Here is a 117138-nt window from a genome sequence, read left to right on the forward strand (position 1 = left end):
CAATAACATAAATTTAAGCTCTTTGGCTGGGTCGAGAAGGCTTGCAGGGGTAAACAAAGTATACACAGCTCCATAGCAGATTCACTTGGATGTCCTGCCTTTACTACAACATACGCTATTGCTTCTATGAGCTTGGCCAAGGCGAACTGTCTCAAAGCATCCTTGCTGTATTGCCACAAGCACTCCACACTTAATGTACATTAACCAGCCACATCTCCAGCAGGCTCTTCCTAGGACTTGTCTGGTAAGGTCAATGGAGAGAAGATCAGTACCAGGAGCACTTCACAGTCTTCAAGCTGGACCAACTGCTGAATGCAGCAGTGCCAGCAGATACAAGGCTGAGCAATGACTTCTTTGTCTTGGTATTCACCAATAAGGTCTCTCTAAGGTCTCTCAGACCTGGGTGTCTAGAAGCAATGGTCAGGGAGAAGAGAAACTCAAAAAAGGGCAAAGAATTGATTCAGTGGTTTCTTGGGAAACTGTGATGTATACAAGACCATGCAACTAGATAGGGTTTGTCCAAGAGTCCCAAAAGACCTGGTTTACATCATTGTAATATGTCATTGCAAGTCATCTCTATCATCTCTGGAAGGGGGAAAGGGGGCTTACCGGTGACTAGAGAAAGACAACTGTTGCACCCACCTTCAGAAAGGGCAAGAAGGAAAACTTAGGAAACTTACAGGCCAGTAAGCTTCATTTTGGTCTCCAGGAAAATCCCTGAGCAAGTCTCGTTGGCTTCTGGGCAGATGAAGCAGAAGGTGGTGACTGGGAATCAATGGTAAATCATGACCAACCTCAGCGCATTGTGATGAAATGGCTGGTCCTGAAGGTGAGGTCAAGAACATTAAAAGCAGACCAGCTGCCTGTTGCCAATTTTAAAGTACACTTTCTAAAGAATAATGCAATGCAAAACTAATAATGCTCTGAAACTAGAAAATTAAATGGCAACTGAAGAACCAAACCCTTCCATACCTAAACCTTCAAACAACCCCAGTAACAGTGGTCAGGTGGTGCCTCTGGTGCCTTGTCTTGTTTTCCTTCCCTTGGGAAATGTTTCTTGCTTACATTGCATATGGCACATGGACTGAATGTGGTGTCTGCTGCTGCTCTGTTCTTCACACTCCTCCCTGCTTTAGCAGTGCTCCATTGCCAGAGAAACCCCAGAGATCTCCAGATCATAAGGGAAAAGTTTGAATGAACAGGTGCTCATTTACTTGTTCTGCAGTTCATGCTGATTTTGACAGGTTTTGACCACAAATTGCTCTGTCATCAAGCATACCCACTCTCTTGCTGTGAAGAAAGCAGTATTGAAAATGACAGCATGAAGACTCTGCACTTCAAAGTGTTATTTTATAAATGTATAGCACAATTCTTCCCTCTCCATTCCCAACTGTCCCTGCAGTAACAGTGAGTAATGCAAAGCTTTGCTCTTGCTCTCTGTGCTTTTGCCTCTCTGGGAGGCAGAGAGCTGGCGGCCTCACTGTGCTCTGTTAGCAGTGAGCAGATGTGCTGTTGCCAGAGCATGATGGAGTTTTCTCAATCCCAACACTGCTGTATCACCTGCATTAAAACAGGCTAGTAACAGTGCTTGGTGGTTGAACTTTAAACTGAAATGCCTGGAATATCTTTTACAAAAGGCTCTGCAAGCCAGCTGCATGCTGAGCAGTCATATTCCAAGTAGGGAAAAGGATGGTCTCTGTTCTGCCTTGGGAGGTCTGGGTGGCTACTCCTGAGCCTGGAAGCACCAGCTGAAGCCTGTAACTCATTGCTTAAAGATAAGTTTGTAGGTAGTTGTACATGGATCTCAGAAAAATATGGATGCACATATTTCTCATAAATTTCTCAAGTAGAGAAAAGTCTATTCTTTTAGAAGACCTGACAGCCTGGGGTGACACAAAAAAGGCCAAAATCAGCATGTTCCCTTGTGTCCTCTCCATAATGCATTTTGAATTATACCTTCCCTTTACGGGGTTGCATGATAGATGGAAGATTAAAATCACTGGCCACCATGGTCATTCTTTCTTCATTCCTCAACTGGTTTTGGCCTTCACTAAAGTTACCCAATACTTTCCATTATAAGGACCTTGTAGCTTTGCCAAAGTTCAGTCATTCTAGCTGTAATTTCTCCTGCTGGCTGTGTGCCTCTGGCTGATTTTGTTTGGACTTCTTTTGATATTTTTTAGGGTTTTTTTTTGAAAATTCTCAGTCATTTCCAAGAAACAACCTAAGGGAAAATGTACATATTGTTGTCTACGTCAAAAATTTATAGACGCTTTCTTTTAAAAGCTCGCATTTCCCAGGCTTTGGAGCACAGTCCTGAAATCTGGTGGGTAAATGATCTTTGCGCCTGGAAAGGCCTTTTTTCTTTCCCAGTATAAATCTGCACAGCGTAGAAGCAAGATGTCAACCACAGTATAGTGAAGAAAACTTTAAGTCTTTTAAGAGTTCTGCTTCACTTCTTGCAAAAGTCAGAGAAAAGGCAAGGAAAAAAGAAATTCTCATTTTCAAAGCTGGTGGCTTCAGTGCTAGAGAACAAGACTGACTCTGGCAAGCAATGCCTATGTGTCATGAGTAACTGCTCTGGGTCTGCTTGGGGTGGCATTCATTTTCTCCACAGCAGCCTACACGGTGCCATGGTTTAGATTTATGAGCAAAACAGTGTTGATAACACACCAATCTTTTTGCTGTTGCTGAGCAGTGCTTCCACACCATCAAGGCCTTCTCTGTTTCTTCTCTCTGTTTTCTGCCCCAGTGAGTAGGCTGGGAGGAGGCAAGAGGTTGGGAAGGGACAGCTGGACTGAAGTGGCCAGAGAGATAATCCATACTATATACATCATGCTCAGCAATAAAACAAGATTCTTTTTCCAAAGTAGCTGCTGCTCGGAGGCTGGCTGGGCATCGGTCTGCTGGTGGGAGTTTATGAGTTACTGCTTTTCCAATTTGGGATTACTTCCACCCCCCGCTCACTTAATTAAACTGCCTTCATCTCGACCCATGAGTTTTTCTCACTTTTGTGCTTCCAATTCTCTCCCCCGTGCATCTGGGGGAAAGTGAGGGAGCAACTGGGTGAGGGCTGAGCTGCCGCTGGCTGGCCTCAACCCACCCCAGCAGCTCACCAGTACTGAGCTCATCCTAGTTTATCACTACCAATGACTATCTCAACAGTCCTGATAGGAGCCCTATGGTACCATTTGCTGAAGGGCTGAGTACTCATGCCTGCCATGGAAGTCAATGGGATCTAAACTTCAAGCATATAAAATACTATGTAAGGCCGTAGCAGGATCACTGGGTTTATGCTATCAGCAGCACACCTAATGCCCTGATCTCTCAATCGTTCACATGCAGGATTCATCTCAGAGTATGCCAGGAGATTGCTCTTTGCAGCTTTCATACAGAGGAGGCAGAAGAAGGGCAAAGGCAGACTCAGGAGTAGCTGAGTCTTTTGAGGCTGTGACTAAGATTTTAGCCAGGCTTGCAAAGTGGAAGGTGGAAGATGCCCTTGGGTGTGCAGTGTAAACACTGACTGTAGCACTGGGTGCCCTGAGAAATCACAGCACTTCAAGTTACTCACTTCTTATGAGAGGATAGCTTTTAACTTTAATCTGACTGTGGCTCAGTCCTATAAAATGGAGGTAATAATATTCCTTATTGCTTGCAAAGTTTAATTAACCTTCATGAAGTACATAAATGCTACATCAGGCATAGAGGAAATCAATAATTTTATTTTCAGAGCAGAGCATGAATGTTGCAGTGAATGGGACCTAGAGGAACAATGAAAAGAAGATAAAATACTGAAAGGGTGCTCACAAAATTATTTTAATCCCTTCTCTGTACTGAGTAAATGGAGTTACTGGAGAAAAATTAATACACTGTTATAAACTATCATCCATATCAATACTTTTTATCAGTAGGAATAAATATGTCTTGTCAATAACTCCAAACGTATGCAGGTAAGTTACGGTCCCATAGGAAATCTTTCTCCTCGCGTTTGCTAATTTGTGAGTGCTCAATTTCACCACCTCAGTAACGTTCTTTGACCACAATTGTTTGTACGTGGTATTTGTGAAATCTTACAAAATGAAAAAGACATAGTATCTCTCCAAAGCTTTCATAATATTTTCAGTGACTATCTAATGTCCTGTAATCTACTGGAAAGAAGACAGAAATACTGCATCGGAAGCAACTGTAGACAATATAATCTCAGAAGCAATACACAATGGACCAATGCGAACCTAGTAAATATGAGTAAAAAGCATTACTAGAGTGGGTATCTTTTATTGTCATTGTGCCCTCACAAGCAAAACTTGAAAGGTTCGACACTCCCCATAAAAACTAATTTACATAAATTAGAGATGTGTTCTATACAGTGAGCAAAATACAATTACAATCATGATGTTCCCTCATTTTCAAAGTTGGATTTTTTTCTGTACTTTTGGAGCCAAATTCAGAGCTGAAGAGTTATAATTTAATATTCCCCTGGACCTACTTACACCCTCTTGTTGAAGTGTCAGGGAGTCCTCGTGGGTGTAACTCACAGGCGGAAGAGCCAAAATACATTGCAGTAATGTTAACTTAATGTAGGGAGGATTCACTCTTTTTATTTGCTTTTCTTGCTGTGCTCCTCTCCTGTGGCCAAGAGTATACAAGCCACACTCACTTAGCCTCTGCTTGACTTTGAGGTCTGCACTGCAAGGCAAGAGTTCAGGAAGAATATATATGATACATTTGGACTTGCCATATGGATCTATATTGATATAACCAGTAAATTTGGAGAGAGGACACACCTGAACCTAGCCATGTGTGTGTCTAAGTAGATTACACCAGCTTCCACTCCCTCTAGTGCCAGATGAGACACCTCTGTGCATCACCTTATATCTGGGAGAAGTTGCACAGCCAAACAGGAGCGTGCAGAACACACTCAGGTGTCCCTCAATGCCAGATGAAACATGTGGAATGTAACAACAGCAGAAGGATGCTCCTCCAGGCTAACAGAGCCCAGTTCTCTGTTTATGCTTGCTGGCTCCCACTGATGATAACTGGTAGATGAAATGTCACTGGCATTTGGACAGTCTCAAAACATGGCAAGATCTTTACCTGCTTTCATCAGTGTGAACCCAGCCCTGGCCCATACCATTTTGACATACTCCAGCTGAAGAGCTGAACTGGTTAGACCTCAGGCAATAGGAATAGGAAACTGTTTCTGAGGAAATCAGTATTATTTTACTGTGCTTGTTGAAAGAAACACACAAATGTTATTTGTTACTATGCGAATGTTATTACTAATGCATAAAAATCTACTCCTGCAAACATCCTAATAAAAATTGGCACTTTTTGGTCGTGGTTTGGCTGTCTTCAGCATTTAAGCACTCCAGCAGTAATGGAATTACTTTTCATTGTGTAAAATTTTGGAGCACGAAAGTAAAATATTTTATTGGTTTAAATATGCAGCAGACACAACAGCTACAATTCTTTCAGGCAATTTGACAAAATACTGTGCAAGAAAATTGGTCTATAAATTGCCAGAATAAAATTTCCCAAACTTTCTGAACTGGAAATAATTGCTCTTAGTTCAAAATATGAACAAAATCCATAATGATGTGTCTCATCAAATATCAAAAATATGAAGCAATAGTTCCTAAATATCATCATCTGCAGTTATTTGTAATAGTTGTACTTTTAATTACATTCCAGCATTTTGCTTTTCTTTAAATTTAGAACAATGTGACTATCCAGCCTTTTCTAGAGCTCTCTTGTGCTTTCCTTCTAAGAAATCCAGTTTCTAAATGAAAAATGTCACAGCAATTTAAAGACAAGAGAACTGGTGCATGGGCCTTTCCATGATCTACATCCAAACTGTATCTAGAACAAGTCTGTGTCTTTGAGTAATTCTGTCATACCAAAAAGACAGCCAGGTGTTTCGCTGCTTTCAGAATTTCTTTCCTTCAGTTTCCCAGTTAATCAACATGTAGGAAAGGAAAACCAAAAACCCACCTTGCTTGTCAGAGGCAAATCTAGATTACCAAATACTTCCAAATTATGATGCTAATTACCCAGAATAAGTAAAAACTCATCTGCAGATTTAACAATATTGTTAGTAAATAACTTCACCATTTGCTCAGGATCATTTACAAACTCATTACCCAGATCCAAGGATAACGTCTTCACTCTGGGCACAGGTCCAAAATGGTCATTAACAACAATATGAAATTGTTGTGGAGAAAAAGATTTATCATTAAAATATGTTATAACACTTAACTCTAAGTTTTCAAATGGACATTCTGTACTGAACCCAAACGGTTGAGACAAATGATCTTCCACATATGGTTCCCGTGTCACGTGCAGTTCTTCTCAATGACGCATGCAATTTGGGGGATTTTTTTATTTAATTATTGCCCTTTGTATTGCATGTGGCCCCAGGCAATGAGAAGGCTGCCAATCAAAGAAGAATGCCACACATACCCCCCCATGTGCATGGAGTAAGGCTTCCAGCTTCAACAAGACTGGCCAAATAGCCAAAGAGCTTGTGGTCAGAGAAGAGAGTTTGTAGGTTAGGCTCTGGGAAAGAGACAGGGGAAGGTAATGGTCCATTGTGAAGTGCAATCAACGTGAATAGGAAATGGACACATTACCTCTGGTTTTAGATCACTTCAGCAAAGTCTGTGCAATATATTCTGAAGTGCATACAAGGAGATTAAGTTTGTATCTTTTTCTTTTGGATTACTGCCAAATTTGAACACATTTTGCAGAGTAAAAGTGAGTGTGACCCATTTTAAATGAACTTCCTTGATAATCAAGAGAAAACTGTAGCAAGGAAAAAATGAACAACACACACATGGCTGGTAAGTGCTTAAAGTCACTCTATGCCATAGCAACTGCAAAGCTCTCACTTGGGTACCTTATTTCAGCATTTGATGAATAAATTGTCATAGTTCCATATAAACAAGCCATATTAAGCTATTACGTAAACATTTCTAATCAAGGATGATTTGTTTAGATCCTCCAGACCCTCTCTGACTCGGAATCTGGCTGCAATGTGGGATCACTTTGTGACAGGCAGCCCGTTGTGGTCGTCAGCTGTTGTTATACTATTATTATTGGATGAAAGAATAGGCCTCATAATTTATGTCCTCAACTAGAGTAATGAAAAAGTCCCTAAAATAAAGTGTTTCTGTAAAATTAGATTTCCCTAGAACACAGACTAAAGTTTCCTTAAAATAAAAAGAATATGAAAATATGCTTGAAACTTTTTCAGAGATCCGTGGTTTAAACCAGGGAGGCAGTGTAATTGTGTTTGGCGTATTTCACCATAGCTTTAAATGAAATTTGAAAAATATAAAAAAGCGTATAAAAGGTTCAAGCTGGTGAAGGTCCAGAAGTAGGAAATGCTGGTTACATATTGTACCCTGTACTACGTACTGTATTGCACCCTAAATATGTAGGTAATCGGTGGTTTAACTATCTAGTAGGAATATCTCTTGAGCCCCATGTAGTAGAGAAATGAAATTTAAGTTCTGGAAGGTCAAACTTCATGGGGAGCTCACACCTAAGCAGAAAAAAGAGGGTGAGTCTGAAAGTGGCCCCTGATTTGGTTGTTCAGGGTCAGCATCTATCTGAAGCCCAGGCAGGGGAGGGTTGCTGGAGAGAGGCTGTTCTTCTTACCTGAAACCAAGTCTGCTGGCATATCTGCATGGTAGCTAGGGGTGAAATTTGGAAGAACTGAATGCAATTTCTTTTAAGGCCACTGGTTGTGTCTTTGGGTGATTCCCAGTGTCCTTGTGTGTGCAACTGCAGGCAGAGCTCATGGGGCATGGGAAGAATACCAGCTCATCAGCCATCTAAATATATAACCTATTTATAAAAAATTCAATGTGGAAAACAACTTACACAATTAAAAGATAATGTAGAAATTTATTTTAGACATATAAAGTGTCCCATTATGTCTGCAAATAAACTATTTTAAAGTCACAAGACTTTTTTTTTTTTTTCTTCTGCGCTGTGTTTTCAAATATAAGTACTTTTTTTTTTTTTCTGGAGAAATGGAGCTTTATTACTGGTTTCATCCACCTATGAGAATTAATGAAAAGATTCCTTCTTGGAAACATTCTCATAGGCTTTGGATGGGAGTCTATAGTTTTTAGTTTGGGTAACTGAATGATACTGATTATTCAGTATGAAAATTGTAAATTCACTTAGGATCCAAAGTAAATCACACAACAGAGTGAACATTAATTGGTCTGAGAAACACTGCAAGAACTGTTGTCCTAATCCAACACAACACTACAGGACACCTGTAACTACTTGGTGACTGTATTCAGATTTAAGTGTTATACTCACAACTTGTACCAAAAATAGATATTCCAGTCAACTTCCAGAGGGTAAACTAAAAACTGAGTCACGTCTCTTTGATATCTGAGCCCTGCTTTAAAGCAGCAAATGGCTACTGCAGCTGGTATTCAAGGATTTTCGCAAACCCAAACTGAAGGTACTGCCTCCAAGTTAGCGAAATGCGCTTAAGTAGATGTCAACTCAAGTCATTAGACCAACAGAAGGAATTTAGATTTCTAAACCTGTTCTTTAATTTTTGCTCTACAATGGTTACTTTTTGTGGATTTAATCCTCCATTCCTCACTCAGGTGAGATCGTACTTGGTTTCCAATGCTTTTTGACCTGGTGTTAAACTAATGCTGTAAACTAATGCTGTAAACTGTACCATGACCTTTCTGGTATACTGTGGTCCTTATCAGGCCCATAAGCTCACCGAAAAGACCATGTAGTATAATTTCTTTGGCTATCCCCACATTCACACCTCTTGTCTCCAAGAGGAAAGGCTCTCTGGTGGGTCCGCTACTTTGTTCATCCCCCAAACAAACCAGCGCATGTTGCATGAACTCTGCTTCATCAGCACTGATGTTAATAGTTGAAGCTGGGTCGTAAATACTTATCAGTCTTTAATGCCCTAAAAATGGGTAGATTGCAGAAAATCAAAGCCTGCCTTTCAGGAAAATGGGCGCTTGGAAATGATCCATTATCCCTGTCGACGTCCAGAACTAGAGAAATAAAAGACGACTGGCCTGTATATCCCTAATCCCACAAATATTTACACGCATTCTTCAGTGCATGCACTGCGCACAATCCCATTGAATCCAACAGGACTTCTTGCTGCGCTTCGTTCAATGCTAGGGTGAACTTTGCACATCCCGCAGTCTCTTCCCAACTGGCAAATTGGGCACCCACAGTTGCGGGACCGCTGGTCCAGGGAGCCGTGGCATGCCTGCACAGGCCGACGCTCAGCACGCTGGTTCGGGTCAAACACCCGCAGGTGCCTGCCACGCGCGTGAGGAGGGTAGGGAAGGACCTGGCATCACCACGTCCCACTCGAGCTCTCCGGCCCCCGGTGGGTGCCCTGTAAGTGCAGTCCTGGGCTGCCCCCCACGGACAAACCCTGCTGCCCACGGCCCCCCACCACGGGCACCCCACGGTTCCGAGGGGCGCTGCAGAACGGGGTGCGACGTCCCCATCCCCAGCCGCCGGCGAAGCCCCGGGCCAGCCCCACCCCCACCCCCCCCGGCCGGTCCCGGCCGCGGCCCCTTCCCCGGGGCGGAGGGAGGGAGGCGGGGCCGGGCCGGGCCGCGCCGCTCGAGGCTGGCGGCGAGAGCGCGGTGCCGCCGGCGGCCGAGGAGCGACAACGAGCGGCAGCGGCAGCGGCCGGGGCTGCGCAGCAGGGCCCGCGGCGGGGCGCGCCCGGCCCCCGGCATGGCCCGGCAATAGGCAGGGAGCGCTGCCCGCCCGCCAGCCCGCCGCTCCCGGCGGCAGCCCCTGCCGCTCCCCGTCCGTCCTATGTGACCCGCTTCGGCGCCAAGATGAAAGGTAGGGACGGGAGCCGGGCGCCCGCTCCGCTGCCCGCACACGTGCGCAGCCGGCACCGAGCAGCGGCAGGGCTGCGTGCGGGCAGGATGCTGGAAGGGTGTGCAGGCATGGAGCAGGCGGCGGGCAGGGCGCAGGCAGGGTCTGTAGGGTGAAGGCAGGATGCAGGTAGGGACTGTAGGGTGCGGGCAGGGTGAAGGTAGCGCACCATGTGGACAGGCTGCTGCAAGATTCGGGCAGGGTGCAGGCAGGGCAGTATGTGGGTAGGGTACGGGCAGGGCACGGTGCGGACAAGTTGCGGGCAGAACACCGGCAAGGCGCAGGCAGCCGGTACCGAGAGGCAGAGCGCGGGTCTCGCCTTCGGTTTGGCTTGGTCTGTCCGGTCCGGGGAGCTGGGGTGTCCATGTGTGCTCTCCGCCGCGCGTTTTCTCTCGGCACCCCGCTTCCCTCTCTCTCTCTTCCCCCCTCCCAGAAGAAGACTTTTATTTCTCCCTGATTTATTTGTTTATATTTTGCAACGTTTTGCGATGTTCTTGGTGTTGCTTCTAAACATCTGGCAGTGATTAGGTGCCAGTAGAGGCTTAACTGGCTTGTGAAATGTATTTGGCATATTTCTTCTCAACAGCCACCGACTGGAAAATATTTGGTCCTTGCTTTGCATCTGTTAAAACTGAAACTTTGTTTCCTTTCCTTTTTCTTTGCCCCATGCCACTTCTACTGGTTGTCCCGATCCTGCAAAGTTGTGACTGAGAGAGAGGTATTACACACTTTTAAAATCAAATAAAGAAGCAGATGTCAATTTGGTAGACTGTAACCTAGTAAAGATGTATATGGGGGGTTGCAACACAGCCTTCTGGTTATGAAAATTGATAGTGTTACAGCAAAAGGCAGAGCCTTTACATGCTGGGGAATACAACGAAAACATCAAAGGACATAATGGAAAGTTTAGGAAGTAGTTGGGAGTTTGTGAGAGTTGCATCTAGTTTTTCTTCAGAGGTAAAAAATAAACTCAAAGGGTGGAAGGAAAAAACCCATGCATATAAGAAATTTCTTTTGGGCACCGGTGTGCCTGTGCTTGGATTGCAGAGTTTTTGATTCCAGATGCCAGGAGGCCAGTAAACATCATGATAGTTACACTGAGTTTCCAGAGCTGAGGAAACGAAATGATGTGATTATTTATTCAATTGCCAGAATAGCTGCCTGAAGGGAGGAGAAGCTTTTGGGGGGGGGGGGGGGGGGTATATTTGCAAGCCCACACACACTATGTAAGTTACTCCTGGTGCTGTGACATGGTGTCTCTACAGGGCCATGCAACATATTAAAAATAATATATTTACAACGTTCTTTATTTATAGGGTACTTGTGCCAAAATTTTTGTCATCAGCTTGTCATTATCAGTGTAAGTGTAATGGCAGGAACAAACTAAAACAATGAGGATCCAATGATATAACCCCTGCCTGTTATCACCAAAAGCCTTAAGTTCTGTTTTTGCTAGGGCTGAGGCTGCACTGGTTTTGGGGGGAGGTGGGATGCAAAGATCCAAGGACAGCAGTAAGATGTAATGTGACTTGCATCTCCTTCTGTTCCGCCTCTTTGCAGAGCAGGGAAGTGGCATTTGGAGGGAAGATGTTACTCCTGCTGGGAGCACATGTTGGTGCCCTGCACTCTAGAGGGAGATGCTTCATGCTGGTTTCTAGCCATCACTATTCAGTTTCCCTAAGAGCAATCACAGCCATCTTATTTCTTTTCCCTGCAGATACAGAAATCAGTAATAAAACATGCAAAGATGAACTCTTAGATGACTGTGTTAATAGCAAGAGAAAAGAGAAACTTCCAACAAAACATCACATCAAGTGCCATTGCCAGTGTTATGGAAATCAGAGAGCCAAACCAAATTTTGACTCTGTGCTTTCCTTTTTGGGTGCAGACTTGTGTTTTCCTAGTTTCTCTTTAAACTTGATGGTGGTAGTAATTGTAGGACTTGGTGTAGTTACACATTTTTCTCAATTACATCAAAATGATCTGTTGATTGCAGCTGTCTCTGTATCTACCCTCTCTGGAGAATGGAGGAATATCTAAATAATTACATCACTAAAAATCTGTAAGGAATAAATTATATTTTCCATTGCTGTTATTCATAATGTGTTATGTTTTAAATCAGTAAAACAAATTGAAGTTTATGTTTAATATGCTGGCAGTTTTATTTCCAGCAAACTACACTGAACTCACAAGCTTTGTGATACTCTTTAGTAATAATTCATGTGATTTACAAAGAGACTTGACTGCTTTAGGGTCAGATATATCTTTTATCAAATAATACTTCTAAGTTACAGTTATTTATTGGGGTATGAATGAGTGTTTGTTGCCTGGGAAACAAATGAAAACAGCTTCCTCATAGTCAAACACCACCACATATTCAAAAACACTGGCCCTAATTTAAGACAGGGACAACAGCTGTTAAAACTGAGAACTTCTTTCTGTATATCTGTGATATATTTTGTAATTATTACTGCAAACTGTATCTGTAATCACTACTGTCATGGCAGTACTGGTCATAACTATTTTCATCTGAAATGTGGATATTGTTTGGATAATGACTTAATATTACTGCTCCAAATCAGGCAATGACAAAGTCAAGGTGGACATTTTGGGACTTTTGCTCCAGGATGACAGAAAAGCTCTTAATTATGATACCCAAGGTAACTCAGCTGCTTCTTCCCACTCTTCTTCCTCCTCCTTCCTCCTGTTGCTACGTACCACTTGTATTGTGATGGTGCTGGAGGACAAACATCTAGTGTCATGTGCTTGAGAACTGGAATGTGACCAAATACCCTGTTCTGTGCAGTTCCTCTCGCTTAAAAAAAGGCACATAGAGTGAAACAGTGGGACAGGTTCATCCTTTGTTGTGTTCTACTGAAATTGGTGAAGCCAGCCCTTGCCTCAGGAATGGTCTAGTCTGGATGCCTAGCTTAGTGTTGACCAGTTTACCTCAGAAGTGCCCTATGCTTTCTGCACATAGTTTTCAGTACATAGAGTACATTGAGCTTTCATTGGATGTGCCAGCTAAGTTTACCTCAAGTTTTCCTTATACAGTGCACACTTTAACAGAGAATTAATGGCACATCAGCCTGTATTTCATAGAATAGTTTGTGTTGGAAGGGACCTTTAAACGTCATCTAATCTACCCCCCCTGCAATGAGCAGGGACATCTTCAACTAGACCAGGTTGCTCATAGCCGCATCCAACCTGACCTTGAATGTTTCCAGGGATGGGGCATCTGCCACCTCTCTGGGCAGCCTGTGCCGGTCTTCACCACACTAATTGCAAAAGATTTCTTCCTTATATCTGAAAATCATTCCTTCTATGTTTGAACTGTGAGCCCGGATGCAGTCTGCAAGTAGAGCTTCCGTTTGGAAGAGCTGAGTGCACATGCAAATTCAGTTGCTCTTTCTCAGCTGCCTTGAAAATTTAAAACAAATAATCTATTTATATGATGTTTACATTATTGACAGGCTTTGTCTTTGTTTTGATGACACTGCTATTTTTACAGTATAAGGGGAAAAAAGTTCTAATTTTCTAATACAGGAGAAAAGGTCTTTCTCTGTAATCTTCACGTGCACAAAATCAAATGCACAGGCATCTACAAATAGCTCTTTCCTGGACAGAAGCTTCAGATGCAGGTTTCAAAAAAATCCAGTCCTGAGCATTTTGCAGAAGCCAGAAAGCATCTGAAAACCAAGGATTAGAAGTGGAGTGATCCAGTAACCTTTACTTAGGCCAGTTGTAACAGAGCTTGTATGAATATAGTGACATAAACATGAAACATATGCAGGAGCTCTGAGTGGTGTGTGTTGGACATGTCACAGGACCCTACCGCAGAAGTTCAAAGGCACGAGCAGTTCTAATAAATGTGTGATACAATGCAGAACAAATCCCAAGCAATGCTACTATACAGTCAGTGTGTATCCTGAATTGGTTGGTAGCACAGAGGATTTTAAGCCTGAATTGGTTGGTAGCACAGATGAATGAGAAAGAGGATCAAGCAAGCATGTGTCAAAGGAGATTTTTATTAAGAGTATAGAGAAAAGCGGAGTGTTAGAATTTGTGAAAACAAGAGAAATCCATTATTTCACAGATAGAAATATTACTGTACCACTACAATGGATATTGAACAGAATTAGCATGTAAGCTAGCTATGACAGGAATATTTTCAGTAATCACTTCTTCACTTTTAGTATTCTACCTTAACCATCCATGTTGGACTAAGAATAGCATGAGCAAGCCTATCCCTGTGAAGAAGAGAGTTGTTTAAAATCTCCTGTGGCTCTTTCTTCTGCTGCTTTGGGTAGCATAAATTTATTCCAGACTGACTTTGCTGCAGCTGAGAGCTGAACAGAGCCCTTTTTAGTCACAATCATTGAGCAGTTTGCTTAGATCTGCACTCGAAGACCATTGTGCCCAGAGGTGCAAATGCCTTTGCCTGCTAGGATAAGGAAGGAAAGGTGATCTTTCAGAGAGATAGAGCTGGTCAGGCCTTGCATAGGAAACGAAGGAAAATAAAGAAAGAGAACTGGAGGAAATGTCAAGGATAAAAGCAGTTCAGTGCTGTGAAGGATGCGTGCCCAGTTATCTTCAGCTTCACAAAACGTTCCTTATCCTGAGGTTCTGTGTGTCAGAACAGAGATTCCCTCCTTCCAGCCTTCCCCCTTGGAAAGCAAAATAAAGACGCTTTTCACCAGGCACTGAAAGTGAACCTAATCCTCCAAATAATGTGAATGTGGTCTGTACAAGTGAGGGACCAGCCTAAGATGAATTGTCTTTGGAGTCTGACTGCTTCCACCTAAAACTGCAGTCCCTTTCGGTGCATAAATTTGAGGTGAAGACTGCGACGTCACTGGGGAACAAAGTGAATGAGTTATGGTGGGTAATAGAGACGTGTGTTGTTAGGAATGTGTATGCCATTTTAATGCTGCTGTTAATTGCCTCCTCTGACATACAGACAGGGGGGCACAATTTTTCAGTGCACTAATGAGAACAGATCTGTTTGCTCTTAAATCATTACAATGAAATACGATATGATTTAAACTTTTAACTTCTAAGGTCGACCCTCTGCACCATGCAGCTGGTCCTGACCCCAGTGCTGTAGCAATGGTCTGCAGCACTGACAGGCTAAGAAACACCCCTATGTACTCTTTTCATTTTGAGCCTGAAAAGCAAAACCAGAGCAATAGTTCTTATGCCTCTGAATTTCTTAATCTTCTGTCTTTTTTTTAATTTTATTTATTCTTAATGTGAGCTCTCACATTTTTTGGACATAGCAGTGGGGGAATAGTTTGAGATCCCAGTATTACAGTGCACCCATTTGTCATGTTTTGTTTGGTTTATGCATGGTTAGGTGATGAAAGACACAATCTAAGTCCTACCTAATGTGTCAAGAGAAGATCTCTGATCTGGGACCTTGCTTCTTGCTTTCTTGTGATACTGAAAATAGACAAATTCCCAGATGAGCTGCCTGAAGGACAGAGGTGGGGAAAAACCTTAGTCTTGTTGCCAGAATCCAGGCTCAGATGACATCCCAAAGGATGCTTCGGGCTGTCTTCCAGGACTGCCTCAGCTGAACCTCTGCCACAACACCCCTAAAGACTAGGTACTCTGCAATGCAGGATTCATGCAAGCCCCATTTGAAGGCGTGTACTATGTGACAAGTTGGACAAAGGACTGGGTGGAAAATGCAGGCACCATACAGCCAACAACGGTGATCCTGTGAGCATGATGTGTTTGCTTGGGACCTTGTCAATTGGGAACCGTTTTAAGTGTGGGGTAAGTTTTTACGAGGCAGGGCTCATCAAAATTGATTCAGGGAGAAAGGGTTGAATATGAAAAGGGGCTACAAGGAAAAAGAAGCAGAGAAAGGCAGAAGAAGAGGACAAGTGAAACAAAGCATCTGTGAAAAGACAGGGGAATGAGCAGCCTGTTAGCATAAGCAGGAGATTGTCCAGAATAAAAGCTGTGAAAACCAGTGGAAACCAATTAGACTGATGAAATCATCAACATCTGAAGGCCGCAGCTGCTTGCTGTGCTTCTGCTGGCTCAGTTTCACCTCTAGGTCAGTACTTTGAATGTAGACCCAGTTAATAGTGACCAGAAATGCATATAAATCTGGTTGCTGCTCAAAAAGCTTTTGAAATGTGATTTGAGAAACATATTGGTGTTCACTGTTCTCATCTGTCTGAACAGTTGTTAATATTACAGAAACCTCACAAGTGGATAAATTTTGCCTTTCCATGAGAAGGCTGAGATGGAGAGAGGGCAGAAGTAGCTTTTGGACACTGTAAGCAGTCCCTCATGGAGATGCACTTGTGTGGTTTGGAGCAGAGTTCTGCATCCATACTGGTTTATGAGTTAAAGAGAGGAGTATCACCATTTTCAAATAATGGGCACAGTTTCTTTCCAAATTGTACTAAAAAAAAAAATAAAATCTGGTTTTGATAATAAAATTAATTTTACAGAGTTGCGCTGGGATATAACTATGTAGTTCCCATTAAGTCAGTGGGAAAGGCAGGGCCCCAGCTATTAAAGCTCTTTGGGAGATTTATTTTAAAGGAAACTCTCACACTGGATATCACTGTTACTACAAATTAATCTTATAGTCCTGAGTTCCCAGTGTGGTACTTAGGGGTAAGTTCTAATGTACTGTAAATCGAATTTTCAGAAGGATTATAAAGGAACTTCTAAGATCTGAGTTGAAACTTGGCGTGATGATTTTCAGCCCAGATGCCTCATTCTCTCCTGAAATAGATTTGCCCAGATTTTTAAATATAGTGTAGAATATTGGTGTCTTTTCTTAATTCAAGACTTCAAACAAAGTCTGTAAACAGACTTAAAACCCATCTTTAGTGCACATAAAAGTTATAGAAATGATTGGATAGCATGTGTCTGCAGCCACCATACAACCCAGCATCTCTAATGGTTCTGAGTTCTTGTTTGCTTCATTCGGTTAATCCTCTTTAAATGGCTGAGTGGGGTGTACTGTTAAAAAGTGACACCTGGACATATACATTAGCAGCTTTATGTAACACCTTGTGTATGCCAACACTGACACCCACAAAAGGAAGGGGATAAAATGGAAACAACTTCCCTAAAATCACCTTGCACTAAAGGCTCCTCAGATCTGGTGCTACTCCCGCAACAGGACTGAGTGATGCAGTGGTTATAGGCCCCATATAGTCCCAGGGCAGATTTGGCATTCTTTCTGACTCCAGGCCAGCTCTTTCTTACTTGACCTCAGAGTGACTCGTAAGGGGTCCATGATTAATTTATTTAAGATTTAAGAACAAGAACTAGAAATTACACAGTTCTACTCCACAGATTTTTGCTTTGCCTCTAGCAAATTAATCAAATAAGAGTCTAATTTGTTTTAGATTAAATGAATTCCCTCTGTTTGCTGTGTTAATCCCCAGCTGAACTGCTTTTTTTAATTTCCACTCCCTTGAAGCGTTTTACTGTAACTTATTTAACTCTACAACTGTATTTATTAGAGGTGTTGCAGTAATAATTCATAACTATAGGGCAAGCAGAATTTGGCATTGATACTTGGTTGAGTGTGAATATAACCCAAATATCTCAAAGATTGGGGTGTTTTTTTGACCAGAGCTCTTGCTTTATACTGAGTCCCTAAAATATTTGATGTACTGCTACTCAGCTACAGCAAACCACTTATTTTTAGTGGTTTGCTGTAAGCTCTGCGTGACAATCTGTTGTAGCCTTCAAGGAGACTCTTGTAAACCTGATGAAACAGGAGCTCTCTGGTGGTCTTTTGCCTACACGGTTAAATACAATTGGTTGCTCACATATGTTTCTGTTCTGCCCAAAGTTCACCTTTTTTATGGACCTTCTTTCTGCCAGAGCTCAATAGAAGTCAGTGTAATAAGAAATCACATTTTAACCAGCTTTTCATGTTTCTTCATCTTTCTTCTTCTGTATTCTCTCTTTCAGCTCACAGCTAGGAGATTGGTAGAGCAGCTTATAACTAAACTGTGTCTGGTCTTCCCAGCACTAAAGAGTTAATTATTCTGTCTGGGACATCTGCTTTATCATCTGTTTCAATGAGGAATCTGCCTTTCATATTTTTCACCCAGGAAAATAAGCCTTGCCTATATATTAAATGTGTATATATGTAGCGGAAATACTGCATTAATTCCAGTCCTCTCCGTAACCAGGAAGGGTTGGATTTAAACTAAAGAAAAATATTTCTAACCTATGCATTTCACAATGTCAAACAAAACCCTCTTACACCAGTTGCAGCTGCACTCAGGTGTATAGGCACCACTGACATAAAAATGCAGAATCTCCTTTTGTAATATCAGCCACTGGTGCTCAAAACTTGTGTATTTTTTCCACTCCAATTTCTGATACTGCCTTTAAAAGCATAAGGCATAAAAACATGCTGGATGTTTTCTTACTATTTGCTTTCCTACTTGGCATGTATTTTCTTAACCTCTGTAATTCATCACAGATCACATTTTCATAGTTTCCTCTAGAAAAGCTGTTCCCTTTACAACACAAACGTAGGTTCTTGTGTATTTTCCCAATTCAAAGATTTCAGGAAGCTTTGAGATCATAAAGTATTCAAAGCTGAAGAGAAAAGAAGAAACATCCCTAGCAAGCAGGGCATGCGCTGTTGCAGACATTAGAAAGTATATATATATATATATATATATATAGCAAGTATGCAAGTGTATATATAAATGTATGTTGTATATATGTGTATGAAACATATATAAAATGTTGCAAATATAAAAAGTCCAAAGAAACAAAAACATTATCATAAACTTGGGTGACATGATTTAGTGCAAGGTGTCCCTGCCAGTGTCAGGGAGGGTAGAACTAGATGATATTAAGGTCCTTTCCAACCTTAACCAGTCTATGATTCTACAATTCTAATGCGTGGCCAGGGCAATGCTGTTGGGCTAAGCATGAAAAACTAAACAACAGGGAAGAGTCTGGCAGCCTGGGAGGAAGGTCTTGTAGATGTGGCATAGGATGGAGCCACGTGATTTAAACAGCCTGGCTGTGTATGTCAGATATGGATTGGATAAACCAGGTTATGCTACTTAGAAACAAAGGAGGTGATTGTGTTTCAGCCCTGATAGCAGAAGAGGACAAGAAGCTGAGGGCTCTGGAGCTGGTATCTTTTTTGTGCAGCATTTTATCTTTTGTGCAAGAGGGGAAGATCTTTCCTGAGTAGTTCAATGCTGGGATAAGAAGCTTGGTGGTGATTGTTTATGGCTTATTAGTATTTGTCATGTTTTGTTGGGTGACCTTGTCATCAGATAACATTTGGTACAATTGCAAGCGTTTGTTGGGTTTGGTTTTTTAAAGGTTTCTTTCTGCCTTCAAAATCGGAATGTGTTTGTTTTGCCTAGAGTGTCCATTGGTTCTTCCTTATGAAAAGGTTCTTCCCTTTCTTAAATGCACATCTGAACTGGGGGGTGTAGCCTAAGATACGGACAGGAGTGCCTCTGGCAGTGAACAAAACATTTTACCTGGGGAAGAACGTGAGTTTTGAGCTATTTTATCAAAAGTGCTGTATCATTAAAGGCTGTCATTCTGTAAAATTATGCATTTCATGGACTTCTTTGCTGCTTCAGGAAATGTCTCCCTCAGGTTTTTGTGCGTGGCACCTTGCAACTCAGAAGGAGGTGGAGGTTAGATTTCTTGCTGGACATACACTCACATGATTTGGGTCTGGATGTATACCATACCTTTACTTCACCATCAGATTCATCCCCACAAGACTTTGGTTTGGCCTGAGTTAGCTGTCACACTAGTTAGCCCAGTCTCAAGATGCAGTAAGTCTGTGGACAGTAAAGGTCTAACTGAACACCGACCTCTCACTCCACCATGTCTGTTTATCTGCTTTGAGATTCCTTTTCCACTGACGCTCACTAAGTGTTCCTTCTGGTGAAGCGCTTGATTGGCTTTGAGCTTCTATTTCCTTCACACCTCATGTCAGGGACAGGTCTTGGATGGAGAGGTTGCAAGTAGGCTTCCTCAGCATCCCATGCTGGAAGATAGTGAGCATCACTGAAGCTCCCCAGGGTGTTGTGTCTGCCTCCCCTCTGCTGCGATGAAAACAACAGCCTGGGTTTTGGAGAGTGGGGATTGCTGTCAGCTCATGATGGTAGGTGTTTTTCACAGTGTGGAGGCAGACTTGTCTCCACCTGTTGTGGTTTAAACAAAGTCAGCCATAAATCACGCAGTTGCTCTCTCACTCCTCCCCCTTTTTTGCCCTCCCCCTGCTCCCGGAGGGATGGAGAGGAGAATCAAAAAAAAAAAAATGCAACTCCCACGGGTTGAGATAAGAACAGTTTAGTAACTAAGGTATAACACAAATCACTACTGCTACCACCAATAATAACAATGATAAAGGAAATAACAAGGGAAGAGAATAAAACACCTCACCACCAGCCAACCGATAACTTGCCCCACCCCACCTGACCGAGCACCAACCGATACCTTGTCCAACCCCGCAGTCCCAGCCCTTCTGGTCTCTGTTACTTCCTGGGCATGACGTGCTGTGGTATGGAATACCTCTTTGGTCAGTTTGGGTCAGGTGTCCTGTCTCTGCTTCCTTCCAGCTTCTCCTCCTCCCTGGAAGAGCATGAGGCTCAGAAAGTCCTTGGTCAGACTAAAACATTTGAGCAGTAACTAGAAACATTGGTGTTATCAGCGCTGTTCCCAGGACGAAAGTCAAAAACACAGCGCTGCATCAGCTACTAAGAAGGAGAAAAATGACTGCTACTGCTGAACCCAGGACACCACCCTTCTGCTCAGAAATGTGTCAAGACAATGCGGTTTCCCAGTGCAGCACTGGGCTGCAAACCACTGCCCACTGTTTGGGAAGCTGTGTCCTAGGTCCTGTTTAAAAAGAGCCCTGCAGAAGCTTCCCTCAAATTGCAATGGTGCTTGGAGGAGGGGAAATGGGTCTGCTCTGCTCCCCCTGGGAAGTAGGGAAGCAGGAGATGAGCAGCCTGTGCTGCCCTCCCTTGCAGTTGGTCTCCTGTTGCAAAGGCTGGTGCTGGTGACGAGGCAGGGCTCTTGCCTTCCCTACTCAGCAGAAAGAGTTGTTGTGTTGGTAGAAGGCAGCTGAACACACAAACACAAACATCTCCTTTTGAAGAAGTCATGGGTGTGTTTCTTCTGCTGATGCCAGCCTTTTCCTTTGCTGCTGGAAAGAAATGGAAAGAAATTAAGCTTCTGACAAAAAAAAAAACACCAAAAAACCCCTGAGATTATTAGCATTTTACTGCTTGCTGGGTGGTGAAGATGAGAACAAAAGGGCTTAAAGGGTGTTTATTTTTCTCATCTGTTTGAGGTTATCAGTTCTGTTTCCAATTTTTTATTGTATCATACCTCTTCAGGCCAAGCTAGCACCCATGGGAGATGGTGGATGGACAGACAGCCATTGCTTCTGACTCCTCCCATTACTCAGCACAGCAGTGTGTAGCACTTTGTGCAGGCAACCCAGTTTGTGCATGTATAACCTGAGCCCAACTGCCTGGGTGGCATAGGCAGTGGTGCGCTGGAGCAAGTGCCGTGCTCCAGATAAGCCTGCCCAAGCAGCACACTTGTGACAGTTGTGGCCATCATTGTGATAAGAGGCATGTTTGCTCTGATGTGTACTTAGGTGGATAAGCAGACATCAGGGTAGGTGCCAGCTGATAAAACATTTGTAGTCTGGATTTTTGTTGGGGACACCAGCTGGGGGAAAGGCTCTGAACTGCCTTTTCTACTCAGGGACAGAGGTGGGACATGAGCAGTGGAGGGGAAGATCAGTAACATGCCTTATAAATCAATTAAACTTACAAATACATTAATTTATGAATTTGACCCTGTAAAAACTTCCCCTCTTTTTCCAGTGGTAGTAGTAATAATCTGTTCTTGTCTCTCTTTTTTCTCCAGACGATTTTGCAGAGGAGGAGGAGGTACAGTCCTTCGGCTACAAGAGATTTGGTAAGTGGCAGCATATCTTTCAGCTTGCTATTGCATAGTGTTTAGGGTAAGCCAAACACTTGCTGTGAAAACCTCCCTTGCTGGCAGCATCAAACATGCAGGTACAGTCCTGTTACCCACTTCAGCCTAATATCTGCCCAGTGGAAGGTGTGATTTTTAGACTTGGTTTATTTTCTTGGCAAGCACACACTTCAGCAATAGCCCTGATCCGAAGCAAGTGGTTGGTTTCGTTATTTGATCACTAGCATTACAAACCTGAAGCCCAAACCTGAACAGAAATTAACGTGCTGGCTGCTAAAAAGGGTCCACACCTCTTCCATGTCCCTTGCCCAGATGAGCTTTCCTTTGGCCCATGGACCAGTGTGCAGTGGGGTTTGTAAATTTTCCCAGTAGCAGTGGCATGGGACCTCCTGTAGACTCACAGAGGCTGTACTGCCATCTGTGACAGGAGATAATGCTGTGCACCCCTCTCAAAAAAGAAGTAAAAGTATATGATACGAACGTATTGTGGTGTCAAAAATTATTAAAATGAGGTCAGTCTCTTTCTTTCCTTTTCCCATGTTCTTTCTCTTTTTTGTGTGTGAAGAAGTACATCTCTGTACAGGGTTCAGCAGCCTTAGAGGATCCTCTTTTTCAAGGCTCCTTGTGCTCTTTCCCTCAGGGTAACATTTCAGTCTCTCCCCAAGGCAGGCTGACTGCTATCCCTGCAAGCACAGGGAGATGACATGGTGTCCTCTGAGCTCCCACAGCACCAACTCTGTCTTGGAGCAGCCAAGGGGTCTCATCATCCAAGCTGCTAGCTGCCTTTTCAACTGTAAGCCATCAGAATAAATGTTCACCTTATTTTTTCCCTCCTGGGAAAGTGGCTGCAACAAGAGTCACTTTGAACAACCCCACTTGGCAAACAGATAGGAAAGGCAGGCTGAAAATGAAAAATAAGTCAACAATCCCTTCCAAGCAGGGAGAGGCAATGTAAGGAGATGCAGCATTCAAGAGGTGGGGAGCACATTCGCATGACCTCTTCTACCCCCTGAACTACTCCTCCACTCCCTGCTGTTGAGCTTTATTTTGGATAGATCAGCCAACCACAGAGCCAGCATCTGTGGCTTGGAAAGTCCTGCCGTAAGGCTGCACACAGGGGTTTTTTTCCTTCATTTTTTATATTTTTATTTTTTTTATTAGGCCCTGGAACATCAAAAAAGAAAAAAAATCTTGAGAAACAGGAAGAAATGTGAACTGTTCATTTCTATCATCTCCAGCTGGATTCATTAACACCTATAAAAATAGCTTTCCTCTGTGTTGCCCGCTACCTAGCTTTCCCTGGTCAGCATGCTCTTGTGGTGAACTGTGAAAGGTTTTAGCAAGGAGTGGGCACTCCACTGTCCTTACTATCCCAATAGTAAGTGCACTGTTGTGATGCACATGATGGGACTTTTAGATGTTGCTTTCATTTCTTTCTTTCTCCTGGGTAATGTGGTCTACCAGTGTGAGTTATTTCTTCCCTTAGAAATGCAAGGTTTATCTGAGCATTTCCAGAAATGCTTGTGCTGTTGTGCTTGGTGATGTGGCAGGAGGGAAGAGAGGGCCAACAGTCTGGCAGTGGCAGGAGAAAGAGATTTCACCACAAAAAAAGACAGGGTAGTTCTACCCTTAGGAGACAACCGTAACACCCTTCTTCATGAAAACATCACTGTGGTCAGGGAAGCGTCCCAGATGCTTGCAGTACAGACATCTGCAGACACCTGCAGAAGAGCCTCAACTAAAGGGGGAGTGGGGGTTATGAAGCCATAGCACTGGCACTGGTGAGAGTTGTGTAACTCAGTAGTGTAGTGATCCAAGAAGCTTTCTTTTTCCATACTATTTCTGAGCCCAAACTTCTTCCCATTTCCCCTTCCTCATCTTTCCCAGCATCATGGGACAGCACATGGAGGAGCTAGGTTGACCTGGTTTCCCTGCGTCCCTCCACCAGCACTTGTACTGTTTGCCTGCAAGCACTCATAAACCATAGTATCATAGAATAGTTAGGGTTGGAAAGGACCTTAAGATCATCTAGTTCCAACTCCCCTGCCATGGGCAGGGACACCTCACACTAAACCATGCCACCTAAAGCTCTGTCTAACCTGGCCTCGAACACCGCCAGGGATGGAGCATTCACAGTTTCCTTGGGCAACCCATTCCAGTGCCTCACCACCCTTACAGTAAAGAACTTCTTCCTTATATCTAACCTGAACTTCCCTGTTTAAGTTTTAACCTGTTACCCCTTGTCCTATCACTACCGTCCCTAATGAAGAGTCCCTCCCCAGCATCCTTGTAGGCCCCCTTCAGATACTGGAAGGCTGCTATGAGGTCTCCACTCAGCCTTCTCTTCTCCAGTCTGAACAGCCCCAACTTTCTCAGCCTCTCAAATAAATGGGTTATTCCCCCTCCTTCAGAAAACCCAACTCAGTGCATTCCCATTTCCAGGCAGCCTCTGAGCAACCTCTGGTGGGAGTGGGAGCCATGTACCTTCAGCAGTGCTGGCTGCTTCACCTGGCACTAAGCTCCTCCATTTAGTAAGGTGACATGCTTGTCTTTAAAGAACTCCACATTCACTGGCCAGCTGCATCAGTATTTCCAGTGAAGCACCAGAGGTTGTTCTTGGGGCAGAAATGCACCTTAGTTCAAGCTCCTGCTTGACCAGTCAGAAATGTTATATCTGCTGTTCCAACTGGTGTTCCCTCTTTGCCTTGTGTCCTCACTGGTAAGAGAACGCAATGTAGGGGAAACCCAAGGCAAGAACCAAATTCTGTTATACGAACCTTTGATAAAAAGTCGTTTTGAAAGGAGTCCCATCCTGCCTACTGGCTCGCAGTGCAGAAATCCCAGTGCTGTTCATGTACAGCCTCCTGGAGTGGGCAGCAATAAAAGCAGCAGTGGGGCTTTTGTTTCAGGAGCCATGGTCTAAGAGCAGTTGTGTTAATACATTATGGCCAGAGTACTCCCTCTATGTGCTGTTGACATGAGACATGGTCAGAGGTCCATGACTTAAGTGCCTTTGACTCCATCATTTGGAAGTGTGAGGCCTTGTTTGGAGCAAAATGTATTCCAAGGGGAAGATGGCTAAAGCACAACTGGTTTGTAAAAAACATGGATTGCAGTGAGTCACTGCTGGCAGCTGGGAACATGTGTGGGTCAGCACTTGGCAGGCAAAGCCTTGATCAAACTGCTTTCCTAGAGTTCAGCTGAGGAGTTTATTATTAGCTGCTGGAGACTGTAGTTTGCTGGAGACTGTAGTTTGGTTCAAGGAAGGCAGAGATCTGCGGAGGGAAGGAGGGACAGAAGCATTCTTCAACAGTGTTCATTTTGGGGAAGAAGCTTTTGAAAAGAGGACTGAATACACAATATCCTGCACTGCTTCTCCTTTTTTGCCACAGAGAATCCAGGGGGGGTGAGGAAAGTGCTCTTTCCAGCTGACTGATGCTGTTTACTTCTTCTCAATGGATGCTACAGATGTGCAGGGACACTGCCAGAAATGTGATGCTCAGCTGCAGTGCCTCCAGATTACTGCACTGAAAAAGCACGTGAGGAAGCGTGTTTCTTATCATGGTTACTTCATCATCAGTCACTGCTCAGGCTGCTTTGAAGTTATCTGCTCCAGATAACAAGTTGTGCCTATCCAGTCGTTTTCCTCTACAAGATTGCCACCAATGTTAACTCTTTTGTCAGTCAGTGTCATTGGTTTGCACCACGCCATGCACACCCCACTTTGGGAAAGAATGAATGAGGAAAGAGCAAAACTTGCTTTTCAATATTACACACTTTTGGGGTGCTAAATCTCAGGCCTGAGGGCTTAGGCTAGTGTCTAGATGGTAGCAGGATGAGATCTCTTTATGGCAGGGTTTTGACTCTGAGATTCAGATTCTAGGCATAGGCACAGATGAGGAAATTGAAGAACTAATGGACTCTGAGGTGGCCTAGCTTCCTAGTTTGTGGCATTCCCAGGTAATAGATACAGAGATCATTTTGAATCTGTTTTTTATGTTAATGTGTTAGATCTTAAAACCTGCACTTTACTGAACAGAGTATTTAATGTAGAAAATTCAGTGTGAAATTATTCATTGCAAGTTACAATACAATGTCGACCAGCTGAACACGAAGGACATGGTTGTTGAACTGTCAAAGGGAATGTCCTTTGAACTGTTGCAAAGCACATTTGTCAATGTTTTAGAAAACAGGCTTTGAAAAAATGAGCTGAAAACCCTGCTGATGAAGAGAAACCTCTTAAGGAATCAGAAGATAGGGCCAGTGCACTATAGATAAGTAGAAGACTAAACAGCTTGTGTAAGATCATTACCCTTTGCCCTTGGCAAACACAGCCAGAATTGGAGGCTGTAAGCTTGTACTTCACAGTGAGACTCATATCAGTCACCTTTATGCTCTAGATCATGAGTCAGGGTCCTCCTTGCCTTCAACTTCCCACTCCCCTGCCATGGGGGCTGAGACATTGATAGGGGACAGTCCTGTGTGTCCCCAGGTATCTCCAGTGTGCACCAAGGCACTGGCCCTCTGGTCTTCCCCACACCCTGTAGGTCAACAGCTGTTAGGAAAGGAGGGGTAAAAATTACTTGGGGTTCCTATCAAGTAAGGTGGGTTTATTTTTAGGCATCTTCCATAGGGTATGTAAGAGATGTCTGGGTCAGGATGTCACTTCTGTGTGGTCATGACAGTCTAGCTCCTGAGCATTATTTCAGGTGTGAGAATTAAATCTAGAGATTTCTGGATCAGAAATGGATGAGTCATCCTGCCACACAGTAATGAAATCTGCTACACTAAAAAGGGGGGGGGGGGGGAGATATTTAACAGCATATTTGGAAAATAAGATTTTTTTTCCTTCACAAGTGGCTCAGGAGCAGCCGGAACTAAATCCATTTAATAACTGCTTTCTCACTATATATTGTTTATACTATTTTATACAGTCAGAAGCTATATATTATTTCTCCACGTTTGATAGGATGCAGGGGAGGTTTAGGAATGAAACAATTGATAAAAGCCTTATGAATGGTTTACAGCAATAAATGATAACTGAAATGGAATAGTTTTTCAGGAAAGGGTTTAAAAAAATACATTTTCTTTTCTGCCTATAAATAGCAGTTCAACCATGATTATGGTGAACAAAACTCACGGCTTAGAATTTTGTGATAGTTCAGGAATCGCATTCATTCATTAACACCGCACAGACGGAATAATTTCAGTCCTTATGTATGGATAAATCCAGGCTATTGTTCATATCTATAATAACATACACAAAAAAAAGCCCTGGTAGTGTGCTAGATCCATACAAACCTTAAGCCCCTAACAAAAAGAAAAAAAAAAGTAATTCTAAGCTTTAGGAATTTGTCATCTTTTTTTTATGGTTTGTAAATGACCAGTGAGGGATTTCAGGTGCCACAAGCCACATCCCCCCTGGGCATTCTTTCACATGTATGCATGCAGCGTGTAATCATGTGGCTTAATAAAAAGTCACAGGGTCACCAATACTCACAAAGCCAGAGGAAAGTTGGGCACGTTGCTTCCAGTTCACTGATCTGGCCATATTTATCTGATGAGGATTTTGCCTGTCTGCATCCTGGGACAATTAAATCCCCACTGAATGGTGGTGCCCATGTGGCTGTTCATTTTAGGCTGAGAAGTTTCATTTGGAGCCACCCTTTCAACTTCCATGGCCAGTAAGGTGGCAGGGGCTGAGCTTGCCCTCTCCTGGTGTGAGTTGTGGGGAGAGCTCAGCACTTTTGGGTGTCCTGGGTTTGTGTTGGGGCTTCAGTCCCATGCATCAGGGGCTGCATGCGGAGGGACTGCCTGTGAAGGGTTTCTTTGTCTTTCTTTTCTTTCCAGAATACTGGGGGAGTTGGAGTCTTGATAGATAAATAAATTAAAGGCTGACGTGTGTGTAGTATTGCCACTGCAGAGGAACATCAAGGTTCTCACAAGCTGTCAAGCTGCCTGTGTGCTGCCAGCATGTCCCTCCTCTGTCAGTAGCCTCTATCTCTTGCCATATAAAAGGCATGGGTGATAAATGGATTATTGCTGATATATCCAAACCACAAATTTAAAACCACCAGTCCTTCTAAAGATGTAAAATAGTTGCTGATGAATCCATCCGTGTCAGGCCGTAATAGCGAGATCCAAAAAGTTATCCGATCTGTGTGTCCTGTGCTAACTTACTGAGGAGCTGTAGGAGCTGTTCAGGTCTATGCGTTTGGAGCTGCCCCTCTCCAACCTGTCCTGCTGTGCCTGGCTAAAGGCAATTCTTCTAATCCAAACCCATAAAGAGGCCTCTCAGCAATGCCGTGGGGACTAAAGTCATTCCAGCTGTGTGCTCTTATGTAGGCAATCTATTTTCTCTTAGTTACGGGTTTTTCCTATCTAGTACAATTAAAATTCCTGACATGTTTCTTCATATATTGCATTTGCATGCTTGGAGCAATACCTGTTTATCAATCGCTGGTTTTAGAGGCGCGTTACAAGGCGGTGTGGTCACCATTATGTGTAAATCTTGCTCTCTCTTTATTCATTAGAGCCATAAAATAGGTGTGTGGGCTGAACAGCACTTTGTATTTCTGAATGGAATGAAAAACACTGGCTACACTGAAAGCAACACCTGGGATTTTATATATATTTCCCTGTAAACTAGCTGGACACATAATGATGTTTGGTGATATCAGCTTGCTGCCAAAACACCTAGGCTGCATTACGGGCTGTTCAACTTCATGACAAAATTACCTGTGAAATAAAAGTCTTGGAAGGAAACTAAGCATTGTATTTTCAGCACCATTATGTTTCCATGCAAAGCAGTAATACACAAAAACTTGGAGAAATGAAAACTTCAAGGGAAAATAGTTGGAAGTACCTGTTAGTGGACTCTCGCAGTGCTGCTGTGGAATTGTAGCACACACCAGCGTTACTGCTGAGCTCCTCTTAAGCTGTATTCCAAATACAAGTCTGCATCTGTAGCCAGCTGTTACTATACTCTGCTCTTTACTGTGTGCTGTTAACTGTAAGGTTGCAAGTGCTCAAATGTGTCTAATTGGTCTTTGTCTCTTCTGTACCAACTTCAGTGTTATTCCCCATCAGAAGGGTGTTGAGCTGTATACTTGACTACCAGTGGCACAGATGCACTGGTGTCTTATAAAAAAGAGACTGCTGTTTTCCCTTGAGGATAGATTGTTAGATACATCCCACACAATATAAAGCACATACCTGTTGTGTGCTGCTTAATACTGGTGTCCTAGATTCCTTCTGTTTCTTGGGAATTTCCTGAAAATGTCCTGGAGCTCTAACACCCATGTTAAGTGATGTGGCAGAGGTGACATCCCTGCACCTGATTTTGCAGGGCACAGAGCCCTTTGCAAACACAACTCAGTATCCCATTGAGCCAGGCCCCTGAAAGTGCAGTCTGCATAAAGCAGTGCTGCTGCCATTAATTTGTCAGCAATTTATGAACAAGTATGCTAACAACAAAGAGCTGTATGTTATAATTAGCAGCTACCAAGACAAAGAGTTGATAGAAGTTAGCTTGACAAACATGTTGATAGACACAGGCACTACCTCATAGAACAAGCCCCTAGCTATCAGATTAGGAGCCCTCTCTGTCTTTGCTGCCTTATAGTCGTTGCTGCTTGCTCCAGTTAAAGGAGCAATCCTGTCTCCTACTGTTCACTTCAGCAGCATCCCAGGGAAGGGGGAAGATTGGATTAAATTGCTAATACGATGTTTTGTCTGCTGAACTCTCAGAAGGTTTAGAACAAAAGTGCCATGATGTTTTGACATAAGATGTCATTTAATATTACGTCAAGCTTCCCTGACTCTGTGTGGCTAGTGCCCAGTTTCCTACACTCCCAGGGAAGCCGCTACAAGGAAGGTGTGAAACCTCACCAGCTTGGCCCAGACCCAGATCTGGACCTAGACCTGAACCCAGTCCCTGTGGTCTCTGCTGTCCCTCACCATCACACTCAGCAGCTCTGAGCCCAGCCATTGTCCTGAGACAGGTGACACCACAAATGTGGTATATCATTTAAGTCGTACTTGACAAATTTCTAGATGATTTTCAGAGAGAATTTTTTTTGTCTGAAGATTGACTTCCATATGAAATCTGAAAATAGGGTTTAGAGTGGGAGTCATTTCACCTGCTTTAGGGAACCTTGACATCTACCTTTGCTGCATGAAGGGACTTCCATCCTGAGCAAGAGCGTCACGTTTCTGGTCATTTTGAGTTACTACATAGAGATTATAGAATCATAGAATGGTTAGGGTTGGAAAGGACCTTAAGATCATCTAGTTCCAGCCCCCAGCCATGGTCAGGGACACCTCACCCTAGACCATGTCACCCAAGGCTCTGTCCAACTCGGCAAAATATAACATATTATGTCCTGTGTAAATGCTGGGGAAAGCATGTGGATGCCTATAGAAGCCTGTGAGAGAGAACAGTAATGGGGATAGTGCAAATAAGGACTCTCTAGGTATTTTAGGCTGGTTTTGCCTGTTGCAGACACTAACAAGGAGCAGTACCTTGCTGTGCTAAGCCAAAACCAATCCAAAACTCCAGTGTGCTGCAGTACAAGATTAGCCAAAGGAAAGATGAAATAAAATTTTATCCAGTCTCTATTAACCTTCTGCATATGGGTAAACCTAGGTAAGGCAGCCAAGAAATTTCAGTTTGTCCTGTTTTAGCCTGAGTTAAGTGAGTGGGCTGAGATTCTGGAAAGAGGGGCTCGGAGGGAGGCATGAGCGGGAAGGAGTCTTGCTTGGTGCCCAGAGCCAGTACAGACAAGTGTTGCGCAATGGGTGTTTGCAGAGTCCTGCAGATATTCTTTCAGCTCGGTCAGAAATGCATCTGGAAAATCCTTACAGCCAGACAGAGAGAGATATCGATGCCTTAAATAAATAAAATGTGAATGTGGGGGTTTTGTGGTTCAGCTTGTAACTCTTGATGGAGGCAGCTGGAGGTTTTGTAGGAGATGCAAGGAGTTCAAGACACAGGGATCCACTTCTCTTCAACCCAGCTAAGGCTTGTAAAGAGATTTTGTGTTAAGTCTTGTGCAGGCATTCAGGCCCAGCACAACAGGACTTCATGGCATCTTTTCTGACATCTATTTTGTAATGCTACAAAGATAGAGGGCAGATCATTTTTCTTTTGAGGATATCTGGGCACTAGAGTCTGCTTAACAGGGTTTCGATGAATATCCTTCGAAAGTTGAAATTCTGAAAGTTTGGAAAATGCTTATTGATTTGCTTTAGGTAACATGCATCTGTGTGCTTGTTACCAAGTTCTTCTGCCAGGAACATGGAAAATTCTACCGAGATCTATATTTTGAATTAGCGTAGGAATGGACGTGGATACTTTTACTTGCCAGGCTTGTTAAGCTCCTACATTTTGTAGTGCTACATTTTGTAGTGCTCAATGGCAGAAAAAATACTTGCCTTATATATTTTGCTAACAGGTTAAGGTATGATTTCAGACCATCTGTGTATATAATGACATAAGATTCCTTACATACATTTCTGCTTTATCATATAATGGAGGATGATCTGCTTACAAAAAATAGTAATGCATAGAGCCAAGGGATATTTTTCTTACTTCCTCCCTTCTCCCTAGAAATTAATTGCTTCAGATGGAAATACATCATATATTGCTCCACATAACTGATGATTTAATTTTAAATCTGACCTGTAGGACTTATGTTTGGAGTGGGAGAGGTCTTGTTGTTAATTAACATTTTGAACACTCTGAAGCCAGAATAATCCGATCACCCACCCTCAAGGTTTCAACACAGCATCTGTGCACAGCTAAATTCATTTGTCCCCAAGAGTTACTGCATGTCACTGCTTGTGTACACAGGTGTTTACATTTAAAACTATGTGCTCCATTTCATATGGATACATCCAAACTGGATTTGGGTCGGTGTGTTGGACTCCCTAACAGCATGACTTCAAATATACAAAACCCAGACCCATGGGCCAGATTGCAGGTACGTCCCATCTAGAATTTTTTGCCCCAGATGTGCTCCTGGGTGTATTGTTCGCTGGGTCTGGAAAGCCAAATACAGGGTGGTTCTTGTCCTCCCCCTGTTTCAAGTCACCAGTCACAGTTCCTCTTGCTGCCACAAACAGGCCAACATTGCTCCATAACTTACTTGGCTCCTTAAGCAGGTGTCTGCTTACTTAATGATAGTACATGTTTAACCTCTTTTACAAATTTATGAAAATGGCTGTATGCATATTGCAGTGTTATGCAAAATTTCTTTATTCAAAGTGCCTTGCAAAAAGCAGCAGAGGCAAGGGCTGGAGAATACACAATCTGGCTTAGTTTTAAGGGTAAGCAAACAAACCAACATCTGCTTCTTCTGCTTATCACAGAGGAGCTGAAAAAGCATTCCAAAATACCAAACTTTCAGACTGATGCCTTTTTAAATCGTTAGTCACATTTAGCTAAAATTAGGTGAAAAAATTGAAGTGTAAAGGTTTGTCAACAAGTTTGATGTGTGTGAGGGTCTGAACCAGCTGAAGTGCTTCAGGAGGAAGAGGAGTAGACATGTCTTCATTGTCTCTCTCTTGGATCATCAAACAGAACCAAAGTAAAGATGAATTTTCAGAGACCCGTAATTCAGCCCCTATTTGCTCCATCCCTGCTTGTCCCAGATCACATACACCCTTTCTGCAGGGTCCAAAACAGCATGTGAAGCAATGTCTGTGGAAGGTCCCTCTGCTTTGTGTGGTGTTCACAGTTCAAGTTTTACTTCATCGAGGTGCAGAAAACAACATGCTTTGTGGAGAAGCTGGTCTGTGGTGCCATAAGGGAACACCATATTCTCCTTTTCTTTTCAAGAAGTAGCAGGAGCAAAGTAGAGGTGGCTCCTATCCTTTTTGTGTTCAGCTGGAATTCTGTCCCTGATTTCCCCCATTTCTCCTGCCCATAGGGATGAGGTCTGGAGTAGTCTAGCAGAAGGTAAAAATGATGTCTTAGCCCTTAGATTCAGTACTGAGCCCACCAAGATGTGTCAGAGAAGTTTGGTAGCTGAAGGAAATGCCTGCCATTGTCAGAGGGCAATCAGCACCCCATAAACCCCTTAAACTTCACAGCTCACCTCTTGCTGTAGCAAACCTTGACTCTGGGCCAAGAACAGATGAAGAGAGGGCATGGGTATTTTTTAACCCCTTTGCTCAGTGTGTTACTTCTGTGTGTGCTGACACATAAGATGGGAGGGTGCTAGCTGGGGCCCACCTTTGCAGCAATAGCCACATCTGCTCCTCTACAGCAGCTCTGCATCCTGCCTCCTGAGAAACTCATATTCTTGGCAAGCTGCTTTATGAAATGGTGTAGCTGTTTTTATTCGCAGTCATCTATGCGAGAGGTTACTGTGAGTAGCTTTGAGCTTTAATGAAGAGAAATAGAGCTGTGTTCTCCACAAGCAGCCCTTTTTATTACACTAGGTTTGAATAGCAATTGGCTTCTAATCACGTCTCCAGTGGAAAGAAGACCCCTTGTGAAAGCTTTTCATTTACTGCAGAGAATGAATTTTCACATGCATGAAATGAGATTACAAAATAAAACCCCACAAAATAACCAAAAGAACTACCAATGGGTGTTCAAGGTGGCCTAGAAGAGATCACATGGAAGTGTCTTTGTAAAAGGAAGCAGAAGAGCTGACTGTGAAATTGAAAATCATCTTACGTCAAGGGAATACTTACGCCACTGTAGTCCTCTTCATTTTGAGCTTGTTGATTGTGCTGATGTGGCACTACAATAATTTTACCTTATTTTTCTCCCCTCTGGGAGGTTTCTGAAACAGTACTCTAGAAAGAAAAATAAACAATGTCTAATGTCTTTTCAGTTGTTCTTCTGGGAAGACTTGTGGTAAGTTAAAAGAAAATACTCAGTGAAGCTGTGAATAGGAGGCGTTTCCAGAGCGGGTGTGTTTTGAGGTTTGCTTGGGTTTTTATAATACTGTATTCCTATGACTTACTTTTCATATGCTTTTAGTATAGAGGGAGCTGAATTAATAAACCTTATTCCACCAGTTACAGGAGCTTTGCAGGGTGATGTGTTATACGACTATCACCACCTTTGCAGATGAGCCCTTTGGAAAGCTCTGCTGGAAGGAAGCCATGATCCTGCTCTAGTCCTGCAGCCTTCACTCTGGCAAATTCCCAGCAAGAACTTCTTGGCAGCCACTTGTCTTTCCTTTTGCTATCAGATTTAGATATGAAGCGGATTCATAATCTCTAAGTATCTGCATTTCACCTTTTGGGATTGCTATTTCCAGAGCATCAGAGTTCCAGTGGGGACCAAGGACAGTGCTGTATTCATTACAGTCTTGTGGGGAATGTCCTCTTTTCCCCAAACACTTTCAGTTTGGAGATGGTGCAGCTTGCTCCCTTTCTCCCCCCTGCTGAGCAGCACTTCAGGTCACAAGTGGGATCTGTTCCTAAAGCATTATGCCACAGAGTGAAAAAACAACACCTAAAAGCAAATCAGTCCCTGGGGGAATCAGTCATGCAACTTACTTTGAGCTATTTTTAATGAGATACAGTTCTGCAGAGATGATCTGGTTTATGAAAGGCATCCCCTCTCCAATGGATACGTTGCATTAACTCAGCTACCAAAACTGGGCAGTTGAGGGCACAACTGTTTTTTTGGAGCTGGAGTTGATAAAGCTGCATGAGGTCAGCTGGGGTTTTCTTCCTGCCCTGTGCTGGGAGCAGCAAAACACATGGAGCCAGGCTGCAAGGTGAAAAAGGTGCTCTGTGGCTGCAGGGAGGCTCAGGCACTGGTGTCAGCATGGCAAAGCCGTGCAGATCTGGCAGGGAGCAACATGGAGAGAGGGTCGTCCCAAATCTCAGCCGAGGGACCCCGTTGTGACAGTTTGGTTACTATTATTTGGACGCAGTTCAGCAGGGTTTATATTTCCAAGCCCATTCATAGAAAGTGATGTAAAACCCTTCGGACTGCTCCAACTGGTGCCTGTCAGGGCTGTTCCTGCGCTGCCTTGAATTACCTTTGTTTTATGCGCCAGGCTGGACTCCATCAGAGCAGAGCATGCCACACGGGCGCCTTTCAGGACAGGGTTAAAACCATCTGCAGTCTGGAAACCGGCAGAGTCCCCTGAGAGGGTGTTAAACCCAGGGAGTGCTGATCTGTTTCCTGCTTTTGTTATGATTTCTGCCCTGTAACCCAATATCACCCACGAACCAGCCCAAGCCTGGGCCAGCTGTGTCAGCAGGGCACGGGCTGCTGCTGTTGCTGATCATGTCGTCACAGCCAGCTCCGAAATCCCAGTGGAGGGTTTAGTGATTTGCAGGTTTAAGCCGTGCTGGGCCTGCCCCAAAATCAGTGGGCACTTGCTGCCTTCCCTTATGTGCTTGAGAGTGTGCAGAGTGGAGAGAAGGAGAGAGGGTGGTGAAGGTCAGCTGCTGTTGTGTGCCTATCCAGAAGGGATATACAGAGCTATAAACTTAACTCACTGTTTTTTATATAGGTCCCAACACAGCCCTTTAGGAGAATCCCACAGAAATTGAGTAGGGCAGTGATTCTGGGTGGGGATTCTTCTTCCATGTTGACCTCCAAAGCGTTTCAAAGGCTTCATGTTCTCAAAGAAAAAAGAGCATTAACTGCATCCTTTTGCACATTTTAGCACAGCACAGTCTCTGTAGTCTTGCAAACGTCAATGGATAAAATGGCACGTGAAGTAGGGAGGGAGACCTGTTTCATGACCAGTCACTGCTTGCACTTGGTACAGACCCATAGTGTTTCACCTCCCATCCTTGGAGATAGCCGGGCTATATGAGTGTATCAGTTACATGCCTGTGAGAAGGGCTGCTGTCACTCTGAAGCCTATTAAACCTATTGCTGTTCCATAGTCAAGTTAAACCAGCACCCAGGCTTGTTTCTCTTCCCCAGCAGTGGCAGCCCAGTAATCAGGAGCGTTGGGAGAAAAAGGCTGGCTTGCACCAGAATAAAGACTGATGCATTGTTCTGGGGAGAGGGAGGGGGTACAGGTGGACAGCAGCGTCCCCCTCACTCTGTGGATCTGGGCCCCATGGCAGAGATGCTGCATTGTGCCCAGAAGCCCGCATGTGCTGGTGGGTAGCACAGGGTGATGCACGGCAAGAAAAACTCGGCTTCTCATTTTGTTTGTTTTCTCCTCTTTCTTGCGAGACTGATGTGAGCTGGCCCTGCCACTGGATCTGCTTTTGATCTTTTTCTAGCATGGCCTGCATGAGTTTTAAAGCATTTCAATGCCAGAGCTGACCACTACTAAGGGAGAGAAAAAGCATTAGCAGTCAGCAAATGTCCCCATTTAAAACTGTGCTGGTTTAAAGCTTTGCAGATTATATTGCTTGTTTTTCAACCAACTCATAAGAGTGTTGCCAGCAGATTTCCAGTAAACTGCATTCAAGTCCAAGTGGCTTCTTTGAAATATTTGAGTAGGGGCATGGGGAAGGTTTTGGAGAAAGACAGATGTAGGAGGATGATCTGTAATTTTACAGCAGCCCTGCCTGATGCAGATGAGATACACACAGCAGACCACCATTCTCTTTAGGCTACGGTTTGCTACGAGGATTTGTGTTTTTCCTTGCTGATTTCCCAAGGTTTAAAATACAGTAATGGTTCCACATTTCAGCTGTAGTACAGTAGGCAGAGAAGGGGTGGAGCCTTTTTTTCCTGGGATTTCTTGCTTCAGTCTCTGTTTGAAATTCATGCAGGCTGTCTATAACATGATTTTGTCATAATAGTTTTAAATGTCTTTTAGAAATCTGAGGAGAGTGGAGAATTTTCTGACTATCTCTGATGAATTACATTCTTAGCTCACAGACAATTCTGTTGTACATAGCTACAGCTCCACTGATTAAAGCACCATTGCTCCTGCCAGTGTTGAATCATTAATTGTTTTGGCTAGTTTTATGTCATCCCACTGTTGGAAGGCAGAGAGTTAAATGACTTTAAATTTCTGCAGGCATCTGAAAGGTCTAAATAAGTACATTGCTTTAAATCACAGTAAGACCCATAATTTATTTTCATTGTATTTAGTGAAACAGAGCCAGGCTCTCAGTGAGCAGTACCAGTTTCCTTTGTGGTTGCACACACCATGGAGTCCATTAACACCTGTCAGGGGAGCTTGGGTTGCCTCCCGCAGAAACTAAGTCATAAAAAGTATTAAGATAGTCTCTTTCCCTTTACTTACCTAATCAGCTGATATTTACTGCAAGTTGATTTGAGATGGGCATTCCTGCGTTCTCAGTGTATTATTAATTTTTAGTGAATAAAAGAGACATTGAATGGGGTCCTAGATGAGTGGGTAGTAAAAGGGCTAATAGTTAAACTTGGGTTTATGGTGTTTTCTGTTTCAAAACAATATCCATATCTATATTTGATAATACATGTTATCCAACTCTACGTTTCTCATTTTGTTTTTAGGTTTTACTGGGGAAATGGTTATAAGAAACCAGCTGGATAGCTCAGAGTTTGCCACCTAGCAGCTCTGTTCTCTTAACTATCTTTATGTTATGCTGTGTGTCAAGAAACCATGTTGGTTACTTCTCGTTATGCTCTAACTGACTTGCAGATCTGTACCAAGGGGGAAATAGCAAGAATCAAGCTTATCTTACTTCCTCTATTTTGCTCAAAAAAAAGCATCAATATTCACTCAGCTACCTTGAGGCAGTCCTCTGTCTTCATCTTGATTTTAGAGAAATGGTTGTTGCTGCTTTTAGGTAACCATCCCACCAGGCCATGCACACATCCCTGCTCAGCAGATAACCTGCTGCAGCCGCATTCATGCTCCCATCCAAGCAATAACCCCCCTCTTGCTCTGCAAGGGTGGGCTGCAAGCACTGCGTGCTGGAAATGGGGTTTCACTTGTGAGATTACTTGGAGTGCTGCCCAAAATGCATACTCAAAAAAATGGAAAGCCAAGCAAACCATGAAGGCCAAGCCTTGCTTTTAACACGAAATGCAGTCATGAGGATCACCACCAGCCTCTGTGAGTTGTGAGCTCATACCCATTCCCTCAATGGCGTTTCCAGTGGAGTGCGCTGTGGGGAGATGGAGCGCTTGCTTTATCCCCTGTGCTGCATGTTGCTGGATCACTGTGGTCTGGGGTAATCAGAACTGACAGCAATTAAGAGTAATTGAGGTAGTCTTTCTAGCTCAGTGATTTCCCTGAAGCTTTTAATAAGGAGAAATCAGGAAGAAAAACAAATGCTGTTCTTCGCTAAGCTCTCACGAGCCGTTTCTGATTGTCTTGGGATTCAGCAACTCATTAGATGGAGAATTGGCAGCACTCAGTTTGAGTAACACCAGTTTTCTGCATGTCTGTGTGATGACATTTTTGTTTACATTCTTTAAACATGTGGAATGTTAATTTTTCAGTTTGGGTTTTGTATGGGTTTTATTTTTTTTGTCTTGTTATGGTGTTCTTGGGTTATTTTGAGCCTGAGCTTGTTTTCCTCTACTATGTAAGAAGTCAAGATAATAGGAAGTGTGATGTACTTTGCTACTTTCCTCTCGTGATAATGCAATTAAAGGAACTGCAAAGGCAGGACTGACCAAACAGGATCCTTGTCACAGACTTCTGGTCACAACGAATTACAGGCTGTGGAAAACATATTAATAATATGATTTTGTTTATTTAATAATATTGTCTTTGTTAGTGTAATGAGGAGAAATAAGTGCCAAATAGATTGCAAAGGTGAAACATGTTTGTGGTGGTGACAGCCCTGGCTGAGCAGCTGCCTCACCTGCAGCCTGTGTGCAGGACGGTCTCCGCTGGGACCACCTCTGACATACCAAACCTGTGAGCAGTGTCTTGTGGCTGCCAATGAAAAGAGAATTTTTTCTCTCTTATCCCCCTGTCCCAGAACATGGATAGTTTTTTTCTCCCCATTTGTTTTGGCATAAATTCAGGATCTTAGAGCAAGAATTGAAAATGATTGGTGAGAGGGGCAAAGAAGGATCCATGCCAACTGGTCATCCTGCTGCCTAGACAGCAGAGCTCTGCACTCCCACTGGTGTGAGGATGCCCTTGCCAAACCATACCTGTGGGAAGATCTTCATATTCATGCCTGCCTGCAAATTGGAGTTCTCAGTAACCTCTGTTTATAAAACACAACTAAGATGGTGAATCCTCTACCAAATTCTCCACCTAAACACGAAATATTTTTACAATCAAGCCATTCGAGCATATTTTGGGGTCAGTGATGAACTGTGGTACAGTGCTGTAACAAAGGGGAAAATTACTGGGAAAAATTATACTAGTAAATGCATAAGCTTTTCAGATACAAGAAGGAGGCAGCTGCTGGTAAAATCTTCCAGATTACCACAGTTTCTCCTAGAATATTGACATTTTTCACTTTCTTGCCATCAGGACTTCACAGATAAAGGCTTATAGGCTGTTGTCTTCATCAGATACCCATCAGGCCAACTCAGGTATTGTTTTGGAGGGTCTGTATACTCTATATATCTGTAAACAAAATGCATATGTATTTATCACATCCTAGAGAAAGCAAATAGAATCAAATGTCTTCAGCTCTGATTAGCTACTACTTTGAAAATACTTCCTGAAAATGCAGTTTTCATGTTTAAATAATAAGCTGCCATGTTCTTCCTTCTTATGCACCACCCCTCTCACCCAGATATTGATGTGCATTATTCCTGTCATCTGTGCAGTAACCCTCATCTTTGTGTACATGCTCATCACATGCTCTGAGTTTGATTTTCCAAAACCTGATTAAATCAGCCCTGTGGCTTGCTGTAAAACTGGGAAAATCAAAGATTCTCTTTGGATGACATCAAATACATGAGGAAAGATTTAACTGGACAGTAACTGATGGTTTAAAGCAAGTCTGTGCCCAAAAGCTAAACCTGTACCCATGATGGCACAGAATATCCATGTAACGAGAGCCCTACTGCATCTACACTCTCAGTGCTTGGGTACCTTTTTGGATGTCTATAATCAGAAAAACAGAATTACAGAATGGTTTGGGTTGAAAGGGACTTTTAAAGATCATCTAGTCCGACCCCCTTGCCATTGGCAGGGACACCTTTCACTAGATCGAGTTGTTCAAAGCCCTGTCCAACGTGGCCTTGAATACTTCCGTAACTTCTCTGGGCAACCTGTCCCAGTGTCTTACGACCCTCATCATAAAAAAAGTCTTCTGTATTTCCAATCTAAATCTACCCTCTTTCAGTTTAAAACCATTGCCACCTGTCCTGTCACTGCAGAAAATCTCCATCTTTCTTATAAGCCCCCTTTAAGTATCAAAAAGCTGTGTTAAGGTTTCCCCAGAGCCTTCTCTTCTCCAAGCTGAACAACCCCAACTCTCTCAGCCTGTCCTCATGGGAGAGGTTTTCCAGCCTTATGATCATCTTCATGGCCCTCCTCTGGACCCACAGTAACACATCCGATTTTTTTATACTGTGGACATCTAGAACTGGATGCAGTACTCCAGATGTGGTCTCATGAGAGCACTGCAGACAGGGAGAATAACCTCCCTTGACCTGCTGACAATGCTTTTTATGCTGCCCAGGACATAGTTGTCTTAAGCCTCTCAAAGTCCCTCTGGATGGCATCCCATCCCTCCAGCATGTCAACTGCACCACGCAGCTTGGTGTCATCTGCAGACTTGCAGAGGGTGTACTCAATCTCACTATGTTTGATGAAGATATTTAATGGTATTGGTCCCAGTATGTCACTCACTACTTGTTTCCACTCGAGCACTGAGCAGTTGAATAATTCTTTGAACATGGCCATCCAGCTGAACAGGCCGTTCATGAAACCCATATTTCTTCAATTTAGCAGCAAGAATGTTGTGGGGGACTGTGTCAAAGGGCTTACAGAAGTCAGGTCCATGACATCAGTAGCTCTTCATTGTCCACTCTTTTGTAGAATGCCACTAGATTAGTCAGACATGATTTGCCCTTGGTGAAGACAAGTTGGCTGTTTCTAATCACCTCCCTTTCTTCCACATGTTTCAACATAGCTTCCAGGATGATCTACCAGACAGTTGACTGTTTGGTAGTCGCTTCTATCAGTGAATGTAGAAACTTCATGAAAGACTGGGTGGAAGGGGGTGGAGGGGTGTTCAGTCTATTTTCATCATGATTAATGGCACATATATTTGTGATATAGAAGTTTCTAAGCACCAGATACTTCTATAATTTTGATCTCATTTAGGGGATTACATACTGTGGTTAAAACTGCATTGCACAGGGCTGAATTTTGTCTTGTATTCCAACTATATAATTTGTTTTTATACAAAAATACCTCTGTTCAAAGAGAATGCAGTGCTCTGATACTAGAACTTATCAAAAGCCTTTGACTGACTTGTGATAGAATAATAGAATCATAGAATAGTTTGGGTTGGAAAGGACCTTAAGGTCATCTAGTTCCAACCCCCCTGCCACGGGCAGGGACACCTCACACTAAACCATGTCACCCAAGACTTTGTCCAACCTGGCCTTGAACACTGCCAGGGATGGAGGATTCACAACTTCCTTGGGCAACCCATTCCAGTGCCTCACCACCCTCACAGGAAAGAACTTCCTCCTTATATCCAATCTAAACTTCCCCTGTTTAACTATGAACCCATTGCTCCTTGTCCTGTCACTACAGTCCCTAATGAAGAGTCCCTCCCAGGCATTCTTGTAGGCCCCCTTCAGATACTGGAAGGCTGCTATGAGGTCTCCACACAGCCTTCTCTTCTCCAAGCTGAACAGCCCCAACTTTCTCAGCCTGTCTTCATATGGGAGGTGCTCCAGCTCCCCTGATCATCCTCATGGCCCTTCTCTGGACTTGTTCCAACAGTTCCATGTCCTTTTTATGTTGAGGACACCAGAACTGCACACAATACTCCAGGTGAGGTCTCACAAGAGCAGAGTAGAGGGGCAGGATCACCTCCTTCGACCTGCTGGTCACGCTCCTTTTGATGCAGCCCAGGATACGGTTGGCTTTCTGGGCTGCAAGCACACACTGAAGCCGGCTCATGTTCATTTTCTCATCGACCAATACCCCCAAGTCCTTCTCCACAGGGCTGCTCTGAATCTCTTCTCTGCCCAACCTGTAGCTGTGCCTGGGATTGCTCCGACCCAGGTGTAGGACCTTGCACTTGGCATGGTTAAACTTCATAAGGTTGGCATCAGCCCACCTCACAAGCGTGTCAAGGTCCCTCTGGATGACATTCCTTCCCTCCAGGGTATCAACCGAACCACACAGCTTGGTGTCATTGGCAAACTTGCTGAGGGCGCACTCAATCCCACTGTCCATGTCAGCGATGAAGATGTTGAACAAGACCGGTCCCAACACCGATCCCTGAGGGACGCCACTCGTTACTGGTCTCCAGCTGGACATTGAGCCACTGACCACAACTCTTTGTGTGTGGCCATCCAGCCAGTTCTTTATCCACCGAGTGGTTCTTCTATGAAATTGATGTCTCTCCAATTTAGAGACAAGGATGTTGTGTGGGACAGTGTCGAACACTTTGCAGAAGTCCAGGTAGATGACATCAACTGCTCTACCCCTGTCCATCAGTTGTGTAGCCCCATCATAGAAGGCCACCAAATTGGTCAGGCAGGATTTCCCCTTAGTGAAGCCATGCTGGCTGTCACCAAGCACCTTGTTGTTTTTCATGTGCCTTAGCATGCCATCCAGGAAAATCTGCTCCAAGATTTTGCCAGGCACAGAGGTGAGACTGACTGGTCTTGCCTCGAAGAGAACTCTAGCTTTAACTTTTTGTTTTGTTGCTCTGAATAAAGACAACATGTGATTTGCTTCCCACATTCCCTACCACCAAGGGGCCGTTGTAGAAAGGATCATCTTGGAAAAGCCTAGACTACTTTATTTTGAAGTCTTCAGTTGAAGTGCAAGCAATGTCAGAATTCCTGAACAACTGAGCTATTCCACTATATTCTCATTTGATTTTAAATTTTGTTGTTTTGTTTCATGGGAAAACCAGATTATGCCAGAGATGGAATATCACAGTGATTTTGAAATACTTTCCTGTCGTTTCTGCTTTTTGTTACCTCAAAATAAACACATTTCAATTGAGTAATGCAATTTTTCAGTTTTTCAGAATGTTTTGATACTTGTTCATTACAATTTGTCCAAATCTAAACATTATTCACAGCTTATTTTAGCTTTCCTTAGAGAAAATCTGAAAATATTTGTAAAATGAAATCTTTGAAATGGAACTGCTTTATTCCATAGACACAAGTTTAGTGAAAACTTCCACTGGGTTTAATTAAACACAGAAAAGTCTAACATTCTTCACTGTGGTTTAATCAGCAGCTCCCTGCTCTAAAAAATATTACAAACTGTCCCTGCTTTTATAGCAACTATGTATTTCATATGTGCAGAAGATCTGAGAAGCATGAGCATTTTCATGCTTGCAGTGAACTATTACCTTTCCAGTGTCTAAACGATGGGTTGTTGCTGTTACTCATGGTGCTTATTTCAGTAGCATCTGCTGCTAACCAAAATTCATTATAAGAACCATGTAGGCACCAAAGAGCTTGTGGTCTCAGCAGTTGATATAAGAGTGGATAATAACCTGCAAGCCAAGGGAAGGATGTGATAGCAGCAATAAGCACATCTGCTCTACTGGCTTCTAGGCTTGAGATCTAAACAGAGGAGAAATAAGACAGTGGAGTTCAGCAAAAGTTGAGGTAGCATTTTAGGAGCATCCACAATTCCCAAAGAGCCTCCCCTCTGAGTGACTGAGTCCTCAAGTCTTTATGAGCAATAAATAAATTAGTTCTTCTGTTAGCTGTCATATAAAAACATATTTTCATGTATATTGCTTTCCACAAAAATAACTGTGAACATACAATTGCTTCAAGGCCTGTTTGTAAACAGCTAGTAAAGAGGAGATTGAAGCATTATCCAAGCAAATTTCTAAACACCTTTTTTACTTGAGTTGTTTCATCTAGCACACGTAGGTCAGTTGGTACATACCAAGGAGGGTCTTTATTTGTTGATCATCTCATTTACACTTCATGATCTGGAAACAACGCAAAGACATTTTACTGAGGTTTCCAGTTTATTATATGAGTTTATAATGCACAGTCAAAACATTACCAAGAGAATATTTAGCAGAGCTCAAAGTATGATTTCTAGATGCATTCAAAATATACCTTGGGAGAGCAAAAACGTCTCTAAAACTTGAAGAACAGGGCATAGGAATGGAGGGTGGGGAGGGATGTAGCATTCCCATTTCTTCTGATCAGTTCAGCAAAGGTTTAGCATCGAGTGATGTTGCTGTGGGTACAAAATTGCTCAGCTTCCCACACAGGTCAGGGCTGTCTTTGCCCAGAGCGCTGTATGCTGCAAATGAACTTGTTGACAGACTCCTTGCTGCAGCAGCATCACGGAAGGTATTACAGCTAATTCAGCATGTCCCTGGCAAGGAATTAGGCAAGTCTGAGGCTTCTGTGGTATCACCGTGCTTCCACATCAGCATTTGTGAGAGCTAACTCGGCTCTTTATAGTCAAACATAAACAAACCAGTCCAGGTTGTACAAATTCCAGGGGTGGAACCAGGGCTCACAGCTGTGGCAAAGGGGAAGTGTGACCTGTCCAGAACAGATGGATAGTGTTTTTCCTGAAAGGCTCTGAAGGCAGAGAAGATGGAGCCTGCTGGAAACACATTTTTACTCTGATGAAAAATTACTGCATGAAATTACTGCATTTTCTGATATTTAACTTACTATGTTCGTCATCTGTAATGATGGTAGTGGCCTCTTTTTATTACTATAGTATGTGTTCAGATCAAAGAACCAAGCTTCATGTGGTCAGACTGCTCTCAGCAGAAATTAAATAACTGAAATTTGTTATGAATGAAGAGGGCAGCAAGTGAGGTCTGACCCTCATGCACTTTTTCCTGACAGAAATCCATGGTATTCAATTACGTCTTTGTTCTGTGACTGTGGAGACAGGAAAGGAGCTGGCTGAACCTGATGGAAGTCTTCCCTTGGATTATTCAGGCAGCTGAGTCCATCAGCTCTGTTTGGGTTTTGTGTGAATTAAGTTGAATATGATGTAGCCAGATGCAGTAAAGCAAGCTGGACAGGTGATTCTTGTGTATGATGCATAATTTATTATACTGATATTCAGGAAGTTTTTGGAGACATGCAGCCCATCCTGCTGTGTGTTTGTAGGTGAATACTGACTGCATTTGCTTAGTCACAGAGGCTGCTGTGAAACCTTCAGCTCCGCAGAAGGAGATCAGCATTGAAGGCTGCCATGGCACATTACAGAGAAGTCTAGGAACTGGCTGCAGATCATCAGTGAGCTGCAGCATTATGGCTGAGGTGTGTGCTCCAGCTCCCAAAACGTGAAACATGAACAGGAAGAGTAGTTTGCTTTTTCTGGTGAAGTCTGGATGGAGTCTGGCTGACCTGTTGTGTTCCTCTCCAAAAGCTTTTGGATGACTTGAAGGAGCTAGGGAATCACCAGGCAGGTCAGGGATTAAATTGCAAGGAAGGTTTTTGGAGTTGATTTAGGGTGTGCTCACTGCTGAGGCTAATGGAGTGTAGCTGTCCTTGGCTATGCATGGGATAGTAAAGGAGGGGCTGATTCGCCCTTGGATAACTGAGGGGGATAGAGCTCCACAGGGAAGAAGAGCTACCTTGAGGAGATGGTGTGGCTTGAGCCTTTGCACGCTGGTTTCTGCAGGCTTGTGTCAATAAGTAAGAAATTTCCCAGCTCAGTGTGAGCCCTTGAAGCTCACTCTGATCTCAGGGCTTGTTCCGCTTGCTCCCTTCCATCTTCTCCCCAGGTCACAACAGGCTTTTTCAGGGAAACCTGGTTTCTGGTTCCTGTGGCTGGCAGAGTGCCCCTCAGGTGACCCTGTTCCTATGATGGCTCCCTCTTTTTTTGGAGGTGTAGTACCAATTTATTTAGCCCAGGAGCCAGTTCCATGTGAATCAAACCCTTGTTGCCACCCTATGCAGTCAGAGGGCGGTTGGCATGCACCTTCTTTTCAGAGCACTTTTGGGGTGGTCGTAGCACTTGTGAGACTTGCACAGTGTATACCCCCAGCAGTGTTCAGTGCGTGAACCTCTCCTTTGCTTCATTGTCAACAGCTCCAGACAATGTGCCCCTAACCCTATCAAACTGGGGAATTTTCACTTGACCCATCTCTCCAGTATACCTTGTCCAGTGTCAGGCTTTTATGCCTATTGATGGCTTTTATCATGCTAACTGAACTGAGGAGGTATTGATGGAGGAGAATTTTGTGTCCTGGATCCTCCATTAACTATTACTTATGGGTGACTGTGAGGTGCACAGTTTTCTTTTACCCAGTTTTACCCAGTTTTCACAAGGATATCTCAACGATGAGATTAAATAACCTTCCTCAGGATGTGGGAAATGGGGTGAACGAAACAGTCATTTGGAAGAAGGATAAAGCAGCCTGGAAAGTTATGTTAGCATAGGCACTGAGAGGAGCTCTGGATTCTTGGAAATGTTTTGCAGGGGCTATCCCAAAGCCCATGTAGCTTCAGTAATACCTGATCTCTTCCAGCTGTTAGCATGAGCACCAACAGCATAATAATCACCTCTGTGCACATTATTTATTCTCTATTTTATGGTATGTCTCTCTGCTTATTAGATCATTGACAGAGGGAACAAGCCATCCATTGGAGGAGACCTGGAGGTAATTATGCATAGTTCAACTGGATCCTATTAGTGTTAAACAACAAAAGATGTTACACGTAATCTGTGTTAGTAAGCTGCACGGAGGAGTGCGACAGAATCAGAAAGGCAAGGACTGATGCTCAGCAGAGACTGCTGCTTGAGGAGGTACAGTCCTGATTGTATATTAGCCATGATGCCTGTTAGCCTAACATTCTCTCCAGGTCTGAGACAGAAACACTGAGATGACACAGGATTTGACTAATGACAAATAAAACCTGCCCTAGCACAGGAGAACAGGGAACTTCTGTAGTCTGTAGTGAGCACATGCCAAAATAAGAGAAGACAAAATATTTCAGGCTGGTGCCTCTGCTTTGTCCTAGGAATGGGTGTGAAGGTCCTGGGAAATCCTCTCTGATAAAACAGTAGGAGCCAGCCAGACCACTATCAGCAGACCCCAGCAGGGTATCCACATCATGCAGGTGGCTAGCACTGCGCTCGCAAGTCTGCTTCTGTAACTGCAGACACACAAACATATTAATTAGTACCACCAGCATCCAGGGTAGTGTTTATCAATTTCTTCAGTAGTGTCCAGGGAGGGCTGGTGAATTCCCAACCCTACCAAGCATCAAGCCCATTTTCTGACTGAGTAGCCTCCAATGTGTGGTTGGCACCGAGGCTCAAATTGTTAATAAATTCAGTCTGGAGAGGTGCTCTTATAAGGTATCAGTTTTAGGCTCTGGCTAGATGTGAGTCTAGCCGTGCTGAAGTACTTAATTTTGCACAGATTTCCTCTTAGCACTTGGAGACCTATAAATGTGTAAGTTGAAAGATTAGGGGAGAAAATCCCTCAAAAGTAAAGCAATTGATTTGCCACCTAACGTTCTCAATATCAGTACAATACTGTGAGCCAACTGTAGCAGGTTTATTCCACCATTAAAATGATAAAAATGATACAATTTTCAGTCATTTGTGTAGGCTTTCCATGTTGATATGATTGTTAAAAGAATGATCTTTTAATAAGCAAGAAGCAGAATAGCTGTGGAGTTTAGTTTATAGCTCACATGTTCCAACACAGTGAAACAATGTAGGAATTAGGGCCAACAGGTACAAAGTACTTGAATGCAATGATGATGAAAATAATACCATCAGAATTAGGGAAACATCCTGATTATTATTACGTTTGTTATTGCTTCACCAGAGGCTATTATCCTATAATTTTTTCTTTCAGAAACGGAATTAAAAATTTACCAAGCCATACTTCAGAAAACACCATTCTCACAGCATATACTTACAGATAAAGATGCCGGGTTACATCCTGCACATCCATTTGTCTTATTAAAGACATCTGAAGCTAAAGAAAATGTTTGCTAGCCAGTTTTCCTTGTTATTAGAAAAAGAGGTATCACCCTCTCTTCACAAATCTTTTGGTTTCTCATGTGTCGTGTCATTAATGGACTGCATATTCATCAACAAGGTGAGAATAGATGAGTTTTAATGAAAATCTCCTCATCAGCAGTAGGAGCCCACTGGTCATCTCACAGTGATCACTGATCTTTTCAACAAGGGAAATCTGTGTCATCATCTTTTTGGTATAGGAGACTGAAACTGAGGCAAGGAATTTGCTGGTAGCCATCACAGATCAGAGTTCCTGAGAACCTGTGGAGCAATTAGCAATTAATTTGAGCTCTAGTACAGGGCAGGAGGAGATACCTGTGTTGTGTTGGGAAATTCACTTAATCTCCATCTGAAAAGGTAAAGAGAGAAAACACACTTTACAGAGTTTGTGTGGTTCTCTGTATCTGAGAACAGCAGACCCCATAGAGCTCTGGAAAAAGTGAGGGACCTGGGGACAAAGCAAGGCTGGCGGAGGGTATCCATTTAACTTTACCCAAATATATTTTAGACCCATGATCCCAGAATGGAAATAAAACACACAGTACACTGAGCAAGTAATTTGTAACTCAGGAGATAAGTGCCAGAAGTTTTGGGATGCTTACTGAAAGTTAGATGTTATTGTGGGAGGTTCTGAAATTGTAGCAACGGTGGGGAATGGTACTGTTAGAGAAATTACAGGTCTTTCCAAAGCTTGTAAAATCCTTTGATGAAAAGTGACAGAGCAGTGCAAATTATTTTTCATATATGGTATCTCATATGGCTGGCTAGCTATGTTAACTCTATATGGCTGGCTTTTGCTCTGGCTAGGAAACTTTGCAGGACTAAATGTACCAGGTCTTTCCACTGTGTCATCCTTAATAAGACTCCCCAAGGGATCCTAGGCCCCAGAGCAGTTTCTTGGTTGTGCTTTAATTATATTGTGCAGAACAATGTGTTTTAATTAAATATTTAACAGCTTCTCTGGAATATATCCTTAAGGAATTCTTCCCTCTTCACCATCTTGTATTTAATCTGAAAGTTCAGCCCCATGTCTCAGCTCATGGCACGTTCAGAAAGAGCAGATGCTGTTGTACCAGTCCTAGAAATGAGTTATGTTGAGACAGAACCTGTAGGAATCCAAGATCCACTGTCTTTCAGAAGGAAAGATCAGAGCTCAATTTTAGATAAAATTTGACTGTAATCTTGGTTCTCAAGTGATTTCATATGTGGGAGAAATCTGCCGTTTGCATGCAGTTAAACCCCTAAAATGCTAATTGTTCTAGAGAGGTTTCTGCTATTCAGAATATTTTGTTGCATCCAAATAAGAACCTAATTTATTTGTCATTGTATCAGCTTCTTCAGTCCCCTCTGGTAGCTGTGTCTGCCTGATGTGAAGGAAATTTTCAACTGCAGAAAGTAAGCGCAGACCAGTTTTCTTTTTCTTTTTCTTTTCTTTTCTTTTCTTTTCTTTTCTTTTCTTTTCTTTTCTTTTCTTTTCTTTTCTTTTCTTTTCTTTTCTTTTCTTTTCTTTTCTTTTCTTTTCTTTTCTTTTCTTTTCTTTTCTTTTCTTTTTTTTTCTTTTCTTTTCTTTTTTCTTTTCTTGTCTTTTCTTGTCTTTTTTCTCTTTTCTTTTCTTCTTTTCCTTTCTTTTCTTTTCTTTTGTTTTCTTTTCTTTTCTTTTCTTTTCTTTTCTTTTCTTTTCTTTTCTTTTCTTTTCTTTTCTTTTCTTTTTTCTCTTTTTCTTTTCTTTTTTCTTTTTTCTTTTTTCTTTTTTTCTTTTCTTTTTTCCTTTTCTTTTGTCTTCTCTTTTCTCTTTTCTTTCCCTTTCCCTTTCCCTTTCCCTTTCCCTTTTATTTAATTTCCTTCCATTTTCCCTTTTCTTTTTCCCTTTTTAAATGAAACTGCAGAACAACACCACATTCTGTATCAATTAAAAACGTCTGTGAAGAAATCACCTGAGAGGGGTTTGCTGATACGTTCAGAAAATCAATGCTATTTTCAGTTAAGAAGTTAGACTGTAGAAAATAAACACAAACCTCCCAAGCTCTATGTTTGAAAGATATCCAGAGTGGACGTCTATTAGAAGACCATGTGGGCCCACAGACGTTGTCCTGTACCTGTGTGTTATTTCACTTCTGGGTTGAGACAACTGGTGGTTCACAGACAGCTCCTGTTTTGTTTCCAAGCCATGGAGTAGTAGGCAAGTAAGTGTTTGTGCAAACTGAGTTAGGAGCAGCTTTCAGTTGGTATTAGTATCCGTTGACAGGCATAAAATTACGTTTGAAAATGTTTTATCAACAATATTTTATGCAGAACTTTCTGTAATGATAACAGTAACATATGTGCTTGTTTGCTGCAATGCTGGGTTTTTGATACATCGCTCTTCCTCCTAACTATTGCATGACACAGGGATTTGGAGAGGCTGATAAGCTGACTTGGGTGAATAAGGCTTTTTTGAATTATGTACTTACTGTTGCTATTGGTGAGGCAGAAATAATGTCTGGTAAACCAGCTCCCATACTGCTAGTTGTGCTGTTCCCCAGCCCCTTCCTGGGGTTGCTGGAGCTGCCATATTCATAAGATGGGAATAGTCTAATGCATGGTATTCAGATCTGTGGAACAACCCCCCAACCAGGTACATGCAGAATCTAGGATAGAAAAGCCGTTGCTTGAGGTGGAAAGGGAAGTGCAACTTCTCTGCCTCTGGTTGCTGAGAAGATAAAGAGTAAAATCTGTCTTTAGACTGGTAATGATGAGATGTAAGCTGTTTGGCTCCTCTTTATGAAGGGTACTCCTCCTGTTTGTTAGTGTTCAGAACTCAACCTTGGATAAGCAAAGAGAAACTGAGGAGGAGTGTTCCATCTGATGAAACACGGTTGCTGAGCTGGCTGAGCGACACTTCTTGTTTGTTGAGCTCAAGATACATCTTAGCACTTCATGAACTGTTGAAAAAATCCCTTACTGACACTCAGCCAACGTGGCAGTAGAAAAGCAGCGTGGCTGGAAGGGCTGTCGTAATTCCTAAAATTGTTTTAAACACCCTGCGCTACTGTGGGACAAGTAATTTTTGAAACAATGGGAGTCCTTAATGGTCACGTAACCTGGGGAGTTTCTGCTGCAAGATGGTTTGGAGGCTGCACTTCTGCTGGAGAGGACCTTACAGTCTGCCAAGGTTTGGCGCTGCCAATGGGAATGTCAGAGGTGTCTGTGATGCCAACAGTGAGCCGAAGGACTCTGTTTTCCTCTTTGAACTGAGGACCCCAGATCAGAGTTTCTTGGTTACACAATAAAATAATAAAACTGCTAGTTTAAATTTTGAATTAGTAAAGGACTATTTTTGGCTTTCTCAGAGACAGCATCTGTAAATAATCAGGCAGAAGCCTTTCCATAAAACAACACAGAAAAACCTCAAAGAGCATTTAGATTCTGCAACATTTAAACAAGATTTTTAACTCGTGGGGTAGCCAACATCAACACAATGCTTCCTGCACATAAAAGCATGGAATTTCTTAGCAGTGTGGGGGCAATAAATGACTATCACATTTCCCTCCTTTCTAAAAACCAAATATTTTTCAATGGAAATAGTAATATTGATGGAAAAAGAAAAGAGGACCGTGAGTTATGTAAGAACTGATTTAAGCCCTGAACCCCCATACACTGCAGACTGGAGACTAATTAAAGAAAAACTCAAGCTCTTTGGTTTTGCTCTAATCGTCCTCTAAGCTCAGATCAAATGTCTAGCTGAGATCCCTCTTGTAGTCATCTGCATTCATGACCCAGGTTTCAAGATCATTCCTGCTGCTCTCAGCCAGGTCCATCCATAAGGCAAACAAAAGAGGTGAATGATATGCTCTTAATTATGTCCTCTACAAAGACAGGGGAACATGATGACTAACAGCTATACGCATACACTCTCCTAGCAACCTCTGACCACAGCGCCCGCCCGCAGCGTGTTTGAAATCAGAAATTTATCCATAACTAAGTACATATGGATGGGTTATTTGCTAAGGAAAAACGCAAACATTGTACAGTGTAAAAAACTTTATTCAAGATTCTTTTCCCTTGGTTTCTTGGCTCGTGCAGGAGTACTGTTGGCTTAAGGGGCTGCTGTATCAGGCTGTTGTGCATTTGTGTGGAAAAATGTTTATGAACAACTGGCTACATTTCTGATCTTTCGGTTGACCTGACTGAAAACTATAGATCTCCAAGCAGTGGGTGAATGAACCAGTAAATACCAAATTTGAGGGGCATGACCAGTGCCTTCAAACAGAGCTGAGAGATGTTAACGATTCAGTACAGCTCTGTGAGTAAGCTATGTGGTTTCATGAACCACCTCTGGTTTTTGAACCACAGCTGGAAAAGGGCTGAATTAAGTATTTATTTAATCTATGTGAAACTCTGGGTAAAGAAGCAAAAATCAGAGTCTTGCACTTCCTGTTTACCAGCCTGGTTAGCTTTTAGCTGTAATTCATAAGTTGTTATTTAGAGTGACTAATTATCTAGCTTCCCAAAAATGACAGATCTGTGTCTTTTCCCAGATGAGGCACAGTTATGATAAGTCATATAGTAAAGGAGTCAAAATAATGGCATGCCAGACTGTGCCTAAATCTGTTTTTCTATGATAAATGATTTACTCATTTTGATATTCCAAGAGATGCCAATGAAATTCCCCCAGAAAACCCTAGTGTTTGCTTCCTCGTCAGTTTTCAGAGAAAACAAAATGGTGTGGTTCAGACAGAGGGAAATATTGTTACAGATATACTGAGTTTATGAAAGTACATCCATTGTAATGAATTCCCAGAACCCTCAGTAATGGGTCAGTCAGTGTTGGTGGGACCTGGGAGCCTGGCACAGCTGTAACTCTTGGCTGAACCCTGTCTCCTGGCCTGGCACAGCTGTAGCTCTTGGCTGTACTGTGTCGCGTGGCTACCCCTTGCTGTTTGGTTCCCCCAGGCAGGTAGAAGCACAGAGCTGTGCCCTTTCCCAAACCACATGTGATCTCTCTGGAACTCAGCGCTAACATTTTCTAAGGGACAAAGCACATCTAAGCTGGTTTGCATCTTTGAAAAACCCGGTTTCGTCTACCAACACACAAAAATGCTTTGATGAACGTAAAACACGAATGGAGACTCCATATTCTGGGGCTGGAGTGGTTTTCCTCTGTCCCACAGTAAGGATTTCTGTCTTCTTTTTTTAACTCTGTCGAGCTTGGGAGCACCACAGATTGGCACACTTTGCTCATGGCACCGTGTGGAAACCAAAAGTTTGTTCTGTGATAACCCTCCTCAGTGTATCTTTCTTTTCAAACCAAGCTGGGCCATCATCAGGAAAAAAAAACAAAAAGGCTGGTGTAGAGTCTGTTGTCATGAGAATGACAGACCTGCAGTGATGAAAGTGTGTGTTATCCCTTATGTGTTGTCTACACATCAGTTTGTTTACTTGTTAATGTGACTTGTGGCTTTTAACATTTTTCTTTGACTTACGATTTAAGAAAGATACACAGTACAATTTTCTTCAGAGAGATACCCTTAAGAAAGATTCCCCTGTAAGCAGGAAGGATCCTGAGCAGAGGAACTCACACACGAAGTAAGTCAAAGTAGGGCAATCCTGCAGCTCTTCAAAGTACGGTAAGAAAGTGTCATTTAACTGAAGTGCAATGTGACTAATGGAAAGGTTTATTAACTTGGTTAACGCAGTTATTTTCAATACACAATTTTCAGGTAGTGTAAGCTGGTGTTGGTAGATTATTTTTACTTAAATTGAAGACATAAAAAGCAGGCATATTTCCCTAAATTCATTAACCATAGTTGTCTTATTCTGCTGCATTTTCATACAGGTACTCCAACTTTTCACGTTAAACACAGTGTCTAGGCAAGTCAGAACTTCTCGTGGTACTTCCCATGAGTACAGAAAGTTAAGGTAGGAACAGGGTTGATGTAGTCTCAGAGATCAAAAAACAACAAATGAGACAACACTGTTCAGTTCTTATGAAGCTTTTTGCATCATCTTAATTCAATAGGTAATGAGAGTAGCATGATCAGCACAGAACTAATAGTATACATTATGGTTTTGCATTTTTTCTCCATATCTTACCCATTTGCTTTCTTCATACCATGTGGGTAGCAAACAGATGTATTACATTATACTACATTAAATCCTGTGGAGGCAATAGTCTTAAGTGCTGTGTCAAATATTTATAATGTGGAATTATTTTAGGACAGGAGCCAAGTGCAATATGGCATCCTTCATAGTGTCTCTCTTGTTTTTGTAAGAAGCGGAAGCTCAGCTACTGCCTTACAATAACGCTTCTTCTCTAACCTTCAACATCCCTTTTCATTTCTCACCATCTGAATACGTTTAATTATTATCACATATTAGAGTCTCTGCTGCTTGCCTTATTGGTTTTCTTATTTAAGCTGGGAAGGACCAAGTTTTCAAAAGCCCCTTTCTAGCCCTACTGCTCATCTTGGTGTACAAGACACCACTCTCTCCTGCCCTTCAGCAAGCCCATGGCTATGGACCAGGAGCTGGGACTGCATGACCTGTAAATCATCAGTGTATGCTGGGTACAAGGTGGTGCCATAGCCCTGGCCATGACAAGGGTCATGTGACTTGGCTTATTGGTGCTTCTGGCCCACAGGTGAGGGTGCAGGTTGTGGGGGCCCAGGTAAGACAGGTCAGAGCAAATAAGCCTCGCACGTCCTGCCAACTGTTTTACACTTTGTGCATTGCAGGGAGGTTATGCTTCTTGAAACTATATTCTCTTTGGTGCACAAGACTAATAATTTCAATAGCAAGAGGAAATTCCACTCTTAAATCTGCTTTATCTGCATAATGCTGTGTTTCTAAACAATGCATTGCTTTTCTTTAACTTTGCAAAAATGAAGACCCTAACCATAGCAGCATGTCCTGAAAGCATCTAAAATATCTGCAGCTCTTTTCTCTTCAGCAAATCCGCATATTAAAGGAGTTTGTTGTTCATCTACAGCCACGTGTCTTCTATTTGAGGTTGTTTAAATGCCAAACTTTTGCATGCTTCTTTTACTTCCTTTGACTTCCAAGCTTATCCAAATCACTTTTTTTTATGGAATTAATTTATAGGTCAACTTAGTCATTAGAAATTCTTTACTCAGAACAATTGGCAATGTTTTCACTCTTTATTCAGAAACACTTCTCTCTGAACACGTTTGTTGCTCAACCAGCTGTATGACTGACTTCAGAATTGAATTGTTCAATTCTTTTGATGGTTTTAATAATTCACGCACACATGCAGGATCCCAGCTTCAGAGTTTGACAGTCAACATCCTTTTGTTTGTAGACAATTTTCTGAAGACTTAAAATATTATTTTCATGTAGATTAAAGTTGTTGAGCATCATCCTTGCCAACAGTAATTCATAGGGTTTGAGTTTGGTTGAGGCTAGAGTCTGCTGCAGTATCTTAGTTTGCAGAGCCAGCTAAATGCTGACCAACACACTCCAACACACTCTTCTTGTAGACCGTACAAGCAACCCACAGACTGCCCATGTGGGGCAAGTTCAGCCTGCCTTATTCATGCCCATTTTTATTTGCTGTAAAGATGCGGCCTTGAATTACCTAACTGTGGTTGGTCTTCCTCTTGCCTCCTTTTTGCGGTTGTGTGTTTCAATATTTGAACGTGTTGGCAGATGCACGGGAGAACTTTCATGGGTCAGAAGGTGTATGGGTTGGAACTTCCAGAGTAAGAACATTGCTCTTCATAATGTGCTGCCCTGAGCCTGCTTGAGAGATTGATCCTTCCCTGTGTGCATGACTAATGTAGCATGGAGGATGCCCAGACATTTCCACAGGTTGTAGTGATTCACCTCCATCTCACATGAGGACATATAAACGGGACTGTTGGCTATCACTCCATCACTTCAAGTAAGACTTTGCACTCATCAGCATTGGCGTGGCTGTAGCTGAAATACAAATAAAAAAGATTGAGATGCAATGAGATGAGATGTGATAAAGTGCAGAGCTGAGCAATGAGATACGACTTTATTTTGTACCAAAAATGTGTGTTCTTTCCCACACTTTTTCTGTGGGGGAATCAGTCCTTACTTCTGCAGAAGAGGACGTGCATTCATTTCAGTGCTATCACGCTAGTGGGAAATTTTTCTTCACGTTTAGGAATTTAGAGAATTTATTCAATAACGTTTTGGTATTTCATCAATATTTGCTGGCCTTAGAGAGGATTTCCAAACTAAAATCAATAGCTTCTCTATTCTAATGGTTACTGTAGTCTGAAGGGAAGGCAGGTATGAGCTGTGCGTAGCAGGAGGAATGAGGACAGCCTCCAAGTTTCTCTGTAAGGTCCCTCTTTCAATACTTTCAATCCCAAATCCTAATGTGAAAGTACCGTAATTCTTATCATAGTATCTTGACAACCTTAATCCTCTTTGCTGGCACAGTCTGTAACTCACTTTTCAGACCCTTTCTCCTGTTTGAAAATGGTTTTGAGGAAAATGGAAACTACTATCTGCTCTTAGTTTAAAAAGGCAATTGAAACATAAATATCTTGGCATAGAAGTCAGTCTAGTTTTTTTAGTTTCCTAAATTCAGTGTGGCATTTTCTCATTCCATAGGAAAAGAACACTGTCTGAGGTTTCCAGCTCCTCTGGGTGGGCTCATGAGCCAGTGAAATGGAGGGGTGGTTCTACCAAACTTGGCTCAGGTCTTGTGTAGCAGCTCATAAACACTGTGATTTGCATATCCTCTCCAGCATCTGAGGGAAGGAGACTGTCAGTCAACACTTCTGGCATGTCAGGGTCATTCTTAATACCTTTGATCTGAAAGGGTACCAACAGGGTGAATCTAATCTACTTTTAGTGATGTGACCCACATACCATCCAGGACAGGGAATGATGTTTTCAATCAAGTCAAAATGGAGATGACTACAAGTTGAGACCGTTCAGTCTCTGAGCCTTTTATCTATCAAACTTCATATGTGACATTCTTGAAACCATCTAAATTTGCAGGTCTCATTGAGACATAAAATAGCCAGACTGTCAGCCTGGGTTTCATTTGCATGCCTTCCAGCTCTTCTGTAATTGAGAGCAGGCCTCACACAGTCTATATCTTCCATATACCTCTTTTAGGACTGTGTGCCTTCTGGTTTCATACAGGGTCCATTAGACGAGCAATGAGAAAAAACTTGGGGAAAACAGAAGCTGTACAAACTACTTAGCTTTGGCAGACTATTTGAGTACATGATCCTGAAGAAATTTTGCATTTTTGATTAATGCTTGATTTCAATGTCACAAGGTGGTACTTTTTGCTTATCTTTTAATGCTTCTTTGGTACCAGCAGAATTTAATTGTTAAGGCATTTTTTTAAATTCACAGAAGGTTTGTGTCTGCATCTTCAAGTGATACAGTGCTTTTAAGAGGCTGTGCCTGCATTACTTGCTCTGAGCCCCAGTAGAAGCCAATGGAAGGACATTGTCCATTCCAGGCCAACATCCTCGCTTCCGCGCTGGTTTTACTTGGCTTTACCAAGGAAAATGTGTGAGGCCCAAGAGAGCAATGGGGAAAATAGAAATTATTTAAAAAAAAAAAAAAATAATGAGGCAAATTATTTTGTAAAAAATTGTCACATCTGGGTTTAAATCCTTCCTTAAGCCACACAGCGTTCCTTAGGGCACTTAAGAGTAATTGCAGTCATAGAATCATAGAGTTATAGAATAGTTAGGGTTGGAAAAGACCTCAAGATCATCTAGTTCCAACCCCCCTGCCATGGGCAGGGACACCTCACACTAAACCATGTCACCCAAGGCTCTGTCCAACCTGGCCTTGAACACTGCCAGGGATGGAGCATTCACAACTTCCCAGGGCAACCCATTCCAGTGCCTCATCACCCTCACAGTAAAGAACTTCCTCCTTATATCCTCCTTATATCCAGTCGCTGACTAACTGGAACTCCTGCTTTCATGCTGAGCATGTTGTTAAGTACTATCCCTTTCCTACACCCAGAAGGCTTGGAGGGAATTCTTGCCTTATGAGAGTTTATCCACTGCCCTATCCAGTGCCTGTTATGGCAAACAAATCAGCTTCATTCTTACATATTTCCTCACCTCATTTGCCTGTCATTGTTCATTAGGGTGTTTTTCTAGTTTGCCTTAGAAATAATGAGTTGTTGGATGCTCTGGTATATCTTGGTATGTATTATCCCTGAAGTTCATTTAGTGCCTAGTATTTTTTGGAAGTGTTTATTTTCAAAAGCATTCAGACGCTGTCTATGTTCCCATCTTTCACATCCACATATAATGACAAAAGTAATATCTGAGTTGGAGATTTGTACTTTGCTCTTTCAGCAATAGATGTTTGCTGACCATATATTGTTTAAGGTGGTAAATGCAGCTGTTGTTTGGCCAGTTTGTGGCCTCATCTGCTTTTCTCCATCTCCAGAGGGACAGTATGTTGTTTCCAAGGTATGGAAATGATTTAATTTCTGGTATTCATTCTGATTTCCAAGTAATATTTGTGCTAAGTTGTCACCAAGGTTCTCAACAGATTTTTTTTTCTATAACAAAGTATTAATACTTTATTTTTGTGATGCTAAATGCCACTTAGATATTTGCATGTTGGCTGGGCTGACACTTCGAAGAACAGGACTATCAGCAAAACCAATCTTACTGTTGATAAACTTTGAAATTACTGTATTACAGACCGCCACACTTGTCTTTCCCTAAGAGTGAAGTGCCAGTCAGCTAATGGGAGATGAATATGGGGATATTTCTCTGGAAAGGCCCAAGCTGCTGGGCTTGGGAAGGCTAGGGACGGTGTGCACCCTTGGGGGGAGTACCCCACATTCCCACACAAGTTTGTCATGGTTTTATTGGGGAAGCACCGTTACCCTAAAACATTTAGTATGATTAATAACAAATGTTGGCTTGGATGTAAGGAGAAGAATGTGCTTGTAAAATTAAAACCATCCAACTTTGGAACAGTCTATGATAATGCCTCCCTTTTGCAGACCTGATAGTGTTAATCTTTTTAAAAAGAGACTGAAAGTCCATGATGATGAACATCATTTGGAGAGAAACAGTTAAAGTAGAAGGGAGTTCAAATGCACATCCTTTCTCTTCTTCATTTCAAAAAACTCATTTTGAATAAGGTCCAAATGACAAAATCAGATTAGTTTTCTGGTGCTTTTTGTCAACAGATTTTACCTCTTTTTGACAGCTGCATCCCTGTGCAAATGTAGAATCTGAGCTCCCCACTGAGCCCTTAGTTTGGAATAATTCAAACCTCATATGAAACTCTTTTTCCAAGCTTCACCACTGCCATTCTTTGTATATATATGAAGTGCAAGCCTTTTTGTGACATGAAAATGATTGAAAGAAATTTCTTCTTGACTGAAGACTGGTTGAGTAATGTTTAATATATTTGATTCCAAACAATCAGTTCCACATGTGATTATAAAACACTTTGTTTTGCAAAAAAAGAGGGCATCTCTATTAGAGTTTTACAATGCCAATAAGTCTTTCTCTCTCCTAAGTCTTGAAGACTATGTGCAGCTAGTAAGAGTTCCAAAAAAGGTCCATTTATACAATGTGTGCGTCTGTGTGTGTACATACACATAAAACATAAGTGTTACATGTTTCCATGTTAATTAGTATCCTGTAGCGTTCTAAGTGCATCGTTTGCCACAATTATGTTGTTTAAGGTGATGGTAGGTTTCCAGTCATATTCTGCATGTGTCACACTGAGAAACAACAAGAGCTTTCTAAAATAGTTTAGATGCCATATAATTATTTTAGCAGCTGTGGTTTCAGTTACCTTTAATTAGTTTTCCCTGCAGCTGTAAATAAAGAGAGGCTTCCATCCAGTGCAGTTATTTTCTTCTGCAGATGGTGTGGGAGAGAGTGGCTACTCATAAAAGGAGGATACTGAACACTACATGGCAAACTTGCGGCTCTGAAGAAACGTGATTATTAATTAAGGACAGTTTCTCCATGGAATATTCATCATTTCCTGTAACTATGGTTTTGTATCAGAATGACCAGCCCATGATTTTTATGACAGCTGACATTGCTAAAACAGTCAGCTTACATGCTTGAGAGCTGGTGGGATAATCCTCCACTGTGGAACCAAATGGTGTTTTGACATTGCCCTGAATTTTCCTTAAATCATTTACTTGGCTCAGTGATCCTGCAACTCAGAGAGTGTGGCTTGATCTCTGTGAACACGTGTTCACTCCTGAAGAGTATTTCTTTCTCATACAGACAGGACAAATTTTCAGGCCCCATTCAGGCCAATACAGTTTTAAAACTTTTCAGCTGGGAGCTGTAGGGCCACCTTTATTTTCCATGGGATTCAGTGTTATGGGCCTAGTGCCATCCATAGGAGCAAATACAGGCATTACTTCTTTCTTGTAAAGCTTTCATATCATCATTTCTTACAGAATCTCACAGAATTCTTGTAGAATATTGAAAGTCTATGAACTTTGTGACCCTTCAGTTGCATAAACAAAAGCCACATGAAGCAAAATAAGTGTTCACAATAACACAAACTTGAGTTTTAAGGGTTAATTTAAAATAAATTAAGGTAAAAATATATGCACATAAATAAATATGTGTGACTTGCATTGCTACTGACTGACAAGAAGGGATGGTATCAGTCATGACTTTATGCCTTAAGAGTGAGCTTCAGCCTGGAAAGCATTGTAAGATATAGTGTAGCAGGTCTCAGTGGGAAGGAGAGCTCTGTTGGCTTCATTCTGCGACTTCTGGATCATTTTATTAATTAAAGAATTGTTTCTGTTGCAACCACAAATGTTCCAGTTTGCAGTGCTACCCAAGGTCAAAGCTCGCCTGACCTCCCTGGCAGAGGAAGAGAACAGCAAGGATATCAGGAAAAAAGAGAGCAAGCAAATCGCTTCAAGGAAGCCTTGTTTCCCTTATCCCCAAACCCAGCACAGCAGAAAAGGCTGAATTGAAAGGGAAAAGGACTAAGACTGAGACTGATTAAGAGAGGTCCAGCCTGAAGAAAAGGCGAAGAATGAAACAAGTAAGACAGAGAAAAATAAACTTCATTAAGAGTGAGCTTGGATGAGAGAGTCGGCCGCTGGCCAGGAGGTTGCAGCTGCTGCAGGAAGGCCCGGATCCCATAGAAAAAGAAAAGGAGGCATCTCTCTGCTGGAATGAAAGGGAAACAAAAAAATAATTCACCTTTCAAGGCACAGAAATGGGATCCAAGGGTAGGGGAAGGGCAGAGGGGAATGAGGATTTGTGAATGAGACAAGTTTTTTTTACTGAGAGCACAGCAATGGCTGTTAAAGTCCTCTCAGAGAGCTGTGTGAGATGGCGCAGATAAATCAGACTGGCCAGAGCAGGTAGGCTGCTCTGAGCAGCTTCATGTTGAGTTAGGGCTCTTGAATGAATGCTGAGCATCAAGCAAATTTCCTCATTTCTACCACGGGAGATGAGGCAGATGACATACCATACTGATGACATCATGCCTCGATCCAGATGTGAACAAAGAGGAAAGAAAGTTTAAGATGGATATTTCACCACAAGCCAGAGTACTTCTCAATACTAAGGTGAAACATGAGGCTGGAAATCTCAAGACACTGAGGTTCCACAAAATAAAGGACAAAAGTAAGCAAGGAAAAACCCTGGGCAATTTTGAGCAAAAATTTCAAGTTCAGGCAACAGAGAATGAATGTTTGTGCTTTCTAGAATATACACCATGCACAATAAGTGAATGCCATCAGTGTCACAACAAAAAATTATACTGCACTGTGTAAATCTGGTAATTTAGGCATAGGTTAGAGGAAGAGCAGAGTGTGTGGCGAGAGCATTTCACCTTAAAGTGTCTACAAGGAGTTAGTTAGTAAGCTCTTGTAGTACTGGATGTGTCCAAGCGCTTAACTGCTGTTAAAAGAAACAAGACTGTTGATGTCCCGCCTCAAGAACTGTTTCAGTCTCATGGCACCAGAACTGTAGGTTTTAGGGCCCTGCACTGGAAGGTGAGGAAAATTTTCCAATGTACTTATCTGATGACTGTAGAAGCAAAATACCCTCTTTGTAAGTCTGCTGGACCACAGCTCTTAACTGTCACAGAGCTCTTCAAACTCCCCCTTCCTGAATTGCCCCGTTGATTCTTGCTAAGATGCCAGACCTTTGTTTCTTCAGGTGAACTGTACTATCTCCAGCCAGACTTTGGGAAGGTTGAGACTCTAGCTCTATGTAGCGGTAAGATTAAAAAATCCTGGGAAAAGGGACAATTTTGGAATATAGATACCAAAGTGTGGGAAATACAGCATACAAGCTCAGCTCAGGACATCTTCAGAAAGCCCATTTGAGTTTGGGCAAGCAGGAATTAAGTAATACTGCTGTAAAACCTTCAGTGATGCAAATACTATGTGGGAGTGTAATAGGAGGGTGGTGCCACCTCCTTTTCTGGATCTCAGAACTTCTTACACATTTTGTTCACAATGGCAGAAGTTAGTTGATAGTGAACTTGTTTGACTCTCAGTATTTCCAAATGACAGTGTTTCCATTATCTTTGAATAGGTGATTTATCTTGTGTGCCTGGTATTGCAAGAGCTTACAAATCTACCAGAAATAGCTGTTTCCCAGCACTGCATAAATTGCCCTCAGATTTATACTGACAAACTATGCAAAGACACTCGGGAGTTTTGTAATATTATAATGCATGTCAAAGCACTCCTATAAATTATAAATAATAGGTTAAAGAATGACCACTATTTTTGCAATTTGAATTTTTTGCAACATTTTCCCAAACTCCCAAGTACTGTTGTAAACAAACAAACAAAGCCACAGGAATGACTACAATTAGGCATATGTAAACAGGCTTCATTCAGATCAAAACAAGGGCTAGCTAAATTCAAACGGTTACAATTGCGTTCTTACGCAAAAGAGGTTGGTTTGTAGTCTGGAAGACCCTGTCCCATAGTTATGCCAGGCTTTCCATTATGGTGTTCACTGTTAGAAGCTGCAGTTAGGTGGTCTGGAGGTTAGAGTACAGCCCTGAGAAGCTGTGTCTCAGCTTTGGCTCTTGGATGTCTGGTGTACAACATGACAGCAGGGGCCCAGCAAGGAGGGACAATAGGAAGGCAGAGGGGCACTGGAGGAGCCTGTTGACGAGGTCTATGCAGAAGAAGGTACCAGGATGATCCTGGAGTAAAGCAGCAGCAAAAGAGAGGGCAGAAGCAGTGAGGTCCAGCTCTGAAAGGCTTGGGAATATACTATACCCAAAAGTGAGATGCTGCCTAAGCTTTCTGTGGATCAAGCCCTTGTTTTTCCAGCTTCAGCAAGCTAGCACAAAGATGCGAGCTTCCCTGTGTCTCAACTAGTCTAGATGAATGCAACTTTGAACATGAGAGATGCAAATCTGTACAGTGTGTTGAAAGAGTCGTTGTGACATGTCGCCTGTGGTGAGCAATTCCTACAAGTGGGAAGCCACAGTGTGTGGCAGCTGTTGCCTCTGAGTGCATTGCAGTAATTACATCTTGAAGAAAAATTAAATGGAAGTGGAAAGCTTTGGTTAACTATGGCAGGACCAGGGCCCGAAGAAAAGGTTATGAAGCCTTCGCCGAAGCAAATTCTTTGCGGGGACCTAACTTAGGAGGGTGTTGTCACTTCAAGTTTGTGAACTTCTTGCATGAAAGGAGTCTTCAACGGCAGCAGAAACAACTCCATGCAGTGCATCACTTGTCTTTCCCTCCTGTATGTCAGTGATGTACACCTCTGGAGTTTCATCCCAGGTCAAGCCAAGATTCAGCAAAACTAATCAGTCCAGTCAAGTCCCTGTGCAAGACCAAAACTGGGGAAGTAAAGAAAACTACTGCACTGTTTTAATGAAGGGAGACTTGAATTACATGTTTCCCATCTGAGTAATGTAGCTGCCCCCTAGCACTTATTGAACTGGATCAGTGGCACTAGGATGTGCAAAATATATTAGAATCATAGAATAGAAATAGAAATTGCATACACATATTTCATTTCGAATTTGATTTCTTCAAAGTCTGTTCTATCATACTACTGTGAAATTGTAACTAAATTGTCAATATCTTTTTATATGGCAGAACAGATAAAAAAAACTAGACTGTTTTTCCAGTGTCATGCTGCAATTCAGTTGAAGCATTTTTTTAAACTGAACCCAAATTTCCATTTTTTTTCTCAAGATAAAGCCAGAAATGTTAACTGTAGTTAAATTTTGTACTAGTTTAGTAATAGGAACATGAGAATTGAGGCATAGTTAAGTTAGACTTAGCTTCGGTTTTGACCTGTCTGTACCCAAGTGCTTTCTCTTTAAAGTCTTCCAGTTCTCTATATTATGTTAGTAAAGAACATAGTGTGTGTGAGTGGATATATAAACATCCCCCCCACAGTGTGAAACGAGGCAGCATGCAGAACTTGTGGTTGAAGTTGTCAGTTACAGATACTTCTCCACATGAAGAAATGGAAATCCTGGTGACATTCAGCTGTTTTCAGTCTGCTGAAGTATTTTGGTTTGGGTTTGATTTTGTTTTTGTTTTTAAATTCCCTTTTGGTTTTTAGTTTGAGAAGATGACAGGCACCTTATAACTTCTCTATAGAATTTATGGTAGATGGCTCTGTCTGTAATTGGTACATCACACAAATATGCTATATTAAGTAGCTTCAGATGAATTTTCGTGTGTGCAGAACTTGGAGCCTGGCATTAGAGCTCCCTTCTCTGTCCCCTCACAGAGACATCCTCTGAAAGCAGCAGTAACAGCTGCAACACGCCTGTCTGATGCCTTTACCTTTTCAAAATGCTCTAGGAAAATGAGATGACGAGGCAGTCTTGGGATTCCTGCAGTTTCTTGAAGTCTCACTAAGACTGTTAAAGATCTTTTCAACTTGTTGAAACACTTTTAGGTGGAAAAAAGAAAAAAACCCAAACCTCGAGATGGATCACTGCTGAAAGTATTCATTGGAAAGCAAAAACCATACAGCTCTATTTTGATTCAAAATCATGAAAAAATTAAATGTGGGGCTAGCCCTGCTCAGATTTTCAAGAGGGTTATGAGAAATAATATGAAGAAATTTCTGGGTTTCGCACAAGAAGAAACCAGTATCCTTAGCCTTTTGCTCCAGAATGACAAAGGTCTGGATTCGATACTGGGAATTTTCTCTATGGTACAGTAAGGTACAGTTGCAAGCTGGATACTGACTGTAAGATCAGACCTTTAAATGGTTTTCCTGAATATCAAAAATAATGAGCAAAGCTGATGACACTGTACGGTCAGTGGAGATGTAGCCCTGCAGCAAACCCGGTGTCCCACAGAAAGCAGGCTTAATGTGAGCATCTTGTATTGATATAGTTATTTATCCTTGTGCTAAGAGGCATATAAGGCTCATCTGGCTATCTAAGCAGAAAGGCCTTTGGAGGAGTTTGTGTGCACAGTGTTCTGTGAATAGCAGACTTTGGTCTCAGGAGGTCTTATCATCCTTCCACATTACTCATCAATCGGCATTTTTCATGTTCAGATATGAATGCATTTGACCAAGCCCAGTGGCATTTCTTCCCGTCCCTTCATCGCTTTGCACAACATGTGACAATTGTAAAATGGTGCAGCTTTGAAGTTGTCTACACAGGAAAGTGAAAGTCTTTTTATTCTCCTGAATAAGAGTAACCACATGAGGACTTAACTTGCTTTAAGTCACATGCAACATGCTTCATATGTCTAATTGATTTATCTTAGCTTTCCCATATGTCCTCTCCCAGGCATGCTTCAATACAGCTTGAAAGGAGGGAGTGCAGCCTTATGGCTGAAAGGCTGATGGTAAGTAATTAAACCTAGCAGCAGTGAGAACCCCTGAGACAAAATCTTTGGCAGTTTTCTACACCATGTAGTGAGCTTGGGTCACCAAGGGCCTGTAAATAGCATCATAATGACTGGTTCCTCAGCAGGGATAAACATGTGCTTTGAGTTTTCTAAATGATTCAAAGGCATGCTGTGAGATAACTACTGATAACAAGCAGATGTGAAGTTTGCTTTTCAAGACAGGGAGGCTGAGGGGAAAAGTCAAGTAGATTTTGGCTTACGGTCCTCTCAGAAAGCCTGATATTTGAAGATCATTAAAGCTTTTGGGTTTTTTTGCAGGGGAGGAACTCAGTTGTGTCTGATGAAAGTAGTGCTGTTTTAAACCAGTTTGTGTGGGGGGGCTATTGAGATACTGCAGGCAAAGCTTTCTGTGAGCTTGAACCTAAAGACAGAAGCAGAACCTGACTTTGCAGGATTAGGAGTGTTGTGCGATTTCAAATCCCTTTTACATTACGCCAGTGTCTTTCCAAAAGCTTTCTCAAAACCTCAAGTCCTTTTTCATTTATGCAGTGCCTAAGTGGTGGGGGGTGCGTTTCATCATACCAGGCAGCAGGACACAAAACAGAGGTGCTGAGCTAATGTGCCCATATGGTGCAGCAGTGCTGGCCAGCGGTATAGGTGCAGTAAGGCTGTGGTGCTGTCAGTCCAGGGACAGGGTCATTGATAACCTGGGGCTCCCAGCGCTGCATTTCAGCTTAGCAGGATAGATACAAGAGCAGTCCTATAGGCTGGTATGTTTGCAGGGTCTCAAAGGAAATCTGTTAGTCTCTCAGGTCAAAGGCTCATACCAACAGGTCATCCGTTCTTCCTCAGGGAGGTTTGAATTTTTGTTAGTACTGCACAAGTGGAGTAAAATAAAGAAGCTGCATCTTTCGGCATTATTAAAAAGCCAAAGAAGATGTCAATATTTTTCTCAGTTACAAGAGTTCCCAGCAAACTGAAAGGTGAGGTGAAAGCTGTTTCAGTGTTCAAGGACAGAGTGAACTATTTAGTAAGAAAAGTGACTTCAGACCTCATTTTTCCACAATGACTCCTCTGAAACATTCTGTAATAGTTGTGGGGATGGATTTTTTTAAAAGCAATAATTTGTATGTTGTTTAAGAGTTCTCTTTTAAATGGCTTACCCTGATGCCTCAGAATATTTAAAAAAAAAAAAACCTTACCCTTTTTATAAAACAGAAAAGGAAAAGTTTCTCCTTGCCTTTTTTGAGGAGCCAGAATGGGAAAGAAATGAAAAGATATCCCCAAATCATGTTGGGGCTCATCAGTTGTCAGAAGTGTCTGGTGCCTCTTCAGTCTCTGCTCTGTCACAGATTTCCCAACAGAAATGCATTAGGCTTAGCTTGGTTTTGACCTATCTGAACCCAAGTGCTTTCTCATTAACATTTTCCTCCCAAGCAATGCCTGCCAGTCTGTACAGTGACATTAGGTCCCCTTTTGAAGGCTGAACCTGCCCCAGCACCCTGGTGATACGCACTGCCTACCTGGGAGCTTGCCCTTGGTTTGAGGGGGGAAGGAGCCAGGCAAGTCTTCATGCTGGGAGGCTCCAGCACAGTGAGGCTGTGGTGATACTTGAGTCCTGTGGGTCTGGCCAGTCTGAACATGAATAGCCTGACCCACCTGGCTCTGCAAACATGAGTCACAGTTCAAGCATCATTACTAGATCTGAGAGAGGTAGAAAGGGTGACTGCTGGTGCAACAGGAAAACTGAGCACAGATAAAAATCTCTTCACATGCACAAAGGGAGCAAGCGCAATATATTAATAACGCCTGGTCTACCCAAAGTAGTACCCAGCATGGCCTAGGCAGCCTCTGTGCCCTCAGGGAGGCTTTTGCACAGACATCCATGTGGCATCTGCATGTTTGCTTTTTGCAGTTGAGTCCATTTCTATAAGCATAGCAGCTGGTTACTGGCTGTTGCAAGACACACTTTTCAGCCTGCGCATCTAGACAATGACACATTTTTATAATCATATAGTTTGGTGGAATTAATTGTTTTCAAGACCTTAGAACGCTTCAAAAATGCATAGGCTCCTAACTTTACGACCAGAAGGGACTGTTACGATCGTGCAGCCTGACCTTTTGCACAATACAAGACAGAGTAATTGCTGAATGAAACCCATAAATCTTTTTCTGGAGCTAAGGCATATTTTTAAAAAAGACATCCAGTCTTGATTTTAAAGCTTCATGTGACAAGAGAATCCATTAAATGTCTTTTCCACTGTCTCCCGTTGTTGATCATCATCTATGGTAAAAATCACCAGCTTGTGTCTACTAGGAATATGTTCAGCTTCACTGTCTGCTACATTGGCTGTTATGACTTTGTTTACTAGAAAGTGCTGTATTATCAGAAAGGGTTTCATTTATAAACAAAACATGAGTAAGTCAGCTTTGCCTCGGCTTTGATAAATTCAGTAAAATGAGGTGCTTTAGCCCCTCATTTTCAGGCAAGCTTTTATCATCTTTTTGTCCGTGCTGCTGAAACCATTGCTGCATTTCAGTTTTCAATGAGTAGATACAAAAATGGTATACACCAATCCAGTAGTGTCACCAGATAGTTATACCACATCTCTCATTTTGCTTACACACCCAGCCTTTGCATTTACTCTCTTCAGTTACAGGGTTTCCTTCTGTCAGGCTCTGGTGGCTACCAGCACTGCCTTCAGCACTTGTGGAAAGTCCTGTGTAACTGGCTTCGCACTTCTTATATTGAGTTGGAAATGAAAAAGACAATGTTGGCCAAGTGAAGTCAGTTGCCTCACAATCAAGCTCCTTTGTAGATCTGACTCTTCTGTATTTTCCAAAGTTTCTGTCCTCTGATGGGCTTTCCAGCCATGACCCATAGACTGTGCTAAGTACCCACCACAGCTGCCAGGTATTTTATGCTGTACAGACGTACTCCCTGTACCCTCATGCATCTGGCTGGAGATTATATTGCCATTTGAAAGGATGGGGTGCTGAATACGTGTGTCGTGCCAGGCTGTTTCTGGTTCGGTGCCTCTTTGATGGTGCTCTTTCAATAGCCAGGTGGGCTTGAGGTCTGTACAAAAGCCCTTCTGACAACTGCAGCCCTCAGATAACGAGTTTATCGACACAGTGGTAACTGTCTTTTGATATACAGTCAACATCTGTTGCAGCCTCCTTACATGACATGATGTGATTTGGGGAAAGCAGATATTTCTCTGAGCCTTTGTGGAAGTGGTATTGCCATGGAAATGGGTAGATTACTGTGTCTCCTGTTCTGTCAGGGACTGAGGCAGGGGATGTTGGGGGAAAAGGGGTTAACAAATTCTGTTCTGTAGTGTTTCAAAAGCTCTTACTGTCAGACTCCAGGCAGAGCAGCTGTAACACTGAATTCACCAAGTCATTTACAGTATGCTTTAAGGTGCACTGTTCACAGTATCACAGTATCACAGTATGCTAGAGATTGGAAGGGACCTCGAAAGATCATCTAGTCCAGTCCCCCTGCCAGAGCAGGAACACCTAGATAATGTTACACAGGAATGTGTCCAGGTGGGTTTTGAATGTCTCCAGGGAAGGAGACTCCACAACCTCCCTGGGCAGCCTGTTTCAGTGTTCTGTCACCCTCACTGAGAAGAAGTTTCTTCTCAAGTTTAAGTGGAACCTCTTGTGTTCCAGTTTGTACCCATTACCCCTTGTCCTATCATTGTTTGCCACTGAGTAGAGCCTGGCTCCATCCTCGTGACACTCCCCCTTTATATATTTATAGACACTTATAAGGTCACCCCTCAGTCTCCTCTTCTCCAAACTATAGAGACCCAGCTCACTCAGTCTTTCCTCATAAGGGAGATGCTCCACTCCCTTAATCATCTTTGTTGCCCTTCGCTGGACTCTCTCCAGCAGCTCCCTGTCCTTCTTGAACTGAGGGGCCCAGAACTGGACACAATATTCCAGATGGGGTCTCACCTGGGCAGAGTAGAGGGGAAGGAGGACCTCTCTCGACCTACTAACCACCCCCCTTTTAATACACCCCAGGATGCCATTGGCCTTCTTAGCCACAAGGGCACAGTGTTGGCTCATGGTCATCCTGTCGTCCATTAGGACCCCCAGGTCCCTCTCCCCTACACTGCTCTCTAACAGGTCGTTTCCCAACCTATACTGGAACCTGGGGTTGTTCCTGCCCAGATGTAGGACTCTACACTTTCCCTTGTTCAGACTGTAGCTCAGTAGAGTCCCTGCCCAGAACTGATTCCAGGTTAAGGACAGATACTCATGACAGAAGCAAACCAAGAAGGTACCAGGTGGCAAATGCATGTGAGGGCGCCAGGGACTTCTGCAGAGAAGTAGGAGGGAGGAGAATGTGATAGAGCATTACTGGGGCTCTGTGCACAATAACTGGGCGCTGCTCATGGGCGACACAGCAGACCCAGCTTCCCTTGGGCGTCAGAAATCTTACAAGTGAAAGGAGGATGGCAAAGACCAGGGTGCAAGAAGAGAGTCATTAGGAGTGGGATGATGGTTCCAAAGGACCTCTCGAGCGACTGGGAGGCCCATGTGTGTGTTGCAGAGGTGGGGAAGGGGGATGTAGCAGAGGGATGCAAGAAATACAGTGTATGGAGTCAGATGGGGGAAGGGGAGGTAGCAGCTGCATCGGGGCTTTTCTAGAGGAGGTCAGAAAGAAATGTAAGGAATCTGGTGGCAAGGGGATTTTAATCATTGAGTCGAGGGGTGGGCAACCTAGGGTACAACATTTTAGCAGGAAGAATGCGAAGAAAACTTGTTATAGAAACGTTTAAAGAAAGAACCTGTATGACTTAATAACAGCAGCAGCCTGAATGAGGTTTACTGATAAACCGGCGAGGAATGAAACGTTGATATGCACCCCTTCAGATAATGAAAACTTAAGAGATTGTTGTAAATACCTATAGGAAGGCTTTCTGGCAGTTTTAATCTCACATTGCACAAGGCTCCAGCTATCAAAGGGAAGGCTGGAATTGCTGAGCAGGTGAGAAACATCCTGCACAGGCAGACAGGATACCAACAGAAATGGAGTGTGGTATCTAGCTGTGTGTATGTTCAAACAGGGGAAATTAGTTGTGTGATTGGTACTGCAGGTAAAGTGTCAAAGAGACCTGCAAAGCTCTCAGAGTGTTTATGAGAGGGAGATAGGGTTGTGTGAAGAAGATGAAGATAACAGTGAGTTACTGCACCACATGTGAGTCATTCAGTTTTTACCTCATCTGGCTAAAATTCAAAGTCTAATTTTCAAAGGGCTAATTTATCCCAGCCAGGTTCTTATATCTCTGGTATCTGCCGAATTGACTAGCTAAATTAGAAGAGAGGCCGGGGACTGGAGAATCAGGGAAGCTAGGTCAGGATGGAGGCATGTGAGCTGGGATCACGTTATTCTTCAGCCTTACACTTTCGTAAGTACTCACTTGTCTAAATGCTAATTATGCGGCATTCTGAATACACGTCACTTGTTAAAAGTGTTTGGTAAACCTTTAGATTTTTCTCTTCTTCATAAAGGAGGAAGGTATTTTAGGTACAGGAGACATTACAAACATGCACCATGATCTTGCAGAGAGACTCTACTCTGCATTAATTTCTCATAAATAATCTCATAAATTATCATAAATAATGATATTATTCCTTACAGCCCACATTTCAGAGTTTCTGAGGGTGTTCCTGGAAGCACTGCCTTGACAGGGAACAAAGGAACTACAGGAAGGTTTGGTCCTGGGAAGATATAAGCTGACTTCAAACACAGTTTTTGTTCTGAATTGATGACCCTTCTTTTGAAGTCCTTTGGATATCCCACAGAATATCTTAAAACAGCGAAGACAGAGGTTTTGGACATGGCTTCTGAAGTTTCTTTCAAAAAGTAATATTCTAAATGCATCAGGTGCTGTTCTGTTGTCACCTGTACCAGTTTAGATCTGAAGCTACTATACTGGAGTTATCCTGGACTTGCACTGATACGAGAGTTGAGAATTTGGTTCAGAGGAAAAGTTTGCTCAGGAAGGCAACAAGTTCCATGGAAAAACTGTTATTATGACTTTGCTCGGAGTATCTCAGCAGTACAGGGACCAGATATTTCAAACTACTACCTCCTGGGAGTCAGATTTTGTTCTGTGGTATTTAAGGCGGACAGCATGACCGGCAGTCTGTATTTAAAGGACAAATATGTACATATAGAAAATGTATAGAATAGTGTAGAACTAGTGAATGTGGCTTATCTTATGGTTGAAAATTGAGTTAAATTGCTAAATTTTGTTAACATAGACTTATCTGTTGTAAAAATATCCAAAATATAGGAAAAAATAATTCTGTTTTCTCTTCCATGGTTGCTGAATTATATTTTTTTTTCTGATGAATTGGGTGTTTGTTCCAAACATGTAGAGTTATTTTTCTAGAGCTTATGCTTCTCTCTGTCTGCTCTGCCAAAATCAGGAACTTCAGTCACTTTTTGATTGACAGAAATAAGTGAGGAAGTGGGTTTAATCCAGAGTCTTCAAAACAGGGACCTTGGCTATGGAGGCACTTGCTAAATAGTAAAAATAGACCATATTTCAAAAGGTCTGAACCACCAAAGAGCAACTTCAGTTTACCTCCTACTCATGTATTTAATGTTAAAGTGTTTCTTTGATGAATGGTCCCAATTTCAATAGGAGTTGGCAGGTAATTTTGAAACGTAGGCTGTTTATTTAGCAACTCCCCTGAACCTGGAAGTGCTTTACATTCTTGTGGTGCAAGAGCATCTCTTTTTCGTATTCCGCATGGAGCTGAATGGTGTGTCCATACTGAAGAAATGCTTGCTCTGCTGACCAGCATGTAAGAGGCAGATATATCTGAAAAACTGCAGTGAGGGCAGAACTAGAAAAACCCACTAATTTCCACTTTCTCCTAATTTTTATCAGCAGTACTGTTCTGTGCTAGTTATCCTGAAACTCTGTATTAGGAAACATCTTTAAATAATCTGTTCATTTGAAAGTCGTAACACATTAATTGTGTCATCAAACAATTGCATATTTAGAGACAGATTCTGCCGATTTCTGAGTGCCTACAGCTGCAAGTGAGTTGGCACATCTGCATGGCGATATGAATACCAGACTTGATTTATAATGTGAATTTACACTACAGAGAATTACCTTGATTCATGGTAATAATGTTTTAGAGATGAATTTCAGTCCTTAATAGCTGTTAAGCAAATTCAGTCTGTTTAAATAATGCACATTCACCAAAGAGAGTCTTGATCAAGCAAAGTAAAAATATAGATTTAGCAGTAGTGTCTTTGGTAGTTGTCCCACACAACTAAAGGATGGGTTCTCTTCTTTTTATTGAAAAAGAGCTGAAAAGCAGAGAAAAGGCAGCAACCAGAACACCAAAATCTGGAGTTTCATCTGTTTGATGACATTAATTCTGTGAGGCACCACTGGAGCAATTACAGAGATAACTTGGCCTCACTGCTGCAAGAAAGTAAAATAGATTAATCTGCGACTTATCTTGAAGATGGAGTGAGCCAGTGGGAGCTGGCACTGAATGCAAACAGTGAGCCTTAATGAAAATTCACAGCAATGTTTTTAACTTTGTAAGGTTGCCAGGTACTATTCAGACGACTTACGAAGACACAGGCCCTCAATATTTCTTTTTGCAACACATTAAGCATCCTTGTTGAAATGCAACACTGCTAATTAAAAAGCACCCGCAGTACTACAATGACATTTTATCTGCTAATAGGTGTCAGACTGGATATTATGGTATGTCTGGGCACTCAGCCTTGCACATTTTGCTGCCTACTAGATGAAAAGGTGAAAAAGCAGTAATAGACTAAAGGCTACAGAAAAACTCAGCATGAATGTGAACACCTCTGGAGCGTGTTGCCCTGAAGTGTAGGTGGCAACACTGTCTGTAGTGACTGTTTCCCTTGAATAACAGCATCACTCCCATGCTGTAGATTCCTGAAAGCATCCTTAACTCTTCTCCCAGAGCCACAAAGTCGTGGCTGGAAGCAGAGTGCAGCCACCCCCAGCTGTGATTAGTGTGGTGAATGATTCAAGTTACAGCTCAGAGGGAGGCAGGTTTCTTGTCTGTAAAAGGCTGCTGCACCGATTATTTGTTAGGCCTTGAAAAAATGACAAAAAACCCATCTCTTTTTCTCATCTTGCAAGTTACAGGGAAACTTCCCAAGAGATTCAGGTAAGGGAAGGTTTACAAGAAAACAGGTTTGAATGCTTAAGCCTTCATGCACGGTTGTTGAGTACTCCTAGCAATCTTTCAGTATTTGATATATTGTATCAGTCACTATACTTTTTTGGTTGTAACCAAATTATCCTGAAATGCAGCATTTAATTGTATGGCCATAAGTAGGGGGTGCAAATACAACAGAAAGTATGCTCAGAGTAGAGAGTGAAGGAACCAGCTGAATCTCAGAAGTTTTATGTGAATGTCAAGTGAACTCCATATTACTCAGTACTTCAGTAAATAGCTTCTACAGGCCTGTCAAAGTTAGCCTTTTCCTGCTCCCTAGAGAACACCACCTGTTTCACATCCTGGTCCTAAATCCTTACTTTACATACACTTCCTCTTAGTGGTCACTAGCATTATCGGCAATCTTTCATTGATTTGTGTAGTCATGGTACATGTGGTTTAGCACTATTGTATTTTCCCAGTCTGTATTAATTGATAGAAATGTTGTTCTCCTCTCATACTTTTCCATACGTTTTCTGTACTCTTCAAGGTAAAAGTTACACTTTGACTAAAAGGAGCTTCCCTTCAGAATCTGGTGGGCAGCTCTCTTCAGAGAAGGCCCTGCAGACTGAAAGAGCCAGCTTTAGGACTTTGATTCTGTATGTTCATTTAAAGGGAATGAAAAAAGAAAGGCAGAGATGAGAAATGTGTCCTTTTGCCCCTAGGTAAGAGACATGCACTCACCTTGGCTGTCATCTCTCCAGGTGGATAGCCGAACACTGGAGATGGTGCCCACTCTTAGGGAAAGCAACAGAGTGATTTCTCAGTGGTCATGCTTAATAAGCAGGACTGAAGACAGCTCACCAAAGCTCTTAGCATTTTCTGGCACTCTTACAGGACCGTGATTCAACGTAATGAACTGTCCCTGAGCAGTTTTTCCCATTGTATTAGTAGAAACAGGCTTTTAATTAGCCTCCAGCCTTTGTTCCTTTTGAATCACTCTTTTTGTTTCTTGAACACAGACTTACTACAGGCTTTATTTAGAAAAAAAACAACCAACTCTCATGTCCCAGCATACAGAGCTACACTGACCCTTATCATCTGCTGTCTCCATCCAGAGCCATAAAACATCTGGGAGGGTTATCTGTTCACTCCCTGATTTAATTCTGAGCTCAGCTGGATCCAAAAGGCACATCCCCCTCAGGGCAGTGAGAAACCTTGTCATCACCGTTGATTTCCCCTAAAGACATATATTTTCTGTGCAGCAGGCCAAAGCAGAGACACACATATTTCCATTTTTAGGGATTAGAGCCAAAGTGCTTGACTACTCTGAACTCTTGTGTGTGATAGGCGGTACAATTATATCCAGTAACTCCTGTACAAAATCCAATGACTTTGTTTTTGGCTAAAGCATATCTTTTAAATGAGGAGTGAGGCTTGATCTAAAGACATTAAAATACAGGGAATCCCCTGTGATTGTAATTTGTTCCAGTTGTAATCACCCCCACTGCTTGAATGTTTGCTTCATTTCCAAGAGGCATCTTTCTACCTCCCAGCTTGTAGTGTAGGGTGTACGTTACTCGTTCTGCCTCTTCATAAAAGTGCCTTTTAGTGCCAGTGTTCCAGTAAAGCTCCCAGGGTCTGCAGCCAAGTCTTCTGTTTGTCTATTTTTTTAATGTTTTCTTCTGAGTGAGAAAAGCATTTGGTTCAATTGAAGACTCTCACCGTAATCCCCAATCCTCTGGTAAGACTTGTAGTGGGGGAAACGTCTGGTAAGACTTGCAGCCTCCCCGCTATGGACTTGAGGATGGGTAGCTCAATAGCAGCTCCCTCACATACATGCTACCTTGGAGCCAGTAGCCCCCCGAGGCTCCTGACCACACCAGGAACTGCCCTTGGTCACCAGCCCAAGGAGTCTTAGTCTTTGCATGATCAGCCTGGCCCTGAGCTGTTGAACTTGACTGAGGCTGTCCAGGCTCCAAGTATTGTCCCCAGCATGAGAAGGCTGGAAAACCAGAGCAGTGGGTTGGGCTTTTGGGCTCCCTGTGTCAAGCTAGGTGTTCATCAATACCACAATGCTCAAGACCTGTCCAACTGCCCCAGCATATTGCAGCAAGCCAGGAAGCTGGATCTGCCCTTTTGGCTCTAACATCATGGTGGGAACTCTTTCATAGTCTTCTTGTCATTTCACCCCTGTTACCCCTTTTGGATCCACTGCTCTCCAAGCACAGCACAGAGGGTTTATGCTTTTTGTTCCCACCATATACTTAGCTATGTTGATACTTTCTGTATGTGGTTCCAGTTTATTCTGTGATTCAGCTTCCTTGAATAGCTGCCCTGTATTCATCATTATTTATGCATTAAGTTTTGTGTTCTTTTGGAAACCCTTTAAGGTTTGTGTTCATGGCTGAGAGAGGCCAAAGAAGGATCTCCCACAAAGCTGGATGCCATTTTCAGACAACACAAAATATTATGGAGCAGCTAAGCAGTTGAGTAACTAATGAAATAATGATTAAAAATGAAGTGCTCTTCTGTCCTCTGGCTTCTGCCCATGTACAGCAAAATTTTGACCTGAGTTTGCTCATGCACCTTGGCAGAGGACATAGAGGAAATTTCTGTAAGTGCCTCTGATTTTCCTTCAGCAAAGCTCTCAGCAAAACAAGGAGTGGAAGAGAAGAGAACCTGCATAATAAATTATACTGCCCTTACAATTTCTATAGGAGTGCAACATTTTTTGCTGGACATATCCTCTCTCTTCTCTTGACACAAGAGCTACCAGAACATTTGTCTAGAACTTTAATCTATTTTAGGGTCATGTGCTCAACTGCTCAACACAGTTCATCTTGAAATTGTACAAACATCTATCTCACCAGTAAAATATAGTGTGCATATGATAGGATATGAAGGAGCTGAATCCATTAATTCACCTTAGAAACATTTTTAGAAGGTTTTGTTTTCACATCATTAAAGGAAGTTTATCTAAGCTATTTAAATAGAGTAATGCATTCTTCAAATGAGCAAACAGGATGTCGTCTTTCTTTGTGGATCAGGCAAGAAGTGCAGAACAAGAAGAGGAGCATGGAAAATAGTGAAAGCCATTAGTCTATTAAGTGAAAATTTTACACCTCTGTGTCCAAACATTTCTTCCTTGTGGAGGCTTGAGTAAGATTCAGTCAAAGGAGGAGGTGATATCTGAAGTAAGCTTAACAAATAGAATTCATCTTTCATTAAAAAAGAAGGTTATCCTTGCACTGAAAGCTCTCTTTTTCGTGGTCCTGTTTGTGATGTGTGCCTTTAGCTATAGCTTTTGATTTTCAACATTTCCAGCTCTGCTTTTCAGTAGTATACAGTTCAACCATGGAAAAAATCATACAGAGCTGAAATCTGGCATACAAGGAACCAGCCAATACATATATGTTCTTAGTCAAATAAAACTGCTGAGAAGCAGAAAGTATTTTTACTCTTAATACATGAAAATTAGTTTTCAGCCTATTATTTATAAATCTTAGAGCAGTACAGACTCAATGCCTGTGGACTCTGAAGACACAAAGAAGAGTTATTTAGTAGTTCATTGGATTATCCTTAAATAGCTTATAGTGCTATGTGTTAACTTTTTTAATCCAAACTCTCCACTGAGCTCCCAGTTTGGCTGCTTCACCTGTTCTGTTCTTTTAGCTTGACATGGAATAAAAGACATTTTCCAGCTCACCTGCACTGATTAAAATTGCATGTAACTGTGGAAGCCAGAGAGGTTGCACTTCTGTAACCAAAAATGTGATAAGGAGCAAGAGTGTTTAGTGCAGTTAGTGCTGAAAACATTTGACTCTTGCACTGAGCAAATAAATTATCATGTCTTCATACTTAGGTTGAAAGACTTTGGGTCAAGGGTGTGATGTATTTCTCTGTTGGAGTTCAAAAGAGCAGCTGCAGAGTATGGCATAAATAACAGCAGATATGGACTTCTTTGGGAGTGAAAAAGCAAGATGTATTGACCCAGAAGTTAAATATTGACCTCAGATTTGTTTCAGTCTTTTTTTTTTTTTTTTCTTCAAGGACCAATATATCTTGGTATTTGGCCAAATATAAGAGTTGAAAAGTAAAGTCAGGGCTGACACTAATGTGTGCAGTTCTATTAACTTTTTAAGAGCTTGCCATCATTTACAGAAAGGGACCATTTCCATCATATTTTCGGTGGCATATCATATAAAAATGTGGAAACCTGATTATTATAGCCATTATTCGAGGACTTCAACATTCTTCAAAGTTAAAGATATGATAAAGTTACAAGTCTAGAAGAATATTGGCAAACCATTGTGAAAGTTGTAAGGCTGATATTTAGGTTTGCAGTGTCAAAGTCTCTGGCATTAACTTCAGGAAGAATAATTTTTCAAAATAAAAAAATGACACCTCTCAGTTGTTTGAGTTCACTCAGTTCCTTTCTTCCTTTTTTCCTGAACTGTTGCCCTTCAAAGAAGTAAACATTATTTTCAGTTACCTTGGGATAGCTTTCACTAAAACACAAGCTAAGATTTTGGTTTGGGGGTTTTTTATTACGTAGGATTGTACCTTTCTCAATAACTTTTAATAATATATTTACATATCGACCAGGGGAAAAAACCCACAAGTCTTCCTTACAACTTCTCATCTAAATTAAAATTTACGAATTCCCACTTGTAGCTGTAGATTTATATTATGCCTTCTGCTTTCTAATAAAAATGTCCTGTAGTACTTGGAATTTTCTCTCAATTAAAGCACATAAATTTTATATTGAATACTTCTAATTTTTTATTTCATTTTCTGGATAAGAAAAGCATTTCGTACAATTTAAGCCTCTCACTGTCAACCTCAATCACCTGGTAAGACTGTATCAATGAGCCTGAAACGCCTGGTAAGGCTGGAGTCCTCTGTCTGCAGATGTGGAATCCCAGGAGATCCTGGCCTCCTGGCAACTCGCTCCCCTTTGTGCTGCTCTGGAGCCAGAGACTTTAAAATTCCCTGGCTCCATTAAGAAAGTGTTTTAAAAATGCTTAGTTTTCCATAATTTTGTAAGCTACCAAGAAGAGGATTATAGTAAGGAGGAGATGCTTCAGGAAGATTATTATCACTGCATGTATGCTTATTACTGTTGTAACTGTAGCAACATGTTTAATGCTTTATTAGGGGGTGGTCTAACATATAAAGTATATAAAAGGTATGAGAGTGTCCTAAGGAATGAAAAAATTGCAGGTTCTTACAAGGCTACAGATTTTGTAGATTTTGTGTACAACAGCCTGCAGATTCAGGTTTGTGGTTTTAAATGATTTGTCAACCTCTGTATTTCCATGATTGCAGTAGGGTTTTGTGGTTTTAACTGATTTGTCAACCTCTATATTTCCATGATTGCAGTAGGGTTTTCACCTATGTAACGCAGTCATTGCATTGCTTTTAGGAAAGCAGTGGGTAGGTGCTGTTTAGGCAGGTAGTGTGCTTGTTGTACTGGCTGGTTACTTATCTTGTCTGAGACTGCAGTGCTCTGGCTGCCCTCTTGCATAGCTTTTCCTCACTTGTAACAAGCAGATTTAATTCAGCACTTTCCAGTGTTTGTCAAGACAGTGCAACTTGCTTATTGATTTATTAGGAGGGAAAACATGAACTTCGTTCATCAACCACCTGTCCACAGGAAACTTCTAGTAATATATAGAATAAAAAATATCCTTTTTAGATACAGGTGAATATTAAGCATGGAAAAATCATGGAAATTGTGACAGTATTAGGTGGAAAAAATCCATTTATCAGGGCTGTTTGCTTCTTACATTGTACAGCCATTGCATATTGGCCTTCTGATTGCCTGAGGAATTCATTCTAAGTCTGCTTTATATCCAGGAAATTGGATGCTAATGAGGTGTGTATGAGCCAGGGTGTGGGCAGACCTTAGGAGCTGGAGATACTGCAGGACACAGAGAAGACAGGAAAGAGGGAAAAGGGGAGAATAGAAGGCCAAAACTGAGACGGTAGCTGTTTGGGGTCACAGTCCTTCCTTTTAGCCTAGAGTTACAGCTTTACAGAGGAAAACATCCATTTTGAAAACAGAAGATTCAGGAAAAGGAAGCAGAGACTAAGATGGATTGGAGGATGTCAGTTTGGTTGGAGGATGGAAACAGGATTTATTGTCTCTGCCATCAAGCCTGCAGTATATCTGAGGAAACAGCCTTGCCTTTAGAAAGTGGTTTTAGAAGGGTAGTGAGGTGAAAAATACATCCTAGCTCTTCCAGCCCCTCTCCTTTGAAAGAGATTTAATGGCATGTCTCAATTCAGCTAAGGGGAGTAAGGCTTCACTTCCAGAGGAGCAGTGCTTATACCTGGACATAATTTCTCTCTTGTAGTTGAACATCTAGCCTCAGGAGATTAGGAACGAATTTACACCCAGTGGGCTTGTGACCATGAGCTACATTCAGTGCAGTGCCTGTGGGGATCCTTTCTTCTCTGGTGTTGGTATCTCAGCCAAGCAATCTTGATACCATCGTGGAAGAGGCTAGTAGAAGTGGCAATTTGCACTCAGCATAATTAAATGAGTAGAACAAGCTTCTGTATACATACTGTGTTCTTTGCACCCACTTTCTTCTGTGAAGTCCTACTGCATTCTTCCTTGTGGCCATCTTCATTTCTGGGGTCACACTCCAAACAAGGGGCCTATGTAATTATGGAACTAAGTAAATACCCAGCACAAATAGAAGCACCTTCACCACTTCTTTTACAATGTACATAAGTCTTTTAAATTCCAGATAATGTCCTCAGATGGACTTTTGAGTTGGAAAAGATACTATTTTTATATTAGAATACTTCTTAATGAAGGCAAATGGAAACCTTTGCACTAGATCCAGTGAAGGGTGGTTAAAGGTCCATATATTAATTTGAGGCATCAAATCCTGATTAACTTTTTTCAAATCTGTTCATGTCAGCATGTCATTGCAGCATTTCATCTGGAACATGTAACAAAACCTGTAGACACAGGTAAATCTGCATTTTAATGGTGACAAATCACAGCCTTCATAACTTCCCCACATGAAGTTGGGCAGAGTTATTCCTAGCTTACAGGACATTATTTTTTAAAGTGTCTCACACTTTTCAGAGATACATGGGATTTTATAACATGTTTAAATGAATGACCTGCCTGACCATGTTAGGGGTGCATGTGTGCATGTATATACCTGCACAGAAAACTACACGGAGCAGATGGTTGCCAAGTATCCCCATCTGACTTGTGCAGGCACATAAAAAATCTGATTTCAGTAAATGCTGGAATAGCATTTGTGGCAGCAGCAGTGAATACAGAAATGTTGCCTCATTGTGTGTGGCTGGAGTCTTCATTTGGCAAGGGCAAGCTTTTCTTGTTCTGCAAAACAGTGATCCAGTGTTTTAGCATTGTCCATAATATAATGTTAGAAGCTGCAGAAGTTAGTAAAACAAAGGTTGAAAACTTCCTTTGAAGAGAATGGTTTTTCACCTGGCTCTGGATGACTTCACAATAAAGTTGCTCTTTAGTACAGGTGTCACTGCCAGAGGCATTGGCATCTACCACACTCTTAGCCCCGGGTGAGATCATGCTGCCCTCTTAAAAACACATACATCAAAATCCACAAAGCACAGAGTTACCAGTTAATGTAATACCATTACTAGGGTCACATACCTGAATACTGTATTACAATGGGGAAACAAATACACACTTTAAAGGTTTTATCTTTTTTCCTCTGTTCAGCTGAATGTAGTTTGAATTAAGACTAAAAATCACGTATATTAATCATTAAATTGTGTCATCTTAATTAGTACTTATGTTTTGTTAGGAAGCTTGTTTATTTCAGAATGGAAGGCCCAGACAGAAATGGCATTTTACTCACCATCTGGTGTAACTCTAAAGCAGGTCACTTCTATAACTTTGCTAATGCTATGTTCACTCTAGTTTTAACTAACTCATTGCATGGATTATCTTCAGGTTGTCTTAGGAGACTCTTGTACAAATGAAAGATTTGGCTTTGATCTCCCTATCGATCTAGCTATATATATCTTCTTGCAAGTTAGTCTAATAAACTATTGGGATACAGTTTGAGAGAGGATCTCTGCTGTCATGTATCAAGGCTGTCTTACCTGTCATTGAACAGGTCTTTAGTTAATACATAATTTTTCTCTTCTTTTAACTGTTCTAGTATTTCTCTCATCTTCTGAACAGTCTAATTTGGTTTTTGGGTTTAGTTCCAGAGACATGCACTGAGTGATCCCTTGCTTGGTTTTCAGTAACTGAGGACAGACACATCTCTCTTGTTCCAGACAGTTATTTAAAAGCACCAACACTTAGTGGTTTTTGTCCTGGTTTGAGTTAAGCTCTAGACATGTCTTTAAATCTAATAGTCTATGGAATGTTGGATCCTCTGATGGTGTGATGTTCTTACCACATTGCTATGGCTGGACCTTAAAATGTTGCGAATCCATGATTTTCCTTAACATTTATCACACTGGTCCTTCAGTTCTGTTGATAATATTTGCCTAACAAACAGTTCAAATACTCATCAGTTGTTGCTTAGCCTGTGTTGTGGTTGGGCTTTTTGTATCCTTTCAATTAAGATATTTAGGGTTTAATCACAGTACGACATTGTTTGGTAATACTATATAATTAAATGGGGGTGGTTGTTGAAGTGTATAATTAGGATTTCTGACAATTCATTGTGAATCTCTGGTCTACTGTGAAGAAGAACAAAGCCGGAGAGAAAATGCTGGCTGGGTTATATAAATAAGTGAGAGATGATGGTCAGGCTGAAAATGAGGGTTCTCCCCTTCTTTAATGAAAGGGTTTGTGTACATTGCATAGTATAAAGTATTTCTTAGGCTGAAAGCTTTCCAGAGATAATAGTGTTGGCCCTCTGAGGCTCTTTATTATGTCAGATGTGGGATTTGGATTTACAGGAAGTGGCCGCTGCCTCCAACAGACTCAGTGTGGTGGAGGAGAATTTGCCCAGCCTCCCCTGCATGCAGAGCTGAGGGCTGCAACCTGTGGATCGTCAACAGTGGGTTTTTTCCAAGGTGTCCCAGAGAAGAACCCCCCCTTCCCATTTCCACTGAAATGCCCTGAACTCCTGAGACAAAGTGCCCCCTCCAGCTTCAAGGGACAAGGGACATGGTGAGCTCTGCCAGCCACTTCCCCAGCATTGCCCTTTCAGTGGTGACAGTGTCTTCTTAGCGGCAGGATTATTTAAAGTCCTGTGAATGGTGAATTCTGCTGCTGCCTTAAACCTTAAGGAACAAATCCACATTTTCTTTTTCTAACAGTCTAGGACTATGCTGTTTGGCTAAAATGCAAACTGACAGTCTCATGTAATTATATAGCTTCAAGAATCATAAAATCATAGAATAATTTGGGTTGGAAGCAACCTTTAAAAGTCGTCTAGTCCACACCCCTTGCTGCAATAAGCAGGGACATCTTCAACTAGATCAGGCTGCTCAGAGCCACATCCAGCGCCCCCTGATTTACCATTAGCCACATCCAACCTGACCGTCAGTGTTTCCAGGGATGGGGCATCTAGCACCTCCCTGGGCAACCTGTGCCAGTGCCTTACCATCCTCATTATCATAAAAAATGTCTTCCTTATGTCCAGTCTAAATCTACTGTTTTAGTTTAAAGCCATTACCCCTTGTCCTGTCACAACAGGCCGCACGAAAAGGTCTGTCTCTTTCTTGTAGTCCTCTTTAGTCACTGAAGCTGCTCTAAGAACTCCCCAGATCCTTCTCTTCTCCAGGCTGAACAAGCCCAGCTCTCTCAGCCTGTCTTTATAGCAGAGCTGCTATAGCTCTCAGAGCATCTTCGTGCCCTCCTCTGGACTCACTCCAACATCCCCACATCCCTCTTGTGTTGGGGGCCCCAGAGCTGGACACAGCACTGCAGGTGCGGTCTTACAAGAGCAGAGGGGGAGAATCCTCCTCCCTTCTTTTGATGCAGCCCAGGGTATCTTTTGCTTTCTGGGCTGCAAGCACATACAGCTGCCTTATCCATGTCCAGCTTTTCATCCACTAGTATCCCCGAGTTCTTCTCCACAGGGCTGCTCTCCATCCCTTCATCCCCCAGCCTGTATTGAAACCGGTGGTTAGCCCAACCCAGGTGAAGGACCTTGACCTTGGAAAGAAAGGGGGACCAGAATGGAAAAGAAATCCCACAGTGTGAAGCTCAGGATAAAATCACAGGAACTGGCAACACTGGCCCCAGCAGGAGTTGCACAGCTCTTTTGAGGCACAAATTTTCAGAACAGGCTTTTGAGGTGTGTTTTTTCCTTTCCAGAGGTTGTTCATACAAGCACAAGCTCTGAGACAAGGCAATCAGGTTCTGCAGAACACTGTAGAAACCTGTGAGGATGGAACGGTTTGGGGTTAGTCCATTTATTTATTAATTTATGAAGAAAGAAGCTCTGTGTCTTGCAGTGTTTACTTGAAATACAGTCACTGTTTCAGCCTCTGTCCTGCTGGCATGTTTCCTTCTTTTCCACCTGGCACAGGAAAACTGGCACAAGTTAGGTGAGTACATACCCACCGCTTAGATGTCAAGTTTCCCTGCTTTTATTGCTTCCTAATAGATAACCAGAAAGCTTTTCAAAACAAACATAGCTTGCATTTATCCCTATTTGATTACAAAACCAGAAGCAAAACTAGTAAATTCCAGGACAAATGACAGAATGTTTTTCCAATGGCATTGTAAAAATCTGACAGTGCAGTTAAACAGGCTGTTGCAATCCACCTGCCCACAAGCCAGCACTGCACCACATGGGCAAGCAGGACTGTTGCCGTTGTGGAGACAGGGTTTGTGGAGACTGTGGATGTGGGAAGGAGGCTGGCACTCACATTTTCCCTAGGGCCAAATGGAAAGGAAATCTTGGCAAGAGACTGAGTGAGGAGTGAAGAAGGAGGGAGCAGTGAATACAATTAGGTGTTATCACCCCTGTTTTATAGCATACAATAAAAGGCCTTGGTCTGCCTGGTCAAGAGCTCTTCCCCACAAAGCCCTGGGAATGGATGTGCACCCATGAGGGAGCTGTGGCATGAGAAATGGCTCAGTTTGAATGAAGACAGCAGCATGGGCCTCCCAACCCGGGCACTTCACAACTGCAACCTGCAGACTGGTCATGCACTAACCGTGATGTTTGTTCTTTTCACCAGACTTACTCCCAAGAGGGGTTTTCCAACACCATATAGGTTACAGATCTGGAGAGGGGTTAGAGGGGCCACTGCTCAGAGGAGCCCCAGTCCATGCTATGCTTCTCAATGGCTGTAGCCTCATGCTAACTCCATTCAACAACTTTGGAGTGAGCATGGACATTTACACATTAGTTAAGAAAAAATGTGGGGCATCTTCTTACGTTTAGCTCAAGTTACAGCCTTTGTGCTGTGAGAATATACTCTAAACTGAAGGAAAGTTATTTACCTCAAAATAATAATTTAAAGAAACATGAACCAGTTTCAGGTTTTGCCATTTATAATTATTATAAAGATTGATTGGTTTCTGAGGTAGGTTACTCATACGGAGCCATCAAATCATCAGTTTTGCTGACTGTAACAAAATCATTCATAGAGGACCATAGGAATTGTTTTCATGAAAGGTAGGGTTAGTAACCTCTAACACCACACAGAAGAGAAGACGAAAGTCTCACTTTGAATTTTGTGGCTGGCTGGATCCAGTAATCTGAAAGCTATACAAAGTTTATTGTGGGCAAAGATGCGTCTGCTTTTGATTTGAGAGTGCTAATGTAATATGCTGGTTTTGTGTCAGTACAAAAGCTTCTCTGTGAAAAACAAACACACACACATAGTTTTCTATATATTTGAACATAAATGTGTGTGTATATGTAGCTATATACATACACACTTATATGCCTGAATTTTAAAATCCTCTCTGTCCTAAGAGACAGACTTACTTTCCTAATGGTTAATCGTACATATTAGTAAAAACACACCATTTTACAGTCAAGTGCCTGAACTTAAGTACTTACAGCTGGGTTTTTCAAGTCATTTAGTTATTTAAACCTAGAGATGGATTCTTCATGGAATAATTTTTTGCTAGTGAGACAGGCACCCACTGGGAGCTTGTTGCAAGTCTGTATGGTTTGGGATGGAAAGGACCTTGAAGATCATTCATTCCAACCCACCTACCATGGGCAGGGATTCCAACTGTTTCTAGTTGGAACTAGATATATGTAGGTTGCACAGCCCGTTTAAATCTAGCTATTAGATCTTCTATTCATCAGTTTTGAAGACATAAATTTTGAGAAATGTATCTTTGGAAGGCTGCAAACTAAGCTTGAACTCTTCTTTCCGAAATTCAAGGGACCTTATCTCTTTTCAATTAATCACACTGGGGAAAACCCCTCCTAAGTAACGTATGTATTTTCATTTCCTGCCCTACATTTCTTCAATCATCTTATCAGTACATTTTTTGTCAGGGCTACGAAGGGAACCTTGCATCTTTGTCAACTGATCTGCTAGAAGAAATATTATGAGGCCACCTATGATTTTGAGGCCACCTATGATTTTGAGGCCACCTATGATTTTGAGGCCACTCTGTAGCAAGAGCCAAGAAAACGACACAGAGGCAAATACTTCTACAAGAATTATTCAGCGAAAGAAAGTGTGTGCATATCATATGTGAGTGTTCAAAGATGTGATCCTGAAGTGTAATATAGTTGAAGAGTCAGGCATTATAAGGTGGTTATACTGCATGTCAAAAACAAAGATTTTTAGTCTCTGATTAAAAAACATGGCACAACAGCAACAAAAAAAAAGAACTGAAAAAACCCAGCTCCTCCTCTAGCAAAACCTCTGCTTATCTGGAGCCCCAAAGGAATCTGCAGATGTATACCCCCTGTGTGAGAACAAAGTCTTCAGTCACTGGAATGCAATGCTATAAAAACAAATACTACAAAGCCTGGTAACAGGGGGATGTCTCACTTGCATATTTTTTTGTGACCATCTTGGTTTGCAGAGAAGGGGGTCCCTAAAGCATGTGAGCCAGCAGGATCTCTTTGTACTAGGTCGCTGTCTGTTTGGCCAGATGTCTTCCCAACAGTGAGACAGAAAAAACAGAGCTCTTATTAAAATAAGTCAGGGAAAGGAATGGAAAAAAGCATGTGTCCAGCGAAACGAGGCACATTGTGTCCCATCTGATATTTATTAAACATTGATCAAATCTGCAGTGAGCAATGCAACATCATGCGGAAGTGACCCTGGTTCCCTGGGTTTGGAAGTCAGTGACAAATGTCTGGGAGCAGACCAACATCGAAAACCTGTGTACAGGACACACAGAGAAGCGTGCAGCACTAGAGCAACAATAACAAGTGGAGAAGAGCTGAGTTCATCTGAGAATCCTTTTTTTGTAGGGGATAGAATACCTTTTACATATGTTCTATTGATGGATTGAGCATGTAGGGTCTTTCCCTGTACATTTACTCTACAGGTTTCTAGATGAGAGGTTATACATCTCTGCATTTTATGTAAGCCATGAAAGCAGGCATGAAAGTGGGTAAAATTGGGAAGTTTTGTCATATTAAAGCCCAAGCTTGGGCTCCTTGGAGCTTGACTCCAATGTGATAAACCTGTATGATTTTATACCAACCTGCTGGGTTTAATAACAATGAGCATTTGTAATCATCTCCTGTCTGTTGTTCCATAGTGTTTTGCCTATCACATCTTTTCAGAGCAACCCTTCAATAAAACCCTTCAATAAAAATAAGTGTCTTCACAGCACAGACTAAATGTGTCCTCCTTTATTAGAACAATCTTATTTGGGCTTGGTCTTTAAACAAGGTAGTGGATAAGAGCAACAGGGCAATTTGAAGCCAGGCTCGGTGCTTGGGGATGTTGTGGAGCCCTGATTACACTGTAATTCATCCATATACAGACAGGGTTGCATTCCTGGCTTTTATCATTGCTTATAACCTGGATTATTTAACTGCACAGAAAGACATCAGAATGATTCTCCCAAATCTTTCCTTCAAGGTACCCCTGTCTTTAGTAATTTTTATATGTCTAATTAACTAAAAAGTCATGTGTTAACTAGCAGCAGAGTGAAGAACTATGTATTTGCAATAAAGAGTAAATTTAAAAGCTCTGGAAGACTTTACTGTGTCCATCTCTAGGTGAAGGAAAACAAAGGAGTGTGTGAGAGCTCCCTGGCGTTTTACTCCAGCCCTGGACCTGGGACATGTTAGATGAGGGTAGCAGAGACTCAGTGTCAGTCAGATGCAGTTTTAAGCTGACAGGCAGAAAGCGCCAGCAGGCAATGCAATGCACACTTCCAGCCCAGCTTAATGGAATTGCTCTAGCCTGTATGATCGCTTTAGTACACTGTGTTTATGTTATCGATACCAACAGCACTGGACTGTTAAAGGATGGAAGGGTCTGGCTTTTGTTGGGGTGGTATTCTGATGTCAAATTGAAATATGCTGAAAGTAAAAGTTCTGAAAAGCCAAAGTGCTGTTTTATTGAAACAGTGATAGAGAGGACTGAGACAAGTGAAACAAGATCCTTAAGAAGCACTGGAACATACATGATGCTAGATGCTGAACATCCAGCGACATCAGTGAAGTTTCAGCTCATTACGCTACACAGAAAGCCAGAGTACGGTGACAGAAAGCAGGTCATGTCATAAAATGAGTAAGCTTAATGCAAGACAGTAATCAAGTGAAACTTTCTACGTGCAGTTGCTGTCAAAGGTTTTGTTTCTATTTCTGCCTTTCTCTGTGCTTTGTACCTCTGCAGTCTATCAGTCTTCTCAGTTATGGATCTGGTCCTGCTTCCATCAACATTAAAATAGGGAGGATCAAGTTTTCTGTTATCTGTGTATTTAGAAGGTGAATGTGATGTGCTTTTTGCGCAAGCTTCTCCTGAGTTTTCGTATGTGGTATGTTCAAAGACTTACAGGATTGGAATCTGAATTTTAAATCCATTGGAGGAAGAACCTTGCATTCAGCACACAGGGGTTCAATGAACCCATTAGTACTGGCTAAGAGCAGTGAAATGGTGCTCTAGACACCACGAGTTCCCACTATGAAATAATTTCAGTCTTTGAATACCTACTGCAAACCTTTAGAAAACTGTACTTTCCGTTTCCAGCAGAGCTTCCCCACTAGCAAACTCCTTGAGCCTGTCAACCAACCGAAGAAAACCAGCCCACACATCAGGATCCATAAGCAAACTTGGCTATTGAATTATGGACACTTCACCTTTTCTTTTGTAGTTCAGGAGTTACCAGCCTTCCAAATCTAAGTCACCAATAAATGGGCTATGCAACTGCCTGTCTCTGTCAGGCCCCTTCCTTCCAACCTACCCAGGCAGGAGAGAAGCCTTTCACCTCTGGAATTTCTGTTCTTGGGAGGTTTATGCTTACAAGTCTTTGTCTCATTTTCCCCTAATGTTCTTCTGCCTGAAAAAAAAACCAAGCACCCAGATGTTCCCAAATTATTTTATGCCTAAACCCCAAGGAGCCCAAATCTATGACATGTCTTTCATCACATGGCAACGGAACATGATGTCGCAGATTAAATGTTTAGAAAAAAACATGTAATGTCATAATGTGGAAGATGGGCTGACTGTGACAGACGCATTTCTGTCTCAGCCACAGCTAGTGTACATGTAGCAGGAACTGAGGAAAATGCCTTGTCAAATAAACTTCACATAAATTCTCTTACTGAGTTGCCCCAGCACAGTAATCCCTCCTTCAAGTAGCCTGGGCTTAAAGAAGTGGCCGGAAAATGCTGTTCTTTGAGACAGAAATGCTGTTAACTTAACTTGATATGTTGGTCACCCGTCCTCTGTGAACCCAGGGGAAGTGGTCTGTGCTTTTCTCTTAAAATTGAAAAATAAAAAACCACTCTGCAGAAGGTCGTGAGTTGGGAAAAGTAAAATCAGCTGTGGGTTAGGCCTCAGGGGAAATATAAGTTACTCATAAAAAAGCTACAGAGAAAGTTTTGATTAGTTAAGTAATCTGGTACATAGAATTTATTAGAGCTTAAAGCTTTCCTGTGGGACTCCCCTAATAGTACACAAATAGAGTAAAATATCAAAGAAATGCATTTTCTGACAGACACGGAGAGCTACATTAATCCTGGCCTGCCTAACACACACTGGAAGGAGGGGTAAATCCCACCCATTCGTTCCAGCATAATGGTCCAGTTTTCATGTTTTTAACACATTTGTGTTTCTGATGAATTTCTTGGTAACTTAATGCTTCCAACACTCTCGAGCTGTTCCCAAGGAACACATAGAGAAAAGAGGAATATTGCTTCCCTAATAGACTCAAAGATATCAAACCGTTCTGCAAAAAGCTCAAATACAGAATAATAAAGGCCCGTTTTCCCTCCTAAGCTTGAGGCCCTTTTTCTTACACTTTATCACAAGGGGATATTCACCAGCTTTTTCTGCTGGTATAAGTGGACCACTAGCTTTACCAGGATAGCACCCTTTCTTTTCTGTGGAAATAGGATATCCTCCAAACCCCCCAAAAGAAGGAAAAAAGTTTCTCTCATTATGGAAAGAAAGTGTTCACATGGTAACTGTTTGTGGTAATGGCTGCAAAGCAGGAACAGTACTCCTACCAGAGTTTCACAATGCTGTTTTGTTTCTGTATTTTCCTTCTACCAGAGTATTTACCATCTCCTGTTGCCCCAGTGGGGAGACTGAATGATCAGAAAGAGCTGCTGAGGTGTACTGCCTGACAGAGGAGACAGTAATGAACAGTTGGCTTCCAAAGTTCACCATAGTCTTGTAACCACAGTTGGAAAATAGTCCTGTCGCTCAGGAAAGCCACAGGTTTTCCACTACAGCAGAACCGACTTCTCTTCCACATGCAAATAACCTAAAGTGATTGTATGACTAAGCTGATGCTTTAACCACTATGGAGGCTCTCCTGGATGATTAGGGAAACAGGCACCTGTATATCATCTGCTTACATAAATTACTTGTTCTTTGGAAAACAGAGGAGAGGAAATGGGGAGATAAAACTAGCAATGTGTTCTTGGGTTGTTTCAAAATTCTTTAAATCTTATTTTGCAGGTATTCAGGAGGGGACTCAATGTACCAAATGCAAAAATAACTGGGCACTGAAGTTTTCCATCATCTTATTATATGTTTTATGTGCCCTGTTAACAATCACAGTAGCCATTCTGGGATACAAAGGTATGTATGCATTGAACCCTACATTTCACTTTCAGCCAAGCATGTTTCCATGTATGTAGACAGACAATTTATCACATTAAATATCAATACCTTGGCAATGTTGGCTTTTGTACACGCATAACAACAAACAACAAGCCTTAGAGTTTCAAACAGTTTTGAAGTTTTGAAACTAGATTGGACATTTGAAAGAAAAAAGTTAGAACAAAGCGATCATTCTTCTACCATGAAGGAGTGCTAACTGGAAGACTCAAAGCTCTGTAACGTGTGCTATACCTTGATTTCACTGAGCTGTTTTACTATACCTCACCTTTCCAGAATAAATATCCTTAATGAGAGAGCCAGGAATAGTCTTACTAATACCATATTTATCACAGTAACAAAGCGTAGAATCAATATTACTTTGAAATATCTGGCAGAAAGATTGAACCAGGAGTTGACAATGTATTGAGTTATCTACAATTATTTTGACGAACAAAGATGCTTAGGTGCTTTTGACAGTAATTTCAAAGATCATGGTAGTTAGGCAACCCAGTAATGGAGAAAATGTCATTTGTGCAAGTCATTGGTAGGGCATATTAGAAAGCACAACTTAAAATTCCCATATGTCCTCAGCAGTAATTAAATGCCACTTAGGCATTCTTATGAATGTTTTGATGTAAATGCCTGGTTTTGGAGTAGTCGCAGCTATCTTAAGTTAAATAAATGAGACATGAGTTTCTGGTAAGAAAAAGAAAGTGAATAGTATAATTGTGAGTATTATAACAGGACATTGCAGTATGTTGCATACAAAACAAAGCTAGCTTTAAACAAGCTACTTGAGTATAGCTCTGAGAGTAGCTTCAAAAACTCTCCAAGAAGCTGGGTAAATATTCATGTGATTAGCATGCAGTGCATCCTGTGCCGCCAGCAGCTGCGCTCGTAGCAGAGCTGACATCACCTCTGGTCCTTTGCCAGTGAAAGGAAAGGAAATAGTGAAATAGAAAGGGATAAATAATTATTTAAGAGGATTTGGTACAGTTTTGAGTGGGAAGAAAATTAAAACTTCTTGGTTTAGATGGAAGATTCAGCCAGGGAGATGAGAGAATGTGAAGGATATATTGAGACACATAGGTATTCCTTTTTCATGTTAAAGCAGACAGAATGTGTCAAAATCGAATGCAAAGAAATACAGTACATATATAATTGGTCACATATTCTCTTGAAGAATGTGTAACTGGTCTCTGAAAGTCAAATTCTGAGGAAAAAAAAGTGCCCAGATTCAAAACCTTGTTCTTCATCTCTGGAGATAAGATCATTTGGTTATATGGAAATGGGGAGGACAAACTTAGGTCTTTGCAGATACAAATCTGCAGAGATCTGCTTCCAGCAGATGAGGATGGAATCCTTCTAGGCTGTAACCCAGCCAGAAAATGCCTGGGATGTAACAGATTTTTTCCTAAGAGAGTTTTATACAAGGCTGTCAGTTCTGGGGCTCACCAGAATACTCCGATCTCATTCGGCATCAGAAACAGCTTATCAAGTTGGAGGGAACATTGCTCTATATCTTGCTTTGGCAAACATTTGTTCTTGTGTGGGAAGCCATAGCAGTAAGGAAACTGTCCAAAAGATCTCTCCGGGAGAGGGAGTTTCTCTTTCAACCCACAGTTTTCAAGATTCTTTCTCCATGGGGGCCTCTAGCACTACCTTTTCCCTAGTCTTTGCTCTGGTGTACCCACCTTTGCTGCACTCATTTTTAAAACTCTTTCTTGTACTGAGTATACTGTCATTGGTGCCTGACCAGAGACTAGTCCTTCTGTCATAGTAGTTGCAAGCCACATCTATCCAGGGCGAGCATAAAAGAATTTCCCACAAAATAATGGAAAAAAGAAGATTGTAGGAAGGTGGGTAATGCATATCTTGCTCATACACCTTAAGACATCTTGGTGACCACTGCTCCACCACTCACCGACTGCTCCACCTGAATGTCAAGGGCAAGAGGCATACTCTGGAGAAAAGTCGTGTTTATTTCAAGGTGTTACTTCTATAACACCAAGCAGCAAATGGTCATGTCAGGTACAACCCTTTGTACCTGCAGCTGAAGACCTTCATCTCTACAGTGCCTAAGTGCTGATTTGCAGGCAAAACATGAATTAGACAAAACCCCAGCTGACAGTACATGCTCGAAGGACTTACTGCAATATTTTTGATCATTGGGAAGGAATTAGGCCTTCAAGGAAGAAAAAAACGCAAAATAAAATTTTATAGAGCTCTTGAACTCTCAACGCTGCATCAGAGTTTGGCTTGTCTTTTCTATTGAAATATTACACTGAAAGAAGGAATTTTGCTGGCATCAGGGATTCTTTCAGTCTCTTAGCTGAGTTTCCATTAAATTTGCCTCCCACACTTATGTTTATAAAGCCCAAAACTGCTTTTAAAACTTCCATTTCCTACGTGGGATTTAGATCTCCTTTGTGATTTAAAATGTTAAAACTACTAATCAGTAGATTAAATATGGCAGGCAAAAAAATAGCTCAATGGGAGGCAAAGTCAATATAGAACAAACCTCCAAACTGGTGGTAAAAATTATATAGTAGGTTAGAGAAACCTGAAACCAAAACATGAATTAAACATCAAGGTCACGAAGGAATAACAAGATGAGTTTACTATTAATTTGCTTTGAGAAGGCATATTAAAATACTGTTAAAAGCATCTGTAATTTTTTATGTGTTAAATTAAATGCAAAATACAAAGTTATACTTTTTCTGGCATGAGCCAGTGTCAGCTTAGCCTGTTGAAGGTGAATGATCTCCCTGTGACTCACTACAGTGAGGGAAGTTAACTTGCTTTCAAGCTTGAATTTTATAGTTCTCATTCTCTAGTCAGTCCTTGTTCTTAAGTTTCTTGACTAATGCCCACCATGACTTTCATCTACTTACTTCATGTCTCCCAGACAGAGTTTGCCTGCCATTACCCAGGGCTGGCACATCCTGGTGAGATGGCACATTTTGTCTCTGCTTCTGAAATAGTGGCTCCTATGCAGACAGTCCTCACTGTTCCAGTCAGCAACTACTTGAAATTTTGCCTTCTTTAGGGAGGACCTTTACCACATTTTCTGCAGTGACCTTGTCATAAAATGAGATGACAACGTAGACAGATCTGACCAAGCTGAGAATTAATATCCAAAATCAAGCTTAAGGTTCTGAAATCAGCAGACTGTTGGGAGCAGCATAGTGGCCTTCATAAGGGATATTAGGCTGGTCTGCCATGTTTCTGTAGAAGATTGAAAGTGGCTGTTCAAGCCCAGGGCACTCCTGAGAACTTGACATCCACTGCTGAGAGTGCTTCACAAGCACACCTACCACTGAAGGTTCCATCCAGAGATGGTGGTGGGAGCTAGTGCCAGGGAAGGGAAAGCACTCCAAATAAGTGGGCATCTGTCCGTATGATCTCTTTTGACAGCAAGAGCAACAAAACCTACTTTGGCCACAGGTCTCTACTCGTCCTCCCCAGGGTTCATACTTTCCTCTTGCAGGGCAGTAGCAAGAAAGAAGCTACAATTTGCTTGGGGAAGGAGTATATGTACAAAATTAAGTCCTCCAGGCTTGTTTGACCATGGAGGCTAACATCCTGCCCCTGCAAAAAGTAAATATATGCATTGGTCTGTGGGATGACAAAATTCGTTTTAGCCTGCATCACCAAGAATCCTTGAGCAAACCCTGCAGTTCACGTTTGCAGAGATCTCTGTGGGTTTTGCTGCTGGAGCTGGATGGCTTGAACTTGGTTCTAGCCTCCTAGACACTTCACATGACAGGACTGACTTGTCCTCTTAGGGGAAACAGAATTAAAATAAAGGAAATGGTTTGCCTGATATAGCTAATTCTGCACTTTGATCAGTTAATCTGGATAAGTCATCGCTTGTTCAGTGTCAAACAGATAAAAATCAATACCTTCTGTATTTGAAAGCAGCCTCTAAACCAGCATCGTCCAGATAAATATTGTGTCAGCACTTCCAGTCCAGGGCTGCTGTCTGGCATCCAGTTACACATGAGAATTAAAAGCTATGACTTTCTGTAGGAGACAAGCTGCTGGGGACTGAGACCTTTTAACGGCCTTCATTAGTGACCTTTCATACGCAGCCCAGTCACTGTCTTCCCCACATACCATGGCCAGTTATCAATAATACCAGTGAGGCTTCTGATTAAAGTCCCACTTCAACAAATTTTTCGGGTGTTCCACACAAAGAATATCCATATCCACAGGCCAGCTTCAGTCTTTGTAGTGTGGGGTTGTGGTTTTTTTTTTCCTTTCATCAATGAAAAATACCATATGCTTTTATATCTTTAATTCCCTCCTATCTCAACTAACTGCTAGTACAGGCTACCACATATTGATAGGATTTCCACTATTTTCATTTGCTTTGGACTCTTCAGGGGAATATTTTAACCCAAGTTTCTAGTGTCAGAATTCATTCAACCATGAAAACATTCTTGTTGTTATAGGACAGTATAAAATCTCAGTTTTACAAACTTAAGATCTGACATACAAACTGTCATTTATTTGTACAGGAAAAGGAAGGAACTACATTTTCCTTTCATTATTGATAATATATATATTAATTTTCCAACTCCAAGTGTTTTGCGTAACTGTAGAAAACAGGTGAATATTACACTAAATCTTGATTAACAAGACCCATAGGTAATGTGACATTGCTAGTCAAGGCACAGGTCCAGCAGAAACACTTGGAGTAGGCCAGGCAGAAGTTACTGAGCAATGGTCCCCCTGAAAAATCAAAACCATTATTATAGCCTGGAACTCTTTAGCAATCTGCTGTCATCTCAGATACAGAAAGCCACACTCTGACTGTATCCTTGCACACACAGTGAAGTCTCTGTTTTACTGGCTTGTTAGCAATACAGAAGGGAGCAGACAGATAATCCACCAAGAGTGTCTGGTCTCTCTGAAAACCTTGAGACTTTTTCTCTGTTGTAACACTATTTACTTCAGTTGCACCAGCGAAAATCTCAGTGTGCTTTTTCTCCTGTTGGTTTGGGGGAAGCAATAAAAGCCTCCTGTGTAACTGTGGTACCCAGAGTCAGAAAAACAAGGACAAAGGTTAATACAGAAGGAGCAGCTAGTGGACTGCCCTGTAAAGGTCTAGGATTCTTGTGGTTGCTTATGAGCAGCAGAAGATTGACTAAATATCCACTTCTAGTAAAAACCCAAATCTTTACATAGCAACAACTTCCATGAAGCTGTTTCTTAGCTGATTATCTCACAGAAGTTACCCCCTAACCCACACCGGCTTACAGAATTGGCTTCACTATCTCAAGACATGGGAAGCACCTTATTTCTTCTGATGGAAAGGAGGGAGCTGTAGCCTCTCTCATGGTTGGTTCAGATCCATTCTGCTCCCAGTGTAGAAAAAGGGTTAAATAATCTCGTGATGAGAAGAAATTTCTGCCCCTGGTTGTGGCTTGAATGAAAAGCCAATGAGATAAGGTTTGCTGTGGAAGCTGGAGGCTGCCTCTGACCTTCAAGCATTTCCCCTTTTTGCCCCTGGAAGTTACCCTGGGCTCTTTATTTGTTGCTCTGCTTTTTCCATTTCCGTATCAATCCCATCAAATAATCAGATTGCCTCAGTGACAAGAAAATGACTCAGACATGAGTCATTTTTAAGAAGCACACCAGCCAAAAATCTGCACTTGCTGAGTGACCTTTCAATCTTAATGAGGAAGGTTGGTTTCATGACCATTTTGAGTGATATCTGTACCATTGTCAAGATGTTTAACAGTTTGTCTCCAAAATATCTGGTAATTGCACCTTCAAACGTCTATCTCAGTCCAAAGTTTGCTATCCAGGTGGCATTTTTAATGATTAAAAGGCACTGGAGGGAAAAAAAAAATCCTTTTAAAGGAAAAATGGCTCATAGCAAACTAAAAGGAAGTCTTGGCTCATGAGTCTGAGCCTTTAGGAATCAGTCTGCCTTTGCCACACAGCCCTGTGCTTGAAGCATGGAAATACTGTTAAAAGGATTTGGTTCATGAGGAAAACCCACAAAGAAGGATTTCCTCATTCAGGAGAGAGATGGCAAAGAAATGTTTGGGAACTGTAAGCAGACTGAAGTACTGGAAGAATGGTGGGTCCCACCAGCAGATAGGAGCTCATCCTTCCAACCTTTTACAGAGCCACAGAAGAGTGTAGTGGCAAGCAAAGCAATTTTAAGGTGGTTTCTTTTTTTGTTTGATGTTAGGGGTGTTTTTTAATTTGATTTGTTGTTTACTAGACTTTTAAAATAATTTTACTTTTATTCTTTCCATAACATATTGTCCTCTTTCCTCTAGTTGTAGAAAAAATGGACAATGTGACAGGTGGCCTGGAAACATCCCACAGAAGATATACAGAAAAGCTCACAGAAGTGGAGAGTGGGCTGAAGAAATTAGGTAATACACACACAAGCAAAGCCCCTTTGTATTATGGCTTTGAGGTATTCTCCTGGCAGGTAGCAGAAGGAAATTTGCCTGAAAAATCTGTGGCTCTGACAAGATACAGCACTTCTATTCCAATGTCTCAAGTACTTGGGATAGCACTTCAAAGCAGTTAAGAGCAGCTCTCCTTAGGACAGCATTTTAAGCATACTTCAGTATTTACAGTTCCCACTGAAATAACTGTGAAATCATTTATAGTAAAATAAACAGATACTTAAAGGTTGTCCTCAGGAGAGAGTCTTCTCTGAGGTAGAGATGCAAAACATAGCAGAAGCTGTTCCACAGCACAACAGATTCTACATAAATTGGAAATCTATTACCCAGTCATCCTGATGCTGTTTTAGCAGTTGAGATTCAAACCTGAAGGCCATTTTAAAGGGTGCACAAGCAGTGAGGTGTTCAAAACTCTGATGTGTGAGGCAAGTTGATTACTTCCATAAAATATTTCTTAATCAACTCAGGGAACACAGGACACAAGTTTGTTGAGTTTGTTATGAGTTCAGCTCTCCCAAGTGCTATCGCAGTTCTCAATTTGCAGGAAGATGGAAAAAATCTTGGATTTCTCCTTGTACTCACTAAGTGTACATTTCTACATTTCTTCCCTGTCTGGAAAGGAAACACAGCTGCTTATAATCGATTTATATATGCACAGACATATAGTTTATATAATGAGTTTTAGTGTAAAAATAAATAATTGGTTCTGATATAAATATAAATATATTAAATATGGATATTATTAATATACACATAATGCATGTGAAATTTATTTGAAGACTGAAATTAATTTTGTTTAGCTTCAGAAACCACATGTTGAGATGTGTATTTCTAGGAAAAATTACTTGCTTGCAGCTTGATCATAAATTTTTACAACTTTTTCCCCTCAAAAAAATAGCTGGATTCTGAGGCATTTGCACAGTGCGTTTAGTTCAAAGACAGGGAGTAATTCAGTGGCATGTACTTTTAGTGATAAATATACAGAAGTAAATGTTACACCTTCAAGCACATGGGACTTTTGGGTTATATTTGGGTTATTGTGTTATGCTGATTAAATTTTCACAACTTGGAGTGCCTTTGATTCATTCATGCCCACACATTTTTACACGCTGCTGGATGGATGGCCAGTGAGATGCTCAGGACCTTCAGCTCCCATTTAAATGGACTTAACCCATGGAGGAAGTTAAAAAAGTCATGGAGCAATGTGTGTGGGAGGCATAAAGGTAAGAGAACTGCTGTAGGGCCAGAAGGATAACAGCATGTGGTGAATAAAAGATGGGCCTTCGGGGATTAGCTGTGTGTGAACCTGGCAGTTGTCAGAGCTGTGTGAGGAACACAACATAATTTGAGCTATAACGAAGAGGTAAACACAGAGTCAGAGCTGAGAAGATCCTGGAATGAGACAAGTGGCGGGGAAAGGAACTGTGCTTGGGAAGATGTCCATCCACAAAAGACTTTGTAAACACTTCAGACTGAAGTCTCACAAGCCACCATTTGATGTTTGCCATCATGACTCATTCAAACACACCAGAAGAAAGCTCCATACACAGCTGTATTCACTGTAGTTCATGAAAACCAGAGTGCTTTCTCTTGGGGACATATGAAATGATGGACTTCGGAGTGCGTAATTCATAAATATAGCTACACTTAGATGAGGACAATCATATATGAACTGCATGTAGGAGAGAGAAGCAACTGAGGTCAAGAAAGCAAATCTTCCAAGTGAGTGTTGACTTGCTTGGTTTCCGTGTCCTGGCTGATGAGCTGTGCAGCCAAAGAAGCTTAATCATATTCAGACAAGCTTCCAGAACTATTCTGTAGGGCAGTGTAAGCAAGAGCAGAGATGGTCCTCAAGGTTAAAGGTTTTGCCTTCCTCAAACTCAGAACATGAGGAAACAGTAACAACAAAATAAATGTCATTAAAAACAATAGTAATATATTAGAGCGAAAACCAGAAATACATTATATCCTGTCATACCTGGAGCAGCCTGCTGGCAAGGCTTTTGTCTCTAACCCAGATTGTTTTAAAAGAAGTATTAGAACTTTTTTAAAACTAAACCCAAGATTTTTAAAAAATGGAAACATAGGTACTAAATCACAATGAAGATATTCTACCTGCCAGGAAAAAGAAGAATAAAATACGAGCAGCTAAAATTTACTTATGAGCTTTCAGCAAAATCCAGCTGTGGCTTCAAAACATGTACTTACTGATACCTCTTTAATATTTTGAATTCTGTTTGCCATTCGGTTTGCATTCAGAATACAAGAATACTTGACTGCATTTACTCATCAGTGGTAGTTTTTCCCATATATGATGCTAGAATCACCATTTTGTTCTCCTCAAAAAAACACAAGGTCTTCATTGATTGCTCTTTGATTTTAGCTCTGCTAGTGACAGAACTTTGCTTAGTGGTTTCTCTTTTCCGGAAAAATACAGCATTCTGTCTATTGACAAAACATTTTGACAACCTGACTGTACTTAAAATACCCTGTGCTTTCTTATACTGTGTTTTTAAAAACTCATCCTAAAGCCTTTCTTTTTTTTTTTTCTCATGTACAACAGATGACCAAGCTGGGCAAAAAGCCATGGACACTAACACTGAACTGTCTAGCTTCAGATCTGACATTCTGGCTCTTCGTCAGCAGCTTCATGACATTGCAGAGAAAACTACCAGAAACAAAGATACACTGGAGAAGCTGCAAGAGTCTGGAAATGTATTAGATGATAGACAGAGTCAAATGAGAAGTGCCTTAGATAGTAACTCTATCATGATCATCAGTGTTAATAAGACTCTTCAGGCATATACTGGCTATATCAACAATCTTCAACAAGACACAAGTAATATCCAAACAAACTTGCAAAACCAAGTGCATTCTCATAATGTGGTCATCATGAACCTGAACAACTTAAACCTGACACAAATGCAGCAAAGAAATCTTATCAGTGTCTTGCAGAAGTCAATGGAAGATACAAGCTTGGCTATTCTAAGAATCAAGAATGACTTTCAAAATCTGCAGCAGGTTGTCCTTCAAGCCCGAAAGGACACAGATGGCCTTAAGGAGAAAGTACAAAATTTGCAGACTTTGGCTGCCAACAACTCAGCATTGGCTAAAGCTAACAATGATACACTTGAAGACATGAACAATCAGCTCAGCTCCTTCAGCGGGCAAATGGAAAACATAACCACAATTGCCCAAGCCAATGAACAAAATCTAAAGGATCTCCAGGAACAACATAAAGAATATGAAAACAGAACTTCTGCCAAATTTAACCAGCTAGAAGAGAGGTTCCAGGTCTTCGAAACTGATATAGTCAATATCATTAGCAACATCAGCTACACTGCTCATCATCTACGAACACTGACTAGCAATCTCAATGAGGTCAGGACAACTTGTACAGACACCTTAAGTAAACATTCAGATGAGCTGATTTTTATGAACAGCACGCTAGCCAATATTCGCTTAGACTCTGCATCTCTCAAGGTGCAACAGGATTTGATGAGGTCAAGGTTAGATGTTGAAGTTGCCAATTTGTCAGTAATCATGGAAGAAATGAAGCTGGTAGATTCCAAACATGGCCAGCTCATCAAGAACTTCACTATCCTACAAGGTATATAGCTTCCTTAATGATGCCTCTAATAGTCTATGCCAAATTCCTGCTTGCATTACTTGTTTAGTTCTGTGGAAGATAGTGTATGCTGGCAGAGTTCTGGGGTTTTCTATTATCTAATCCTAAACCTTGTGAATGGAAATGTTGCTTGAATTTTCCGTATTAATTTTCCTATGCCTTCTTTACATAGCTACAATAGGGATGTTATGAAAGAAGGTTCTGACTTAGCAAAATTTATTCTGACTGACTGACTGGATCTGGTTTTGATTTAGTTTCTAAAATAAGCAAGTGAAGGTGTGGAACCTCAAAAAACCAATGCCTGCTAAGGAGGAAATGGCTAAAAAATATACATTGGAATATTCCCAGCAAGGTCCGCCCTTACTGGAAAACAAGTTGCTATTTCACTTTCAGCCAGTTGTTAGTCTGCCAGAAAACATCCTACTTTGCTTAGTTCTTTAATCCTGGGATATTTTATTTTCTCCAGAAACAAATAGCATCAAGTTTAGGAGGCTTCTCCCAGCCAAGTATTATCCCAAATGAAAAGAACACTCATATTTCCAACCTGATGTGAACCAGTCAAGCCTAAAAGCCTAATCACAAATATAAATCCATTGCTCCAAATAAACTAAGGCTGAATTAGAGCCAAGATTTCATGTCTGTAACCATAACCTCTCTGATTTCAACCAGGACTAAATCACTGCAGTTTAGGAATTTATCTCTGGAGGATTTAAAAATATGTAGGTTGGCGGGGGGAAGTATATTGGGAAGGCATTTGCTCATCCATGATCAGAATCCCAAATTATTTTGGTTTTTAATGTCACAATGTTGCCATTTCCTAATGTGTGTATCATTCTCTTTCCTGTTATAGCTGACCAGTTTGCAACTAGTACTTCTGGTCTTTCCCACAGTTGGCCTGTTACTTGCTATTCATCATTTTGTCCCTTTTTGACAATCCATTACTGACAAAGCAGTGAACAAGGTCATTGCAAGAGAAAGAGTCTTACAGTCTAAGAGAGGAGTGGTCGGGCTAGAAGGAAGTAGCAGAGTGAAGGAATGGGAGCATCAACATGCAAGACAGAGTGTGCCTTGCAGGGACTGGTGCCTCAGCTGGTCACCTAGGGCACAGTGTCATTGTCCAGTTCACAGGACAAGGTGCTTCAGATTATTTTTTTCTGCATCCTGTATTTCATAGAGGCTGAGGAAAGATCGATGTTATATAGCACCCAAGAAGCAGATGTACAAGCATTACTCAAAGTAACTGTTAACCCGGTTTTCACAGTTCTGAATATCCAGTGTTGCTGGTCTGAGACACATTAAATGAGGACCCCTTGTGGGCTTTTTGTTTTGTCCATATCCCCACTTTTTGTGCTTACATTGTTTCAGGCCCTCCTGGTCCAAGGGGACCTAAAGGTGACAGAGGCCCTCAAGGTCCTCTTGGCCCCGCTGGCCTAAAAGGACAAAAAGGAGAGAAAGGAGAGCCTGGACCACCAGGACCTGCAGGTGAGAAGGGCCCACCTGGGCCAACTGGGCCACCAGGAGAAAAAGGAGGAAAAGGTTCTAGAGGATCACCTGGCTCCAAAGGTCAGAGAGGTTCTCCGGGCAAGACAGGTCCGCCTGGACAAAGTGGAGATCCAGGACCACCAGGTCCACAAGGCAAAGATGGTCCACCTGGGCCACAAGGTCCACCAGGATTTCAAGGGCTGCAAGGAACTGTGGGAGAGCCAGGGGTACCAGGACCTCGAGGACTACCTGGGCTACCTGGAGTCCCTGGGCTGCCTGGTCCAAAGGGTCCACCTGGGCCACCAGGGCCACCAGGTCCAGGGATGCCAATGGCCCTACAGAGTGAACCTACGTCAGTGCCTGAGGCTAATGGTAAGCTATCAACAAACTGCATGCATCTTTTACTGAGATACAAATATACATAGTAGAGGGTGTTCACCACTCAGTTTCTACTTCAAATAACCTCTGCTTCCTTAGACTAAATGTCTGGGATTTATCACAAAGAGCCTTGTTAAGTGAAGACATGTTGCTTCACCTATTGCTCGTCCTTCTGATGACCTGAAAGTTAATGTTTACAGCTAATGAAAAAGCAGCAATACTGTGAGTACTAAATAATCCCCTTGACCACACAGCTCAGCCTTGATTGCACAAAGTCAGGATCCTAATAACTGAGACTGGATATTAGGAAAAAATTATTCACAGTGAGGGTAATCAGGCATTGGAACTGGCTTCCCAGGGAAGTGGTGGAATCACCATCCCTGTGGAAGTGTTCAAAAGCTGTGTAGGTAAGGCCTTTAGTGACATGGTTTAGTGGTGGACTTTTCAGTCCTGGGGTAGAGTTTGGACTTTATGATCTTAAAGGTCTTTTCCAACCTAGTTTATTCTGTGATTATAAGTAAATTCCTAAAGTGCTTCAGGTCTCAGCATACTGCAGATGGGTGTGGGATCCCCCACTTACTGTTTGCCCTATGCAGAAAGTTATCACCAGCCCCTTGAGTTACCAGTAACTAACTTAACACAAAAAATTCATATCACAGGTTGTTCTCCTCATTGGAAGAACTATACTGAAAAGTGCTACTACTTTTCAATTGAAAGAGAAATTTTTGAAGAGGCAAAGTTATTCTGTGAAGAGAGAGCATCACGCTTGGTTATCATAAACAACAAAGAGGAGCAGGTAATCACCTTCTCTTTCTGCTTTCCAAGGAGAGAGTTTGATGTTATTTAGTATGTGGAAGCTACAAGGCAAGTGGGAAGCTGAGAGCATTGTGAATTCATATGATGAAGCAGAGACAGTGATTGACTCCAGTTATCATTTTGTTCGGTCTCTGCCTGCTTCTCCATGTGCAGAAGGGCAGAGTGTTTTGAACCTTTGAAGATGTAGTCCATTATGCCTTGCATATTATCCAGAATGTATTTTTTGCTGTGGTGGATTTTAAATTGTCTGATTTGATACATGCAGCCTAAAACTACCGTGACCAAAAAAATATTTTTAATCTACTGTAAGCGTAGCTATACTTTTACAATTGTTCAACATAATTATTTGGTGGCTACATAGGAATGGGGTTGTCAAGATACAACTGCTTACTTTTGGTCTTTTTTTCTTCAGTTTGTATCTGTGAGACATTGCCTGTGACTTTACGTCAACCTGGTTTTCATGCCTAGCTCTCTCTACCTCACATGAAAACACTGTGGTGGATTCTAATGTGGTTGCAGAGTCTCAAGGCTGACTTCTGAAGCATATCTTCCGCTTAGAAAAATTCTTCTGTCCCTTCCTGTTCTCATAACAAAGATGCTCATGGATCTAGAGCAGCTTATCCAAAGACGGTTGTGTGTGTTTGTCCTGAACCAAGATCTTTCTTTCACAGCAATGGATAAAAAGACAGATTTTTGGAAAAGGCAGCTTCTGGATTGGACTAACAGATTCAGAGAAGGAAAATGAATGGAGATGGCTGGATGGATCCTTACCAGTTTACACGTACGTAAACAAAAAACAATGGTGTTTATTTTCTGCAGATGCCGGCACTCTCGCTGACACTTCTAAAAGCGTCATCTAGAAATTATCCAATGGATCCCGAGGGTTGTGAATGCCAATGAAATAATTTGTTACTGAGGGTACTGCTGAACTGCATTTTTTTCTCTCTCCCTTCTCCATGCACAAGTCTTTCTTTCCCTGCCAGGAAGAAAACTGAATGTTGAATGAAAGTATCACATAACTACACAGCACAGTGTTTCTTGCCAAAACATTTTCTCCTGACTTTCATTACAAAGTTGGGATGGAAAGGACAGACAGTGTTGCTGTCTTGGTTTGAATTTTCCTTATTTGCATTACAACTGGCTATAAATAGAGCACTCGTTCTGATAAAAAATGACCAGCCTTTAGATAAAGTCCAAATCCAAGTGGAAAGTATTAAACGTAAGGAAAATGAATGAAACGAGGGTGTCTATGCTTTGGCCAGCTGAGAGCTGAATTGGCAGCTCTCCAGGAATCCTAGGGCTACACCTAATTTGTCCTAAATGGAACAGATTACAACCCTCCGAAGTTTTAATACTGAGGAGTGGACTAAAGAGTTTATAGGGCTGAGCATGCTGTGCTCCAGAAAAACAGGCTACAGTCAGTCACATGTTACAAAATGATTAGCTGTGATCTCACTGGTGTTTATCTTGATGGGAAACATGGAAAAAGTCAGATGCAATTCCAATGAGCTGTAATATTTTTCCCCTTTTCTCCCTCCCCATTTTCATCTTTCTTTCTCTTTATGGCAGCACTGTGACTGAATCCCACTTAAGCTGCTGTTTTCAATAGGTTTCCACTACACCATGGTTTTAGGTGCCCTGTCATAACCTCAGAGCTGTCAGTTACTGATTTTCACAGTATTCCATTACTTCTGGAAAGCCCTGTGTCCTCCCAGGTGCCTGGTCTGATGCTCTGTGTCAGGCAGGCATGTTTTTTAGCTGAGCATGGACCATATCAGCCAGCAATCACAAGCTCCCTTCAACAACTTGTTTCTGAAGGAAAATAGAGCTTTTAAGTCCTAAGACTGGAAGTGTTTCTCACTTGTTAAACAAAAACAGCATGAGGAAACACTTGCTGTAAGTTTTTTACATGCTGCATTAAGTTTCACCACCAAACCTATTGATCTCAAAAGATATATCTATATATACTTTGTACCTTCCTTGTAAGTCCAAAAATACACTTGCCCATAAAACACACGGATTTTTGCTCTCCCTCCCAAGAGGCAGTCAGAGGGCTGAGCTCCTTTGCAGTGAGTGACGGCAGCTGCGGGCTCTTCTCAGTCCCATCTGCCGGCAGGAATGCGGCATGCAGGCTTTGCAAGCTCGGAGTAATATACATAGAGCGTGGAGTACTCCCACTGTATGTGCATGTACATTCAGAAACTAAAATAAAGTTCATCAGTCTAATTTTAGGTCTGTAAATTTTGGCAGCCTGAAGCTGAATAGATTCCCTTCTTAGTAATACATCTGTTTTTCATTTGCAGTAAGAGTCATGTATTGTTTGTTTCAGTGTGTATTTCCCATTCAGAACGGATCTCATGATGTTTTTGTTAATTTCTTGCCGTGAAACACTGTCATGTGTGCTGTGTTGTGCAATCATATCTCTTACTTTTTGGTTGAAAGGAACTGGAAAACTGGGCAACCTGATAACTGGAGCCATGGGCACGGGCCAGGGGAAGATTGTGCTGGGTTGATCTATGCTGGGCTCTGGAATGATTTCTACTGTGAAGACGTCAACAATTTCATTTGTGAAAAAGACATGGACAAAGGTAAGCAAGGCACTTGGTTTGATTACTTCACCAGACCCACAGTAAATTTTCTGCAGCTAAAGAGCAGAAGATCCTGGCTAGATGCTATGGCAGGGTCTTTTGAGGAAGAAGGGGAAACACATGTGGAGCACTTCTACTCAGATCCTGCCCAGCATGCACTTTTCTAATACCCTGTGCGATGCAGATGCTGGATTTACTGCATTTGGTAAAAGCAGTCTCCAAGCTGGCTGTAGCCATGGCATGCTCTGCATCTTGACTGTCTCCTGCAGACATTAAACATGCCTAAAATTTCAGGCATGATTTGGCAAATGCTCCAGACCCTGGCCATACTGCAAGCTGTATTTATAGACTCAGTGGCCACACAAGAGGGAAAGCTGGCCTTAGGATGGCTCAGGGACCAGCCTCAAAAACCCGAAAAGACTGTTTTGAGAGTTTGTGCAACATGAGGCACTTGGTGACTGCTAAGGAGATCTTAAAATTCCCACCACTCTGAGGAGATGTCCCATGGGGCTGAGAGGCCAGGTCCACAGGCTGTAAGTAACTCATCTGTTCCAGCTGAAGGACTTACAAACTGCCAATGTGGCCCAGCAGTCATGCAAGTGATTGCCACAGGGCATCTCTTTCTGGTTACACACGCATTTCTGCAACAGCAGAAGGGAAATGGTTCACATGGCTGCTTAGAGCCTGACCCCATCATCACAGAGCTAGGTGGTATTTGTGTTCGTGGTGGGGCTCTGCCTAAAACATTATCTCTTCCATACAACCTGTCTAAACATTGCTTTGCCAAGGGTGCCGGGCTGCTCCAGTTGCAAGCCTGTAGGTTGAATTTCAGTGAAGGCAAACAGAAATGTCAGCTAGAGCCAAAATTAAATCCCATCCACTGAAATGTTCCCCTAAACCAAACCAAAACAAAGTGCTGAACAAGCTTTCTGTGTGTATAACTCTGTTTGTATGTCCAGAGCAAAGGACCATGTAATGTAATTTGCTCTTGTTTTCCTACATACATTTGTTAGTTTAGGAAAACTTCATGGTTTACAAATATTTGTCCTGCAGGACTTAAAGAAGCTGAATATGAGTCCACTTGTACATACCTTGATCTCTGTAAGTTTTCTTTTTGGAAATGCACTTAAACTTCACATGGGGTTTTTTCTTTGTTTTCCTTTTTTTCCCTCACGCTGCAGGGCAAATATTTGGAGTGTAACAGGCTGTGACTCAACAGATATCTACGTATTATGGAAATTTACTTAAAGAAGAAAATCCTGGGAGAGAGAGCAACATTGCCTACCAAAATTGAAAGGGGAAAAAAACCCAAACAAACAAAAGCAAGAACTCAAAACTGGTTTAAGTGTATAAAGGAATTCAGCAGCAGCTCTTCTCCAGCATCCTGAAATTATTCAAGGCCTTTCAACCCACAGCATCAAGAAATACCGCTGGACTAATTCTGTTACAAATTTTCTTCCCAACCAGTAACCACATACATAAGCGACTTGCGTCTTCTAAGAAAAGACATTCTATTAATCTGAAAAAGACTGTTGGTCACTCATATAGAAAAACATATAAAGCAACTGTGTAAACAGTATGTTTCATTTGCTAAATCCCAAATGTAGGAAAATTATACAGATACACGAATATATAGATTTTATATAAATATATATATATAGTCCAACTCTTATCAATAATATGGAATATACTTTTAAGAGCTTTTAAAACTTTGTATTTTTGTACAAAATATTTGCTTTTTACAATTGTTCTCTTTTTTACTGACTTTTTTTACAAATATAGTGCACAGGGGCCAAAGAAAACAATAAAGGTACTAATAATTCATTAATTTTTTTTGCTGGTTTGCTGTCAGGCCTAGCTCAGCTATAGAGAAATATTTTTCCATTTAGAAATATTTGTACTTTCCCAGATGATTTGTTCTGGTTAAATAACTTTTAAAGCAGATTTTAGGTAGCGTTTTCCATATTATATGCAGTCTAATCTGCATGTGTAACAATTAAGTTGACTAAGAACTAGATACTCATTATAGCTCTGATCACAGCCAGTGTTCCATTGAGGTACTATGCGAAGACCATGGTAATAAAAACTTTTCCATCCTGCCTGCTTACCTGCCTGTCTTCTTTCCTGTCTGCCTGCTTTCCTGCCTGCCAGCCATCTTGCCTTCCTGCCTTCCACCTACTCATGAGAAAATGCCACTGAATTACATCACCAGCTCTTAAGAATGATTTTGAAATGCTTTCATTCCTTCTCCCTTCTCATGAGGAATTCTGCCCCAGTAGGTGCTACCCATATTGCAAGTCAAGCCCAGGTGAAGGATTTGATGAAAACAGCATTAAAGGAGCTGCACATGCTGAAATATGTTTCTTCTTAAGACAGATTCCAAAATGTGGTAAGAAAAACACGCCATACTCAGAAAAGTCTAATCAACATCTCCAAAGTGCTTTGTAAATCGATCTCTCTGTTTTCTGGGCCACTACTCTCCCAGACAAAGTAGAAAATAAAATACACTGCAAAACAGAAATCAGTGTGTCTAATGGGATGTAGCCAGTTTCCTCCATGGTCCCATGAGGTCCCATGCAGTTTATCAGGAATTAAAAAAATATTAGGAACCAGTTCATTAATAGAAACCCTGGTTTTGGTTCCCAGTTTTTATACTCTTTACATGGCCAAACTCTGTGTCACAAAGGAAGTTGTTTTGGCTTCTTGGGAAGGAGAGTTTTTTTTCCATTGCCTCCTGACCTGCCGTTTACCTTGGCTGAATGCAGATAAGTTTGTTGAAATACTCCAGCTCTGTTGGAAAGAGACAAGATTTTGTACTTCTGATTTTCAAATACTGCTCCTAAGACCAACCGATTAAAGACTGTTGCTTTCCTACATCCCATACTCTCTCCAGTGATCATTTGGCTTTTTAATTTTATCAATATTTTTATTAAAGAAAATAACATGTTATGTTTGGGGATCTGTCCCGTGGTACATATTAGTTATTAGACAGGAACAACATGAAAATTGCATATGTTTAACTAAAAGTGAAAGATCTGTGTATCACAGCTGCAGAAACCATGTGTCCCCATCTTTGAGGGAGGGCTTTTCTTCAGGCAGTCTGGATTTCCTGAGACTTCTCTGCTGGCTTTTTCATCAAGTCTTAGATGCAACATGATTCTGCTGTACACCCTCTCATGCTGTACCTAGTTGTGTGTAGATACGCACTGTATCTACATATTTATACACAGTGTCTGTGGAGATATGTTAAACTGCTATTTGGGTAACAAGATACTACTACTTTGCATGGTCAGAGAGCTTCACAAACCCTGGTGAGTGCAGCTTTGCAGAGATAATACTGAATTAGAAGCACTGCTACCTTTGTTTGGAGTGTTGGCTTACTTAGGTGAAATAAGTCCATTCTGACCATCTGCCAAACGACCTTCTTCCTGGTTTTTACTGATGGGATAGATTTCTGTCAACAAAAGAAGTTAATGAGAAACCTCTGTGTAAGCCCCAGTTATATTGCTTCTTTGCCCTTTTCATCCTTCTGTTCCTTCAGCAACAGCAGTGATGGTGCATATTAAGATAAAGATGGTTCAAGAATCATCTAGCATCCTCCAGTCCTCTAAAGAGGTTTTCTGAACAGCAGTGATCAACAGCTATAGCTGTACTTACGGCTGCATAAGGTTACAGAATGGCCGTTGATCAGTGAAAGCTTCTTAATCAGTTGGAAACTAGCACAGCAGCTATGCTAATCTATGGGCAGTTGGGAAGCAACCATTGAACCAGGACAGTTTAAAGGTGTGACATGTTTATGAATTAAATATTCATTTCAAAGTGAATTTCAGTGCTGGGTTGTAACTACCTATAATAATGTTCTAATTATTCACTTTTAATTGAGAAACAACATGTGCCTCTGCTCAAGCTCTCTGTTCACACATTTGAAGCAAAGAGTGTAGCTGCAGAGCTGGCTGGAAAGCAGTGCTGTAGTTGCGTGTCTGGAGTGTCCGGTCATCCTTAGAATCTGGCCTGAGCAGCTAGGTGGGCTGAGACAGACCATCCTTCTGACCCAGTATTCCTGCAGGAGGGAAACGGAGGTGTCAAATGGCAACACAGATTGAAATCATTGGGAGGACTGGGAGAGTGTTAAGACAGCTTCAAGAACCTGCCACAGAAAGGAGAGATTCGTAGGGATGCAAACAAGACACCAGAAAGGGGCCTGGGAAACATCCCCATTAAATCCACTTTCTGTATGGTCTGAGCGATAACACAGGTTGTATGGAAAGTTTTAAGTTATAGGAAATTATTTTCTCCCAGCTCAAGTTTTGGCTTTCTTTCTTACACACAAATGCTGTAACTTGGCATGCTGAGTATACATTTCCATCGTCCTTTCTCTTGCTTTACATCAAACTAAATGCAAGTTCATATACCCTGGCAAGCACTGGGACTGTGACAAGAAGGTGGAGGGGAAGGCAGAGAGGGTGCAAAGTCACTGTGTTTTACATCCAGTGCTGGATTTCTTAATGTCATTTCTGACTTGCTTCATTAATTTATTTGGAAACACCTTCAGCTGATTAGAGCTTATAAATCTCAAACTTTCATCCCCTTTGATGTCTATAAATAATATGTGCAAACGTTTCAATAAAGGAAGCAATAAGAGGAGACACGGAAGTGAATGTTGTTTACTCTGTGCATGCTTGTGTAACCAGGAGAGATGTGGAGTTCAGAGAGATGTGGAGCCACAAGCATTTATCTGTAGGTATTAAAAGTCAAACTGATGAGAATTATTTTCATTAAAGCCTTCCTTCTCACACCATCCTGGTTTGGAGCATGACTGTGCTATTTTATCCCTTAATTGCAGTTTTTTGGGCATTGTTTTTGCAGCACCTAGGTGCTAAAAACTTGGTCTGAGCTGTGCAAGACTTTTGAGAAGGTCTTAAGTACCAAGAACTCCCTCTTGCAGTTCACTGTTCTAGCATGCAAAGCACTGCAGATAGGCCCTCAAGTGAACGTCTTGAGTAGAGCAGGATCAGTTCCTAGATTAGCCATTATTGCAGCTACCTTAATTCAGCTGTTTATAATGGCTATTCTGATCTTGCTATTTTTCGCTTTCTCAGATGGCTGACCTCCTCTTTTAATTTTCTGTTCCTGGCAAGTAGCTCCTCTGTTTTTAGCTAGTAGCAGGAATTGGTTTCTGATCACTGGCAAGGCAAGGAGCTGGTCAGAGGAAACTGCTCTGCAGCAAGAAAGGGAAAGGTGGCCAAGTTGATTCATGTGTGAGAAAGCAAAACCACTTTTCCCCAGCGTAGCTTCCTTCATTAAAAGCACAGCGGCTCACACAGATGTAGCATCCAAAGGGAACAAAATGTCTCCAGCCCCAGCCTCCAGACTCGCTTTGCTTTCTCACCCCTCACTTCTGTGGGTGTTCTGTGCACCCTGGAGATAATTGCTGGCCCTGTGCTGCTGATGCTCTTCCCGCACTGGGACACACCTCTGCTCCCAGGGCATGGGCAGGAGCCAGGAGGAGGCTCCCGGCGCTTACCCGCACTCACTTAGAGGTAGGTCGGGTATCTATAGATGGGAAAGAGCAATGACTTACAAAGCCCTTGTTTCCCAGAAACCAGACCTTCCTAGAACCAGAGCCTATTTGTTCACTCATCATCTTCATCTCATTCTCTTCATGCTGTTTAGTGAAAAAAAAATAACAAAACCAACCAAAACAAAAATAAAAACAAACAAAAAAGATCTTGGCAAAAATAACTTCTGGAAGTTCTGATGTGTTTTCTTTCTGAGGGTGAAATACGTTTGTTTTTTCTTTCCATCTGGCTCAGAGATGAAAAAAGCATTCTTTGATTTCTTTCTCAAAATAAACTCAGTGTAACACTCCAAAATGTGTGTAGAGATTTTTTTTTTCTAATACTAGAACAATAAAAGCAAATCACTAGGCAAATAATGCTCTTTTTACACAAGATCTTGCATGCCATGAGGATTTTCTTACCCAAAGGGCTTCCCAGAGGCATGTAAGTATTGCCAGCCTGATTTTGTAACTGAAGGAAAAAGAAGATTTTCAAGAATATGATTCATTTTGACGTCTCAGTTTTGGGGATTTTGTTTTCATATGTTGGGGAGGAGTTTTTTACCGATTTTCTTTTCTTTTTTTTTCCCAGCAGAACCAGTACTGGCATAAAGAAAATTAGTTTTCATACACCTCAGTGAACGGAGTGGACTTTTCAATTCTCAATTAAACAGAATGGTGTCTCTCCCACATTACTGTGGGAGGTGGCCATTTCTGCTGCTGTTTTGAAGAGTAGAGTTCAGTGTGATTACAGGACAGCAACATAATCCCAGTAGACAGCGATGTCTTGCGTGGTTTAGAGTTAACAGATGACACTAAATTACCAAGAGACCCCCTAATCGGAAGGAAGGAGGTTCAAGGATTGCTGAGACTACTGACTCCCCTGCAGCCCAGCTTCAATAAATCTTCCAAAAATTGAACCAAGGTCTACTTTAAAAATAATTAGATTCCCCTTTAATCATTTTGGCTGATCCTCCAAAACTTTATTACAAACCTTCTTTTAGTAACCAGTATGAATGTAATTATGGCCCGTTTAGATACATTTGTTCTCATTCCAAGTGCTGTCCTTTAGCTTAAGTAGCATCTCTTCCGGGACCATCAAGCAATTGTGGTGGTCAGTGGAGCCATTCATCTTGAGACAGTAAGGAATGGTTGGGAACAAACACATCCCTCTAACAAGCTGGGGAGCCCTGACGACCGAGCCTGGCTCTGGTCCCACTGTCCAGCCCCACAAGGGATTATCTGAGGACATGCTGGGCTTCTTTGAATGGTGGAAGTTTCCATACTCTACTCTTGTTAGTACTGCTGGAGGACAGGGAGCAACAAAATGCGTTTAGAGGATGCTTTGCTGCTGAATTAGAGTAGGTTACAAGAGCTTGGCTTTTTGTAAGGTAATGCCATGTTTTATAACACATTTGAAAAACTAGTCTGTAGGTCTGAGCTTAAGCACACTTATTCTGGCTTTACACCAGAGCAGAATCCAAATGCAGATCAGACTTACACCCTTGCTCTTCAAGAGATTAAAATCTCCGATTCAGAGATTAGTATGTCACTTCCACTTTTTCTGATCTGTCCGTCTTGCCAATTCACAAATCCGTGGCTCAGGCATCAGTGTGGTTCCACGCTCTGAGAGCTGCTTCCAAACATGAATCCCATGTTTGCAGTCATGCTCCTGCCAGCCTTGCCAAAGGTCCTGCTGATGGAAACTGGAAGTCTGAAATGTGATTTTGGAAGACGCTTGTTCGGGAATCCCTCTCATTCAGAAGTCTGGGCATATTGCAAAGATGACATTTCCTTAATTCCATCTCTATTACCAGTACTCATGTAAAACAGATGATGAGTTATTTTTCTGAATGGCAACAATGTATTTTTTGTCCACTTTTTTTTCTATGTCAGAATAAAAGCCTGGAAATGGAAATCCAAAAACCTACCCTTTGGCATTGCAGTATCGCACTGTATCAGACAAATAGTGTTCCTGGATTAATGCCTGTGAGAACAGCATGAACTGATATTTGAACAGCACACAGCTTAGTGCTATCTGCTTGTGGAAGCAAACTTCACCACAGGTACAGTCTTGTCACTGCTCTATCTTCTGATTGACAGGGGCAGCCCTGCAGGCAGCCCTGCAGTGTTTCAAAGATAAGAGAGAAAAGATGAGACAGAAAGAGAGAAGAGCTGAGGACAGAAAGAGAGAAAAAGTAACAAAAGAAAGAGAAAGGGACAGATAGGGAGGAGAGAAATATATGAAGAATGACTGAGGAGGAAAATGAACCCTGATGTCTCATTGTGGTTTCTAGTAAGATCAACCACAGAGGAGCTCTCTTCTCAGAAACAGCATAACAGGGCTCTGTCGTGGTTTTCATCATTCCTGTTCTCAGTTGTGAAAAGAATGCATTCCTGCCTTGCATGAGAAGCATGTCATTCAGTTGGTGCCTGAAGTTATGTATTACTTTCCCAGCACAAACAAAAATTCTTGGTGGCTCCAGGTCTCAAAGGAGCTGGGTTGGAGCTTTTGTTTTGGTGTTTGGTAGGTTTTTCCTACATGTCCTTTTCCTCCTACACAAGTTTTGAAACACAGAATATTTGCTAGCTTTCCAGTTGTATTAGAAGCACAGAGCTCAGCTTTGGAAGGCAGATTAAAGCAAGAACATGCAGCACGTCTCCAAGCAACAAAACAATGTCTGCTGTGGGAAATAGATCCACAGCAGTATCTGGACTTGTAACTCTATTTCTGTACTGAACTTTCATTGATATCTGTATTTGAACAGGTGTACTTTATGAAAAGTCAAACATGCATCTTTAAAAATCATAATAAACAGCAGAAGAAAGGTACAGATGTGGAAAGAGGAATTACTGAAACAAAAAGGTTGCCTAGCTTAAACAAACAGATGGACAATTGTTGAATTTGAACACCAGAGACAGTTCAATTTCAAATACCTAAGTGCTTGAAATGGTTTTAAAGGTGGCATATTAAAATGAGTGACCACTGACCTTCCCTAATTTTTAACTTTAAAAGGCAAAACTTGGAGGCTTTAGTGGACTCTCAACAATCACCAGCTGGTGATTTCAAGCAAAATGCTAATTTCAAAGTAAGATCAGAGCTTTGTGTCCTGTTTTATCCAGATTAGCCATGTCAGGGGTGGGAAGGTGGTCAAACTTCTGCGTCAGAGCTCTTCATTACCTGAAATCAACCCTCTCCTTCTGTGTTTTGCAATGTTAGAGATGGAAAAACACCTTTTAAATGTAGTTCCATTGAAGTATCACAGGGAGCACTTTATTTATTTAGGAGACATCACCATGATGTCTCCCAGTCTGTGTCCATCTCCTGGCTGGCATTTTACATATGAGAAAAGTCTAAAAATAAAATAAAAAAATGAAAAAACACAGGCAGAACAGCTGTTGTTCTACCCAGACAAAGCCTTGAATGAAAGCCATTATCATGGAACAGACTCTGTAATTGAAAATCCATTTACATTTTCAAGTCTGATTCCAACTGTAAATCTTAGGTTATACATATGACAGATTAAAAGACTCTGGCCCCACTACCCTTCTCCCTGGCAAGAGAAAAACCGTCTGCACAGCATCACTCATGGCTGCTTCAACCCTGTAGGTACATATTTCTAGAGGACGTGGTAGTATATATTTTCATTTCCCTTTCCTTCATTTTCACATGCAGCAAAATCTCGCACACTGCATTTTCCCCAATACTGTGGTAGTTGGCACGCCGGCTAAGGAGTCTGATGTGTGTTTTGACCTTTTCTTTTCCCTCTATTTGAGGGGCTACTGCACTATTTCCTTTGTAATCACACTAGCAAGGGTAAAAACCCTGTACAAATATATGGCTCTGAAACGACGTGAAAAAGCCAGGAATACGGCTCTCTTTCCAATCAGAGAGAATGGAAAAGAGCGTACACCATGTAAGGGGCTGCACAAACCCATCTGGAGCTGACTCCCACAGCACTTTGGCCACATTCTGGGCCCTGTGCTCTTCACGCCACGGGTAAGGGATGAGGGATGACAGCCCTTCCATGTGAAGAGCCAAGAACAAGCTTCACAGAGCTGAAGCAAGCCTTGTTTTGACAGTTTTAACTACTGGCTGAGAAGTGCACGGCTCTTGCACCACAGCTGTTGTGGGGAGCTCCCCCACCATGGCTGATGCTGCAGCCAGAGGTGTTTCCATGCCCAAAGACCCTGAACAGCACTGGGTCAGCTATTTCCCAATGTACATAAAGCAGATTGCAAGGTTCATCCCTAATTTTTAAACACATTAAGAGGAAGACGAAGAAACCATGTGAAGGTTCTGAAGTTTGGCTGAAAAAGAAACCCAAACACTAGAATTAGCCAAAATATGTGACAAGTAGAACTTAGAGAAAATACATTATTTATTGTCAACATGATCAGGGCTATACAGGCATTGGAAGGGGGCACACAGCAGGTGTTTGTCCTCCACATGAGATGACACATTTGGAACATCACAAAGTGTAATGCCTGTTGGAGGGCAGAATCAGACCCATTGCTTCAATTGCAAAAGAGATCTCTGCCTGAGAAAACAAACTCGCAGGGCAAGAGATTTATTCAGGAACTACTCATAGGTGATTAGTGCTTAGGGTGTGGTCTCAGGGTGTATTATACATGGCCATCTCAGCATCAAGTACCTGTGGTTAGGTGACATCAGAGAGTGCTTGGCAAATACATCACTAATGCCACACAGCACCACAGACATCCTTGGCCTGATTTAGCTTGGTTCATATAATAATAAGAGTATAATAGCATAAATAGATTAAATTCTAGAGCATGAACAGTGTGCACTTGAAAAAAAATAAAACATCAGCTAAAGGATTTTCAAATTGGCTTATCATCCTGCAATTATTATAGCAGGCCAAATTACGTCATTTACATGCCAACCAGAGAGGGAATAAAGAGCATTGCCATGAGTGTAACACTTAACTTCAGCTCTTGAATTTAATGGAGAAGGAGTTGTTTTCAGTAGTGCTTATACTGTGGTTGCGAGTGCCTCTGAGTGTCACCATACAGCAATACAGGAAAAATGACAGTGGTAAGATGTGCTCTAGACTCTTAAAATGGGGTGCTCTAGACTCTCTCTATGGGGTGAGCAGGGAAAGCTCCTTTCTTCCTTTGAGA

General features: G+C 41.9%; 1 protein-coding gene across 1 annotated transcript; it reads left to right on the forward strand.

Annotated features, from left to right (window-relative positions):
• Nucleotides 1–9632: 9632 nt before the first annotated feature.
• Nucleotides 9633–108543, forward strand: COLEC12 (collectin subfamily member 12). The gene is made up of 10 exons (XM_057397591.1): nt 9633–9867; nt 21829–21879; nt 90967–91089; nt 97410–97508; nt 100111–101157; nt 102541–103029; nt 103695–103831; nt 104523–104632; nt 106294–106439; nt 107621–108543. Exons 1-10 carry the CDS (start codon nt 9861–9863, stop codon nt 107638–107640), a joined length of 2229 nt encoding a protein of 742 aa, XP_057253574.1. The 5' UTR covers nt 9633–9860; the 3' UTR covers nt 107641–108543.
• Nucleotides 108544–117138: the final 8595 nt, after the last annotated feature.

The sequence above is a fragment of the Pezoporus wallicus genome, unplaced genomic scaffold, assembly GCF_028554395.1.
Source record: "Pezoporus wallicus isolate ANWC-B61680 ecotype Strahan unplaced genomic scaffold, APGP_CSIRO_Pwel_v1 contig_227, whole genome shotgun sequence".
NCBI classification, from domain to species: Eukaryota; Metazoa; Chordata; class Aves; order Psittaciformes; family Psittacidae; genus Pezoporus; species Pezoporus wallicus.

What these genes read in the sequence shown, in the direction of transcription:
- COLEC12 (XM_057397591.1), top strand. An exon ending in CTTCGGCTACAAGAGATTTG is followed by an intron (nt 21,880 to 90,966) that starts GTAAGTGGCAGC and finishes CTTATTTTGCAG; the next exon opens with GTATTCAGGAGGGGACTCAA. An exon ending in GAGTGGGCTGAAGAAATTAG is followed by an intron (nt 97,509 to 100,110) that starts GTAATACACACA and finishes CATGTACAACAG; the next exon opens with ATGACCAAGCTGGGCAAAAA.